This window comes from Carassius gibelio, chromosome A3 (genome assembly GCF_023724105.1).
Source record: "Carassius gibelio isolate Cgi1373 ecotype wild population from Czech Republic chromosome A3, carGib1.2-hapl.c, whole genome shotgun sequence".
NCBI lineage: Eukaryota > Metazoa > Chordata > Actinopteri > Cypriniformes > Cyprinidae > Carassius > Carassius gibelio.
In genome coordinates this window covers 30,322,192-30,466,370 of record NC_068373.1, presented here as the reverse complement: position 1 = coordinate 30,466,370, position 144,179 = coordinate 30,322,192, and the positions used below count along the sequence as shown (strand labels likewise).

Genomic DNA, 144,179 nt, shown 5'->3' with positions numbered 1-144,179 from the left:
TCCGGCCAGATCGTTCCCTAAGATGAAACTGACACCTTCAACTGGTAGTTTAACACATACTCCCATGTTTACTAAGCCAGTGACTAGCTCGGATTTCAGGAACACAGAATGAACAGGAAATTAAATGCACCCTAGCTCAATTCCACGGACCAATATATCAGTCCCTGTGTAAGTGTCTGCAGATTCTTTGGTCAACATACCCAGAGAAATCATCTCAGACAGGATTTCCTTTTTGACATCAGCTTTTTATGCCGAAGATGAAACGGATATTTTAAGACTCTCCGCAATTTGCAGTAACTCTTTTTTTTTGAAAACGATTTAACTGCTCTACAGATGGAGAGCTAATAAAGGCTTCAACCTCACTCTCCATATTTCCTCCCCCACCAAAATATTTTGATATGTAGTAAGATAAGAGAAATTAGATTTTTACTCACCGAATTTGAGGTTTCCCCTTTGTTTCCCCGATCGAAGAATTATGAATTTAAAGACGAGCCCCCATTATGCCCGGAGTTCAATCTCCTGCTTCCACAAACACACCGACACACAGCCCAGAAGTCAAGAAAAGTTGTATTTATTTGTTTACATTGGGGTGAGACTTGAGGAATAACTTAGGCTGAGAGGGTTTCAGATGACCAAAACAATAAACAAAAAGGAGTTTTCTAACTAAGTTTTAAATCCACTTCCCTGGAATTAAACAAATAAAATACAAATCCTTACCTCCCTTACTGACCATTAAACAGGAGAAAACTATAAAGGAGATAAAAAGGCCTATTTCGTTTTATTGTAAATATACAGAGGAAAATTGCAGTAGCCAAGACGAGCTGACTTAAGTTATGAAGTACGCTGCTGTTTGAAGAATTAACGGATTCGCGTCATCGTGGACATCACACTCCCGAGTCGAATAAGCAAAATCTGAACTACCGAGGATGCACGTCCAAAATCAGCGTACTTTGTATTGAGAAACGCGCGCAGACCTACGTCACCAGACTATTTGCCTAATCTTCCTGGTACTTTACACCGTGGTGGAAACAGTAATAGACAGTAAAAGAAATGGACACAGCGACCCCATTGGAACTCAACTGAGACAAGTGAAGCCCCTTTTTAGCGTTTTTTAGCACTTCCGTTTCTGACGCGCAGACTCAAACTAAGCTTGATGACGTCAGCAACCTGTCTGACAGATGTGAACCTTCTAGTAGCTGTGTGTGCAAACTGCCATCGTTAATCTTGCAGAGACGGCGAGCTTGAGCGGGGAGTTCTTTGGCGTGAGTGAGCAGGAGTAAGTATTCTGATTAATTATTTTGTATAGTATTTTAAAATGTAACGCCAGTACGCCATATTAAGTTAATTGCCTGCGAGCTTCTCCTCCTGTCTGTACGGTAATTTATCTACTGTGCGACAGAGAGTTGAGTGGTTATGACGCAATCATTAGCCTATTTTTACAAAAACTGTTTCTACGGGGGCATAATGTAACATAGAAGGTAATGGAGCCCTTTATACATTGTCGTGTGACTTTAGAAATAAATAATGGACAAATGGAGTCTTTAAACACCTCAGATATAAAGTTATTCGCTGTCAAAGTGACGCCAAAATGAATGGGAGTCAATGGGATGCTAACGCAAGTGAAGTTCTGCTACAAGATGGCGGCACGCGGCCGACTTCAACTTCCAGTCGACTTCCTTGCTGCCTGAGTGGGACCGGTGTTCTGAAATATTCGGTTTCTGAGATTTTCGGTGACGCCGGGCGGAGCATACATGAATATTCATGAGTTTACTGTTTTGCATTAGAGCAACTCTGAAAATATTAGTGCGTTGAAACTGAAACATAAATGATTTTCAAAAAGGTATGTTTTTTAGCGAAGAATGAGATTGTGCCATAATAACATGTATGATGATTATTCTGTGTCATTCCTAATCATTTCCTCAATCATTCAAATAATGTTTTTCATAACAAAGCAAAAGCTGAATGTTTTTTTTTTTTTTATGCACACATGAGCTGGAATATAAACATTCGATTCTTAATCTCTGTATTTATGTATTTGCCCCAAAAATTATACATTTAGTACATAAAATGCACAATATAGTTAAAAAATTTAAAAATGTCTTTATAAACTTTATTTTTGTATTTAATCATATACTGCATTGTGGTGCACTTGAAAATCATTTTGACTCAAATGTGTATTGGTTAAGTTTTGACAGTGCAAAACAGATGTCTTTTATGACCCTGATCAATCAAATTTTTGGAGACAAGCCACCCTTTACACTCTCTGTTCTACATAAATTTTTAGCATCTGTGTTGTACTTGTGTATGTAATATTTCTGTGATATTCCAGTTTCATATTTCTGCAGTAATACCTGGCTTTCCTGTAATAATCATGTGGTCCTCTATCTATCTATCTATCTATCTATCTATATATATATATATATATATATATATATATATATATATATATATATATATATATATATATATATATATATATAATATGATTTATTTTTTTTTTATTTTTTTTTTTTGTGGTACTCCTGCAATAATTTTGCAGGATTATAAACTTCATGGTAACACTTAATTTGCTATAATATTACTTCAAGAAAATCATGGTTTGTCATAAACCTCTGGCATTACTAGAATACATAGGCATAATTTGCAGGTGGGACGGGTGGAACATGACCCCACCACTTTTTGCCAGGATCGATATTGTCCTTAACACTTTTTGAAAGTAATTGAAACATATCTTTGTGAAGGTATGTATTAAAGGGGAAACGAGATCAACAAATCATTCTTCATTATCTAATTAGGGTGAAAAAAAAATTAAAAGATAAAAAAAATTGGACTCCTTATGCATAACGACGTGATTTGCATCTGTCGCACTTTTGTAGTGCTTCCTTGTGCTAAATTGGCTTGTCATCTACTAAAGATTTTTCTAGTCAACTAGTCGCACATTATATTAAATTGATTAGCTTAATATAATAATATATTAACCATACTTTAATATAGGAATTCCATGCTCAAGCTCGCGCATAAAGCAATTGTCTCAAAGCACTGGAAAAGTGGTTATGAATGTGTCGGAGGAAAAAAAATAATTGTATTTTTTTATTAATAAACTAGTGCTTTCTGAGTCAGTGTCAGGTACAAAGATGAAGTTGCCAAATGCCGACGCTGACTTGCCATCTCCACTGACGTGCCTTTAATAGAAATGCACCTTTTCATAACGAATACAGAATTAAAAAATAGCCTATTACAAAATCGATTGGCCGATTTTTTTCCTTATTTATTTTATTACTCATATAAAAAATAATAAAAACCTGTTTTGGTTACATTTACCATTAATTGCAGGTCTCCAGACAGCGACCGACTAAATGCGAGTGTTCACACTGGCGCGAACCAGTGGCGTAGAGGACGGGCCCGCAGGGCACGCACTGCGGGGGGGCCCCGCGTTGTGGGGGGCCCCCCAAAAATTGACTCTAATAAATAATTAAAGCGTTTTTATAACGTGAACGTATAGGACTTTTATTTTGGTAGTAATTGCAGCCTACCGTGTTTGGCGATTATGACCATATATGTTGTCCTTTGTTATCCAATCACGATTAAGAATTTCCGCAACTGTTTAGAGAGTGAAGCTTATGAGTGCAAAATGAGTAAAAGAAAATATGTCAGCGGAGCTCAAAAATGGACTAACCAACACCGAAAAGAGCAATTCAATGCAAAACTACCGAAAATTTCATCCATATTTCTTCCAAATCAGCGGGAAGGAGCTGCGAGAGCGAGCACGGGTAATGTTACTCAGGAGTTTGCTAGCAGTGTCATCACCATAGACAGTAAAAGAAATGGACACAGCGATCCCATTGGAATTCAATTGAGACAAATGAAGCCCAGTTTTAGCGTTTTTTAGCACTTCAGTTTCTGACGCGCAGACTCAAACGAAGCTTGACGACGTCAGCAACCTGTCTGACAGATGTAAATCTTCTAGTGGCTGTGCGTGCAAACTGCCATCGTTAATCTTGCAGAGACGGCGAGCTTGAGCGGGGAGTTCTTTGGCGTGAGTGAGCAGGAGTAAGTATTCTGATTAATTATTTTGTATAGTATTTTAAAATGTAACGCCAGTACGCCATATTAAGTTAATTGCCTGCGAGCTTCTCCTCCTGTCTGTACGTTAATGCAACAGAGAGTCGAGTGGTTATGACGCAATCGTTAGCCTATTTTTACAAAAAATGTTTCTACGGGGCCATAATGTAACATAGAAGGTAATGGAGCCCTTTATACATTGTTGTGTATCTTTAGAAATAAATAATGGACAAATGGAGTCTTTAAACGCCTCAGATGTAAAGTTATTCGCTGTCAAAGTGACGCCAAAATGAATGGGAGGTCAATGGGATGCTAACGCAAGTGAAGTTCTGCTACAAGATGGCGGCACCCGGCCGACTTCAACTTCCAGTTGGCTTCCTTGCCGCCTGGTCATCACGGACATTACTGCATCTAACCTGGGCGCGGCTGTGGTGAATGATACGCCAGACATGGACTCAGATGCTAAAAGCGGATCTCACGGTCCAACTTTGCTGATATCCTGAGTAGTGTCCATTATGATCGAATAGAATTCTGCGTCTTTTATTTCAGATTATTACTAATTCACGATTTTGAATGAAAAGGTGAATCCCCCATCTAATTATGCGGTGAGGGGCCCCGCCTCCACTCTTGCGGGTGGGCCAACGCAGTTTGCGCTAGCAGAACCTGATTTTACCAAGTGAGACATGTTCCTGGGACAACATCGTTGTTGACCCTGGAACAACATTGTGATTAACCAATCAGATTTGAAGAACCAGTTTATAGATTTTGTGAAGTTTACGCTTAAAATCAGTGTTTGGTGCTTGTACATCAGTGTCATTCATCTATCATTTCCTCTGATTTTAGGGATTACTCATGGTTAAGGTTAGGTTTAGGTGTAGGGATATGGTTAATAATATATTTTTGGAGTAAAATGTTGTTCCAGGGTCAACAAAATATGTTGACCTAGGAACACATCGAACTTGGCAAAATCAGGACGTGCGTTTACGCTACGCCACTGGCGCGAACACCACGTGATTCAATGCAAAGAAGCTGCTATTTCTGTTGCATACGAGAAACATCTATCAACAACTCGTTTGAACCGGCAGAGCTTCGAATGTAGAGAGTGTTCATGCTAAAGTAAAACAAAACACTTAAGACTTAAAAGACTTCTTAAACCAGAGAAGGTGGACATGTTGGTATTCTTGAAAGCAATGTCACCAACAGAAAGTTTTACTTTTCTTTTTGTTTTGTTTTCATTTTGAAAAGCTTATCTTGCTCACCTCATGTTAGTACCTCACGTTAGCTATGGAGGCTTTCTTTTATTAGATTTTTTTCATTAGATTTTCTAATTTTATTCCTCAGTGTTTGTTAAATGTTCTGTAATTTATTAGTCATTAAGCTATATAGCCTAATACAGCATGTAGTGTAGGGTATGACTCATCTTATTCGTTTTTGTTAATACAAGTTTAGTAAGCTGTAGTTTGCCAATAAAGCATTTTAATTAAAAATAACAATGAATCCTTTTTTTTTTTTTTTTGGTCTTAAAAGGTGAAGGTGTATAGATGAAAGCAAAACTGACAATTATCTTTTATTGTAAAACCTGACAAGATCGAGAAATCGAAAGTGAAAGCATCAGAAACTGGGCTTATAACACAGAGAAATAGGAACTCCGTTCACAAAATTCAAATCACAAATAATCCTACTGATGAAAAAGAACTTGTTGAATGTTAACCACTTAGGTATAAACTATGATTTAAAGTTTGTCAGCATGCATTGATTAATAGAGCGGCATTTGCTCTGCACATTTTGTTTCTATTGCTTCAGACATTTGTTCTATTCGAACATAAGTGCCCTGCGAAGTGGACATCACAGGATATTTCGCCATGATTCCAGTTCGAAGCAAACATATATTCCATTCAAAGTGCACTGAAGTGTGCGAGACGTGGATTTAAACTTTATTTATATAAAGAGGTATATGATGTCACACTTGTCCATGTGTGAAGACGTTGTGAGGCTCAAATCCGTGTATGAATGTTCCGAAGTGAAGTTAACTACAACAGATTGCTCTGCTCAGGGAGTAGGGAGCAATGAACACTGTATAGGGACCATGTCAATGTGAGAAATTGACGCATGGAGCTCACTTCTAACGAGCTGGTTATACGAATCAGGTGTGTTCAAGAGAGACATGCAAAATATGTAGAGCAGCGGGGCACGAGGACTGGGATTGAGAACCGCTGTATTAATAGCACGTTTTAGCAAGCAAAAAAAAATAAAATAATAAATAACCTGACTGAAAAAGTTAGTTACAAAAGAGGGACTAGTGGGAATAATGAGCCCTGAATTACCCAGCTCCCCCTGTCAATGCTCTAACAGCCCCTCAGCACCTGTTATTTTTAAACCAGAGATTTAAATAAATAATAAATAGTTATATTATTACATTTAAATGTATTATTCCAAGAGTATGACATTTTATTTACAGCAGACAACTATGCAACTGGCCATGTCAGCAGTGCGTTCCTAGTTTCATAATGATCACACATCTTTCTTCTCTACTGTGAATAAATAATCAAATCCATTAGTTATCAATGAGGTGCCATGTAAATAAATATTTACATATGTTCATATGAGTAACAATTACCATCTGAATAGGACTTTTCTCACATAGTTGACTTGGTGATACATTAATGTGATTTCAAAAGTTCCTGGTGTCAATCTATGTGCAGCCACTTAATGTTCTCATAGGAAGATAAATTAAGCCTTGTAATTCAAAAATGAACCTTTTTTATTGTGCTGTAAATGTTGTGTCAGTGTCTGCTGTACAGATTGTTTGTGTAAGAACAAAATTAAATGTTGATTGAAAAAAGAATCAGTTTACAGGTCCAACATTACACTGTAAAAAATGTACTGTAGAATTTACAGGATTTTACTGGCAAAAAAGTTGCCAATAAAATCCTGTAAAAATGATGTTAATTGCTGTAAAATGGATTACAGGACATTACTGCAAAGCAAATAACAGTTAATAGCTGTATGTGAAATACAGTAGTTTTTAGTATTTTTTACAGTAACATTGAATTTTACAAGTAGTTTATTTTACAGCAATATTTTGTAAATTCACTAAAGTACAGTATTTACCTGGCAAAAAAGTTGCCAATAAAGACCTGTAAATATATTTTACAGCATTTTTTTTGTAATTTCATTAAATTACAGTATTTAACTGGCAACAAAAGTTGCCAATAAAATCATGTAAATACCCCTAAATACAATATGATGTTGTAATAATTTTACAATGAAACTGCTTTAAAGAATAATTTTAACAGTAAACTATAAAATACTGATATAAATGCATTATCATGAGCTCTATCTTAATACATGTACAAATTAATGAAAACCAAGTCAATGATGATGCAAATAAGTATTTATTAAAACTGGCAGAAAGACATTGCAAGGCTTTTACTGAAAAATAACATTTTCAGTCTTTCAACAGTTAAATCGTATCATAAAAATAGCATAGCATCACAAATAACTGTTTAAAAAAAAGCCATATTCAGAGTAGAACATTAACTTTCTATAAAAATGAAGGTCAATCAACAGAATTTGTATAATTTTTTTAAACATTTAAAAATTAAAAAAATATATGTTTTAAAGAAAAGGATTCAAATAAAATTCTGCAAAATCAACATTAAATCACAAATTCTGTTGTTTGAGCTTATGTTCTATTAAATTAAGAATATTCCTGCAAAAGACAATTTAATAAATACATACTGAAAGTCCATCAACTTTCTGAGATGAGCACACACATGAGGGTTTGTCCCTCTTCTGAGAGTTTTCCACTTGTTTTGCCTCTATGTGTCCGTCTTGTATCCAGGGAGGGTTGTGATTCCAAGAAAACTTCTGCACATAAAAACAAGCAAAAGCATCAGGATAAAGTTAAGTATCGAATGAAACTAGCTCAATAAAATAAATGTAAAAATGCCACTTATACAATACAATCAGCATTTACCAGTACTTAAAAGGTTACTCCATCCCAAACTGAAAATCTTGCCATTAATCACTTACGTCCATGTCGATCCAAACCCGTAAAAGCTTCGTTCGTCTTCGGAAAACAATTTAAGATATTCTGATTGCAACTGGGAAGATTGTGAGTGTCCCATAGACTCTCCAGTAAATACCACTGTCAAGGCCCAGAAAAGAATGAAAGACATCATCAGAATAGTCCATCAGTGGTTCAACAGTATAACGTTATGAAGCGACAACAATAGTTTTTGTATGCAAAGGAAACAAAAATAACGATTTATTCAACAATTCGCCTGTCAGTGTAGTGCCATTTTTGGATAGTATCTGTTGGACACACATTACATAGCCTGTTCAGTGTCAGCTGGGTCACATGGACATGCTTTCTATGTTTATTTACACTTTGATTTGAACGAAAACAGTGAATTTCGCGAAAGAAATTACTTAAGTAAAACTTGTTACCTTTGAAAAAATTAATGTGTGCAAAAGAAGCCTGCTCCCGGGACGCACAATGTTGAGGTATGAATTCACAACCATCTGACCCTCAAATAGTCAAAAGCCACTGGGTGGACCTGAAATGAATAAATATAAGCAATAATGTAACCTACAATACAGTATTTCAATGTAAAATGTAATCTAAATTACAAGTTTATCAAATTATTTAAATAATTAATATATTACCCTATAAAATCAGCTTCAGAGTCTTGAAGCATTGAACATTTCTCCACATCAGCTGCTATTCTTTGCCCCTACAAGACATAAAGAAAATAATCTTGTGATTTCTTTAAAGCATTATGTACTGTAAATGAGACCAAAATTAACACATAAGGGCATATATATATTAGAATAAACAAACTATTATAAATTATATAATTTATAATTATAAATTGTAATATTACATTGTAGAACTGTACCACCAATCAAATTAAATAATTAACAGTGCAAAATTATATGAAATTTGAAAATACAATTAATAAATGTTGGAAAAATGCAATGCTACTTATTAAACCTGAAACTAATCTGCCATTAGGTGGCAGTAAATAACTTAATGAGGGAATCAACTGAGTCATTCATTGAACCCATCCTTTCAACAAAGATGAATCATTTAGCTCAAGTTTGGAGAGTTTTGATTTGAGAAATGAGCAAAATCAAAAAAAAAAGTTTTGCTTTGGTCTTTGTTTGGAACTATAGTCGTCGGTGAAATACAACAACAGTTAATATTGTGTTGTATTTCACCGTTAATAAAAGTGAGTAACTTGTTAATTAATTGTTTATTGAACTATGTATTTGCAATCGTGATACTCAGCAAAACAGCTCACTTGTGATGCTTCTTATATCATATGTTATAAATAAACTCAACAGTTGAACATTTAACTTACCTCATGTATTTTCTGTGAGTTTATCGGTGCTGTTAAGCTTGTTTTGATGTTGAATGAAACGTTAATATAAACAGAATCATTCTCGCGTTTCGATGCTTTCGATGTCTTTTTTTTCTTTTCTTTTTTCTTTTTTTTTTTTTTTTAATCAGGCTAACTTGTCCAGTCGGGCATATAAAGATGTCTTTCACTTATTATAGTAAGGCCTCGAGTCAATATGGGAAAGTTGAACACATATAAACGAATGAAATTTTAAATTTTGTCAGTTATTTAGATAGATACTAACGTTAGTTTCTATGACAATCGTTCGCATTAGGTAAACACTACTTTTAAATGCTCTCAATAAGAACATTTTACTTCCAAAAATCGAACATTTGGCGTAACTATGCTATGATAGCAATACCCAGTTTACTGCACAGAAGTTACCAAGGCCACTAATGTTAAATGTCAGGATAGGAGGCTATTGTGACATGAAATCGCTTATAGATTAACTTAAATATAAAAGGTTATATTTCTTAAGTATAATTAAGTGAACTTACCAGGAATTATGAATAAAGCCTCTTATCTTCAATCATTCTCGAGCTGCTCCAGTCTGCTGGGTTTCTGAATTTGAATGATGCGCGCGCAATCCCATAATGCCACACTACAGTAAGTTAGTGTAGGAAACACCTGCTTCTTGTAAATGAATTACAGTTGACGTGGAAATATACTGTTAACAACTGTAAAACCTTATTTGACCCATAATGCATTGCGAATTACAGCTGCATCTTGTAAAATGTTTATACAGTAAAATTCTCTAAAATTTTGCTGTAGAAACTACAGCAATTTTTTACAGTGTACAATAAAATAATCAAGTATAATTATGACTTCTATCCTTTTTTAAACAATTATAATTACAAACAAATCCAGTAAATTAAAAACGTGTGCAACACACAGGAAGTTTTCACAGCAAAAGATAGACACATCACTAAACTGCTGTAGTTCGAACGTGCTCCCTTTAAAGCAAGCCTTAGGTCCCCTTGCAAGATATCTTCTCAAAGTTTCCAGAAGTGTTTGCAATGTCTTCCTGCATTTAAAAATGCATAAAGAGTCTGGTTTCAGTTTACATTGATAGTTATGACAAAATTAAGTAAAAAAAAAAAAAAAGGAATATAAATAAATATATATTTTACCTGAAGTCTTTAGTTTTGGACACTGAATCATAAACATCCTCATTTTCATATATTTCCTGGACCACATTCTTTTGTGGAGCAAACTTGCACACCAGTAACATTACATCACTGACCAGCTTACTGCACTGCATCTGAAATTTAGCAATGTAAACAAACATATTTACTAGTAAAATCCTAAAAATCTCATTTCAACTCCCTCAAAATTGTCGATTTCTTAATGACACATGATACATCCTTACATTTCTGTAGCCTACTGTACTCTGTTTGGCTTCAGCTATAACTACAATGATTGAGGGCAGATTAGATTAAACATTTGAGGGACAGCCGATGACGTCCGTAGGCTGGCATTATGCATTATAAGATGAAGTGAAATTGGAATTTCTGACTACTATTTCTCAGACTACTGTATTTTCAGCTGCATAGTTTAAACCAGAAGTGCCTAATCAACAGTAAAATAAATATCAAGTACTCCTGCCCTGAGAGCAGCAAATAGTTTAGTAAAATAACAGTGATATGAATATTGAGTAATCCTGCCCTGAGGGAAGCACATAGTACACAAAAAATAACAGTGATATGAATATTGAGTACTCCTGCCCTGAGGGAAGCATATAGTATACAAAAAGCAGCGCACAGTTCATTAAAAATAATAGTAATATATGAATATTGAGCACTCTTGCTCTGAGGGCAGTGCTAATGCTAATGTTAATGCTAGCTGACTGATAAAAAGTCAAGGAGATATAAACAAGTTCTGTTGTCTCTCATATCAGTTTCACAGAGAGTGAATAAGCATTGGAAAAGCATGTTTTACTCCCGTTACCTCATAAACAGCATTATTGTAATCAACTGATGAAACAGTCAATTAAAAATGCATGCTATGCTATAAATTAACTTATTAAACATTTGAGATGTACATTTTTTGTATGCAAATATATGGCAAATTTACTTACCTGGAAAAAAAATGTCTCCAATGAAGCATCAGTAATTTATCTGTCTGAAGTATTCCATCCACACATTCACATTTCCTGACTCCGCCTCTGCTTCAGTTTCACTGGTTGAATCTGTAAACCAATCATTTTCCTTTCTGCCCTCAGAACATGAGTAAGTAAAACTCCCATTTGCATCTTTTGCATGACTATGACAACAGTATACTTTGCCTAAACTGGCTCTCTTTATCACACTTTAAACAAAGCAAGCACATTTACATCTTATGCTAGATAATTCAAAGTGTTCTATATAAAAACTACAACAGAGTCAGGAAAAAATGTAATGATAAAAGTAGGGATTTTTATAATGTCCTGCTGCTGAGTGGTTTCCCTTACAAGAATGACCTGTGCTATTACAAGTAAAACATTAAACGTACAACACACCTGGTAATTATTCAACATTTATTCACCATGTGTAAAAACATTTTATTATTCTGTGTAATTAAGGTTCACAAAACCAAATTCTGCACAATTCAAAAAGCACCAAAAGTAATTTAACATAATCCATATGAATTGAGCAGTTTCATCCAAGTCCTCTGAAAAGATGTGTATATACATATATATTTTTTTTAAATTAACTTTGTAGCACAGCCACATTATAGGGATATATTTATAAAGCTGTTGATTAAATGTTAATGTGATTGTTGATGTGGCACAGCTGTAACTGATGTCCCTTTGTTTGTATTGTAGTGTTGTGGAGCCTGTTTCTTCTCGCGAGAGTTTACTCACAACACGCAAGGGAATCCCCTTGACGCAAGGGCGGACTGGCTATCTGGTCATTCTGGAGAAGTCCAGAAAGACCATCCATCCAACGGCTGTTGGCCTGCTGATTTCATCAAATAAAAAGTGTCAGATAAAGTGATGATGACAGCCGACAATTATTTGCCCATTAGCAAATAATAAATGAAAAACTGACCATAAAAACATAATTTTCCAGTCAAGGAGGTAAACATTATCTTTTTCTATAAGTTCAAGGTAGGGTTACCACCTGCTAATAAGCCCAAGGAGGGACAATGTGGGACACTGCCTTGTGTGGCGGTGCCCCTACCCCATGGGCAGACTCATTTCTAGCACATACCACCTTACATGGTATATTAATAATGCCCTATTCCCCTAAACGTGTAACTGCTAATGTTTGCTCATGACAGAATTAACAGATGCACTTCCACTTATGATTTAATTTAGCTATTTATTTTTATTTATTTTTCATTACAATTTATTCACTTTAAATAAATTATAATATAAAATTATAGGATTAAAATGAATTGGAGTTGCTCAACACCACAGGAACAGTTAAAAAAAAAGTCTAAACTCACAACTCCAGAGGTTGCATCTAAAAGTTCCTTCCCAGTGTGTCTGGTATGCACGTGCGTGTGCTGCCATGAAAACAACGAAAAAGTTGACAACAACCTAGTCAGCAGTTCAACTGAGGGGTCGGTGTGGCAAAAGTAGCGTGCTGAACTGTCAAGTAATGTTCGTTTGGCTGCCTGGGGCTCGAGGATATAGAGTGACCAACTTTTTTTGAGCAAGCATTGATTATGCGTGACACAGTCTCAATTTGCGGGATGCATAAATTGGGCTTAAAACGCTGTGCGCGCACGCACTACGAGGGACAGGTGGTCACCCAAGTTCAAGGGGATACTTATATGTTTGAAAATCTGTTATTTGAATCGTCATCACATCACTACACACAAACTCTGGACACCAGAGTTGCTATTGCCTCTAATTTCAAAGGTAAAATGCATTGCAAACAAAAGATTTGTGCCAAATGCATGACAGAAATGTTTTCACTGAGCTATGTTCTTAGGGTATCCGTGGGTCCTTAAAAACACTTAAGTTAAATCATTTCAATTTAAGGCCATGTAAACTCTTAAATGATACGGAAAGTCTTAAATATAAGAGGTCATAAATAAGGGGACAGAAAGACAAGAATTGCAATACAAATTAGTATGTTGATTAAACTTCAAAAGGCTATGATTTCACTGAATAAACTTGAGCACTGCACATTTCAGAGTCACGCGCCACGGTTAACGGAGAAACTGTTATATTACTGCTAGTTCTGAAAGTGACAACTGTTCACAAAGTGAACAGAAAAACCTAATGCTTTATAACAGTCTAAACAATTAAGAAACTAAGATATATTCAAGCTATTTAATATAATAATTGTTTACATTAGTATAATAATTTATACTTTTGTCCCTTTTCTAAAAAATTTTTTAAAGGCTATAATGTGAAGTGCAGGTCTTAAAAGAGTCTTTTCTGTTTTTATTTTAAAAATCTTGCAGTTGCCTATAAGTTGTTAAGTCTAATTAACATGACACACACTAGCACACACAGAGAGAGAGATGTGAATACTCAAATTGAGGAATTCTTATGTTAGAGGTTTCTAGATTGTAGGTTAATGCTTATTATTGTCATATCACATTAATCCAAGTGATCTCACTGCAAAAAAACAGATTATTGCCCTTACCTACCTGTTTGAAGGAGTACATGCATCAGAATTGGCGAGCCTCGCTGGTGATCTCATTGTCGCTGAAGATGATGCATGATATGTGTACGCATCTAATTTCCACCAAAGTTAATGGGAAGGATTGGTGTGTCATATGCAAGCAAAATTGGCATTTGGAATATGCATTAAACACAACTGGAAAGTGTTATTTATATGCAGATTGTTGAGAAAGGGTTGCAACACCACAACGCTCTGACTTTCTGACCATCAAAAATCTCAATGTGCCACTCCAGCTCCGCTCACATTCTCTGGTGCAGAACATTCCACTGTTGATTGATTGTTTCACTCATTCCGGAGTAGGTGAAACTTCCTCATAACAGTGAAAAGTAAAAATGTCAACTATGTTGTACTCACTGTCACATTTATGTTCAGGTTTGACATTTAGTTCATACATGCACTCACTATCATATTAGAAGAGGAATAAACCACCCCCTTCAATCGGATCGATTAAGGTGTCTACATGAAGGCTTTTCATGTAAATCTGATTGAGCCATCAATCCAATTACAATTACATTATTCGGTTGCATGTAAGTTCAACGTAGCCAGTGAATGAGAATCTTCTTCGTCATGCATGCCATTGTAACAAAATTGTGACACCCACCTATACACACAGAGAGAATCTTCTTCCTCGTTCACAAGGAGTTTAGACACTTCAGCACACAGGTACACCTTTCTTTATTACATTTTTATTGATTGTTTTATGAAAATATATATGATATTATATATATATTATAATATATATATATATATAGTTTGAAAAACTGGTTCTGGCTTATCTGAAGGACATCACTCGACCCTTACTGGACCCCCTGCAGTTTGCTTACCGAGCAAGTCCGTGGATGATGCAATCAACATGGGATTGCACTTCATCCTGCAACATCTGGACAAAACAGGGACTTATGTGAGGATCCTATTTGTGGACTTTAGTTTGGCTTTCAACACCATCATCCCAACAACCCTCCAGACCAAACTGGCCCAGCTCTCTGTTCCTAGCTCTATCTGTCGGTGGATCACCAGCTTTCTGACAGATAGGCAACAGCTAGTGAGACTGGGGAAATTCACATCAAACAGCTGCTCCACCAACACTGGTGTCCCTCAGGGATGTGTTCTCTCCCCTCTGCTCTTCTCCCTGTACACCAATGACTGCACCTCTAAAGACCCCTCTGTCAAGCTCCTAAAGTTTGCAGACGACACTACAGTCATCGGCCTCATCCAGGACGGTGAGGAGTCTGCTTACAGACAAGAGGTTGAGCAGCTGGCTGTCTGGTGCAGTCTTAACAACCTGGAGCTGAACACGCTCAAAACAGTGGAGATGATCGTGGACTTTAGGAGAAACCCACCTGCTCTCCCCCCACTCACCATCATGAACAGCACTGTGACTGCAGTGAAGTCATTCAGATTCCTGGGAACCACCATCTCTCAGGACCTGAAGTGGGACAATCACATTGACTCCATTGTTAAAAAGGCCCAACAAAGGTTGTATTTCCTGAGGAAGTTTAACCTCCCACAGGAGCTGCTGAAACAGTTCTACTCAGCCGTCATTGAGTCTTTACTGTGTACTTCTATAACTGTCTGGTTTGGCTCAGCAACAAAATCAGACATCAGAAGACTACAGAGAACTGTTCGGACTGCCGAAAGGATTATTGGTGCTCCTCTACCCACCCTTCAAGAACTGTATACATCCAGAGTGAGGAAAAGGGCTCAGAAAATCACTCTGGATCCCTCACATCCAAGTCACCCCATTTTTGAACTTTTGCCATCTGGCCTGCGCCTCAGAGCCGCAAATACAAGAACAGCAAGGCACAAGAACAGTTTCTTCCCCCAGGCAATCTACCTCATGAACAGTTAAATGTTCCCTACTTATGCCTATTAACATGCAATATCCTTATATTTATTTGTTAACCCTCCATCCTAGAACATCCCTGCATCTCACTCAATCTTATTCCATTTTCATTTATAGCACAATTGTTTATACACTTATTTATTTGCCAATTTGTAAATCTCTTTTTTTTTTCTTTTTTTTTTTTTGTCTGTGTGTTGTTGTCTCTGTGTACTGGAAGCTTATGTCACTAAAACAAATTCCTTGTATGCGTAAGCATATTTGGCAATAAAGCTCTTTCTGATTCTGATTCTGATATTAAATATCTGTAATGCTAGTTTTCACCTAGTTTTTACTTAAAAAAAAGTGTGTTTTCAGTTGGTTAGTGTTGTGAACCAGAAACATTTGGTAAAAAGCATCCTCAGTATAAAAAATGTAAGGGGTATTAAAATGTGTTGCAATTGTCACATTGAACACTGAAAATGACTTTGTGTGTAGCCAACTTATGAAAATGTTAACATTGTAACAATGTGCAGATTGCCTCGAGAGCAAACTATATTCAGCACAATTTAGTATCTTGATTTTTGTATCTTTCACAGAAAATAAAAAAGTGTTTCATAATTACTAATGTTGGACAGAACTAAAACACCCAGGGGCATGAAAACCAGTTCTGTTAGTCAGTGTAGAACAGGATGGTTATCACGTATATGTTGAAATATACGTATAAAAGGTATAGGTTGAAATGACTATGAAGTTTTATAAACTTGTTATAAACTTGAAGTTTACTTGTGTAGTGCTTCATATAATGTAGATTTCTTCACAGCAGCTTTACAGTAAAAGCTAGGTGTAAGTAATTAGTCATTACAATTACGGTTTAATCAACAAAGCAGCTCAACAGATGATGATAAATTATCACTGAATTAATTTTTTCAGCGTTCTCAGTCAGGAGTTTCAGTTCATATACTCAGTGTGAACTCTTGTTTATACACTGGATATGCCAAATCAGATGGCAACTAGTAGATTGTGACAGAAACAATAGGTAAAATCATAAAGTGAGAGTGTATAGTCTGACCAGCTCTAGAAATAACACTGATCGCTGGACTTGGTGCTACAGTCTTATCTGGCCACAGAGGTCTACGCTGAAGTCTTGGTATTTCATATGTGTGGTCTTAACTGGTCATCCATCACACATCTAGCCTGGATACAGACTGGATTAGAATAACTGGTCACACTTTAGAATAATGGTCAATTAGTTAATGTTAGTTAATGTATTAATTAACATGAACAAACAATGATCAATACATGTATTACTGTATTTATTCTTCTTTGTTAACTTTAGTAACAGTTTTTCATTGTTAGTTCATGCTAATTCAGAGTGCATTAACTAATGTTAACAAGCTCAACCTTTGATTTGAATAATGCATTAGTAAATGTTGAAATGAACATCTGCTAAGATTAATAAATGCTGTAGCAGGATTGTTCTTGCTTAGATCATGTTAACTAAAGTAGTTAACTAACATTAAATAATGGACCATTATACTAAAGTGTTACCGAATAACTCGGGGAAGCTCAGGATAATATAAATGTAGATGCTGTGTAGATGAGTAGATAACACCATATACAAGCATATGTAAGAACAAATGTCTGAAATATCTACATTTCTTAGCAAATCATACACCCTTCTCTAAACCAGTTTTGTCAGCTGTCACTTTTACTATGTTGTTTTTCTAGCCAACAGCCTAAGATTCACCTTAGGGCAGAAGCTGCTTGTCATAAATTTGAGAAAACAAACATTACTACAACATTACACTATTGGACACTGATACAGTGTATTACATTTTAAAAAATAAAAAATATATAATTCCAACCAGTAATGAATGAATTTGCCCACTGGATATCGAGCAGTATAATGTGTTCATTTTAACTCGTGACATCAAGTTCCAAATCTGTGTTCCAAAATTTGGTCCGATACTGCACTCATACTCATGAGAATGTGTTAATACTTCTGTCAGACGCAGTTTAGGAGTGCCAGAGAAAACTGAAAGTGTCTCTCTCACCTCTAAAAATCAAACTTTGCTGTCTTTTCAGCTGTTATTCTGTGTTTGTTCCTCACACTCTTCAATTGCATGTGCTTATCAAAGTCCCTTTCTAGTATAATGCAGCGACAGTGTGTGCTGTATATCACTACATTATAAATATAGCTCATACGAAAGTACAAGCAAGCATTGTCGTAGTTATGTTGGTAAATTATAAAATGACCAATAAATTACGTAACTGGAAAATCTTTGACATTTTCTAGGACTTAAATCAAGACAGGACAAGATTCAGTCTTCAAAAAGACTTTTTTCAAAAGGTAGGCTACATCTTAAAGAAATGGCCTTGTCTTATAATCATACAGTCCATTAATAGTACTTGTAATTGAGATATTCATATTAAACACATTCATGAAATTTGGTTTACTTGAATTGTTTTATATACCTACACAATGCACTTAGCATTACTAATTAATTCTGTACTTTTGAATACAGCCCGGTATATTACCGTTTCCGTCTATTCAAACTTAGTTGTAATGCTTCTTGCTCTTCAGCGGCAGTTGTGCAGACTTCTCCCAGAAGAAGCAAAGCAAGGAGAGACCTCTCATAAGTAAGTATCTAAATTAAATTTTAGAATTTGTTGTTTGCACACACTTTGTAAGTATAGTTAATTATGATTCTGAAACTTTGAACATTTTATACATTTAATTTTCTTATAATCCTTTTTCATAACAGTGTTGTGCTTCAGTGGGTGATCTGCGGATTGTTCTGCTGGGCAACAGCTTGTCAGAAAACTGCAGAGTAGGTAACTTAATAATAGGTAGAAAAATGTTTGACAGTGAGGCTCCAGATCAAGTGCAGAAACAAAGGGGAGTGTTCAAGTCAGTCGTAAACTTTCCTCACCTGCTTCAGCCACATCTCTCAGATCATCAGATCACAGAGGCAGTGAAAGAGTGTATGCATCTGTCTGATCCAGGACCACACGTGATCATTCTGGTCCTCAAAAATGATCAGTGTTCAAGAGAAGATCAAGAGCATGTGGAGAAGGTGCTGCACTCTTTCTCCGACAAGGTTTATGAACATACCATGGTACTCAGCATACAAGAATCAGACAGTGAGCCGACTGAAGTCAATGATGTTATAAAGGAAATTATAAAAAAATGTTCTAGCAGACATTACCAACTCAAGAAAGGCAGCCCTCCTCCTAATCTTAGAGAGAAAATAGAGAATTTTGCACAAACTAACAGTAGACGCTATCTGGTCTGTGATGAATTTGCAAATTCAGAAGGTTCAGAGAATTCCGTGGAGCAACAGGTTACAGAAGGAGGTGAGTATTAAAATATTTGATATAGTTTCTAAGAAATATAGGTAAAATACAAAAAAATATATATTGAAATAACAACCACACATGTCATAGTTTCACTGTGGAGTTTAAAATCATGTATTTACTTTAGGTCATACAGAGTCACCCCTGACTGTTGCACTGTTTGGGAATTCTGAATCTGTCCAGTTTAAACCTGAAAACATTCTACTTGGAGAAGAAAAACCCTTTAAAACTGTAGAAACATCCAGGATAGTTCCTGTACAGAGGGAGGTAGCAGGACGTCATGTGTCAGTAATAAACATGATTAGTTTACATGAAAGTCTGTGCATCATCTCATCTATCAACTTTTGAATGAAAATAAAATCCATGCATTCATCTTTGTTGTGCGACTGGGTCAGTTAACAGATGCTGATAAAATGGGATTTGAATGGCTTCAGAGAGTGTTTGGTGACAAAGTTCTTGAATTTGTGATGACTCTCTTAACCTATGAGACAGAAGAAGAGTGTGACACTATAATTGATGATGTGAAGAACAAAATTGTTCTGGAGCAGCTCCTGGAGAAATGTGGAGGAAGACATCAGACCTGTAACAAGAGATTGAACAAACAATCAGAGATGAGTGAATTGATAAACAACATTGAGCATCTGTTTAATGAAAATCAACGGCAGTGCTACACTGCAGACATTTACAACACAGTGTTAGCAAGGCAAAACATCTTCCAAAAGAATAAAGATGAGACCGGTAAGAAATCAGTTTGTTTCCTGATATTTCACCTGTTATATATATTTCTTTGTTTATATATTTTTACTCTAAATGTTATCACTTCAATAAAACCTAACTGGTGTGTTATGTCATTACAAACAAAAACAGCACCAATGATGAATAATTTACTTAATAAAAAATAATAAAACTTGCCTTGAAATGCCTGCATGGAAGTGTAAGTATACCTAGAAATACCTTGATTAGCTGCTTCAGGTGTTTGATTTTAGTTGGAGCTAAACTGAGCTTGGAGACCCCTAACATACATGGATCTGGATATTTGAGTATAATTGCATAGATGAGCTGAGTTATGAACCCAAGTGAAAACCTCAGAAGCAGCCTTTTTTTAACTGCATAACATTTGGATTTAAACCACAACCCCAAAGTCATGTGGTCAATTTGCAGGTGTAACAAGGAGTCAGAGGGGTTCAGATCCATGTGCAGAAACTTTAAGAGAATGGTCATGCAGGCAGAAATCAGGAACGGCATCAGGTATGTAAGGGATATCCAGAATCATAAATGGTAACGAGCAGAGATCGGGGCAGGCAGCAGAGAATCAGAGTCAGTTTAAACAATCCAAGATCATACACAGGAAGAACAAACACTAGGAAAAACACCCGGAAATGTCAGACAGGCTAAACAAGACTTTGCCGTGAGTAAGAGTGATTGTGCTGCTTTTATGTGTGTGTAAATGAGGTGCAGGTGTGGCAAGGAAATTGGCTGATGATTGAGGTGCAGGTGTGGCAAGGTGATTGTGATGCAGTGACTCATGGGGAATGTAGTTCGGGTGTGGTGCAACAGTATGACAGGTGCTAGTGTCCAAGTGACATCTGGTGGTTGATGGGTGGAATGGTCCTGAGTGGAGTGCCCTCTACTGAAGTTCATGTTCACTCCATCTAATGATCCTGACATAGCCAGCCCCCAAGCCCTGGCTTGACTTGGTTCCTGAAGATGGACTGTGACTTGACTTGGTTCCTGAAGATGGACTGTGACTTGACTTGGTTCCTGAAGATGGACTGTGACTTGACTTGGTTCCTGAAGATGGACTGTTACTTGACTTGGTTCCTGAAGATGGACTGTGACTTGACTTGGTTCCTGAAGATGGACTGTGACTTGACTTGGTTCCTGAAGATCGACTGTTACTTGACTTGGTTCCTGAAGATGGACTGTGACTTGACTTGGTTCCTGAAGATGGACTGTGACTTGACTTGGTTCCTGAAGATGGACTGTGACTTGACTTGGTTCCTGAAGATGGACTGTGACTTGACTTTGTTCGTGAAGATCGACTGTGACTGTGACTTGGTTCCTGAAGATCGACTGTGACTTGATTTGGTTCCTGAAGATCGACTGTGACTTGATTTGGTTCCTGAAGATCAACTGTGACTTGTAAAGCCCTGCATTTCAGCCCGAGCCCGACGGGCCCCAACTTATTTATGCCCCTAGGGCCGGGCTTCGGGCCAATTTTCACATTATAGCTCACATGCGGGCCGGGCCTCGGGCCTTTTTTGGGTTATCCTTCTATTTATATTTTTAGACATTAAATAAAAAAAGAAAAAGTTGACGTTGATGATAGAAAAACAAAAATAGAGAGACATTTCATAACCTCATAACTTTCATAATCTGATAATTCAACCCGTTATAATTAAACTGACATACTGACATGACAGTCTCATGCACGCGCGCACGCGTAATAGCGCGACCCACGATTATACTTCACTTATATCCACTTATTGTAGTAGTAGCTGTTATAGGCCTCTAAAATAATGTAAATTAATGTAAACAGCACGAAACCCTGCTACCGCAACTGTCAAGACTGGCTCACTCTGTGTTAAGTGTGCCGTCAGCAGCAGCAGCGAACGTGTCTTCAGCGCAGTGGGAAGAGTGATAGAAGAGAGAAGGACTGGGTTAAAACCTTCCACTCTGGATGCTATTCTTTTTTATCCATAATGATCTGTAAGAGACTGTTCTAACTTTTCATTTGACTGGACTTTATTTTCGTTTAACTGTTGGAAACTAATGGAAAAAAGAATGGACATGTTCTGTGGTGCATTTTTGAGGTAAGATAACCTGCAAGTTTGTTTTTAATTAATTTAATTTGTTTAGAATGTAGGCTATTTCTCATTTCGTTTGCGAGCGCTGTTGCGAGCCTGCCTCAGTATTTCAATTTTTTATTTTATTTTACTCACTGTGGTTTAATAAATAAACATTTATTAAACTAACTGTCTGTGTGATATGCTTGAAGTGTTTCATAAATGGATTTTATTGTAGCCAAGTAAAGTATTAGCATTAATTTGAGAGGCTTAATTGATTAAATATGTTTTAGGCTACTCGCTGTTGGCTCGACTGTTTAACGTTAATCGTCATTTTAAAAAAAATGCTCCAAACATTTTTCTAAATTAACTTGAAAAAGAAATGAAAAGAAACATAACACAAAACTGACCCCTTTTTAAGTGTTGCAAATAGGGCAGGCTTCCGCTGTGTAATAAAATAAATAAATAAATAAATAAAAACACGGGCTCGTGTCGGACTCGGGCTGATTATTCTGATGAGCTGTCAGACACGGGTCGGGCTAGGGCCTGAGCATCTCGGGCCAGGGCCGGGCTCGGGCCTAGATTTGAGGCCCGTGCAGGGCTCTAGTGACTTGACTTGGTTCCTGAATATCAACTGTGACTTGACTTTGCTCATGAAGTTTAACTGTGGTTTTTACTTGACTCATGGGTGTTAATGGTGACTTGACCTGACTCTGGACGGTCAGCGGAGACCTGACTAGACTCCGGGATATCAACAGGGACCTGATCAACGGTGACCTGACTAGACTCCGGGATATCAGCAGGGACCTGATCAATGGTGACCTGACTAGACTCATGAAGTTGAACTGTTGTTTCACTTGACTCTGGAAAGTCAACAGGGACCTGACTTGACTCTGGAAATTCAACTGAGGCTGCAATCTTGTTCAGCGGCGCTGGACTGGCGGCCATCTTGTGCAGCGGTGCTGGGCTGGCGGCCATCTTGTGCAGCGATTTTGGGGGTTTAACCTCTTAGCCTCTACCCCGACGCCCTCGTCCTGAAAGCCTTTCAACTCGCACGTGTCAGTGTTTATGAATAGATTGAAATGAAACGGGACAAATGTAATCTTGACAAACTATGTATCATTATAAAGATCTAAGCCTCAAGCATCGACGACAGATCGCTGTTTTTCAATGGAAAGCTTATAAAGACTTCTTATAAAGAATTGTTTTACTAGTGCTTATGTTTATTTAAAGGTCCCATGACAAGGATTATTTACTTTTCTTTATATTCTTTTTAATGTTTCCTTAGGTGTACTTATATTGTTAGTATGATTTTTACATTTAAAATTTAGAAATAAAAAGCATTTTTATATCCTGATATTAGCCCTCTGGCTTGAATGCTCTGTTTGAAGGGGCGTGTCTGCTGTGAGACTCTGAGTAAACGACAACTGTTTGTTCTGATTGGATGACATCTTTGCATTCGAAATGCGTAATCTGGAACCCCTCTCAAATATATATATATATTTTTTTTTTTACTATTACAGCTGTCAAGATTAACGAATCGTGGAAGTGTTGATTATATAATTATTTTTTCGATCTTTTCCCATCACATGAAAGGCTGCAGTGATGAGCATTGAGTAGACAGAGTCTGTTTATCGTGTGAATGCAGCGATCTCTTCATTATTGCAACACGTTTTCTCTCACAAAATGCTTTCACCACAACTAACAGCATACACACGAATACTCCACATTAATACAGTAAGCATTAGGCATTAATGAACACTGTAAGTCACTGTTTGTGCCAGTGCTGTCGAATCCATATCATAAAAGTCTGTTTGTAACGCCTGTGCTGACATTGCGACTGAATTAAAATTTAAATATTTGTTTAAATTTTTTGGGCGGACAAAGCAGAGAAAGGGGAGGTAACATTCCTCCTTATAACATCACAACGAGGAGATTCAAGATCAGCCCGTTTGAGCTTCTATTTTCTCAAAGGCAGAGAAAGATAGCAAAATCTCGATTTACACCGATTCAAATTTCTAGAAACTTGGGGACCATATACAGGCTAGGGGAACTCATATTAATGTTAAAAAACCTGAGAAAGTGAAATTTTCATATCATAGGAACTTTAAATGTCTGAAACCTAAACTAAACATTATGTTGATAAAAACACTGCATCGTTGTGATTACTGTATATGACAAATACTGATCATGTCCATCTTTGGCTCAGCCAAATGCAAATGCACAGTTTGAATTCGGGAATTATGACTTCATTGAATATTCAAGATCCCATATGTGGGACCATACGCCTAGTGGCACAGAAACAACAATACCACATGTGGTTCTGTACGCTTAAAAGGTTAAGTGGACGGTCCCCTTTTTTGGTTCTTAGGTTAAGCTCCAAAGAGTCTCCCTCTGAAGGCGGAAGCTTATCAAAGATGTACCTGTTTAGAATGGTTTCCTCTGATGGACTTCCCTTTGTCTATCCAATGGCTTTGGGTATCTAAGTCCTTGCTTCCTTCTCATGATATGATCTAGTTCAGGTTATCTCATCTGTATTGGAGGTAAGTTAGGTGGTTCATAGATGGTAGCTGTCTGAGGAAAGTTCCCTTTTGAAAAGCTGCTCTTTGACTTAGTCTCCCCAAACTTTAAGGTTCCTCTTTGGTCTCTCAGTTTCTCAAGGAAACTAGGTTTGGGCTGCCTCCAGGGATGTAGTGGAGGCTAAATGCACGTAAACGCCGTTTACGCACCTCCCAAAATTCGGAAATAGCGTTTACCCACCTTCAAAGTACGTTTATCCACCTCTAAATAGCCTACAGTTCCAATGACATTTTAAATTAAGCTTATGTCGTTTTAGTTTCATATTGTTCATTATAAGTTTCATAGGTTGTTTGTTGTTAAAGATTAAGTATTTCATATTGCGCTGCAACTTGTCAGTGTTGACCAATTGCTTGCGGTGTTGCCAGTAGCAGTGGGAAGTTCGGATCATTTTACTAACTCAGATCTTTGAGTCTCGTTCAAGCAAAATGAACTAATCGTTTCTCTTCCCATCTCTATGGTACTGACAGGAAGAATACACTACACTGTGGAACACACTACACTTTATATTTATATACACATACACTTATTTATCTAACACACATACTTAGTATACACTAAAATTTTGCACATAATATACATGTACAAACATAACTGCATTTTGTAATATACCTGCCTACAATTGTCAATTTGTATATTGTCATTCACTATCTACTTATTTGTATTTTTTATTCTTTTATTATGTGTTTTATGTTCTGTCGCTGTCATTCTGTTGTACTGCGGAGCTTCTGTCACGAAAACAAATTCCTCGTATGTGTAAACATACCTGGCAATAAAGCTCATTCTGATTCTGATTCTGATAAAAGACTCAGACCTCACCTGTCGATTCAGAACCCATATGTTGTGTAATGCGCATGTGCGGTCAACACAAAATGAACAAATTACTCTCTGAGACAACTCGATAGTCCTGAGTCATATTAAAGATTCGTTCAAAATGAACGACACGCAACAGACTGCATCAAGATTAAAAAATGGATATCCGGCAATTAATAATAGGCTTATAATAGTAAGAATAATAACGTTCGTTATTTTGAATAGAAATCATTACTCATACAGCAGCCATTCATCTCATCTCCGGTGTATTTGCGATCCGCCAGGGCTATAGACCAATGGTGCGCACGTTTGAAGAGATAATAATTTTATGACATGTTTGTAAATATTTCGTCATACAGAATAACATTTCTGTTTATTTTACACTGATTTATGCAATCTGAAGAGCTAAAACAGCTAACAGAGCTAACGATTACTCTCCTCTTATTGATTCGCGTCAGCTATGACATCAGTGCAATATCATTAGTTTGTAAGGCTGTCAATCATCTCACGTGAACCACGTGACCAAAAGGATGTCCTTCTGCAATGAAGCTGTCTGTGTCATTGCAGTCTGTGTCATTGATAAAATATATGAAAGACAAAAGTAAAAAAAAAATTTGATTTCAGCTTGTTAAATGTGAATATGTTCTAGTGTCTTCTCTCCTCTGTGAGAGTCAACAGAATATCTTTGAGTTGTGGACAAAACGAGACATTTGAGGACCATTCCTGGGTTTTTGGGGAAACACTGATCCACATAGACCAAACAACTAACCTATTAATTGACAAAATATTCAACAGATTAATTGACTATTAAAATAATCCCACATCCCTAATCATTACGAACAAGTGCATTGCATTGGAACCCCTGGATATAAGCTTCCCTCTCTATTCCCCTTTAAAGAAAATTGTTCTCTCTGTTTTGTCATTTAGTAAACTTTATATCATCAGGGTACACGCACACCGGTAGGTAGTGGCCCACCTTACAGTGACCATTATGTGGTCACCAAGAATTTATAGTTTACCCACCTCTTTTTTTACCACTACACCTCTGGCTGCCTCCATTGGATCAGTAGCATTTGGCAGCCCACCTAAGCTTTCTTGAAAACGAGGGTTAGTCTGTTTGAATCACTTTATAGGCTGCTTATTCTGGAAGTTTTTTGTCAAAGATTTAATGGTTGAGACATGTTTCCTTTGTTAGGATCAAGCAAGAAATCAAATATCACCAATATCATAAGTGTGTCTTGGCAGATCTGTTGAAGTCAATGTATGCCGGTCTATTGTTGTTGGTGTTCTTTGCCGCAGTTAGGCAGGCATCCTCCTCAGCATGGCAGAGTGGGAATTTCATTCCCCTTAGTGTCCACCAGGGAATGCAGTGCAAGTTCCCATTGAAAGGGAACATCTCAAGTTACGCATATAACAATGGTTACCTGGGATAGGGAACAAGGCACTTTGTCTCTGCCATGCCTAGGGTCTGCCTGGTTACATCCCTTTCAGACAACAAATTGATGTTTTTATTGTAAGGACCTTCTTATACTTCCAGGTGCTCTATTAATGACATCATGGAGTTTTCTCATGTGCTTCAGACATAGGTCATTTTGATGGCATTCCCCATAGTGACCCAGTAGAGGTGCAGCGTCTCATTCCTTACCTAAGGGAACTATGGTTTCATGCATAAAACAGGAAAAGTTTTACTCCCCAAAAGTTATTTTAAATAGTATAAATGTTTTACCCCAAAAATAACTATACTACATTAATTCCAGCACAGTAATTACCACTTCCAATAATTTGATACTATTTGTTTTCCACTGTTTCTGTTGTTTCAAAAGATAAAACCACAGTCAAGAATGAGAGCCCTGAGCGCACCACTACAAGAGCAACCAGGGCAACACAAAAGGTATGTGCTGGCTGAAGTGTAACTGTATAATACAGAAGATGTACAATGTCAAAATTTGACTTTTTAAACTTTTAATTAACATCGGATGCAAAAGTTTGATTACAGTATATAGTGTTTTGTAATCTAATTGTATCTGTTTTTTGACATTTTGGATCCAAAACTGTAGAGATGTCCAATCCTGCTCTTGTAGAGCAATTTTACAGAGTTGTACTTTTGAGTGTGTGCTCATCATACAGGGTTATTGATGTCTCAGGGCAGTTCATAATGTAGTATGGTTTGGCAATATGCTTTACATCTCTTACATCCAGAGGTCCTTGTGCTGTCACCTGAGATTATTTTCTGTTTTGCACATTTTCATTAACATTTGTTGTTAATTTCTGACATTAGAAAGTACATGGATTTTACCTTTTAGCTCATATCATCCTGTTCTACATTACAAACAAAGAAGGTCAAGTGCATTTGTTTATACTCTGCATCTATATCATTTGATGTATTTCATGTACCAAACACATAGGGCCCTATCAAACTCCAGGCACAATGCGACGCAAAGCGCATCGCAAGTGTGTTTGCTAGTTTCAGTCCGGCGTCACATTGTTTAATTAGCAAATGCATTTGAGCCAATTTGTGCACCCATGGGTGTGCTGGTCTAAAAAAGATGTGTGTTCAGGCACATTGTTGGCGCATTGCTATTTTAAGGAGCTGAAAAAGATCAACTCAAACCTGGTCTAAAGTCTTAAGTCAATGGCGCAATATTTTTTTGTTATTTAAAGAGCCCGTTGGTAGAAAATGCGCCTCTGTGCATGTGTAGGCTACATAAATATAAAAATGTAATGATGGAGAGTCATTGCATGTATTAGTATTAGGCTACCTATTTGCAATTCAGCCTATTACTGCTTATAATCAGGGTCGTAGCTGGGGTCAGTGGGGCCCCGGTGAAGGTTTAGATCGTTAAAATAGGGCCCATAGAATTCAAATAACTGTATATTCAAGCATATATGGCATTAGCCTAAAATCCAGCAAAATAACATCAAAATCACCAGTTGCATTCCTACACTAGTGTTCCTGTAGCTCAATTGGTAGAGCATTGCCTTATCAAACGCAAGGTTGGGGGTTTGATTCCCTGGGAACACATGATAGGTAAAAATTTATAGCTTGAATGCACTGTAAGTCACTCTGGATAAAAGCGTCTGCTAAATGCATACATTTTAATTTACATTTAAATTTACACTAGGTAATAATGTGCTTTACTGCAAATAAACCTCTCTTTGATTAATCTCTCACCTTTAAGAATCATAAGAAGAGATTTGTACCAAAACTCTGTACGCATGTGATCTTCAGGCCCTTAGACGGTACTGCATCATCACATACAGAAATGCTAATAAATAAAACTATATAGCCACCAGGGCGGCGCAGAAAACCACCACATCCATGCAATCGAGACAGAAGCCCACCTGGGTGGCGTAGAATACCACCACAGTGGGATCGATGACACAGGAGAGCAAGTCTGGTTAGGCAAGTCTGAAACAGAGAACATGTACAAGTTAAGGGTGGCCTTCGTGACCACGACAAGATCAGTCGAGCGCTCAGAGAGTTCGGCTGAGACGTGATGAGGCTCTTGAAGTTCCGCAGAAAAGAGAGGCTCTTGAAGTTCCGCAGAGACATGGAGAGACTCTGGTAGTTCAGCAGAGACGCGGAGAGGCTCTGGTAGTTCGGCAGAGACGCGGGGAGGCTCTGGTAGTTCGGCAGAGACGCGGAGAGGCTCTGGTAGTTCGACGGAGACGCGGGGAGGCTCTGGTAGTTCGGCAGTGACGCAGAGAGGCTCTGGTAGTTCGGCAGAGACGCAGAGAGGCTCTGGTAGTTCGGCAGTGACGCGGAGAGGCTCTGGTAGTTCGGCAGTGACGCAGAGAGGCTCTGGTAGTTCGGCAGAGACGCGGGGAGGCTCTGGTAGTTCGGCAGTGACGCAGAGAGGCTCTGGTAGTTCGGCAGTGACGCGGAGAGGCTCTGGTAGTTCGGCAGTGACGCGGAGAGGCTCTGGTAGTTCGGCAGAGACGCGGAGAGGCTCTGGTAGTTCGGCAGAGACGCGGAGAGGCTCTGGTAGTTCGGCAGAGACGCGGAGAGGCTCTGGTAGTTCAGCAGAGACGCGGAGAGGCTCTGGTAGTTCGGCAGAGACGTGGAGAGCCTCTGGTAGTTCGGCAGAGACGCGGAGAGACCAGGGCTTGAAAACGGTAAGAAAATTTAATCGGTCCGAACAGAATCAATATTTTAACGTTTGTGTTCCTGCGTTCCTCTGAATTATTACCGTTCCGAAACCGGTTTGGGTGGAAAAAATACCGGTTAATAACATAATTTTTTAAAAACAATATTATGTGTCTATATCCCCCTTCCTCAAATCTTGCCCTGGAGGTCCAATGCACTGCAGTGTTTAGCTCCAACCCTGATCAACCTCACCTGTCTGGGATTCTCTAATGATCCCAAAGACATTAATTGGCATTGATTAGCATGCTCAGGTGTGTTTGATTAGGGTTAGAGCTAAACTCTGCCGGAAAGTGGATCTCGAGGTCCAGATTTGAGGATCCCTGGTCTATATTTTGCCAAATAATAATGTAACGTGCGTCGTTTCTATATATGCAGGCTTTACAGTTCTTACCGTGCTATAGCTCGTTGGCTTTGTTGGAAGGAGGACACCGACAGGGAGCTCGGCAGATCATAACTCTTGATTTATTAAACATGAAGGGGTGAACATTAGGAATTAGCCACATCTGATTACACAGTGTGCGTCATCTCTCTCTCTCTCTCTCTCTCTCTCTCTCTACCTCTCATAACTGCGCAGACTATTCTCTCCCGCGCTTCTAATCGCGGGTCTCTGTTCTCTTTTTTTTCTTATTGTAAAAAAAATAAAAAAAAATAATGATGGCTAAAATGCCTGTAGTCTAAAGCAAAATGTTTACAAACATTATAAAAACAGCTATTAGTTTCTCTCTAAAACAAAATAAGTTTAGGCTATAAACGTCAATCCAAAAAATAAAAACAAAAAATTTAAGCTGAAGCTGATGCCTGCATCTCTCATCCGGCATGAATCCAAATGTTTCCATGTTCCTGCATATCTAGATGCTAAAATATTATTTATTATATAGTGTTTGTACTTTTATCTACTTAAAACATCATCCTTAAAATTGGCTTTATCAGCACAGTGAGGTGTGGTCACTCTGAACGCAACATGTTGTACAATGGAGCAGTCTAACTTTTTATATGTTTCTTTAACTCTTTTTTTATTTTGTTAATGTACAGGCTTTAATAAAGCAAAATGATGTTGTATCAGCACGATGATCATACCAAAGCTGGTTGATTATATAGAAGCAAGACATTATTCAAAGTTGTCAGCTTTTGCTAAATAATTAAAACTGTAAAGCTTTTGCAAAATAAAGAAAACTTCTCTCTGCAGTTTCATTTCCCTTTCCGAAAACTTTGGAACGTGTCACAGTGAACGTAATTTAGCACACTTTTTCTTTCGATTCATTAATCTGTCCAATATGATTTAAGTGAAATATATTTAGTGTATATGCCTATATTCCTTTTTCGTTTTTCAGTTTTCTCCATTCACAGAAGTGCTGCAGGTGTGTGATCTGCTGAATTCATCTCACATATCTTCAGATAAACTCTAAGGGCGGTGCATTGCCATTGTGACATGAGTTCACAGCTGAGCCGATATTTCACTCGCTGGCTTCAGCATCACATTTGCATAGGACGTACTTCTGGAATTCATGATTCATTGACAGCAAATTTCAAATATTAAATGGAATGATAAAATAACGTTAAATTAACCGGTTAATGACCATTTCAAATTTTCGATTCTGTTCGGAACTATAACATTTTATTTAAATGAATAAATGTAAATTTAGTTTCTGTTTCTGGTTCTGTTTCTGTCAAAATTTCGTTCGTTTCCAGTTTTCGTTTCTGTTCCTTGAACCGGTTCAGAGCCCTGGGAGAGACTCTGTTAGTTCCGAAGAGACGTGGAGAGACTCTGGTAGTGTCATGGTGTTTAGACTGGATTCAGGAAGATCAATGGTGACTTGACTCTGCTCATGAAGATCATTGGTGACTTAACTCTGCTCATGAAGATCATTGGTGACTTGACTCTGCCCATGAAGATCATTGGTGACTTGGCTCTGCTCATGAAGTTCAATCATGAATTGCATTTGCTCATGAAGATCAATGGTGACTTGACTTGCCTTTGCCCATGAAGATAGTCAGTGACTTGACTTTGCCCATGAAGAACACTGGTGACTTGACTTTGCCCATGAAGATCATTGGTGACTTGCCCTTGCCCATGAAGATCAATGGTGAGTTGCCTTTGGCCATGAAGATAGTCAGTGACTTGACTTTGCCCATGAAGAACACTGGTGACTTGACTTTGCCCATGAAGAACAATGGTGACTTGACTTTGTCAATGAAGAACACTGGTGACTTGCCTTTGCACATGAAGATCAGTGGTGACTTGACCTTGCCCATGAAGAACACTGGTTACTTGACTTTGCGCATGAAGAACACGGGTGACTTGACTTTGTCCTTGAAGATCACCGGTGACTTGACTTGACTCCTGAGGTCTAACTGTGGTAGTGCTTAACTCATGAGTGTCAACGGTGACATGACCTGACTCTGGAGTGTCAACGGTGACTTGACCTGACTCTGGAGTGTCAATGGTGACTTGATCTGATTCTGGAATGTGTCAACGGTGACCTGACCTGACTCTAGAGTGTCAACGGTGACCTGACCTGACTCTGGAGGGTCAACGGTGACCTGACCTGACTCTGGAGGGTCAACCGTGACCTGACCTGACTCTGGAAGGTCAGCGGGAACCTGACTCGACTCTGGAATATCAACGGGAATCTGACTCGACTCTGGAGGGTGAACGGGAACCTGACTCGACTTTAGAGGGTCAACGGGAACCTGACTCGACTCTGGAGGGTCAATGGGAACCTGACTCGACTCTGGAGGGTCAACGGGAACCTGACTTGACTCTGAAGGGTCAACAGGAACCTGACTCGACTCTGGAAGGTCAACGGGAACCTGACTCGACTCTGGAGGGTCAACTGTGGCTGTCATCTTGTGCAGAAGCACTGGACAGGCGGCCAACTTGTGCTGTGGCGCTGGGCTGGCAGCCATCTTGCACCGTGACGCTGGGCTGGCGACCACCTTGTGCTGTGGCGCTGGGCTGGCGGCCATCTTGCACCATGGTGCTGGGCTTGCGATCACCTTGTGCAGAAGCACTGGACAGGCAGCCAACTTGTGCTGTGACGCTGGGCTGGCGACCACCTTGTGCTGTGGCGCTGGGCTGGCAGCCATCTTGCACCGTGACGCTGGGCTGGCGACCACCTTGTGCTGTGGCGCTGGGCTGGCGGCCATCTTGCACCATGGTGCTGGGCTGCCGATCACCTTGTGCTGTGGCGCTGGGCCGGTGGCCAACTTGTGCTGTGATGCTGGGCTGGCGACCACCTTGTGCTGTGGCGCTGTGCTGGTGGCCATACTGTGCAGTGGTGCTGGGCTGGTGGTCCTCCTGTCTGTAGACCCCGGTCTAGAGTCAGCCAACCCACCAGGAGAGACAGGTGTGGCTGGGGTATCCCACAGAGGCCGATGTTTTAAGTAGAAAATGAATTCCCAGAAATCAAAAGCATCCAAATGATCCATTTATTTTCTTTGCACCGGGTCATCCAGACCAGTGTTGAAAATGTCTTTCAGGGCCACATCATTATATCCCATTCCACCCGCCAGGGTCCAAAACACTTTTGCCATACCACCCACCTCAATTCCCCTCTTGGTGGAGGGTGGTTAATTTGATGAATTTTGCCTTCCGCTCCACCATACTGGCTGGGGAATGGGTATGAAGTCCCACACCGCTGTATCTCGACATGATGGAGTCCTTCTGTAACGTTCGGGAACACAGGAACACAGGAGACGAGAGATCCAAAAGCAGTGTGAGTTTTAATAAACCAAAATCAGAATCCAACAAGCAGGGGGTCAAAACCAAAAATCAAACCAAAACAAAGAGAAAAAGACCGGTTAATATAGGCAGGGTGATGACTATCAAGTGAAGACACCTGAGTGCAGTTAACAGGAGTGCAATTACTATGATGAAGGGACAAGGCTTTGTGGAAATTGTAGTGCCTGCAGTGAGACACAGGGAAACACAGAACAGACACCGTGACATTGTCATCTTTAGAGGTCATGAAAAGGAGAATGCTTTCTCCACACAAACGATTCCCCACTGGATTGTGGATGGTTTCCTTAAAGGGGGGGGGGGGATGAAATGCTCATTTTCACTCAATCTCCTGTTAATCTTAAGTACCTATAGAGTACTACTGCATCCTTCATATCTCCAAAAAGTCTTTAGTTTTATTATATTTATAAGAGAAAAATAGTCTGTGCCGATTTTTTTCTGAAAAACACGAGCCGCTGGAGGCGTGACGTGTGGGCGGAGCTAAAGAATCACGAGTGCGAGTAGGCTTTTGCGTTGAGAGCATTTGGAAGTTGTGACATTACCATGAGGAACAAAAAAAACATCATCCAAAACAAACCATGGCTAACAGTCAGATTCAGCCGTTTATTTATGATACAGAATCAGATCCCGAGGCTGAAACTGAACGAGAGCAGCAGCAGCAACGACTACAACAGCGTCTCTATGTGGTATGTATTGAAACTGTATATATTTGCTTATGTAACCCCTCTCTCCCGGGTCCTTTCTGACGCTCCTCGCACTCGCTCCGAGCAGGGCTCAAACCCGGGTCTCCTCTAACAAGGAGGCTAAATGGCTACAGCCACTAGTGTCTGTTGCTAGTGCGTCTCTTGAGATCGGGGAGGTTTACCTGCACAGCACTACTCGCTGGCCTCCGTTACACTTAGCGGTTTTGGAAAATGAATAAGTTCCACTTTATGTCGTCTTTTTTTTTTCTTTAAAGGTGTACAAGGTTTACTTGATGTGCTTACGCGCCGATAGCTAAGTTAACAACACAGAGATATTTGAAGCAGTTTTACTCACCGCCTGTGGTTCCAACACACGATCGTGACCCTTTTTTGTTGGGACTGCATTATCCTTAAGAAATAAACGATATGCAAATCCTGCGTCAAACTGGGCCTTGTTTGTAAAACAAGCATCTTTGAAATGCAGGGAACAAACAAAAACACTTGCACAACTCCGTCGATGCTCTTTAAAAATAAACTCCGTCCACTGGTCCCTTGATGTTTTTGTTTTTTTTGGTAATCTGTGCAGGGTTGTCTTGCCCTCGCAACCAAAAACACACTTCTTTTGTGACATTTCGCTCTCGCTCTGGTCAGTGAATGTCTCGTCTCTGCTCTGCTATACGGGAGCGTGCGCTCTTCCGGCAGAAGTGCCCTTAGGACCCATATAAGGAAATTCTGCTCCATCTAACGTCTTGTGACAAACCGGAAGGAGTATTTTTGTTCCTTCAAACGTACAACTTAATTTTTGAAACTTTGTCCATGTTTAGCATGGGAATCCAACTCTTTAACAGTGTAAAAAACTCAGTATGCATGAAATAGCATTTGACCCCCCCTTTAAGGCCTATGAGGCCAGAGTTTTACTATGCCCATTGGGAGTGAGGGCTCATTTAACCAGAGGCATCACTGCTTCATTAGCTTTAGCGAATGGTGCCTCATTAGCAGAGATTTGTAAAGCTGCTTGTTGAGATACACCGAACACATTTGCCAGATTTTATAATCTGAGAATGGAACCAGTTTCACCTAGGGTGCTGAGTACTATTTTTTTATTTATTTATTTATTTATTTTTACTTAGAGCTTTTTTTGCACTTCCACTTTTTTGAGAGTCAAATTTGAACGTATTGAGTCCAGAAATTCACTACATGAGTCTATTACATGTAAGTATCTCTCAAGTGATCTCTCATAATGGATTAGTGCTCCAAAGGTAGTGCCTACTCTTGAGGCCCTATGTGTATTTATTCACCATCCTGTCCATAACCAGGATTGTGTTTCCCTTAGATGGACATCTGATCTGTCTTGTTTCTGTGCTTGGTAGTTCTACCCTCATGGGGAGCACACCACAGAAACCTTGCCTATGTAGTACTTAATTCAGTGAGTCCATAGGATGTATACCTTCATGTTACCTCCCCATTGGGAAGGATATGGTCTCCATATGGTATCTTTTGATATGATTTTTTCTCCACTGTAATAGTAATAGTATAAATATTGGCTAATGGAGATGCCGTTTTTTTTTTTTTTTTTGACATTTATTAAATTTAATATTTTTGTGCAAATCTGTAAAGGGAAACACAATTAAAATTATGTTGTAGCAGGATGTGTTTAGTATTTGTCACAGTGTCTGGGTTTTGTTCCCTGGGTGTCCACTAGGTGTCTTCCGTTCCCATGGTGTCTGTCATCTTATCACTTCCTGTTCCCTTATTTGGTCACCTTCCTCCTTGTTTTAGTTAACTGATTGTTCCCCTACCTGTCTCCTGTTTCCCCATTATCCTTCTGTGTATAAATACCCGGTCTGTCTGAGTCTTTGTCACGGAGTCCTTGTCGTATGAATGATACTTTCCAGAGTCTGCTCTTCCCGTTTGTTTTTGTTTGTTCTTCCCGTGTGTTTTTGTTTGTTTTTATGTTTTTGGAATTTCTGGTTTTTGACCCTGCATGGACTGTTTACTCTTTTGGATTGCTCCTCAAATAAACCTCGCACCTGCATTTGGATCTCTCCTGTGTTTCTTGTATCACCGTACGTGACAGAAGGACTCCGTCATGCTTAGATCCAGCGGTGTGGGATTTCGCATCTGTTCCCCAGCTACCATGGAGGAACGGAGGTGGAGACTCTCAAATTTGACCACCCTTCTTCAAAGGCGGTGTGAGGTGGGTGGCCTGGCGCAATTGTTCTGGACCATGGCAGTCGGGTTGGACTATAATGATGCAGCACTGAAAGAATTATTTAATAATTGCCTGGATGACCCTTTTCCTCAATCCAGGCAATTGAAGGGGTTGGACTTCCTGGACTTTTGAGGGTTTACCCATTACCATCATGCTCAGTGGGATGCAGCACAGGATGGCCGAATCTACACCCGTGTTGCCTGACAAGATGGCTGACTCAACGCCTGATTCTTCCGTCAAGGTGCCACTGACTCACCATCATAGAGGGCGAAGGAGGAGGAGACAGGCGTCTACCATTCCTCAAAGCCCGGAGGACGTTCCCGAGCAGCCCACTGCCGTCCAGGAGGACGTTCCCGAGCAGGCCGCCGCCGTCCCCGAGGCGATGCCCAATGCTGTTCCGGAGGTCGAGGCGGTGCCCGATGCTGTTCCGGAGGTTGGGGCGGTGCCCGATGCTGTTCCAGAGGTCGAGGCCGTTCCCGATGCCATTCCGGAGGCTGAGTTCTGGAGGCCGAGGTGGTGCCCGATGCCGAGGCCGTTCCCGATGCTGTTCCGGAGGCTGAGGCGGTGCCCGAGGCCGTTCCCGATGCCGTTCCGGAAACGGAGGCGGTGCCCGATGCCGTTCCGGAGGCCGAGGCGGTGCCCGAAGCCGAGGCGTCTCATGTCTCTACAAGCAGTCCAAAGTCAAGTCAGGTGCCCATTGACTTTCCAGAGTTGAGTCAGTTCCCGGTTGACCCTCTTGAGTCGAGTCAGGTGTTCATGGACCCTCCTGAGTCAGGGTTAGTTACCCTCGACCTTCCAGAGTCAGGGTTAGTTACCATTGACCATCCAGAGTCAGAGCTAGTTCCTGTTGACCTTCCAGAGTCGAGTCAGGTGCCAGTGGACCCTCCAGAGTCGAGTCAGGTGCCAGTGGACCCTCTAGAGTCAAGTCAGGTGCCAGTGGACCCTCCAGAGTCGAGTCAGGTGCCAGTGGACCCTCCAGAGCCAGGGCCGGTCACACCGGGGACCTTCCAGAGACAAGGCAGGTCACCGTTGAACTTCCAGAGTCAAGTCAAGTCACTGGGTGGTCTGCTGCTCCGCCCTGGGGGACTCCGGCATCGACCAAAGGGGTGTGGTGGTCATCCGCTCCACCCTGGGGGACTCTGGCAGCGACCACGAGGACGTGGTGGTCTTCTGCTCCGCCCTGGGGGGGCTTCATGTTACTGTTTGTTTTCTTGTTTTGTGTCTTCACTCCTGTCCCTGTTCCCCTCTGTTAGTCTGGCCCTTCGTCCCTCCCCCTGAGCCTCCACCTGTCCGCCTCCCTCCTGGTCTATGTGTTGTCTATTGTAGAGCGTCTGGAAGCCGCTACGTAGAGGGCACAGTGTCTAAGTTGTGTTCCCTGGGTGTCCACTAGGTGTCCTCCGTTCCCACGGTGTCTGTCATCTTATCACTTCATGTTCCCTTATTTGGTCACCTTCCTCCTTGTTTTAGTTAATTGATTGTTCCCCCACCTGTCTCCTGTTTCCCCATTATCCTTCTGTGTATAAATACCCAGTCTTTGTCACGGAGTCCTTGTCGGAGTCGAGTCCCCGTGTGTTTTTGTTTGTTCTTCCCGTGTGTTTTTGTTTGTTTTTATGTTTTTGGAATTTCTGGTTTTTGACCCTGCCTGGACTGTTTACTCTTTTGGATTGCCCCTCAAATATTGCCCCTCGCACCTGCATTTGGATCTCTCCTGTGTTTCTTGTATCACCGTACATGACAGTATTTCTTTGTGCATTATTCTTTGCTGCTGTGTGCAACCCTGTCTAATAATCCACTTTTCTTTGTTTGAATTATCCTTGCTCTAAACTACTATTTTGTCATTTTGGGATACTCCGCTTGTTCCTTTGTTTGTCATTATTTTCTACTCTGTTGGTGTTGTCTTTTCTTATTGTAATGTACATCAAGCATCCTTGAGCAATGGTAAAGTGCTATATAGAATAACTCTATTTTTTAATTATGCTTTTTCTTTTACAGATAATGGTTTCAACAGAAGAAACAAGATCTGAACTAGATGAAGGAAAATATTTTTTTAAAACAACAAAGGATCTCTTTGATAGACTTCATCTTAAAGCCAGGCAGTGTAACCTTAGAGCTGCTGATGTCCTTCAGTTAACTGAACATTCATTACTGGCCCGTGAATCTTGTGCTGAAGAAGAGCTGATTCAGACTTTAGTACAAAAACTACTGATGATGAACTACAGAGCAAGACACATTCATGTCAAGGCTAGTGAACAGGATCAAACACAACAAAGAGATACTGACTTATCTGAAGACAGTGGTGATATATTCAAAGCGGTGTCTTTGTCAAACAAAGGAACAAACCAATCTGACCCTGTTCATCCGATGGATGTTCAGATGGCAGTGTTTCATTGTGCTGATGGTTTTCTGAAGCAGCTGATGGTCACTAAACTGTCCCAGTGTCAGTACGCTCTGCCTCTGCTTGTTCCTGATCCATTCACTCAACAGATTGAGTTTCCTCTCTGGACGTTCAGACAAATCAACAAGAGCTGGAAGATGAAAAACATCAATAATGAAATCGTCAGTCAAACCCAGCCCATCTACAAGGCCGAAACTCCAATGGTGTTTTTATTTAGGTTTGGCTCTGTGTCTTCATCCAAGTCTCAGCTGATGAACAGTCTGATCAATGAGAAACACAACACATTCTTCCACAGGAATTGTCCAGGCAGCAGCAAAAACAGAGTCATGATGGATGGAGTGGTGGAGATCGCCTGGTTCTGCCCTTCTGGAAGAGACACAGATAAATTCAATGAGTGTGTAGCATTCTGTAATCTACACGGTGACGCAGGAGACCATGAGAAACAGCTCCAGATCCTCACTAAAATGAGCTCAGTCAATGTTGTTCTTCTACCACAACTGGACAGGAATGACAAACATGCAGAAAAGATACAAAACCTGTATGGGAACACAAAGCCACTCTTTTGTCTTTTTACTGAGGATGATTCAAATCTCACGTTGATGCATAAAGGAAAATATAAAATTGGTCTGAAAGACAGATGTCAGCCAGCTGTTTCTGATGAACTCAGAAGAGCCATAAACTATTGTCTCTCAGAATCATCTTCCACTTTCAGACTTGAAGATGTGTCCAAACACTCAGACATCAGAGTAGATGAGAAAGATGATGATGACTGCAGGAGAGGAAGAGAAGTAGCACAGCAGATGATGAGTTTACTGGAGAAGAAAGATCTGAGAGAAATCAAAGAATCATTTCTGCCTCATCAGGGGAAACTGTGGCATCAGTGGAGTCAGAAGAACAAAGAACTACATCGGCCTCGAGCAGATGAGACAGAAATTGAAATAAGTAAGAAACACTCAGAAATTATGAAAATCAGAGAACAACAGCATGAATCTGACATCAGTGAGTTTATGAAGCTATTCATTAAAGAAATTAGTTCTCATGATGAGCATAAAATGTTTTTCCTTAAATGGCTCAGAATCCTCCTGGATGAATATACATCTGCTGATCTTTCTGCTCTACATCACAAATATTATGAAAAGTTGTCAGCGGTTTTAAAACTGAAAGATAAACATGTACCAGAAAAACTGACCGTTGAACATGCAGAACTTCAATGGTTATCTGAGGATCTTCAGGCTGCAGCTTTTGGTTTGGAGCACATCATTAGGGAGATCGGTCAGATCTATGAATCATGTTCATCTGTGAAGAAGAACAAGAAAGACCCGCAGGTTCACTTCTCTTCTCTCCCGAGTCTTGCAGCTGAGATGATGATCTCTGGATTTCCACTGGAGCTGATGGATGGAGATGCTGCTCATGTTCCTGTGATCTGGATCTCTGCTGTTCTAGATCAACTCGTCCAGAAACTGGGAGACCAGAGAGTCTTTGTGCTGTCAGTTTTAGGGCTTCAGAGCTCTGGGAAATCCACCATGCTGAACGCCATGTTTGGACTTGAGTTTGCCGTCAGTGCTGGCAGGTGCACCAGAGGAGCTTTCATGCAGCTGGTCAAAGTGTCAGACAAGAAGAAAACACAGATGAACTTTGACTATATTCTGGTTGTGAATTCTGAGGGTATTGGGGCTCTAGAACAGTCTGGAAGGTCAACAAGAGATCATGACAATGAACTTGCCACATTTGTCGTTGGTATTGGAAATCTGACCTTGATCAACATTTTTGGAGAAAATCCTGCTGAGATACAGGAGATTCTTCAGATTGTTGTTCAGGCTTTCATGAGGATGAAGAAGGTAAATCTGTCTCCAAGCTGTGTGTTTGTGCATCAGAATGTTACTGACATCACAGCTGTAGAGAAAAACATGGAGGGAAGGAATCGACTGCAGGAGAAACTGGATGAGATGACTAAACTCGCTGCTAAAGAGGAAGTCTGTGATGCAGAATGTTTTAGTGATATCATTACATTTGATGTACAGAACGATGTAAAGTATTTTGCTCATCTCTGGGAGGGCAGCCCACCAATGGCACCACCAAACCCAAACTACTGTGAGAACATTCAAGAACTAAAGGAATCTATTATGTCTCATGCCTCAAAATCAGATGAAATGGTCCTGTTAGATTTAAAAGGCCGTATTAAAGATCTTTGGGATGCTTTACTGAATGAACGATTCGTCTTCAGCTTCAGAAATTCTCTGGAGATTTCAGCTTACAGGAAACTGGAAACTGAATACAGCAAGTGGTCCTGGAGTCTTCGCAGTGCTATGCTGGAAACTGAGAACAAACTACACAACAAAATTGAAAATGAAACAATTGATGAAGTTGAAGAAATTGATCTTCAAAGAGAACTGAAGAAGACAAGTGAAGAAGTGAAGAAATCAATGTCAGAGTTCTTTGAGAAAGACACAGATGCAAATATACTGATTCAGTGGAAAACATCATTTGAAAATAAAATTAAAGATGTTGAAGAAGATATTGTAAAAGGAACAAAGAGGAAATTAAATGAGATTGTTCAGCAGCGAGACCTGAGGAAAGAAATTGATACTCAGAGTATACATAACGAAAACACTCTCTATGAAAAGAGCAAAGAACTTGCGTTAAAACTGAAATACAAAGCTAAAGATGAAGAAACACTGAAGAAAGAGTTTGATTTTTTTTGGGAGCAGAGCGTGAAGAAGATCATCAGAGACACTCATTCAGTCAAACACATTGATGCATTGAAGGATGTGAAACTTCTCCTCAGTGAAATGGATGAAGGATGTCTCCCAGGAGACTACTGGAAAGAGAGCAGTGAGCACAGCCATATTTTCACAACGTCAAGTTATTCTGAATATGTTGTTTTCAAAACATCCACAAAAAAAAGAATGACAGAGGGTGTAAAGGATGGTTACAGAACAGTTAGAGGAACATTTCGATATACTCTGATTCTGTCTCCAGTAGAAGAAGGCGAAATAAGAATATTGGTCCAAAATGTTGTTCAGCAGACAGACAACATGATTCAGTCATTCAATATTTCAAAGATGGGATACAACATTAGCTGCATTCAACAACTTACAGATCACATCATTAAGAAAGTAAAACAACATCAGGAAGGACCAGTGAAATATGTGTTCAAGAAACAATTCTTTGTGGATTTGGTTCTTTCCATTTGTAAGAGAGCAAACAAGATGATAACCGACCAACATAAACTATTCAGGGAAACCAATGATCCTCTGATATATGTCGAGAAGAAGAGAGAAGAGTGCTATAATATTTTCCAGACATACTGTCATGGAGCAACATCAACTGCAATTTTTGGCAAGATCATCTGTCAGAAACTGAAAGAGCCCATTGAGCAGAGCGTCTACAAGAAAACAGCCAGAGATCTGACAGATGAAATGAGATCAAACTGTGAATCACTGAATGGAAACAGATCAAACCTGGAGAAACACATTCTGAAGACACTGGCAGAAGACGAGGATTTTGACAAATACATTAACTACATTGATAATCCCAAAGATCACTTCAAGAGTTTCATCAGAGATGAAGTCAATCGGTACATCACTGGTAAGTTCAGTCTCTGTGTTTTACCCAAGATGAAGGAGAACATTAAACTCCTGCAGCAGAAGATCATGAAAGCAGCTCATCAATCCACTGAACAAGTTCAAGTCAACAGTGGAGATGCTGGTTTGTGGTTGAAGAGTTTCACACAGCAGCTCTCAGACGTCCTGATCTTCTCTGAGAAAGACCTCAGTGGAGTCAAACATGATGATGTTGATGATTTCAACCTCCTAGAAGATGTCATTAGCGAAGAAAATGCAACTATCTTGTTTGACATCAGCAATGCTTTTAACACAGATACATTACTTGTAAATCTTGACTATAAGTTCAGGCCAGATGAGATTCTGATTGATCACTTCTGTCAGTGCTGTTGGGTTCAGTGTCCATTCTGTACAGCCATCTGCACCAACACTATAGAAAACCATGATGAGGACCACAGTGTTCAATTTCATCGTAGTATTGGTCTGAATGGGATACATTACAGAAATACATCTAACTTGTCTACCCATATCTGCACATCAGCAGTAGCAAACAGCAATCTATATTTTTATCCCAATGACTCAGATGATAAAGTCCCATGGAGAGATTACAGAAGAGCAGGGGGAGTTTTTGCAGACTGGAGCATCACCCCTGATCTCTCTGAACTGCCCTACTGGAAGTGGTTTGTGTGCAGATTCCAGAAAGATCTGGAAAAATACTACAATAATAGATTTGAGGGGAGTGGTTAGATTCCTTGTGAATGGAGAACATACTCAAAACAGGATGCTACCGAGAGCTTAGATAAATACAATTAACTATTACAATTTTACTTTGAAGTCGAAATTTGAGTTGAAACTTTGAAACTGACGTCTTTTAGGTCTTTGGCAGCTTGTGACAGAACAATAATAGAAGACTTAAATTTAGTTTAGTTTTCAGTGTTCAGTGATTTAGTGTCCACTAGTTTTAGTTGATTTTAGGGTATATTTTTCATTTAGGATTTAGTATTTTAGGGCTGCCAATCAACAGTTTAATTAAGATAGTTCACTCTGTATGTATGAAATGTATTCATGAAAATGTATTTTCATTCAACGCTCGATTCGGACTGTAATTGTTTCTTATAGGGCATAAGTCATTTTTTGTATCTACAGGGGTTAATCAATGATTTTATTTCTGTTCAAAACAGAATGGTGGCGTTTTTCTCCCACCACCCGCAAAAAAAAAATGTAATTATTTAAATCTGTATTATATACAATTATATTCATAAAAAATAATCAAGCAGTTTTATTGTGCATTCCCGGGTTTGTAGAGAAACAATCACCATCTGAAAAGGGATCATTTTACATTGACGCCAGTCTTATTCCTTTATATTTGTTTGAGGTATGTGGAATTTCTATTTTTGGGATGGTTTATTTGTATGTGATGGTATAATTTGAGGTTGAATATAATTTAGTGTGACTTTAATAGCCAAAATAAAAGTAAGATGGATCAGATTTTAGTTTTGTTTGTTTTTTTTTCAGAAAAAAGGGGGAACAAGAACAATCATTAAAGGGCCCTCGAACCAAGAGCCACCTCCACCCTGTGGCCTAAGGAAAACATTAAATAGTTGGCAATATGCAATTAAAGTGGTAAATCTAGGAGGACTATATGTGTCAGGTTCCCAGTCTATGCTCCCCTTTGTGGACTCTTATTTTGAAATGTTCTTGTTCCCCATTTTTTCTGTGTGTCACAGTGTCTGGTCTGTGTTTTCCTGGGTGTCCACTAGTGGTCAAGTCAAGTCAAGTCACCTTTATTTATATAGCGCTTTTAACAAAATACATTCCGTCAAAGCAACTGAACAACATTCATTAGGAAAACAAAGTCAAGTGTGTCAAAATGTTAGTTAAAGGCAGTTCATCATTGAATTCAGTGGTGTCATCTCTGTTCGGTTAAATACTGTCTGTGCATTTATTTGCAATCAAGTCAACGATATCGCTGTAGATGAAGTGACCCCAACTAAGCAAGCCAGAGGCGACAGCGGCAAGGAACCGAAACTCCATCGGTGACAGAATGGAGAAAAGAAACCTTGGGAGAAACCAGGCTCAGTTGGGGGGCCAGTTCTCCTCTGACCAGACGAAACCAGTAGTTCAATTCCAGACTGCAGCAAAGTCAGATTGTGCAGAAGAATCATCTGTTTCCTGTGGTCTTGTCCTGGTGCTCCTCTGAGACAAGGTCTTTACAGGGGATCTGTATCTGGGGCTCTAGTTGTCCTGGTCTCTGCTGTCTTTCAGGGCTGTAGAGGTCCTTTCTAGGTGCTGATCCACCATCTGGTCTGGATACGTACTGGATCCGGGTGACTGCAGTGACCCTCTGATCTGGATACAGACTGGATCTGGTGGCTACGGTGACCTCAGAATAAGAGAGAAACAGACAAATATTAGCGTAGATGCCATTCTTCTAATGATGTAGCAAGTACATAGGGTGTTATGGGAAGTGTTTCCGGTTCTGGTTTACCTAATTAATGCAGCCTAAAAATCCTTTAACGGATTTGGATTTTAAAAGCATATTATTATGTTATGTGTATGCCAGGTTAAAGAGATGGGTCTTTAATCTAGATTTAAACTGCAAGAGTGTGTCTGCCTCCCGAACAATGTTAGGTAGGTTATTCCAGAGTTTAGGCGCCAAATAGGAAAAGGATCTGCCGCCCACAGCTGATTTTGATATTCTAGGTATTATCAAATTGCCTGAGTTTGGAGAACGTAGCAGACGTAGAGGATTATAATGTAAAAGGAGCTCATTCAAATACTGAGGTGCTAAACCATTCAGGGCTTTATAAGTAATAAGCAATATTTTAAAATCTATACAATGTTTGATAGGGAGCCAGTGCAGTGTTGACAGGACCGGGCTAATATGGTCATACTTCCTGGTTCTAGTAAGAACTCTTGCTGCTGCATTTTGGACTAGCTGTAGTTTGTTTTCTAAGCGTGGAGAACAACCACCCAATAAAGCATTGCAATAATCTAATCTTGAGGTCATAAATGCATGGATTAGCATTTCTGCTTTTGACATTGAGAGCATAGGCCGTAATTTAGATATATTTTTGAGATGGAAAAATGCAGTTTTACAAATGCTAGAAACGTGGCTTTCTAAGGAAATATTGCGATCAAATAGCACATCAAATGTTCCTAACTGATGACAAAGAAATGACAGAGCAGCCATCAAGTCTTAGACAGTGTTCTAGGTTATTACAAACAGAGTTTTTAGGTCCTACAATTAACACCTCTGTTTTTTCAGAATTTAGCAGTAAGAAATTACTCGTCATCCAGTTTCTTATATTGACTATGCATTACATTAGTTTTTCAAATTGGTGTGTTTCACCAGGACGCGAAGAAATATAGAGCTGAGTATCATTAGCATAACAGTGAAAGCTAACACCATGTTTCCTGATGATATCTCCCAAGGGTAACATATAAAGCATGAAGAGTAGCGGCCCATATACTGAGCCTTGAGGTACTCCATCCTGCACTTGTGATCGATATGATACTTCTTCATTCACTGCTACAAACTGATGGCGGTCATATAAGTACGATTTAAACCATGCTAATGCACTTCCATTAATGCCAACAAAGTGTTCAAGTCTATGCAAAAGAATGTTGTGGTCAATTGTGTCAAACGCAGCACTAAGATCCAATAAAACTAATAGAGAGATACACCCACGATCAGATGACAAAAGCAGATCATTTGTAACTCTAAGGAGAGCAGTCTCAGTACTATGATACGGTCTAAATCCTGACTGGAAATCGTGACATATACCATTTTTCTCTAAGAAGGAATATAATTGTGAGGATAACACCTTTTCTAGTATCTTGGACAGAAAAGGGAGATTCGAGATTGGTCTGTAATTAACTAGTTCTTTGGGGTCAAGTTGTGGTTTTTTGATGAGAGGCTTAATAACAGCCAGTTTGAAGGTTTTGGGTACATATCCTAATGACAATGAGGAATTAATGATAGTCAGAAGAGGATCTATGACTTCTGGAAGCACCTCTTTTAGGAGCTTAGATGGTGTAGGGTCTAACATAAATGTTGTTGGTTTAGATGGTTTAACAAGTTTATACAATTCTTCCTCTCCTATAGTAGAGAATGAGTGGAACTGTTCCTCAGAGGGTCTATAGTGCACTGTCTGATGCAATACTGTAGCTGACGGCTGAATGGTTGCAATTTTATCTTTAATAGTATCGATTTTAGAAGTAAAGTAGTTCATAAAGTCATAACTGCTGTGGTGTTGGGAAATGTCAACACTTGTTGAGGCTTTATTTTTCGTTAATTTAGCCACTGTATTAAATAAATATCTGGGTTTATTTTTGTTTTCTTCTAAAAGAGAAGAAAAGTAATAGGATCTAGCAGTTTTTAATGGTTTTCTGTAGGATAGGTTACTTTCCTGCCAAGCAATACAAAATACCTCTAGTTTTGTTTTCCTCCAGCTGCGCTCCATTTTTCGGGTGCGAGTATGCTCATTATACCATGGTGTCAAACTGTTTTCCTTAACCTTCCTTAAGCGTAAGGGAGCAACTGTATTTAAAGTGCTAGAAAAGAGAGAGTCCATAGTTTCTGCTACATCATCAAGTTGTTCTGAGGTTTTGGATATGCTAAGGAATTTGGATAAATCAGGAAGATAACTTAAAAAGCAATCTTTTGTGGTAGAAGTGATGGTTCTACCATACTTGTAACAAGAAGTATTTATCATTAACATTTGTTTCTCTGTATAATGTTATATGAAGCACCATTACTTCAAACGAGTTATACTTGAAGCCTGCCCTCTGAGAAATCCTGAAAACGTTGTTATAAATTGAAGAAACGCCTCCTCCTTTGCCTTTTAGATGCGGCTCATGTTTATAACATTAATCTTGGGGGGTGGACTCATTTAAAATAATGTAATCATCAGGTTTTAGCCAGGTTCCTGTCAAACAGGGCACATCTATATTATGATCAGTGATCATATTATTTACAAAAAGTGTTTTCGTAGAAAGGGATCTGATATTCAATAAGCCAAGCTTTATCATTTGTTTATCCATATTGCATCTGTTTTTTATTTGTTGAACCAATTAAATTGTTCATCTTAACTTGGTTTGGACGTTTTTTGTATTTTCTAGTTCGGGGAACAGACACAGTCTCTTTAGTGTGATATCTAGGTGAAAGAGTCTCTATGTGCTGAGAATTAACTGACCTCTGTGATGGGAGGCAGCTAGCAGACGGTCGGTTTGGCCAGTCTGTCTGCTTCCTGACCTGGGCCCCAGTTAGTCAAGTATAAACACTAAGACTATTTTCCATTTTTCTAGAGAGAAGAGTGGCGCCACCCCAGAAGGGAAGAAGACCATCTTTTTTCAACAGGTCAGGTCTGCCCCAAAAGCTCGTCTAATTGTCTATGAAACCTATATTATTCTGTGGGCACCACTTAGACATCCAGCCATTGAGTGATGACAATCTGCTATGCATCTCGTCACCACGGTAAGCAGGGTGGGGACCAGAGCATATTACAGTGTCTGACATCGTGCTTGCAAGTTCATACTTATTGTTATTTTTAGTGATCTCCGACTGGCGAAGTCGAACATCATTAGCGCCAGCATGAATAACAATCTTACTGTATTTACGTTTAGCATTAGCCAGCACTTTTAAATTTGCCAAGATGTCAGGCGCTCTGGCTCCCGGTAAACATTTGACTATGGTGGATGGTGTCTCTATATTCACGTTCTGTACAATAGAATCACCAATAACTAGAGCACTTTCATAAGGTTTCTCAGTGGGTGCATCACTGAGTGGGGAAAACCTGTTTAATGTTTTGATCGGAACAGAAGAGCGGTGTTTTGACCCACGACTATGCTGCCTCACTGACACCCACTTGCCCTGCTGCAGGGGCAACCGGACAATGTACTGGAATCCCTGAGCTAGATGCATCCAAAGCTGTATCTAGAGGCCTAACATTGTTCCTGTCCTCAATTAAAGTTTGGATGCGTATCTCTAAATCTGAAATCTTCTCTGTCAGCCTAACTATTTCCCTGCATTTATCACATGTGAATCCCTCATCTGCGACAGAGATAGATCAACTGTACATGTGGCAAGAGGTGCAAATAACAATAGCAGGAGAAGCCATTACTCACCATGCTTGATTAAATATTCTTACTGCGGTTGTTTGATGAACTTGTGAAAAACTGGAGCGAGAGAGGAGAGAAGAAAAGAAAACAGCGGTAGGTTAGAATGAAAACGCTAATAACAAGCTAACGAGTGCTAACACTTTACACGTGAGTGGTTTCACTTCCCCATAGGCACCCCACTGCAGGCACTACTTTTCCCACAAAGCCTTGTCCCTTCATCACGGTTAATTGCACACCTGTTAATTGCACTCAGCTGTTTCCACTTTCATCGTCTTCACCTATCTATATAAACTGGTCTGTTTTCTGTCTGTGTCATGGAGTCCTTGTTTTCCGTCAACCGGTTTTCTAGCATTCCCTTGTGTTTTCTTGTTTCTTGTTTCTTATTTCTGGACTGCTTTCCCCGTTATTGACCTCTAGCCTGTTTTGGATTTTGATTTTGGATTACCCCATTAAACACACTGCATTTAGATCTCTCGTTTCCTGTGATCGATCGTTACAGAAGGACTCCATCATGCCCAGATCCAGCGGTGTGGGATTTCGTGTACGTTCCCCAGCCAGCGTGGAGGAGTGGAGGGGGAGATTCCTAAAATTAACCACCCTCCATCAAAAGTGGAGTGAGGTGGGTGGTTTAGCACAATTATTCTGGACCATGACGGTAGGCATGGGGATACAATGATGAGGCACTTTAAGACCTTTTTAATGCCTGCCTGGACAACTCTGTTCCTGAGTGGGAAATGAATGAGCTGGAGATCTTGGATTTTTGGGGGTTCATAATGTACCTGCAACATCTGTCTCAGTGGGATACCCCAGCCACACCTGTCTCTCCAGGTGTGATGGCGACTCTAGACCGGTGCCTCCAGACAGGAGGACCGCCAGCCCAGCGTCACAGCACAAGGTGGCCGCCAGCCCAGTGCCACAGCACAAGATGTCCACCAGCTCAGCGCCACTGCGCAAGATGGCCGCCAGCCCAGCACCACTGCAGAGGATGGCCGCCAGCCCAGAGCCATTGCACAAGATGGCCACCGGCCCAGCGCCTCTGCACAAGATGACAGCCACAGGTGACCCTCCAGAGTCGAGTCAGGTCCCTGTGGTCCCTCCAGAGTCGAGTCAGTTTCCTGTGGTCCCTCCAGAGTCAAGTCAGGTCCCCGTTGACCCTCCAGAGTCGAGTCAGGTCCCCGTTGACCCTCCAGAGCCTAGTCAGGTTCCCGTTTACCCTCCAGAGCCTAGTCAGGTTCCCGTTTACCCTCCAGAGACGAGTAAGGTTCCCGTTTACCCTCCAGAGCCGAGTCAGGTACCCATTAACACTCCAGAGTCAGGTCAAGTCACCTTTGACACTCATGAGTTAAGCACTACCACAGTTAGACCTCAGGAGTCAAGTCAAGTCACTGTTGATCTTCATGGGCAAAGACAAGTCACCAGTGTTCTTCATGTGCAAAGTCAAGTCACAGATGATCTTCATGAGCAAAGGCAAGTCACAGATGATCTTCCTGAGTCAAGTCAAGTCACCGTTGATCTTCCTGAAAGAATTCAAACCACAGTTGATCTTCCTGAACCCAGTCAAATCACCACGGATCTACCAGAGCCTCTTCATGTCTCTGCGGAACTACCAGAGCCTCTTCACGCCTCTGTTGAACTACCAGAGCCTCTTAACGTCTCTGCTGAACTACCAGCGCCTCTTCACATCTCTGCGGAACTTCCAGAGCCTCATCACGTCTCTGCGGAACTTCCAGAGCCTCATCACGTCTCAGCCTAACTTCCTGAGCGCTCGTCCTATCCTGTCATGGCCATGGAGGCCATCTAGGAACTCACCGCCTGCCCTGTCATGGCCATGGAGACCATCTACCATCTCCTCAGGGCCACGGAGGCCACCCTTAACCTGTTCATGTTCTCTATTTCAAGCTTACCTAACCAGACTTGCTCTCTTGTGCCATCGATCCCACTGTGGTGGTCTTCTGCACCGCCCTAGTGGGCTGCTGTCTCACCCGCACGGCTGTGGTGGTCTTCTGCGCCGCCCTGGTGGGCTTCTGTCTCGACCGCACGGTTGTGGTGGTCTTCAGCGCCGCCCTGGTGGGCTTCTGTCTCGACCGCACGGTTGTGGTGGTCTTCAGCGCCGCCCTGGTGGGCTTCTGTCTCGACCGCACGGTTGTGGTGGTCTTCAGCGCCGCCCTGGTGGGCTTCTGTCTCGACCGCATGGTTGTGGTGGTCTTCGGCGCCGCCCTGGTGGGCTTCTGTCTCGTCTGCTCGGCTGTGGTGGTACTCTGCACTGCTCTGGTGGGCTCCAGTTCCACCTGCTCCACCGTGGATTCCTGTCCTGTTGGCTCTGCCCTGTGACCCTGAACTTTCCGTTCCCTCCTGGCTTCTTTATTTTGTTGTTGTTTTATTTTTGTTTGTTTTTTCACTTCCTCTCTCTGTTTCCCTCTATGGACTTGGCCCTCCATCCCTCCCCCTGGTCCTCCGCTGGTCCACCTCCCTCCTGGTCTCCTTGTGGTTGTTGTTTTGTTTTTTTCACTTCCTGTCTCTGTTTCCCACTATCGACCTGGCCCTCCGTCCCTCCCCCTTATCCTCTACCAGTTTTTCTGGATTAGGAACCAACTAGGTTTTCACTGAGAAATATATACTGTGTTCTTATGAGGTCAACATTTGACTATGGGTGAATAGCTTATATGTCAGTATCTGTGAGGTAGATTATTGTGGGTGCTGGTGGAAATTGAGAAGACATAAGTCGTCCGGGTCAGGGACGATGTACACTTTAATGATTTCAGACTTGTAGAGCATTTACAGTTCTTGAATTTAGTTGAGTGGATTGTAGTACAGGCAGCAGAGAGTATGGCAGAGTAGTACAGAGTAGTTTGGAGTGTAACTTAATATGAGTGAGTGGTTTTGTATATGAACGCACTCAGTAGAAAACAACAACAGCTTGAACAACAGCGAGGAATGTCCGTGCTTTGAACTGCGTCCTGTCAATACTGTTAACACTGTTAAAGGGATCGTTAAAGGGGAATACTGATAAATCAGTGTAATACCTCTTAAATTCACAAGGGGGCACTAATGGCACTTTACTTAGCTGGCCTTTTCTACAGTATCAGAAACAGTCTTAAATAAATTAGACATAGAGCAAGCTCAAGCTCTAAATATATGTAGTGGAGCATGTTGTAAATCATCTCCAGTAGTAGCTTTACAAGGAAGAAATTGGGGAGATGCCTCTATGCATTAGAAGACTTGTGCTTGCATATTGGGTTAACATACAAGGGCTCAGTGAGTTACACCGTACAAAGGCAAGAATACAAGAGTGTTGGGAACATAATCAAACTTGAGAAGTTTTGGATGGATAGGAAGTGCAATAGCAAGGAAGGCATGTTTACATGCTATACAATACTGTCCTACAGTTCCATACTTAGAAGTTTGTAATGAAACTTCACTTGCAATTACAGGAAGAAACAAAAAGAAAATAGTAGCTTATGCCTGTCTGGTGTATTGTCAAAAACTATATGAAGTTGCATTTCACCAATAAAATAATATTATTTTTTTCAAAGAACCCTGAAAATGGTTGCACAGTTGCTGCAGTATACATCCCACAATGCAATGAAAATATTAAAAAAGAACAACGGATTACTCATTGGTGTATACAGTAGAATTGGTAGCAATAATATTAAGTTTACAGTGGATAGACTGAAGGAATAGAAATAATGTAGTAGTAGCATCTGATAGTTTATCTGCTCTCATAAGAATTGGATCTGAGAAATCTTGTAGAATTGACATTTTAGATGAAATATATCACATAATCCTTAGATTAAATATGGTACAAATGCATCATTCATCTGGGTTCCTGCGCATGTAGATGTAAAAGGAAACGAAGAGGTAGATCTTTTAGCAAAACAATCTCTCAAATCCCAATGATCTACAGGTTAAATTAAGTAAAGCTGAAGCCAAGACTATAATAAAGATACATATACAACATCTATAGCAGGAATACTGGGATATTAATTGTACAGGAAGATATTTTTATAATATTCAAAGAAAAGTTGGTGTAGGAAGAGAGTTGGGTAAAAACAGTCATTACTCGTCTCAGAATAGGACATAAAGGGCTCAGTAAGACTCTGCATTTAATAGATAAACACACAAATGGTTTATGTACACATTGTAACCAACCTGAATCAGTAAAATCTGTAATAATACAATCTCATGCATATGAAATGAAGAGAACAATATTAAAAAAAGTATTTGAAAAATGTAAACTTAAATTTACTTTGTAAAATATACTTGGAACAGCACTAAGGAAAAATATCTGAAAGAGACAAGTCTCCAAGAAACGAATATGAATATCAAAGAATAGTGGATGTTTTTGTCCTTCTTTTGCTTTATCCTGGTTTTACTCCCAGCCAGATTTTTGTTCCACACTCCAGTCCAGATGGTGGCGGTAATGCACCAGGAACCGCCAATAAATCTTAATAGAAGAAGAAGAAGAAGACATCCTACAGTCTGGTGTTCAGATGAAAGCTTATCCAAATATCTACGAAAAACAAGACTAAAACATTGTTTTAATATGTTCGCATGTTAAGAGCATCTTTATACCGCAGCTCTTCATCGACGGAACGGTAAGAGACACACCTGTGTTATTCATCTCCTTAAATACCTGTCGCCAGTCATAAAGATGACAGGGATAACAACGAGCGACTTTAAACGCTAGTAAGTCTCGGGGTGTGATGTGAGTGCAGATGATTTAAAGTGAGTTTGATGAATGCTGCTGTATTTCAGAGCACATGAATGAATGAAGAGGTTTGATCGTCAGCTCCGTGATGTTCACAGACATGGACTACGAGCTCGAGGAGGACAAACTGTGAGTGTCAGGACAACATACTTCAATTACAAGCGGTTTACATGACGTCACTTCCGGTGGGGAGAACACAGACGTGTGTCTGTGCTAATCACACTTAGAAATGTCTGAATGCTAACAAACACTAATACACTTTACTATAGGAAGAATCTGCATCGAGCAAGTGTTGTTTCAATCAGAGAGAAATAAAAACTGATGTGAGAGAGTATTGTGTGTGTGTGTGTGTGTGTGTGTGTGTGTCCAGTGGGATTCCCACAGTTCCTGGGACAGTGACTCTGAAGAAAGACTCCCAGAAGCTGATTGGGATCAGTATTGGGGGCGGAGCTCAGTTCTGCCCGTGTCTCTACATCGTACAGGTACATGTGTGGATTTCTTACAAACTATAAAAATGAGTTTGTGCAGTTCCCATTGTTTCCACACACTTCTCAATTGATTCTACAGTTTTTAAATATGAATGTTACTGAAGATTTGTGACCTTTGAAATATGTAAATGAGACCCGGTGTCTTTATCTGCTCAGTTTTACCCAGATAAAATAGTCTGTGTGCGTATGACTTCTATAGGTATTTGTACTGTATGTTTGTGAAAGGATGCAAGTATTTTGATTATTTAATGAAATGCACAAGAAAGCTCAAATGTTGTTGTTGTCTTATTGAAGGGCATCAGAAGGCTTCACTCTGTTATACATTATGCTTTCCAGGCTCTGAATTTGTTCTTTGGTCAGTTAAATTGGAATAGCATGTCTTAAATTCATAATTTTATTGTATTAAATGTTGAATGAGATAATTTAGTGTGCTGTATTCGGGACGTTTTTGTTTTGGTTGGTTTCAATCTTAAACTCTTCAGTGGATGTGCATGGATCCTGCCGGCGGTGTAGTGTTTGACCTGTGGTGGTTTCTGTGTGCTCAGGTGTTTGATAACACCGCGGCCGCTCTGGACGGGACTCTGGCCGCCGGGGACGAGATCACAGGGGTGAACGGCCGACCGGTGAAGGGAAAGACTAAAGTCGAGGTGGCCAAGATGATCCAGGCCGTGCAGGTACAGCACTTGAAACACAACTCAGGTCATCACGGTTTACTAATCTCATTGTTTCTGACATCTTAGTCACACTGAGCTGTATGATTGGGGTGTTTTCATGTGGAGCTGATATATTACTGACATGTAACAGTGTTATATTGTGAAGTAATCCGTCCGTATCAGTTCAGTCACTCTGTTTTTGAAAATATGTTCAAATGTCATATCCAGTAAAACTACTATAATGTATAATTCGGTTCACTTAAAGCTTGCAACACTGTCAGACAGATTGAATTTGGAATTTTCGAAGGTTGAGGTCATAACGGTGTTGTTAAATATTAAAATTGCACATCATTTGTATAGTTCATAATATATACTGTAGCGTGTTAATTTAGTGAACTTTGAGAACATCAGTCAAGTCACCTTCATTTATATAGCGCTTTAAACAAAATACATTGCAACAAAGCAACTGAACAACATTTATTAGGAAAACAGTGTGTCAATAATGCAAACATCAGTGGGAAAGCCTTTCGGATGAGACTTGTTTTACATTGTTAAATACAGGACATGTGAATCATGTTTATAGTTTTTAATGGTTACGTGACGTCTGAAGTTACACGTTACAGTACTGAACGCTACAGGGATCTCAAGAGCACTTCATCATTGTCTTGTTCTGTCACAGAGCTGTTTTCTTCTGTTCTCACACAGCATCACATGATCTCTCGCAGTAGGAAGGTTAGTTGTTGTTGATGTGTGTGTGTGTGTGATCTGCAGGATGATCCGGTCGTGATCCAGTATAATAAACTACAGGCCGACCCCAAGCAGGGCAAATCTCTGGACATCGGTAAAAACTGTCAGACTATAGCAGCTTGATGTGTTTGAGTGGATGCAGAAGTGATCACTCGTGTGTGTGTGTGTGTGTGTGTCAGTGCTGAAGAAGGTGAAGCATCGTCTGGTGGAGAACATGAGTTCAGGAACCGCGGACGCTCTTGGACTCAGCCGAGCCATTCTGTGCAACGGTCAGATCTTTACCACTGTTTCATCTCTAATGCATTACAACACAGGTTTCTACACTAATTAAAGACGCTACAACAAGTGACTACAGCAGCAGACTCATGAATACAGCACCGTGATAATTCAGAGTCATCTAGTAATGAGGAAGAGATGTGTAGCATCATATAACCTCGGTTTGGGAACAGCATCATTATTGAGAATATTGACAGGTTCATGTGAGGATATAATGTGTGACATGAGAAGTCACGTGTGTGTGTGTGTGTGTGTTGCAGATGGTCTGGTGAAGAGGCTGGAGGAGCTGGAGAAAACGGCTGAGCTTTATAAAGGTGATTCTTTCATACTGTCATTGCAATAAACCAGTGACTGAGTTTAACCTGGAAATATTCTGTGTGTATGTGTGTTTAGGGCTGATGGAGCACACAAAGAGACTGTTAAGAGCTTTCTATGAGCTCTCGCAGACTCACAGAGGTACAGTAGATCATTCCTCGATCCATGATCATAATACACTTCAGTATGAGCTGCTTCTTGCAGTGTGTTTTCAGATCACTCCATGATGTGGTGTATGATATGTTTGTTTTTCTCTCTCAGCGTTTGGCGACGTGTTTTCCGTCATCGGTGTCCGTGAGCCGCAGGCCGCCGCCAGCGAAGCCTTCGTGAAGTTCGCTGAAGCTCATCGAAACATGGAGAAGTTCGGCATCCGGCTGCTGAAGACCATCAAACCCGTAAGAGAGCAGATCTGAACCAGTTTGTGCTCTAACCGTCATAGAGATGAATGCAGAGCAGCTGAGACATCATTAATGGTGTAGGACAGCTGAAAACACAGTGAATCCTGATTTAATGAGATTCTGTTTGTTCGTCTGGCAGATGCTGCATGATCTGAACACGTATCTTAACAAAGCCATTCCAGACACCAAACTCACCATCCGCAAATACCTGGACGTCAAGTTTGAGTACCTGGTACGAGCCAGTCTGCTGAAATGAGCTGTTACTTTAATAAGAGTGTTTCTGTTGAAGATGATCGATGTGTGTGTCTGTGTTCATTCAGTCGTACTGTCTGAAGGTGAAGGAGATGGATGATGAAGAGTACAGCTGTATCGTAAGTTCCTCATTAACTGACCAACAGTCCACGAGCAGATCAGCTCCAGATCATGTGACTCTTCTTGTGTTGTTACTGTTTAAACCTCCTGAGCCTCCTCCTCCTGAGTGTTTGGGAGGAGAAGTGTTGAACTTTGACCCTGATACAGTCACAGTTCACACTGATCAGGAATATATATATTTTCAAAAATCACAAAAATGCTGCAATAGAGACATTAAAACGCATCCTAGATTTAGATTTCAAGTTTTAGATTTACAATTTAATATGCATTGAAAAACTGATGCCAAAGTGTAAAAGATACACACATTTGATTATATTACTGATAAATATGTTTAAGAATTAAAAGAAATTAGTCTATTATGGCCAGATACAGAAAAGTAAGAAATAAAATTAAGATAATTTTACAGTTGTGGCAGATTATTTGACATAATTATGATTCTACACAAGTGCATTACTGCTAATCATGATAAAGACCCAAATTGTATAAATATGTTGCATGCACAAATAATAACTGTTTAATACTGTAAATCATGTGTGAATGATCATGCAGAAAGCATGTATAAAAGTTCAAATGCATTCACCCTGTTATACATGAATGCATATGACATGTTTAATATGTGTTATTGTATACTAACTAAAGCCAGGTTTTGCTAAATATGTATCTCTGTTAATAATGTGAAAATGAGCAAAAACTGTTTAATGGAAATGAATAATGTTTGCTTATGTAACCCTCTGTTTGTCTGTGTGTTGCAGGCGTTAGGCGACCCGCTGTACCGCGTCAGCACCGGTAACTACGAGTACCGCTTGATCCTGCGCTGTCGACAGGACGCTCGCAAACGCTTCGCCAAGATGCGCAAAGATGTTCTGGAGAAAATCGAGCTCTTGGACCAGAAGCACGGTTTGTTTAGCTGAGAAACATCACGTATGTTTGTTTTACAGCCGGTTAACCCTTCACGTTCTCCTCTCAGTCCAGGACATCGTGTTCCAGCTGCAGCGCTTCGTCTCGGGGATGTCACACTACTACAATGACTGCTACGGCGTGCTGAAGGAGGCCGACGTGTTCCCCATCGAGGTGGATCTGTCCCGCTCCATGATCAACTACAGCGGACAGAGCATCTCCTACGAGGACGAGGACGAGACGGGAGGACGAGAGGAAGACGCTCCGCAGGCTGAGAACGGAGACAAGAAACTCATCGACGACGCGTGAGCGAACGAGCCAGTGAATTATCAGCTGAGAAGGACAGAGGAGAGTGTGTGTTCAATGAAAGATGATTAATGATATGAATAAATACATTATATATGAGATATTTAATAGTTCTATATTGATAAACTACACTTTAATTCAAATCACTGATCAAAGGGAAACGGAATCACTGGTTGCCAGGTTACGCTCTTTAGAATAGAATGTTGACAGAATTCAAACTTGTAAACAAACACGTTTTGCTTTAAAACTTTTCAAATGAACAGGACCTGAAGTTATTTGCACAACTACTTTGTGTTTTTCTTTCTTTTTTTATGCCTTTGAAACACTGGATGAATATTTTTACTCAAATGAACGTGACTGTTTTTGTTGTTATTTTTTGTGTGTTGCTGGTTTTGGGTTATATGATTTAATTTCAGCTGTGTAACTGTAGTTTATTTACATCCTAATAAGATTCTGATGTCTTGAAAGCTATAAAACAAAAGGTTTGATGAAGAAAAACCTGCCTTGTGAGTAAAAATGTGATGGACTTTCTCATTAAACGTCTGAGCTTCAGGAATATTTGTAGTGTTAACCTCTTTTGTAGTGGATTAACCCCTTTAAATGTCTGAATCAGAGGTTTAATGATTAAATTGCACAACTTAAGGTTTGAAAATGTACTCATAAGCACTTTTTTTAATCTCTGCTTTTAAACATGTTTTGACTCCCAAAGTTACTGTTTAATGACTTTTAAAAAAAAACTCATTAACATTATTGGTTATATTATTAATGGGTTAAAATGTGTGTAACACCCTTCATGAGCCAAATGAGCTGCACGTTTTTATTTATCAGGCGTTTGAGTTTTAAATTTGTATTACTGTGGTGTACCTATTTAAGTATTCAACAAAAGAAAACTAAAACTAATTTAGTCTTTCTTAAAAAAAAAATATATATATATATATATATATATAAATAAATAAAACATGTTTTAAGGGTTCAGTTAGTTTACTTTTAATTGAAATAATTTAAATCGGTCACCAGTTCAGATTTGGACTTCAGCATTTTACAGTGCTATGAGAATGTAAAGTATAATCATAAAAACAGCGTCTGAACAGAGTTGCTGGAGTGAGATTCCTGTGACTGAATCAAACAGAAAAAAAGGAGACAAAACCATGGTTCAGGGGCAGGCATACCTAGAAGAAAGCCTTGCCACCCCAGTTGGAAGCAACGAATTAGGTTATGGCCAATTTGAAAATTTACAAGCGCGAATCTTTCGTGATTCGTGATCCCGCTCCGAATTCCCGAACTGATTCAAATGATTTGCGATCCCCAAACTGACTCAAATGATTCGCGAAGCCGCTTTGAACTCCCGAACTGATTCAAATGATTCGCGATCCCAATAACTGACTCAAATGATTCGCGATCCCGCTACGAACTCCCGAAATGATTCAAATGATTTGCGATCCCCAAACTGACTCAAATGATTCGCGAACCCGCTTCGAGCTCCCGAAATGACTCAAATGATTCGCGATCCCGCTCCGAACTCCCGAACTGACTCAAATGATTTGCGATCCCCACTGACTCAAATGATTCGCGTAAACCCGATTTGAACTCCCGAACTGACTCAAATGATTCGCGATCCCGCTCCGAACTCCCGAACTGACTCCTTCGCGATCCCGCTCCGAACTCCCGAACTGACTCCTTCGCGATCCTGCTCCGAACTCCGAACTCCCGAACTGACTCAAATGATTTGCGATCCCCACTGACTCAAATGATTCGCGTAAACCCGATTTGAACTCCCGAACTGACTCAAATGATTCGCGATCCCGCTCCGAACTCCCGAACTGACTCCTTCGCGATCCCGCTCCGAACTACCGAACTGACTCCTTCGCGATCCTGCTCCGAACTCCGAACTCCCGAACTGGCTCAAATGATTCGCGATCCCGCTCCGAACTCGAACTGACTCAAATGATTCGCGAACCCACTCCGAACTCTGACATATATTCAGATATAAATGTAGGGGAGAGCAGGGGCGAAAGTACCATTTTTCAAAAAAACATTTAAAAAGATAATGTTGTATAAAGAGATATATTTCTGCTGTGGCCAGTAACTCAGAAGTGTGGTCTAACAATACCAGGTGGTATTTTGTAGAAATTTAGAAAGATTTCAGTATAATTTCACTTTGAACATAAGTTGGACATTGTTACTTTTGACCCCATCGGTTGGCTGTTATTTAAACTCGATTTAATGTTATATTTTAAAAAAATTGAAAATGCAAACTTTAGGATGTGTTAAAGCACTAAATAACCTGTAGATTGATCATTACTGTGACACATGAAACAAGAAAAACAACATGACTAATAAAAATTACCGCTTCAATAATTTACTTTTTGTACTCGAAAACAGTTCTACAGACCTAACTTCGGGAAACGATGAGGAAATCACGTGATATTTCTCAGGATTGCATGCTGAATATGCTGTCATAGCTGGGAATGCAAATGCAGAAAGAGGCTCAGAGAAAATCGCTTTGTTACTTTCGTCCCACGTTTCTTTCGACCCCACTCTCCCCTAATTTATAAAATAAATTAATAATTTTCGATTTTCAAATATTGCACCTGTCAAACATAGTCTATTTTGCCGTCAATACTGTTGACGGTGTCCTTTATCAGTAAGCTTTATATTTATGCTCAACATGAAGTATAGATATTGTTGAGATCCTGGTCTGTCGGCGACCTCCCTCTATGTCACCTACAGCAGCAGCAGCGCGCCAGCGCCGCGTCAGGCACGATTCTGGTGAAAACGCAAGCAGCCGCCACGCAGCAGAACCGCCACGCTCACGACACGCAGCCAGTGTGTCACCGGCCTTAGACTCAGGAGGAAAATTCTGATAAAAATTGAATATCTAACTATCAATAAATGAAGCTTTAATGAAAGCACAGACTTTGAGATGATAAATAACTAAAGTTACAGTGGTGTAGTCTACTGCGTGATACGTTACCCACTTTTAAAAAGCGTGAGGATATGTAACAACTTCGGTTTGTGTCAGAACTTTCACACTTTCATTCATAAATTCTCCCCGTTTGTGTTTGAAAAGCGACAGGGATTGAATCGCGGAAATGGAACTTGCTGAATAAAGCAGAACGTCACGGAATTCGGACATTTTTTAATGAATAAATCAAAAGTAGAGCATTTAATCAAATCTCGATATGGACTAGTGTCTGCAATATAAAAGTCTACAATATTTTTTTGTCGCTATAAAAACAGACCTAAGCCACCAATAGCCTTTAAAATGACTTAAAATGCATTATATAAAAAAATGAGGCAATAATGATTGGTTAATAATAACACTGTTAAAATACATAATGTAGGCAAATACAAAATAAACAATTTATGTACATGTTATTACAAATGCCTGCAAAGGGAGCCAAATGCCATGTAATTTCTGCTGTTACTCTTACAGGACAATCAAATCCTTGTTTAGGCTACTGACCAAACATTTAATTCACATTTAATTCATATTCACTTAATCTTTCATTTTTGGCCACCTTTTTGCTATAGATGACACAGACTTTATTATTTCTTCAACAAAAAACGTGCATATCACAACCCTTACAAAAATAAACCATGGTTTTATCATAGTAAAACTGCTTAGTTTCCTTTTGCATGATTTCTAGCCATAGGTAAATGTCAAGAGCTACAATTGTGATTTGTAAATAATTAATAATTTATTAATTTAATTTTTTATTTGATTAAAGTGCTATTTTCACCCTTCCATCATCATATTTGAGGAAGGGGGGCACAACATTATAATCCTGCTCAGGACACCCATTCGGCCAGCAGTGGCCCTGAAGGTGTTGTTATACACGTCTCTGGGAATGTGTGCTCTACCACACACAAACACACACACACACACACACACACACACACACACTGAAACACGCGTGGTGTTTTCAGCTCTTCACTATATTGACACATGATGTAGGCTACACATGTTCACGTCAGCACGCTATGAGAGGATTTCACCATTTCATTTGATAAAACTATCGTCATTCATTCGTATCGTATACACAGACTGACAGAAACAGCAATGTCTTTATGACAACCTGTCAGAATAAAATCTTGGTATAACTTGAAGAAATTCAAAAAGAAATAGAGTACTATTGCACAGTAGAGTATGATATACTTCAAGTATTAGCATATTTGATATGCTATACTTCCTATTAGCTAATAATATTAGTTAATTAAAAAACACAGAAACTCTGTCTACAACCCACCAAAATAAAAATTTGGTCTAACTCAAAGAAGTTATGTAAGAAATTGCACAGTAAAATATATATATTTTTTAAAAAGATATACTAAAACATTATTTTAAAGGAATATGACACAAGTTTTCCTTGAAGTTTTAATTTAAGCTTGCCAAAATGATAACACCATATTTTTAAAAAACAATTTCTAAAAGTACATTTGTATTTGTGCCTATAATGTTTATTTATTTATTATTATTGTCAGCTAATAAAACCTATGCTTCAGTGATCATATTCATATAACATCTAAGGCTAAATGTAGCTCTTGACTGGTTGAGTTAGATGATGATTAACACTAAACTGTAGAAAATCAGTCGAGTCTCCCCAGCTGGAAATTTAATTGGCTGTTAAAGTCTTGTGTTTCTTATAATAAATTGACATATTGATAACACTGAACCTTTTATAATGCTCTTAATTACATATCGATGCATACTGTATGCATTAGTGAGTGTGTGGGGCTTATGGGGTATCGTCACTTATTCCTTATATGAACTGTTTCAAATGCAAGACATTGATTGCATGAGATTAAGTTTGTAAATGGCAGCCTGTGTCCTTTTGTAGTGTGCACATATATTTATCATCAAACTGTGATAACTGTGACTAAATTTAGTATATATATACGTCTGCCATATGTTGCCACCCCTCAAAAATTCCTGCCCCCTTCTCGCCACCCCATCAATATTTTTCTAGATCCGCCCCTGCCTTGGTTGTATGATATTCTTTAAAATTACTATTATTAATATTCCCTGAGAATAAAATTTTAGTATACAACAGTAATATATGTGTAATAATTTTAAAAATAAAGTCGGACTTTTATTTTGACGGTTGTCGTGAAGGACTTTTAGTTTTGCTTTCAGTTTCAGTAAACGGTGTAGAGCGGTGAAGTGACTCTGGAGATGAATTTGATGTGACGTCACTCATCTACTGAGACGCAGACGCTGAAATCAATCACCGCCAGCTTGAGTTTAACCCCGCCATTCATTTTTATACTGAGACAAGCAGCGTTTCATTTCAGGAACAAGCTCGATTCATACGTTTCACAATGCCGCCTAAACATCGGTGATCGCCACGCAGGTTGGGGGTTAGCAGCAGTGGCCTAGCGAAATTAGTTGGTCGTTGACATTTCAGTTAAACCTGAGTAACGTAATTTTTAATCATTTGACTTCGCTTCCACGTCGAACATCAGCGTTGATCATGTGATATCTCTCTGGAATCTGATTGGACGCCTTTATAACCGTTTTCGCCCTTCCTTGGCGTAGGCTGCCCCAGTGGCCTAATGGATAAGGCACTGGCCTCCTAAGCCAGGGATTGTGGGTTCGAGTCCCATCTGGGGTGGAGGTATTTGTTTTACTTCGGCTTCTGTCGGTGTCCAGTGGGTGTGAGTCGCGTCGTATAAACGTAGTTTTACGTTATCTCGTCTTTATTCGTTAGGATCGCGTTGGCAGTGAGTCTTGTTGTTTTGTCAAAAGGAAGCTCTTTGCTGACTGGTTTCCCAGTTCGTTTTCAGTTTCTGTGCTGCATGTGACTGGACATCGAAACTTACACGATGAACAACAGCATTTGTGTTTTAATTATCGCTTGTTTTGCTGCAACAGCGAGAAGCGGCAGTAAGTAGCCCACTTTTTTAACCTTGACTTTAATAAAGCTCGTGTTTATAAACCTTGAAGTGAATGTTGTTCTTTTTTTATACTTGTCTGGGTCAGGTTGGTGTCTTACACCAGGGAATGTCAATCCTGACAATAAAGTTAATGATTTCGACTTTGACTATGTGTTCAGGGCAAATCTGAGTCTGATCTCTATAAAACACTTCCCTCTCTTTTTTTCTTCTCATAAGTGTACAAGTGAAGTAATGGACTTGTCTCTGCAGGTCTGTTTGAGCAGACTGGTGAATCACATGATCCTATGAAACACAATCTGAAACTGATATGAGACTCCAGTTACTTTATGGTTACTTAAAGAGATCGAGTTATAAGGTAGTATACTAATATTATAAAAGGAATTGTAAAAAAAAAAACATATTGCTTTAAGATTTATATTTACATAAATGTAAGCATTTAGCAGCAGAAGGTTTTATCCAAAGCAACTTACATTACATTTATTTTTAAAGTGTTTATTTAAAGTAATATTTTTACATTTCATGTTACATATTACTTTTAAATGTGGAAAATTTCAGAAAAACTTTAGTGTGCAAATGTTGGCACCTTAACAGTAAAGTTTATTTGTTAACATTAAGTACTGTAGCTACATTAGTTAACATTATCTAACAATGAAAAATACTTCTAAAGCATTTAGTAATCATAGTTAATTTCTGCATTCACTAATACATTATGAAAATATTTTTTTTTTTTTAGTTTCTGTTAATATGTAATGCATCTCAGCTGACACTTGTACTTTCATTAACTAAATACTAACAAAGATACTGTAACAAATATATTGCTCATTGTTAGTTAGTTAATGTACCTTATTTAAAATTTTACTATTTTATCTAAAAAATTAAATATATTTTGTATAAACTAAATTGACAACATAAAAATTTATTTAATTTGAAAACAAACTTAGTGCGTTTTATTGTTTTATAGCTTTTATTTAAAATTCACTGATTGAATTGAATGTAGATTCATTTTAATATCTTACAGAGTGTCTGCAAATAAAATAATAAATGTTGAGTATTAATTTCTCTTCTCACATCCTCAAAAGTTCCTCTTGTGTTTAAAAATGGCATAAAGTATTTTTAAAGAAGTAACAGGCACCCAAATGAGTCATAAGAATCACAACCTTATTCTGTTTAATGTCATGTGTTTTGATGTGTTTTTAATCCAGAGCTGCTGAAGGCCACGGTGTACTGGGATTCGACCCAAAAGACCGTTCTGCTGAAGGAAGGTGTCCTGGACCCGCAGGGCGACGCGTACGGTTATTATAATGACACGCTGTCTTCGACGGGATGGGGCGTGCTGGAGATCCGCGCCGGATACGGACACACGGCGGAGCCGGACACCATCACCATGTTCACGGCGGGATATCTGGAGGGTTTCCTCACTGCGCCGTGAGTGTCTGTAACACCAGACCATCTTCATCTTCTCAGACCTTCATGCCTTGAACAACCTGTTTCATTCAGAATTGGCAACTTAACTCCCTCTGCTGCCCACCTCGAATCTGGTGTACCCCAGGGATCTATCCTAGCACCTCTGCCCTTCTCTCTCTACATGCTTCTCCTAGGTTCAAATCTGAGAAGGCAGTGTGTTTCTTTCCCCTTTTATGCTGTGGATATACAAGTTCTATCAGCCTATTAAAATAAACAACCCCTCAGCCATTCAAGCCTTATTTGCATGTCTTGATGGGGTAAAACATTAGTTGGCTAGTCAAGACTGAGGTTATTGTCTTTGGCCCATCTCACAATTTCAAATTTAACTACAGTCTTTGTATCAAAGTGTGTCAGGAACCTTGGTGTTCTTTTGGATAACTGGCTCACTCTTGATAAACATGTTTCAGGGCTCCAGACTGCCATCAAATAGTTGCATTTTGCGACCCTTTTTTCGGCCGGTGCAAGTAACTTTTGTGCGAGGTTGCACTGGCGTGACTGCTGCATTGTTCAATTCACCATCTTTGTCAAAATGAAAATCATTAAATGGCAAACGAAACGAAAGCTAAAAAATCCCGCTCCTCGTTTGAGCTGTGTACTATTCTGTTATTGTTGAGCCCCACGCACAGATATAACTATGTATCAGTATCTTTTCCTTTGTACTAGTGATGTACGCTTGCTGAACGAATTGTTCAATTTAACCGTTTCTTCTTAGGGAACATATACATATACTACAATACAAAGAGTAATGTGTAACATTTTACCAGATTTTAGACTTGTCCAATTTTATTTGTAAATAAAATATTTCACTAGATTTTATTAAAGCCCGGGGAGCAGTTGGGAGCTTATTGACATTCATTTATAGCTACTTTTCCTTTTTGTTTTGCAAGTATAAAATAACAGTTATAAAATCACTAGGCTAAAAATGGGGCAGCTGTGGCCTAATGGTTAGAGAAAAAGTGCTTCTTTGGGATGAACAATCAAGTGACGTTCACTTGCAGAACGCAAGCTTCTAGAGGCTTCTAGAGGCAAGCTTCTTCAACGCCTTGAATTTTATGCGAGCAGCTATTGTATCTAGTGCAAATTGATAAACAGAGGTGTGATATGTATTCTTTTCAGCTCATTCAATGATGAACTGCCTTTAACTGCCGTTTTGCACTATTTTCCTAATTAATGTTGTTCAGTTGCTTTGACGCATTGTTTTTTGTTTAAAGTGCTACATAAATTAAGGTGTCTTGACTTGACCTGACTTTGAAAATGAATCTTGCTGCCGCATTAATCTTCAAAGTAAAATAACTGACTGTAGCATTTTTCTGAAATATCTGCAAACATATTATGGTAATTTATGCTTTAGTTGAGTCAAAAACATACATAGAGCACATACAAGTATATTTATTATCAAAGCATTTGTCAGTAATACAGATAAAATGGGGAAGTATATGAACGATTGCATTGCGAGCTGGTTAAGGTGTGACCTTACATTGTTTTTTACAACAACAGTTTAAAAAGGTCTTGTGTTTTTTTTTGAACTAGAACTAGATGTTGTGAAAGCCAGTCGCTTCCTAATTTTATCCAGAAGTAATTTTCTGCTAAACCACTGTTTCCTGCTTCTATGAAGTGCACTTTATAATTTTTGTTACTTGTAGGAAAAAAAAACATCATTTCAGTTTTTCTAGAACATTTAATACCACCTTTCTGACCTTTACTGTTTAAACTGACTGTTTCTGCTAAGTATATGTAAAAGAGCTATATAATATTATATAAATGATATTAAAATGACACCCTTCTCAACAAGTTATATTTGCATTAAATTTGCATCAACACTTCATCAAATGCGTGTTTTTAAGTGAGAAATTCTGACAATATATCTGTGAAATTCTCATATTATATCAATATATTATTTAATGACATTTAGTTTGAAGTACTAAAATGACTGAAAAAAAAACCTAAAACAGTTTTTTTTATGATTTTTAACTATAAAACTATTTTTCGATGTTTAAGTCATTAGGAATTTGTTTTATTTATACAATATTTCATACTTTTAATGAAAAATTATTTAATGAATGATTTTTATTTGTGTTTTATTCAAAACTTATTTTTCCCATTCCTGAACTAAACGGCTACCTGTAATAAAAAGTGCATTAATCTCAAATTGTAATATTTATAAGAAAAATACTAAGTGACAAAAACACAAAACTAAAATAATATTTTGTTTTAAATAACATCACAGCAAAATTACAACAAACTAATGTTTATATATACTATATAAAATAATATAGTATGTAAGTGATACTAATACAAAACTGTTCTCATCAAAATATTTTTTTTAATATGAAAATTGATTAACATTTATCAACGCTTTTATCCAAAGAAACTTTCAGTGCTTTAAGGCTAACAATTATTACCTAACATGTGGGAATCAAACCCACAACCTTTTGCGTTGCAAACACAATGCTCTACCACTGAGCCACAGGAACAGTATGTTGAACATGTGTTCACTATATCTATTATTAATGACAATGATTTTGTGTTGTGTGTTTCAGGCAGATTTTCGATCATTACGCCAACATGTACCCGCAGGTGATCCAGAATCCCAAAGTGCTGGCGCCCGTGAAGCGCTTCATGGGGTGAGTGAGGCTCGTGTGTGTGTGTGTTCATCTCCTCTGTACAGGATGTGTTTCTGATAGTGTGTGTGTTTTGTAGTAAGCAGGACGACTGGACTCGGGATCAAGTGAAGCGTAACACCAGCGATCCTCTGTGGATCCACACGGGTCTGATTCTGGCACAGCTGGACGGACTGCAGGCCGGAGTGACCTACTGGGCCAAACAACACGGGAGGACGGTGAGACGAGGGAGAGCAGATACTTAACTGGGAAGACTGGTTAAAGAAAAAAATTAAGTTTGTTTGTTTTATTAAAGATCTATTTCTTGTATATTTCATATTTCTTATTTTAAAAACTACTTAAATATGTTAAGGCTCTATTTCTTTTTTATTTATTTTTTTTTACTTTAAACATCCACTGTAAACATCTTAAAAAGAGTTTTTGTTTTTTTAAACCTCTGTTTCCTTTATTCTACCTAATTCTTACTATAAAAAGGAGTTAAACATTTAAAAAGTGTTTTTATTTGGGGTTTTTTAAAGGCTCTATTTCCTTTATTTTACCTGTTTCTTACTTTTCTTATTTATTTATCAAAATGACTTAAACATCTAGAAAGAGTTTTTATTTGTTTGGTTAAGGCTCTATTTGTTTTATTTTTCTTATTTATTACTTTAAAAAATTATTCAAACACACAAAACCTTTAAGGTTAAATTTTTCCTTTTATTTTCCCTGTTACTTATTTGAAAAATGACTTGATATATCAAGCGGCCTGGAACAGACAATGCAATACTGGTAAAAGCATGTTTCCTCACACTTCTGTGTTGCCAGTTGTTGGGACAGACTCGGCGTTGCATCATCGTTTAATTTCAGTCTCTCGGAAAAGCTGGATCATATTGTCTTGTTTAAAAATTAGATTTGATTTCTCAAATCATGACCCCTTTAAGAATCTGTATCATGTATCTGTCCTATGACTTACTTTAAAAATGACTTGAACTTCCAAAAATACTATTTAAGGTTTTATTTCCTTCATCTTATTTCTTTCTTTATGATTTGTTATTTGTTTATTCAGGCTCTATTGCCTTTTGTGTCTGTTACTATAAAAAAAAAAAAACATTTTATCAAGGATCTTTTTTGGTTTCATTTGTCCTATTTCTTACTTTAAAAATAATGCAAACATTTAAAAAGTGTTTTCATTTGTTTTATTAAGGTTTTGTTTTCTTTACTTTCCCTATTTCTTACTTTAAGAATGGACTTAGTCTTACAAAATGTTTTTAGATTTTATATTCTTAATTTGAGTTATTTCTTACTTTTTAAATGACGTAAACGTCTACGAAGAGTTTTATTTGTGTTTTAGTATGGCTCTATTTCCTGTATTTTCATGTGTTACAGATAAATCTTAGGTTTATTTAACTTAAGTTTTATTGGTACTGGTGTACACCGATTGTATCTCATCTGTTAATCACATGCTTGTATCTGTTGAAGCTGAAGCTGGTTTTGATCAGATATTAACTTGTGTCTCTCTCCATAGCCTCTGTCCCAGTTTGCCATTCAGTTCCTGAATGTCCTTGGTGATCTTCTGGATCTGATCCCGGCACTGTTTCCCAGCGGGACGCCCGGCTTTAACCGGTATAAAGCTCCTCCAATGGGACACTGCTCTGCGCTTATAAAGGTACCAAACAACATCATGATAAATGATGTCAGGAGACAGCGAATGTGCTGGTTTCTCACATCTGCCATGTGTTTCAGATGTTGCCCGGTTATGAGAACTTGTTGTTGGCTCACTCCACCTGGTACACGTACGCCGCCACCATGCGCATCTACAAACACTGGGACTTCAGACTGAGAGAGCCACATACAGCCACCGGAAGACTCTCCTTCAGCAGCTACCCTGGTACACACTCACTCACTCACTCACTCACTCACTCACTCACTCACTGACTCACACACACTCACTCACACACACACACACACACACACTCACTCACTCACTCACTGACTCACACACACACACACTCACTCTCACACACACACATACTCACTCACTCAACTCACACTCACTCACTCACACACATTCACTCACTCACTCACTGACTCACATACACTCACTCAAACACACACTCACTCACTCACTCACTGACTCACTCACTCACTGACTCACACACACTCACTCACACACACACACACACACTCACTCACTCACTCACTCACTCAACTCACACTCACTCACTCACACACATTCACTCACTCACTCACTGACTCACATACACTCACTCACTCAAACACACACTCACTCACTCACTCACTGACTCACTCACTCACTGACTCACACACACTCACTCAACTCACACTCGCTCGGTTACACACACACACACACACACTCTCACTCACTCACTCACTGACTCACTCACTCACTCACTGACTCACTCACACTCACTCACTCACTCACACACACACTCACTCACTCATACACTCACTCGCTCGATCACTCTCTCTCTCACTCACTCACTCACACACACACTCACTCACTCACTCACTCACACACTCTCTCACTCTCTCATACACTCACTCGCTCGATCACTCACTCACTCACTCACTCACTCACTCACTCGCTCACTCTCATACACTCACTCACTGACTTACTTTCTCAATCACTCACTCACACACACACTCTCTCACTGGCTCACTCACTGACTTGCTCGCTCACTCTCATACACTCACTCACTCGCTTGCTCACTCAATGACTTACTTGCTCTCTCAGTCACACACTCTCTCACTCACTCACTCCCTCATTCACTGACTCACTCATTTGCTCACTCACAATCTGATAATTGTCTCTCTGTTTAATTTTATATTCTTAAAACAGGCTTTTGCGTCCGAATAAGATTTTTGAACAAAAATAAGACTTATTCTGATCACCGCAAAATGCATGCTGGGAAATGTGTCCGAGGGCGATCCGTCATGCTATGATGTCATGCTGATGTGTGCAAAAAATCTCTTGCAAAAGCGAATCTTTATTTTACATAACTTATTTCCACATAATAACTGATATTTTAGGGTTAGTTCACCCAGGCCATAAATAACTCGCCCTCAAGGAATCCTAGGTGTATATGACTTCCTTCTTTCAGACGAATCCAGTCGGAGTTATATAAAGAATTGTCTTTGAACTTTCAAGCTGTTTCATGGCACTCAGCGGGTGTTGCAGTGCATCAGTCCAAAAGAAGTTAAATAACAAGTGCCCATCCTTTATAAAAAGTGTCTCACACGGCTCCTGGTGTTGGACAAAGTCCTCCTGTAGCGAATCTGTGCATTTTTGAAAGAAAAATAACCACATTCAAAATGTAATAATCACTTGAATGTAGCCTGCGTGCACTGTTGTAAACGGATGCAGTTCTGGGAGAATGATGTATGAGGTCAGCTTTGCTCATGCGCCGCTCAGACGTGACACACGCAGAAACGCAGCAGAGATAAAAACAAAACACCGGTCACTATTTAGAAGTACAAAACTTACAAGATTTGTAAAGAAGAATGTCAGAGGATTTTGATGGTTTTCCTTTGCTAAAGTAAGGAAACTTTGCTTCCTATGATCATGTTAACAAAGTGTGGTTTTCACGAGACTCACCGGCGCATGATTCAAGTGATTTATTATGGTTTGAATATGAATATTTCTCTTACAAAACCGCATCGATACTCTACAGGAGTCTTTTGTTCACCCCCCGGAGCCATGTGAGACACTTTTTTTTTTTTATGGATGGGCAAATTTTATTTAACTTCTTTTGGACTGAAGCAATGCAACATCCAAAGACCATTTTTAATAAAACTCTGATGTAACTTACACTCTCTTTTGAAACAGAAAAGTCATATACACCTACATTTTTGGGTGAACTAACCCTTTAAGTTATTATACTGACATTTCGTTATTTAAAGCAAAGCTAGCTGCATCTCAGATGAGCCTATTAGCTGTTGAAGCTTGAGGCAGTGCTGCACTGACAAATCTTTGTATGACATCAAAAAAATTGTATAATCATAATTTGTGATGGTGCAAATTGAACAACCTCAACATGGACCATTCACTTTTTTGCTCACTCATTCAGTCACTAACTCATCTATTCATACGTTCACTCATTCTTTCATGTATTCAGTCACCCACTTGTTCATTCATAATTTGCTCACATACTCATTTACTCTCATTCGTTCTAACTCACTCATTCACTCACTCACTCATTCATTCACTTATTCATTAATTAGTTCATTCATTCTATATCTCTTCTTCACTCACACATTCATTTCACTCTTTAATTAATTATTACTTATAATGTACTGTTTTTAAAGTAGTGGACAGTAGGGTTGTCACAATGTATATTATTTTGATACACAATTATCATGGCCACAAAAATTCCTGTAGTTTCTTCAGTATGACTGTGATTGTGTGTCCAGGGTGTCTGGAGTCTCTGGATGATTTCTATCTGCTGGGCAGCGGTTTAATGATGACCCAGACCACTAACAATGTCTTCAACACCTCGCTGTACTCCTACGTCACTCCTGCCAGCCTGTTCTCCTGGCAGAGGGTTCGACTGGCACACGCGCTGGCAAAGACTGGAGAGCAGTGGGGCAAAACCTTCTCCAGATACAACTCTGGTCAGAAACACATTGACTCGTTTGACGTCTGTAATGAAGCTGCTGATCTGCTGATGTTTAGATGTCTGTGGTGAGGGTGTCTCTGATCCTGTGCTGAATCTGTCCGTCAGGGACCTATAATAACCAGTACATGGTTGTGGACATGAGTAAAGTGAATCTGGGCAGCAGTCTGGAGGACGGAGCGCTGACTGTGGTGGAGCAGATCCCAGGACTGGTGGAGTATTCAGACCAGACGCAGACGCTGCGCAGAGGTCCGACTGCAGCACTCTTCACTCTCAGCTCTTTCTGACTCCTGTGTGAACCTGGATGTGTCGTGCATCTGCTGCTGTAGTGAATGTGTTCATTCTGCAGGTTACTGGCCGTCGTACAACGTGCCGTTCCACCGTAAGGTCTACGATCTGAGCGGATACCAGCAGATGTGGAAGGAGCACGGCGAGGATTTCTCCTACGACCTTTGCCCTCGAGCCAAGATCTTCCGTCGTGACCAGTCGTCCGTCATCGACCTGAGCTCCCTCAAACACATGCTGAGATACAACGGTGAATAACACGCACTTATTAACTCCTGCCGCTGTCACTGATGATGGAGGATCTCACTTTCAATCGTTTTTATACATTATTTATGTATTATTATTATTTTTATATATTATTTTATACATTATAAATTCGTTTTTATGTTTGTATTTTCATTTTTCCAATCTTTATTCATCTTTTTTTCATATTTTTATTTCAGTTTCAGTTAGTTTAACTTGAAGTACTAAAATAAATGAAAATGATGCAGGCTTAAGGTCAAGTTTTTGGGATATCTTTTTTTTTATGTCTTTACAGTTTTTGTTAATTTTTGCTTATACAGATTAATTTAAGTTTTTGTTACTTTAAGAAACGAGATAATTTGCTGAAATAAAAATAAATTATTTTAATATTTTTATTTCAGTTAACGTTTATTTTATTTCAAGTAACTAGAACCATTTCTCGTGGTTTTAGGTTTGATAAATGATAATAAACCTGGTCGTATATACAAATATAAAAGTAATGAGATTACAATTAACCTGATTAGTTTTATTTCCAGTACTTTATTGTTCATTTATGACAGTCACAGTGAAATACTAAAATAAAAACATAATAACTTTTTTCAGTTTGACTGAAGATTCCATAGAAATAAATAAAAACAATTAAACATAAAAAACAAATTAGCTTATATACTTTATTTCTAGTATTTTATTGTTTACTTATGATTGTTAAAATATATATATTTTAATCCAGTTAAAATTTATATATATATATATATATATATATATATATATATATATATATATAATTTATATATATATAGTATTGTTTAAATTTTAGTTAATTACATCTCTGTCTGTCCTCAGGTTATAAGAGCGACCCGTACTCGAAGGGCGACCCGTGTAACTCCATCTGCTGTCGAAACGACCTGCAGGGGCATGGAGCCAGTCCTGACGGATGTTACGACACTAAGGTCAGCTGACCGCCGCTCATTAACCAATCAGAGTGCGTCTCGTGCCCTGCTGACGCTGTGCTGTCCTCGCTCAGGTCACAGATCTGCTCATGGCTCAGAAGTTAGTGGCAGAAGCGCTGAGCGGCCCGACCACAGACGGAGGGCTTCCTCTCTTCTCCTGGGAGTCGTTCAACAGCACGTCCCATCAGGGCCTTCCTCCCAAATACAACTTCAGCTTCATCCTGATGCAGCCGCAGCTCTGAGGACCACAACATTTCACTTCTGGCCTGCTTCTGACCTCTATAGGTCCAGCACTTATAATCACTCTGAAGCCTTCAGTCTGTCCATGTAGCTTTTACTTTGAGCCGTAATATCCAAATCAATCTTTTCAGTGATAGATTGAGTAAATCGTAATGCTTTAGTGCTCGTTTCCACCATACAAGAAAAACCAACCACCATGCCTTGGTAAATCATGAATAAATGACATAAAAACTTGAAATTATGATATATGCAAGTCAAAATTATAAGGTCAAATGTCAAAATCATGACGTACTAGGTCAAAATTAACATACAAAGATATGTTAACGATATATGTATGAGGTAAAAGTTGAATTTATAACACATGAATTTGAAATTGACACATAATTACTTGGTTAAAATGTGAAATTACGGGACACTTAGTTGAAATTGACAATCTAAGTCATAACAACGAGGTAAAATGTCAAAATAATGAATAAAAATTAACATAAGTCATTATTTTAAAGTAAAATGTTGAGATTATGATGTACAAAGTTGAAAAGTTGACATACAAGGTTGAAATTGACATACTAAGTTACAATTATGATGTAAAATGTTACAATTATGAAACACTAAGTTGAAATTGAGATCAGAATGTAGATACTAAAACATCACGATTACTGCAGACTCAGTCAAATATGAGGTAAAAAGTCTACATTATGATATACTAGGTCAAAATTGACATACTGAGTCAAACTGAGGCCAAATGATGAGGTAAAAAGTTGAAATTATGAAATATGTAGAAATTTACATAAATACGTACGACTCAAATCTCAAATATGACTTTGATTTTTAACTTAACTTAATAAATATGACTTGCGTCATTTTCTTTTCTCATCATTTCATCTCATAAATATGACTTGGAATGTCACAATTTTGAATTGTCATAATTAAGATTTACTGAAGCATGACTTTTATTTTTGTCTGAAATAACCACAACACAGATGAACATCTCAAAAGTGAGGAGGTCAGTATCATTGTCAGTTTTAGATGCAGTCCAAGATCCTAATGAACAACACACAGGTGAGGTTTTTAATGTGAGTGTAAACTGGAGTGTCTCGTTGAATCTCTTGAATGTTTCAGATCTCTTCTCTCAGGGAAGCTGACTCCGTCTCTTTTATCTTTTATCTTCGGCTCTGATTTCTGTGAGCATCTCTGTCACAATCAGTGTGTTTGTAATCAATGCCGCGTGTGATTTTATCTTTGATTTGACCAATGAATGAATAAACATAAGGTAAGCCTCATTTCTCAGTCTGTGTCAGAGTGTTTTTGTTGGATACATATTCATTAATTCAGTCAGTTATTCTGCACTTGTGCAATAATTAATTATTATCATTACAGTCATTATTGACCAAAGGAAGATATTCTAGGTACTTGGTTTTTCAGTCATTCATAAATAGCAATTTCTACCTGATGAAATATTTTAAAACTCAACATAAATTGAAAAATGTATGTTCATCTGAGATTTTACTGTCCCACTTTATATTAAGTGGCCTTTAGTACTATGTACTGGAGTAAAAAATGTTCAGTGTACTGATTGTGTTTATATTGTATTGCAAAGCACTTCTGCTGCTATTGAGATGGCAAACAGGTAAAGTTAGGGACAGGTTTGGTGGTATAGGTTTAAGTTATTGATTTAATTACAGAAATGAATTACAGATGTCATTACATTTTATGCATTTATCAGACGCTTTTTTATCCAAAGCATTACATGCAGGTATTTTTTTTAAATAAAAGTACAATGTATAAACATGAATGCACACAATAAGTGCACTGTAACAAATGATTAATTTAAATGCAAGTACATAGTAGTTAAGCACACTTAAAATAAAGTGGGACTGACTTGGTTTTCCGGACTTCCATGAGTTTTTAAAGAGGATATTTATATTTTTTTTACGATTGTATTTTTTTTTTCCAGGTCTTAAAATCACACTTCTAAAATCCCCTCAGAGTCGTCTTAATTTTCAGCAGGTTTAGTTTAATTAAAAACCCTGTCTTATCAGCAGCTATGCTAATGATGTCTCTATTTGTTTCTCTGTTTTGCCACAGGATTTACAGAACTACCAAATTTAGCTACAAGTGTAATTGCATCATATAATTGCTGTTCATAGTGTTCATCGTCTGTTTGATTTAAGTCTTTAATTGATTTTTCCTTACATTTCTGTCATATGCACATAAACTGACAGTCACCACTGATAAGCAACTACTAAATATTGTAGAAACTTAATTTTCTGTAAAGCTGCTTTGCAATGATTTGTATCTTAAAGAGCAATATTGAATTGAATTAAATCATCTGCTCCTGGTCTCCTATGAAGGACTGAAACCATCAGCAAGTAAAATGTATTTTGTCTTATATGCAAGTTCACAGCAGTTACATTTTTGCAGTTAAACTTACTCTACATTAAATCATACACTCTCAGTTTTGGTTTTTAAACATTGAGAGGAAAAGGAAAGAATGTGCATTTTTGTGGTGAGTAAACTGAAAAAGTCTGATTATGGCATTAGTTTGTGGCTTATTTAAAGACAGTTTTATACACTGACTGAAGGATGCTAGATTATAATCATATATAATATAATCATCTTCATGTTGTTCCAAATGCATAGAACACAGAAATTTAAACCCTAGCATATTTTGTTATGAATATAAAATATATGATGACACAACTTACATTTTTGAGTGAACTATCCCTTTACAAACTACAGCACACAACATATGAAACATATCAGGATTTGCATACTTAAGTCATGCAATTATATGAGATATGAAATATTACATCAAGTGTTATTTATAGCCAAGAAACATGCACAAACACAATCTACCATCAATGCATCAGACAGACAGAAGCGTGTTGGGTTTGAAACACAAATGTAGTGTTGAAGATAAAACAAGTATGAACTTTTTTTCACAACTGGCCCTTTTTTAGATTTATTTTTTCTTTTTGCATGTAATTTTGACTTTATGTCTCACAATCATGATATTTCATGTCTATTTTTTTCATCATAATTACAACTAATGTCATACAATAATTATGATTTCCCATTGCAGGATGGGAATGATGCATGACACACACACACACACAGGCTGAAATGTTTTGGCTTTAAAATCAATAGATGCAGTGTTTTAGATTAAGACAGCCAATATTGTGTCTGTTTGTTGGTGGACGATATTTAATGTGATTCTCTTGTACCATGGTTTCGGGAAATAGTCGTGTCTAGGTCGTTCGTTTTCATAAAGATGCATTGTATTATTGTGGTTAATCTGCGAGCTACGTCGTTGTACGGGAAACGCACCCCAGATCTGGACTCCGAATCGCGAATCGTTTGATTGGGGCTTCGGAGCGAGTCCGCAAAACATTTGATTCAGATCGAGACTCCGAAGCGCTTTTCGCGAATCGTTTGATCGGGGCTTCGGAGCGAGTCCGCAAAACATTTGATTCAGATCGGGACTCCGAAACGCGTTTCCTGAATCATCTGATCGGGGCTTCGGAGCGAGTCCGCAAAACATTTGATTCAGATCGGGACTCCGAAACGCGTTTCCTGAATCATTTGATCGGGGCTTCGGAGCGAGTCCGCAAAACATTTGATTCAGATCGGGACTCCGAAACGCGTTTCCTGAATCATCTGATCGGGGCTTCGGAGCGAGTCCGCAAAACATTTGATTCAGATCGGGACTCCGAAACGCGTTTCCTGAATCATTTGATCGGGGCTTCGGAGCGAGTCCGCAAAACATTTGATTCAGATCGGGACTCCGAAGCGCGTTTCCTGAATCATTTGATCGGGGCTTCGGAGCGAGTCCGCAAAACATTTGATTCAGATCGAGACTCCGAAGCGCGTTTCGTGAATCATTTGATCGGGGCTTCGGAGCGAGTCCGCAAAACATTTGATTCAGATCGGGACTCCGAAGCGCGTTTCCTGAATCATTTGATCGGGGCTTCGGAGCGAGTCCGCAAAACATTTGATTCAGATCGGGACTCCGAAGCGCGTTTCACGAATCATTTGAGATCAGGGGTGCATTTCCCAAAAGCATCGCTAGCCAACTATGATCGCGTCGTTACCAACGTAGTTCAACGATTCAGTGTTTCCCGAAACCATAGTTCAAACGAATATTCGCAAACTGCATCGCAAACTTGTGTCGTTGGAACGACAGCTCTCCACCTGTGGTTAGAGGATAGTTCGTCATTAGTTTGCTGTGTCGACGTCATTGATTGCGCCCCACATGGACTGTGTTCTATTCAGAGTTATCGACCCTGTGCCCTATTCCTTTAGAAGATTTCACCATCCACTTTGAGTGATTTAAAAGACTTAAAGTTATGCTTTAAGTTTATTAAATAATTCGCCTTTTTTATTATTATTACAAATTCAGTTTGAAACCAAATAGCAGTGTGGCCCTCGCGATTATTCTCCCTTCGAAGTGCCCCCTTAAGCATTAATCTTGCCGATTAGAACACAGCCATTGTTTCGTTTGTGCGAAGAAACGGTGAGTTTGTCAAGAGATTTATCTTTGTTTAATTTTAATTTAAAAACATTCCAAAATACATATGTCTCATATAACAATATTGGTAAAAAAAAGTGTTAGAGGTTTTCACTTATATAAAATGTTAACACTCAAATTACTGTTTTTTTATAGTAAATTAATTTTAAATTTTAAATGAATGTACCTAAATAAAGTAACAAAATATGTATAAATAAGTGAGTGATTTTGTTGTTTTTACAGAATTAGAATATAGAATACTCTCTACAAATGTGTTTGTGTGTGAATAGAGAGAGTATACACTGTTTGCAAAAGTTTTTTTAATGTTTTTAAGTGTTCATTTAATGCATATCGGCAAAGAAACCAAATATTTAACAGAAATTATGTCAGATTAAAGAAATGGTTTAAACTCCTGCACAGGTGAAAGGACGTATGGGTGAAGAGGACATGTCTCCAGCAGCCAGATATCACCAAAGCCGTGCACCCTCTTCAGCCACCTGCAAACTGCAGAAGTGGCCCACACAAAAGTGTTATGTGTGCTTCCATCACCCACCCATCAGGCCATCACCCACCATCTCCATAAATTTCCAACAGCATAATAATGCAGTGTAGCTAACAACTGAAGTTTAAGCGTTGTTTCTTCTTATTGCCCTCTGAAGATGTGAAGCCTGATGTTGAAGGGCCAGACTGGAGAGGACCTGATGTTGGGGGCCTGGACTTTGAAGGCAAAAGCCTGGTTGATGCACATGTATCCATATCTCCAAGGATCCTTCCATTGCAACAGGCCCCAGGATGGCCAAAACTGTCTCTTCCTCTGTAGGGACAGGAGGAACTGAAGTGATACCCCATCAGTCTTGTTTGCTTCCCTCTTACGTGCCACAGCCCTCTGTTTTGTCACACTTGCGAAGTCCCTCCACTTATTCCTGACTTTGTCTGGGCTTTGTCCATATCCATAGCTTGAAAATAGCTGGAATTTACTATTTTCCACCACCTTCTCAAAAATAACTGCAATTCTAAGCATTGAAAATTGGGGTTTTTGTGTCATTTTCATTAACACGTCAAAATGGCAAGACATAAATAGGAAAGATTGAGCAAAATAAGCAATCCACAACAGTACATCACAGTTTTTCTAAACCCATTTTTACAATTGTGGTTATCAATATTACATAAGAAATAGTATTTATCTGAAATTGTGAAATTATTGACATTGGGATCAGAAAAGAGCACATTTTTAACTCCGTGTGTGTATAATGTATTGCAGAACAAACGAATGATTCGTTATTACTCGACTCCTACGTAACGTCATTTCAAAAGCGTAATTTGAGTCGAAGAAAAGAGAAAATAAAACCAAATTACTGTAGGTGGCAGTATGTGCTCATGTCTCCAATCAGCCATTAGATCGAAGAAGAAGAAGAACGACAGCTCAAACCAACGTAGTTTGAACTATGGATCTGCCACACAGGTACCATGGTTTCGGGAAACAGTCGTGACTAGGTTGTTCGTTTTCATAAAGATGCATTGTACTATGGTGGTTAATCTGCGAGCTACGTCGTTGTACGGGAAACGCACCCCAGATCTGGACTCCGAATCGCGTTTCGCGAATCATTTGATCGGGGCTTCGGAGTTTGCAAAACATTTGATTCAGATCGGGACTCCGAAGCGCGTTTCGTGAATCATTTGATCGGGGCTTCGGAGCGAGTCCGCAAAACATTTGATTCAGATCTGGACTCCGAATCGCGTTTCGCGAATCATTTGATCGGGGCTTCGGAGCGAGTCCGCAAAACATTTGATTCAGATCGAGACTCCGAAGCGCGTTTCGCGAATCATTTGATCGGGGCTTCGGAGCGAGTCCGCAAAACATTTGATTCAGATCGGGACTCCGAAGCGCGTTTCATGAATCATTTGATCGGGGCTTCGGAGCGAGTCCGCAAAACATTTGATTCAGATCTGGACTCCGAATCGCGTTTCGTGAATCATTTGATCGGGGCTTCGGAGCGAGTCCGCAAAACATTTGATTCAGATCGAGACTCCGAAGCGCGTTTCGTGAATCATTTGATCGGGGCTTCGGAGCGAGTCCGCAAAACATTTGATTCAGATCGAGACTCGAAGCGCGTTTCGCGAATCGTTTGATCGGGGCTTCGGAGCGAGTCCGCAAAACATTTGATTCAGATCGAGACTCGAAGCGCGTTTCGCGAATCATTTGAGATCAGGTCTTTCGAGCGGATTTGCAAAACATTTGATTCTATCATGTAGCTACTTGTCTAGATCAACTTTTAATAAAGAGAAAAGCGGTTTAGAGACAGATTTTTGTTAATAGCCTGTTAGTAATCCCACAGTCCATAGCATCAGTAACTGTATAATTTAGTAAGGGAAAATTAAAACAAAATAGGATTAGTTTCATTTTTTTTTTTTTTTTTGTAGCAATGGTAATCTTAACCGCTGTGCAGTGTTCAGGGTATTTCAGGACCCCAAATTAAATTCTAATTCTAATACTGCATCATGCAAGTGTTTATTCTAGTTGAATATTTCGATATTCATGTAAGGAAAGGAAGCCATAATTTGATAAGTTTACATTTATTCATTTAGCAGACGCTTTTATCCAAAGCGACTTGGTACAAATGAGGATTAAAAAACAACACAACAAAAAGTTTATAAACGAAAATAAACAAGATGCATGCAAAATGAAGGCAGATATTGTCTGATATGTTAAGAAATAATATAAAATAAAAATGCTAAATAATTTTGCCAAAATATTTGACTCAGAAAGTCCAGATGATTCAAGCTGTTCGTGACTGTGAGTGTAACAGCAGCAGCAGAGATTATTAACCATAAATGAAAACATTTAAAACTCTGATTCCTCGATTTAAAAAAATAAATTAAAATGTAGCAAAACATTAGATTCAGATGATATGTAGAACTCTCTGTGATTATCAGTGTCAGACTGTGTGTGTTGTTTTGTCCGGGGCTCGTGGGACAGGCGTACTACTCTGGCTGTGACATCATCATCCTGGGGAGGGACTTTGAGAGCATTCAGATCATCCCAGGAGCCAAACACGGGAACATCCAGGTGGACACACACACACACACACACACACACACACACACACAGCGCGTGCTTCTGGCGTCCAAACAACATCAAGGTCTTTATAAACTGTTACAGCACTTACTCAGAGTGACACGTAGCATAGCTTTTAGCCTCATGGTTGCAGTTTGAGGTTTAGGAATTTATTTCTTTTTTTAAGCCTTTGTTTATGTCAGTTTTAATAATTTTAGCATTTCAACTTGTTTGTAAAAAGTTACTACTTTAATTTTAGTACCGTTTTCATTTAATTTATAGTGCTTTTTACTTTACAAATCATTGCAAAACAACTTTACGGAAAATTAAGTTTCTACAATATTTAGTAGTAGCTTACATGATTTATCTATATCATTTTAATTTGATGAAGGTCATGGTGTTCTTTTTCACCGCAGAGAATGATGCTCTTCCTCTTGTTTTCCAGCTCAAATATCTGAACATCCTTAAATCGAGAAGCATTAACTGAAATATAAATGAGTTCATGTTTAAAACAAGAACAAATATCTGTCAGCGGCTTAGAAAAACAATAGTTTTCACCTTTGGCAGAATTTTTTTTTCCCCGTTTTAATAATTAAACAATAAAAATCTAAAAATAAATATATTGAGTAGATAATAAAAATTTATATCTGAGGTCATTATGCATCTCCTGCAAATGTCTTGGTTTCATGATGTTCATATATTAGCACTGGAATACAGAGTGTAATAATTTTTTCTTCCCCAGATTATTGCTGATGTGAGGAAGCAGTGAGGAATCCGCTGTATAGTGATCATGCTCTCTGCCCTTTAACCTCTCAAATCTGAATATATATACGCCAATGAATCTAATTTTATATCGAGTATGAAGAGATCTGTAATATACTTGACTGTATGAATGATTATGTCATCTTTTATTATAAACATGAGTGCAGTATTAGCATCTGTATCAACATTATTAGAAATGTCTGAATGAATCAGAATCAAACGATTAAGTGATTAATGCAGAGATTTTCTTCCTTTATCTCTGTCTTGTTTTCTGGTATAAAATAATGCTTTCAGACGATTAATGGCTTTAGAATATGAGCTGGTCATTCTGTCGATTCATTCAGGGCTGCTCTGGGTTTAGTACAAACACAACACTAGTCTAGGGAGGTATAGTCTTGTCTCTGAGAACAGCTTTCCTCGGCTTTCCTTAAGGCTGTCCTTGTCCTGTTTGCAAATGGCTAAAAGGGAAGAAAAAAAAAATACATAGAATAAGTTCACAGTTTTATGAAAAGCAATGAAATCCTTATAATCAAGTGATGATGAACTTAATCGGTAACACTTTTGAATAACGGCCCATTAGTTAATATTAGTTAACTACTTTAGTTAAAATGATCTTAGAATGAACAATCCTTCTACAGCATTTATTAATATTAGTTGATGTTCAATTCAACATTTACTAATGCATTATTTAAATCAAAAGTTGTGCCAACAATGAAAACTGTATTTTCATGAACTAACATGAACAAAGATGAATAAATACAGTAATAAATGTATTGTTCATTGTTTGTTCATGTTCGTTAATGAATTAACTAACATTAACTAAAGGACTAGGACTCACCACTTCATCTTTGTAAATAAGTAACGGTAGTGAAATTAAAGAGAGAAGCTTTATCTCCATCATTCATCTAGACTGGGGCTCACTCTGTATATTGTGCTCATACACCATTTAGTTTATTATATAAACGGCAATATAAGTTAAAACGTAATAAGAATTCATTTAAACTTTGAATTCTTATGAAGTCAGCTTTCACTGCTAACTACGTTAGCGATATCGCTAGCTATTTATTAATAGTCTTACGCTGGCTGTCAACATAATGTTAAAAATGACCAAAAAACATCGAGAAAGAGCAGCTGAGTCTTACCTGTGAAAGATAACACCCCGAGATCTGTTTTTATTATCGTGTGACGGTTTGTAGGCGTCCAATCTGTCGGTGAGTCAGGTATGTTTTCTTCTTCTTCTTCTTTATTGTTTATTGGCGGTTGGCAAACCAGCTTTTGGTGCATTTCCGCCACCTACTGGGATGGAGTGTGAATACCTATGTGATGGAATGGAAAACTACTATCTAGTAATACACACACACAAAAAGTTATTTGTGTAACCTTATATTCTGTTTATCAACCGTGTATCTCTCAAATATTTAAATAAAATAGTGTACACTTTCGGTTGTATCTGTGCACTCTGAAATAAATCTTTTATTGCTAGCTGAACTTTCAGTTCCTTTAGATCTTCCACAAGTTGAGCTCGTTCCTCATTATATGCTTGACATTGAACAAGCACATGCTCCACTGTTTCTGCCACCCCACAATGGATGCATTCTGTCTCACTTTTACCTAACATGTGTAAATAATAATTTAATCTGGTGTGCCCAATGCGTATCCTCGAGATAATTGTATCATCTCTTCTAGATCCATATTTTCTCCTTTCACTCCCCACTGTATCCTGAATATTGTACAGATGTCTTCCTTTTAACTCCTTATTCCAGTTGTCTTGCCAGATATTTACAACAGCTTTTCTTACAATGCACTTAGCTTCAGCTTTGCTTAATGGAATCTCTATGTCGACTTCATCCTTTTTTAATCCCGTCTTTGCCAGTTTGTCCACTATCTCATTTCCCTCAACTCCAACATGAGCTGGTACCCATTAAAATGATATATTCCCTTTTCATTCTTTATGATGTTTAATTGTAGATCCACTAAAGGCATTTTGTACATCCAAGGGGGTACACTTGGTGTAATTACCGTATGATTCATGACTATACCATCTATTCCAATGTCTTTGGCTACTTTATCCGCATTCCATCCAAAACTATTAAAACTTGCATATTCATGCTCCCAACTTTCTTTTACCACATCTTTTACTGGATGAGCATCTGCATGTCCCTTTACGGAGCACCAATACGCCATTTTCAGCTTAATTCTTCTAATTTCTAAAGGCATTTCTGCCATTTCAACCTGCAAAGCAGAGATTGGAGATGTTTTAAATGCCCCACATGCTATTCTCAGTGCATGGGTTTGTACTCCATTTACTTTTAGTATGGAAGGTGCTGCTGAACTGTATACTATGCCACTATAATCAATAATTGGCTTTATCATTGCACAGTAAATTCTCTTTAAGGAATACCGAGTTGCCCCCCAATCTACTCCTGCAAGACACCTGAGAACATTAACTCACTTTTTACATTTTCAACCACTTTCTTGATGTGTGACGCAAAAGTAAGTCTAGAATCCATCCAGAACCCAAGGAACCTAACTTCTGAGACCTGTTCTAATACCTTATCTTACAACTTAAGTTTAGTACTTGGTAATTACTTTTTCTTAGAAAAACATATTGCTTTTGTTTTTTTCAACAGACATTCTAAAGCTCCAGTTATTAGCCCATTTTTCCACTTCTATGATGGCTTTCTGCATACAGCTTTCCACATATGTCACATTTCTACCCCGTTTCCACAGTGCACTGTCATCTGCATACAGGGATTTTCCAATACCTTGTTCAACTTTGGAAAATATGGTATGTTTTCTTCTTTCCTGATGTGTGATTTATGAGAGTTGCCCGCTCCAATATGGCGGCGACGTTGACGTGCGGTCGAGCGGACAATGAGGCATCTAGGTATTTATATGTCTATGCCAACAGCCATAGAACAGGAAGAGGAAGCCCTGTCACCTTGGCCACACGTCAACGGACAGGCACAGGAAGTGCCAATCAGTGAGAGACCCTGTGGGCGGAGTCTGTGTAATGGATGGGCACTGCACGGCCTGCCACTTCCTGCCACCGAATCGGGAGACTCCGCCCTCGTCACTGCCAAAACCGGACAACCTGTTTAACTCTGACGAGTAACACAAACTAATACAGAGGGTAGATAATCCAACAATCCTTTAAACTACAGACCTCAACCAATCAAACTATCAGTTCATGATGGCTTCAGAGAACCTCACAGTGAAGAAACCTATCCATCACCTCACTGAATCCCTCAGCTGTCTCTTTTTTCAAAGATATTTTCCAGTGTGTATTTTGGGAGACGTTCAGCACACCGATGACTGTCATATTTGTTGACTGTCATAGTGGCTTTATGATTTGCTGCTTATGTTCTTGCTTTACATACACGTACATCTGTTAATTACATAAAAATTGATGTATGATTTTTCCTCTGTTTGTTTATTCTTAAGTAAATAAGTTTTGTTAATAAACCACCCAAATAAAATCCAGTTTGGATTTCATCCAAAATATCTTATATTGTTTTCCAAAAACAAACAAAGCTTTTACGGGTTTTTAACGACATGGGGAAAAGTGATCAATGAAAAAATTAATTTCGGTGGAGTATCCCTTTATGTTCATATCCCATAAAGGTGATGCCTGTTTGAAGAATGCCATTTGGTGGCATAGAAACCATTTTACATAAATTGTTTAATATTTTTCATGGTTTTCTTCAATGTTTGAGGCCTATTGAAACAGCTCTACCTAAATACTTTTCATGCTTTTATTTTGGACTAATTTCAGTTCCATTTACATTTAGGTTATGTAGTTTTCATTTTTATTTATTTATTTTAGTTTTTTTTATTGTTTTATTGTTCAAATTTAAACAGGTTATAATAGTATTGGAGTAGGTTGGACACTAGGTGGTGCTTTGGGGTAATTTTCACCATGCATTTGTCTACAAGGCAAAAGCTGTCTCTAAACTTTAAAATTTACATTTGTTTTTTATTTATTTTAGATACACATTTAAAGGAAATTATACATTTACATGCTTAAGGATTATTTCAACCGAACTGAAGTGTGCCTGTGTGAAAACAAGTCAGCACCATAAAAAAATAATATGTAATATGTACTTAGTATTAAATTAAAGGGCCCTGTGAAATCCGTTTTAAGTTTTATTTGCTCCTATTTGTCTGGATTCAGGTTTTTTTTTTTCTGGATGATTATAAAAATAAAAAATATATAAATAAGGCCTAATTAAAATCATGAAAATTTTAACTTAAGCATATTTAATGTTTAACAAAAACCATTCAACGCGAATGCACAGACGTTTGTTGTGGTAATTAATACCTCACCCAGCACTTGTTCGTCCATTTAAAAGCATTTTAGGGGGCTCTTGGCTTTTTGGGGCCCAAGGCGGGCACCTACCTTTGCCTAATGGTCCACCATTTTTTTTTTATTTAGCTAGAGGCTGGGAGAAACGGTTTTGACTAGCCTAATCTACAACATTTAAATGCCTGCATTATTAGCCTGCATGTCATTGCTCTGTTGTTGATTTTGATTGCTTCCCTTGTCCTCATTTTAAGTCGCTTTGGATAAAAGCGTCTGCTAAATGTAACGTAAATCACAGTCACTTGAAAACACGTATTTCTTTGGCCTGCGTTCTTGTTTATTTTCTTGATTCTCTGTAATGATTTCTCTGTTGTTGTTATTGTTATGATGAGATGTAATGAAGTAGGTGAGAGGTCGAACTGTCTCCTCGACGCGTTTGACTGACGGAGCTTGTGACGCTTCTGAGCTCCTCATCACACAGCGAGGTGACGCCCCCTTAGCGCACGTGACCAGACTTCGCGCTTGTGATTGGCTGGGGCGGACCCTGCCCAGGACAGAGAGTGCTGCAGAAAGAACCACATGTGCAGATTCATCCACCCTCAGCAGTGATGTAGCCTGCCGTATACACTGTAACCTTGGGAAGTAAGACTCATCAGTATACACTTTTTATCTTTCGGTTTCATGAAAGACGAGAGACCGTGTCTCGTTATATTCTTATGCATTGACTCATCTTGAGTCATTTCTGATTTATATATATTTATTGTCCTTTTTGGTTTTATTATAAAATTTTAAATGTCTACTGGATTAGAAGAAATGGATATGAAGTCTATTTTAGCCGGAGGTCGAAATGTTTTGTGCTTGTTTGACGTGGACGGAACGCTGACAAACCCGAGAGAGGTAAGATGCGAGACTGTTCATTTATATAAAATCTTTTTTTTTAAATCAACACAATATTTATTAGATAATATTAAGTGTAACAGATGATGCATAACATTTAAAGGGCTATAAATCTGCTATAAATCCTCTCTGCTATTAAGAGAACATTATGTTTCTATATACTGCGCTGATCTGTTTAGGTGAAGCATGTCTCGTGAGTGTGTTTGTGTGTTTGTACAGTACTCGTTCTGCACGTAGCTGTACTGTAGACAATGTTTCCCACGCGACGCTCTTGGAATGTTCGTTCATGGTTCGTTCTAAACACAACATGCGACATTCTGTGTTCCTTTGGTTCGCTCTGTTACATGAGCAGTTACCGAAATCTGCTGCGTGACGTGACATGCCGTTCTGCTCAAGAACTGTTTATTTACGTCAGATGAGCTGTATCAGTGTGCTCAGATGTTGCATCATCAGTCTTTCCTCCGCTGTAGAAGCAGTGACTCGTGGGAATGTTATAGTACTAAAAGTGGAAAGTAAAAATAACCTTTACAGCTTATACAGAACGTTGTTAACACACACACACACAAATACTGTTTTACAACGTTAATAGCCCGTTCACACCAAGACGAGATAAGACAGTGTTGTTTAAATCACTTCAACCTCTTAGATGATAACACTAGCCGATCAGAAAATCTCCTTGCTTTAAAGAGCGAGCTGAGATTATTTCCACAAGTGTGCGCTAAAAAAAGGAGCATATGTGTGGATGCTAATATTCATTTATCATGATCCTTCTTGTGAAAGATCTTTCTACTGTCAGGGTAGCCTTAATTGTGTTTTGACAGTTTCACCGATTAAAATGGTCATGAACTGAGAAATCGAATTCCCCTGGATCTTTTGACTTACAGGTCAATGTATAAAAACATCATGTAAGTTTCAAAACTCAAAACGTTCTTGTTAGTCCATAAACAGCTTTTATTGAAACCAAACTCAGAAAACGACTTGTTTTGGAATGCGCCACATTATGAGGTAATAGTGTGGCTAAGCCCCGCCTCCACAGGAGTAGATCAAGTCAGCTTCTACATCACTGCCTCTTTAGCTCCGCCCACTGATACACGCTTGTAGTGGGAGGAAATGAAATACACAGGACTACTCCATCAACAGAATAATACAGATGATATTACAAGATTATAAGACACTGTAGTGTAAATTATGAAAATTGTCTTTAAATTGCCTTCATAACATATATCTAGATCTAAACATCATGTTTCATCATGTCGCAAATTTAAGTTTAAAACCACACTAACACAAGTGAATTTCAGAGAACATTATAACATAATAATAATAATAATAATAATAAAAATGCAGCTCATGACCCTTTAATTGTTCATCCGCCACACCTTCATGATGCTGTTAAACTCCCTCATTAAACATTTGGGAGTTTTCTTACCCTCCTAGCACACTGTTATGACTCACAGAGGATATGACTTCATGTACAGTGATAGCGTGAGTCTATGACAGTCTGCAGCTCTGACACACAGTGTGTTTGTTTAACCAACCAGTCAGTAAACAACACCGCCATTAATTTGACTAACATGCACTTAAACGTCTGCCGAAAACATAAAGGTGAAGTATAACATACAGGGCTGCAGACATGGTGACTAGTAAATTTAGACTATTTAGTCTGCCCAAAGTGTGTTCCCCAATCAGAAATACTCTGAAACCTCAGCTGCATCCACTGTTTAATGGAAACGTAAATCAGTTTTCAGGGGCACTGAGGTGATGTAGCTCTGTGTGTGTGTGTGTGTGTGTGTGTGTGTGTGTGTGTGTGTGTCTGCAGAAGATCGACCCTGAGCTGGACCAGTTCTTCCAGACCTTGAGAAAGAAGGTGAAGATCGGCGTGGTGGGTGGATCAGATTATTCCAAAATCGCAGAACAGCTCGGAGAAGGAGATGAAGGTTAGAGAATCACATATTTCTTCAACATCTGCCCTAAAGACGGTCATCAGTCTTTGGGATCATTATCCAAACTCATGTTTTAATGGGTTTTGGATATTGCATCAGATGTAGAATGTGGAGGAACTGGTTCGACTGCATCACCGAGTCAACTCGGACATCAACACAACAGCTGATATCCCATAATTACGAAGTCTGAGCACTGAAACATACGCAATTAAAATAACTCAATGAACTCTTTCTCCCGCTTCTGCTCTTCTCTGGCTAATATAATTCTGACTGCCAGGATATTAGATTATTCTGTTACCAGACAAACAGATATTTTCTGCCAGGATCTGGCATCTGGGGCTGGATCTGATATTTCTGGCATGGAGGCATGATCTAACAGTATGGAGATGGAAACACAGAGGTCATTGGGTTTGATTCCCAGTGAATGCACGATAAAATCTATTCCTTAAATACAACGTAAGTCGCTTTGGATAAAAGCATCTGCCAAATGCATAAATGCAAAATGTCAATGTAATTTCATTCCTGTCAAGAAGAAAAGTCATCTTTCAGATGTGTGGTTTAATCTCACCTGCAGGTGTTATTTTAGTCTTGACTTTCTGTTTGACTTCTCTGGATCTTATCAGTTATCTAGATCAGTTCGTTGTGTCATCAGTGATCGATGATTGTCGTTGTCATTATGATTGTGCAGCTCTGATTAGATTAACCAAGATATCAGGATTTAATCTGAAACGGTTCACTCCAGAATCAGATCCAATCACATTCACACTCAGATTAGAGCAGAACCTGATCAGATGTGTCTTTGACCTCATCAAGTCATCCGGTCGGCTCAAACAGGACTCCTGTGGACCTCACATTAAAGCTCTCTGAGTGTAAATGAGCTTGTTTGTGTGTGTTGTGTAACAAGGTAAAGGTCATCAGGATGAGGATAAGATATGCTGAACAGAGTGCTTTGATTGCGTCTCATTCTGTTGTTGTGTTATGCTCTCTCTCGCTGCAGTCATACACAAGTTTGACTACATCTTCGCAGAAAATGGAACCGTGCAATACAAAGAGGGCAAACTCATCTCCAAACAGGTGATTGATAATGGGGAAATATTCAAATGTCTTCAATATTTCAAATGTCTTAGAAGTCCAAATTGGAATTCTTTGTAGAACTTTAAGAGACACTCTTCAGAATTCTCTGTGTTGATTCCAAATTGGTGTGTTATTGAATCTTCTCAATCTGTTTTCTCAGGCCATTCAGAATCATCTGGGCGAGGAGTTACTGCAGGACCTCATCAACTTCTGTCTCAGCTACATGGGGCTCATCAAGCTGCCCAAGAAACGGTAACAGAGATGTGTGATCACCTGTGATGTCATGTCAGTACGGCAAACCAAATGTCATCATTTCAACCAAATCTCTTTCTCTCAGAGGGACGTTCATTGAGTTTCGTAATGGCATGATCAACATCTCGCCCATCGGACGCAGCTGCACGCTAGAAGAGCGACTCGAGTTCTCTGAGATCGACAAGGTATTCTCAGTTCACAAGAACCAAGTTATTTTTACAGAATTGGCCAAACGTTGTGTGAACCAGTCTATACAAAATGAATGTTTTGATTTAAAACCCTAATAAACCTTAATGCACATTTAAAATAATCCAAACTGTGCCGTCCTGCAGAGAGAGAAGATACGAGAGAAGTTTGTGGCGGCTCTGCAAGAAGAGTTTGCAGGAAAAGGTCTGCGGTTCACCAGAGGTGAGCAGGAAATGACATCACCAGCTCTCTGGTGATGGGAAGCAAATGAACCGCGCTGAAACAGAGCTGTTTGTATCTGCACGGCACATTACACACACACACACACACACGTTATCTGTGTTCAGTGTGATAAACGAATGCTATCAGATGCGCTCGTGTGTGTGTGTGAGTGTTTACAGACCAATGACCCGTGAGAGAAAATGAGTGTTTACTTTGCCACATATGGACACACACACACACACACATGGATGGGCATCGGCTTTGAAGTCTGGAGGCAGTTTCCAGTAGTTTTGCCTCTAAAGTCCAACTCAGTTTCACACACACTGGCTTTGTCTCTTTCATTTTTCGGGGGGGTGTGAGATGATCGAGCTGTCTGATTGGCTGTTCCTTTAGCTACCATTGAGGCAGTGCTAGAATGCTTGTGGAGGGACACTAATGAACTCTGTGTGAGTTGGGTTTGTGTGTGAAGATCATTCAGTTTTAACGTCTGTTTTCAATCACTCTGAGGACAAACAGTCCAACAGTTCAATTCTCTGAAGACAGACCGTCTCAAAGACTAAAAGGGTCATTACTGTGAGAATCGGGGATCGTAAACATGTTAAACTCTCTGTAATAGGTTGCAGATTCACTGCTTTAATGCCACTGGGAGGGTTTATTTTGGAGGAACACACATTAAGTGACAGATTGACCCTATGAAACCTACTGTATCATATGTGATATTACGCTGAACTGTAAGATCATAAACATCGCTGAAAATCCTGTTGCACTCAATCTCCTGCATGCCTTCTGTCGTCTGATTGATAGGTCCAACCCCCAGCAAGTTAAAACTCTTTTAGTATAACTGCACAAACATGCACCTTTACTTTATAACCCAGTTATCATTATTTAGAGAAAGTTAGTGAGTCTCAAATATAATCTCGGGAAGGGTTCGGTATGAGGGCATCTGATTTAGTGGATAAACCTGGTAGAAGTTTGCAAACAGCTAAAAACTTTACTGAACATTATCTGGAAGAACGCTTCAGGGTTTGTAGTTAAACTGATGCTTAATGTTGATATTAAATGAATCTTTTCCTATTGTGTGTTTTGTGATTGTCTTCAGGGGGTTTGATAAGTTTCGACATCTTCCCGGAGGGCTGGGACAAACGCCTCTGTCTGGACGTCCTGGAGCAGGAAGGATGGGACACCATCTTCTTTTTCGGCAATGAAACTTCATTGGTGCGTAATTGAATGGCTGTGTATCTGTATTAATGTGTGTTTATGTGTATTTATTTGTTATATTTGTTCTCGGATCAGGGTGGAAATGACTACGAGATCTTCGAGGACCCTCGTACCATCGGTTTCACCGTCCGCTCCCCTGAAGACACAGCGAGGCTCTGCAGGGAGATGTTCTTCAGCGCTCCGCCCAATGAGTCGTGACACTGGACAACTGACTCCTGCGCCCACTGCTGGTCACGGTGGGCAAACACATGCAGATCCACCCAAACCACACCTCTGCTGATCTGCAGACCGAAGGGACTGCACCGAAACAGCTCTGACAGGGCCCCATCGGATTTAATGTTCAAATATTACTTGTACATAGAAAGATTTCCTCTCGTTTCATAGTAAAAAAAAGTGTTTTACTGTGGCCACGTTCACACTGCAACATTTCCGGAGTGACAGCTGTGTTTAAAGTACAGCGAATCCTCTGAATGATGAAAGAATACAGGACTGCTTGACATCTCAAAGCTTTTAACCAGGTGCTTTAATGGTGCTTTACATATTTAAAGGAATTAAGCGATTTAAAGGCATATAAGAGATTAATGAAAATTTAGATTTACAATATATTGTAAAATAATGCATTTAAAATGCATTTTAATTTAAAATGTTCTGACATCCTCTCAACAGAACTGCTTGTTTAGTCATATGGGCTATTACAAAACACATTATGATTTCTTCAAAACGGTGAAATCTGACAAAACGTTGAGTAGTTTGAATACGTGCTTATTACTGTCGGTCATTTAGCATTTCTGTCCAACAGTTGACTGATATTAATGTTTAGCCATAGCCTACATCTTAAGCCATTTTCAGCCGTTAAAACGATAAAGTCCGCCTCCTTTGATTTGATTGGCCATCTCAATCATTTGAGTGTTAATAAGCAGATCAACACAAAAACACTTGTCATCCTAATAATAAACATAGCAATAGAGAGCAGCTGAGCAGCAGAATATCGGAGATAAATTTGTCATTATCTGATCATGATGAATCAGATGTGTCTGGTTAATTGCAGTCCTGTTGTGTGAGATACTGAAGACATGCACCAGTTTCTGTGGTTTTCTAGCACCTCAGATAATCCAGCGTTGTCCGAAACAGTAATGCGTTTAGATTTTATATAAATGCTGCTGTCTGAGTGAATTATTCAGGGGTCACTCAGGACGTCGAGTTGTCTCCAGATATTTATCATGCTAGACATTGATTCATCGGTGAGCCTCTTTGATGCAGTAGTTCACACATGAAGACTGATGAACACTGATCACCCGCTAGTTTTCTGTGAGTGACCTAATAACTGGCTGTAATCCTGTAGTGTGAACGTGGCTTTAATCAACCCCATCAGACATCAGGAGTGACATCAGGAGTGACATCAGGAGTGACTTCAGAAGTGACTTCAGGAGTGACTTCAGAAGTGACTTCAGAAGTGACATCAGGAGTGACATCAGGAGTGACTTCAGAAGTGACATCAGAAGTGACATCAGGAGTGACATCAGGAGTGACTTCAGGAGTGACATCAGGAGTGACTTCAGGAGTGACATCAGGAGTGACATCAGGAGTGACTTCAGAAGTGACTTCAGGAGTGACTTCAGGAGTGACATCAGGAGTGACTTCAGAAGTGACTTCAGGAGTGACATCAGGAGTGACTTCAGAAGTGACATCAGAAGTGACATCAGGAGTGACATCAGGAGTGACATCAGGAGTGACTTCAGGAGTGACATCAGAAGTGACATCAGAAGTGACATCAGGAGTGACTTCAGAAGTGACATCAGGAGTGACTTCAGAAGTGACATCAGGAGTGACATCAGGAGTGACTTCAGAAGTGCAGTGTGAACATAACCTCCTTCACTGATCAATCACAGCGTGTTGAAACGAGTGATCGGTTCTCTCTGTTCCACGCTAAGCTTCAGTTTTGTTATGGTCTCGTGATCTTATTTGAAATGTTTGTGAGTAGGTGAATGTGCTTCTGATCTCGGATTGACTCTGAGATATTTACAAGATGATGAAAATGAATCTGCATATTTATGAATGAATGACCGCCCGAATTGATCAAATCTGATCTAACGCCAACTAATAGCTGATCTCTGTTTGTGGAATCGCTCTTTTAATGTGGTTAAGATTACGAATCAGTTTAGATGTGATATTATCATTCCTGAGAGAATCCAGCATTGCTGAAACACCAGGTTGATTTCCAGGGCATTTATTATGACCTTCCTTGCGTTGAGCATTTGTTAATCGGACATCAGTGTTTCTAATTCAGGATCCGTCGTGTGTTTGAGCGTGTGCTGTGAATGTAAATATATCGTTGCTTCATTTCTGATTGCATAAATGCACTTTAACTTGAATTGATTCATATCATAAAATTACACTAATGATGTAAACGGTGCTGGATTTAAGAAATGAGGTGACCTTAATTCTTTTAAACAAAATCATTTAGTGAGGATCTTTATGTTTTAATTTGTTACATTTTAAAGTTTTAACACTCCTGAAGAAAGGAAAAACTGAAACTGTAATAGGATTTTCGTGGTTCAAAAATATAGCCTTTACATGTGAAATGCAAATGCAAATATGCCTGGTGATTAATTATGAACGAGTCTGTTTGTTTAAAATAAAACTTTTTCATATTGCACTGTTTATCGATGTTTAACTCAACTGTTTAAAATGAGCCTATTTTTTTTTTAAAGTGGAGTGTTTCTTTAATGGACAAAACCCTGATCATGTTTACGTCTGATTAATATTACACCCTGAAATAAAATAAAAAATATTTGGCACAATGAAAATACAATTTTTAGGATCATTCAATCAAAAATCTGTAAAATGCATGAATAAAACGCATCTAAATGCTAAAAGTCAGTACAAAAATAACAATTTATGATGCTTTTACATGCAAAATGTAAAAAGTATTATTATTATTATTTTCAGTATTATGAATTTGGGGGTAAATGTGTTAAATTGTTCTGAAAATAGTCTTTTTGCAGGACATAATTGTTTTTTTCCTCTTGATTTTGGGGTGAATATGACTCTGAATGTGAATATGATACGTTCCGGACAGTTATTTATTTATTTATTTTGTGAGATTCACCCCATTACCATCTATTTAACATCATGTGCCACTGGATGGAGGAGTCTGATTCTTTCTCAGTCCAGTTTGAGGATGTTCAACCGTCTCTCACACCTATGACTTATTTACCCAGAAACGAACGCTACGTAAACTTCTGCGAATGCGAAGTTTGTTCTGAGACTCTTCGGGCCACAGGGTCGTGTGGAATAGTTAGAAATATTTGCATGTGTGCACTTGAGTAGAGTCTGTTTCAGATAAACGTTCCTGCAATGCAGCAGCCTCTGCACCCTTCATCTTTCAAAAGCCTTCCCATGGTGCATTGCTTCCTAGGAGCTGATGGTTGGATGGTCTGTGAACTCTGTTGAACCCAAGGTAGGCCTATCACATGCACTTATCACTGCTATGCTGCTATAATCATCTTCATCTTTCTCACAGTGTGTGTGAGAGAGAGAGAGAAAGTTTATATTCAAGACGGCACGAAAGCATGCTTTGTCTTCCACGAGAGCTTAAAGAGATCAGACTGGTTCTGTCTCTGCAGGGTTCGCGGAACTTCGCGCGCAAGTGAACGTGAAATCTGGCCTCGTGACGTCAGAGCCGCCGGACGGAGGGCAGTCAAGAGACAGTTTATAGTGCCCCATAGTCTCGTCATATGACTACACAGCGTCTGTGGAGGCGTTATCACGATTATTTTGAGAACCAGCACAATAATGCGCTTGAAATAACTGTTGTTTAGGACGCGCTAAAGTTTGAAACACGGCCGGACATAAACTAAAGGTGGGCGACAGGGTGGGATCATGTCTAAAATAAACAAGCACTCACTTTAATCATTCTGTGTCTGTTATTAGATTATATGCACGGTTATCTATAGTACACACATCACGGGAGTATTAAATACAGCAAAATAAATAAAGACTAACGCCCAAATAAATGGACCAATAGCAGAAATGTACTGTCTAGAGCTGGCAGACGCTTCCGTCCCGTGGATCACCGTTATATTAGATGAGGAGCTCGTGTGTGGGAGGAGATCCCCGTTCACACGCTCTTACCGGGAGAACCGACGCGTCTTTGCGCGCATCTTCACGACGATGACGCACTAAAGTCGTTCCGTCTCGTGCCATATGAGATTCTGTAAAAAGCTGTCAGCTGACAACACATGCAGGTAGTGTCTAGCACTTTACAGGAAATATAATAAACATGCTGACATTGGCACAATGGCTATTACAACAATGTGGAAACGGCTGAGATAAAAAGACATAAAAAATTAATACAAATGTTTCTGAAATGATGCATGCATTATGTCAATGTAAACCTCTATATCCCCAGAACACTACAGCAAAATATTTAAATTGACCATTGGTATTGAATTTACCATTGGTGAAAATACTAATGGTCTGCTAATGCACAGCATATGTCATTGTAAATATATATGAATTATTATTATATTACTGCAAAATACAGTAACTGGAGAAAATAAAAAGAAAACAAATTTAGCAGTCTTAAAATTAGAAGACTCCATCAATATGAAATTTAAATACAACATGCATTTAACAAAATGTATATAAATAAGACTTTAGTCAGTACAATTTAAACATTTTTATTTTATTTTATTTATTCCATTATTGTGCCTTAACAGGCAGCCCGAAGGAAAGAAAAAAATATCCAAAAACCATATATAAATGATCACACAAAAATATTTCATTCAGAGTGAGAAAAAAATATCATTTGCTAAACACATTTTTTTTCTATAAAATAAATTCTGTAGGACACTGCAAGTCTTTAATTATACCCAAAATATCACAATCCTCCAAAAAAATGCGTCCTCCATCGGTCGACATCAGCTGCTCACAGAACTTAAGTTCACGCAGTCTTATGAGAAGTTTCAGCTGGTGTTTATAACACAAAGATATTGTTAACCGTTCCACCATGACAGAAGACCCAGCCCTGGTTCACTTACAGATCCCTGCAGGAGAAAACAAGAGATGTTTGTGGATGGAACAGGTTCTACACTCATAACAGCGATCGTATTAAAGGTCTAATATCCTCACGATGAGTGTGTAGGGAGCCTCTTTCTGCTGCGCGCTGTCCTCCGCTCCTGCAGGTGGCGCTGTGTCTGCGCTCGCAGCATCCTTCTCTGTGCTGGGACCGGTGGGTGAGGTGTCGATGAAGACCTCGTCCACCACCCGGAAGCGGATCTCCTCGCCCTGGTCCATGAAGAGGTCGTGAGCGCCCTCGTCCGTCTCGTACTCCCACACCCACACCTGCTCCGCCTCGTCGCTAGCACAGCCGTCAAGGAACAGAGCATGCTGGGAGATGATGCTACACATACACTAATAAGAGTTTAATGTGAATGTGTTTCCAGACGTGATCGTTTAGGATACAATTTAGCCGGCTGCTGTAGTGACTCCGGTGGGATGATGATGTCATCGAACAATCCGAGGCTCACTGTGGAGGCGACACACACACACACACACACACACACACACAAACTCATTATTCACCAATTCAATCGTTTTCTAATGATCTTTTCATTTTTGATTTCCAAACGGCTTTCATATTCTGAATCTGACATTATTCTGATGTTTTCGATCTACTGGAGTATAAAGACAGGACTGGGAATATACTAGGATTAAACGTTTATTTTGGTGTCACTGAGATACTATTATAGTTTTTATGAATATTTTGAATTATTTTTGTTATTTTATTTTTAAGTTATGTTTTCAGTAATTCTGTTGTGGTTTTGTCAATTGTTATATGAAAACAAAAATATACAACTTTTTCCTCCATTTTAGAACATCAAGTTAAACATGAAAACAAATTTGAAACAAATGAAAATAAAAAATATATTTTTTACTTTGTGCTCGGAACATTGCGACTTTAATATTGTCTTTTGACTTTATAAAATGTTTTCTTCTCAACTAGCTGAAATAAAATGTTTAAGTTTATAATTAAGATTTATTTTTGGTAACATCTAATATGTTGCTTTTTTTCCGTTTTTTACTACTTGAAATGAAAATGACAATGTTGGCAACTAGCTGAATTTTTAAATACATTTTACTTTTGTTAAAATTTATTTTATTTCAATTTATGACAATTTTTTTCATGGTTATGGGTTTAGTTAACAATAAAAGCCCCCCCACTGAAGAACACATGAAGATAACTTAAGTTTTTTGTTTGTTGGTGTCCTCTCTCACCATGAACACCTTCAGCACTGCAGCCCTTAATCTTCCCAACCAGGATCTCATCCAGGAACGGGTGGAAGACCACGTATCGAAAGTGAACTGCAGGAGAGAGAGAGAGAGAGAGAGAATGAGGATGTGCTGGAGTGAATGCAGCGAGTCACAGAGAGACGTTAGAGCTCAGCACCTTTAGTATGAGACGCTCCATCTCCAGGAAAGATGAAGGAGTCCTCCAGTTTAGTGATGTCATACAGACAGACACACAACCCCACCTTATACACCACCTGCAGACAGAGAGATGGAGGGATGGAGGGGTTAGACGGGCTCGATGGGTTATCAGACCTGAATGTCTTTGAGAACGACTCTAAGCATCTTCTGCTCATCAAGGCTGCATTTATTTGATTTGTTATTAGAGTTATAAATGTGGGCAACAGTCGTGCTGCCATTTATTTATTTATTTTGGAAAATGTGAATACTTTTTCAGGATTCTTTGATGAATAAACAGTTTAAAATACAGCTTTTATTTAAAACAGAAATCTTTTCTAACAAAATAAATTTTTTGCTATCACTTCTTATCAATTTAACACATCCTTACTGAATAAAAGTTTTAATTTCTTTAAAAAAAAAAGGAAAAATAAAAATGTATTGACCCCAAACTTTTGAACAGTAGCGTATATTGTTAAAAAATATTTATATTTTATACACATTCTCTTTTTAACCTTTTACTCATCAAAGAATCTTGAAAAACAGTATCACAGTTTCCAGCAAAAAAAAAAAAAAAAAATCACTGAGCAGCACAACAGTTTCAACACTGATAGTATATCGGCACATTAGAATGATTTCTGAAGATCACGTGACACTGAAGACTGGAGGAATGATGCTGAAAAATCACAGAAATTAATTAGATTTTAATGTATGTTAAAATAACATTAAAAAAGGGTTATTTTACATCGTAATAATATTTCACACAATATTTTTTTGATCAGATAAATCCAGCCCTTTATATATATATATATAATTAAATGTGTTGATGTCTGGCAGTATGGGTCTCTGCTCACCTTGTTGGCGAGTTTCTTGTTGAGTTCTTCGGCGATCGCTTCGTTCAGCTGCCGATGAAAGCTCCAGGGCGGGATCCGGACCGTGTCCACCATCTCCACCAGCACAAACATCCTGAACCAGAACCAGACCCGAGCCGAGCCGAGCCGATCTCTCAACACGCGGAACCCGGACTAAAGGACGCGCTGCGAGCTGCTGCACAACCGAGATCTTATAAAGACCGCGCGCATCACATCTATCAGCTTCTGATCTATGAATCTGTCACTCTTTCAGGCTTTGGGATGAGATGTTGCTGCGGGTTTTCTGTCATATTACCCTTCCTTACACCTGAAGCCTCAGCAGCCCGTTTGTGTGCAGACAAATGTTATCCAGCTGCTCCGGTTCATACATTTACATTATTAATAACCCATAATCTCTCATGATTCGAGCTCACCGACTGACAACAGCTACACACATGGGCCGAATCACGACAGCCGCTGGCGCTTTACGGCACTGACATCACGTGATGTGGACACGTTTAAATTATGTTTTAAGAATTAAAAGCCAAATAGCTTGCAGGACTATTTGTGGTGTAATACTTACATAAAAATACATAATACGCTTCATTTCGTAAAATAATTTCTACTTTTTTTATAATTTTTTTATTGTCTTTTATGTTTGTAAATGTTGCCGTTCATTGCAAAAATAAAATGAAATACATAAAATAAACACTTGCAAAATAAATCATATAAAGTAATATTAATGAACTAATATTAATTAATCTTACATTAAAATATAAAATATATATTTTCCTTTTATGTGTGTGTTTGTGTATGTATATATATACATATATATATATATATATTTTATAATATAAAATTAAATCAAATATGTTATACTAATGTCAGATTGATAATTCATCATTCATGCATAATTGTTTTGTGTCCATCAAGTTCCAAATAATGTCAGAACCTAATAAGGATTGTGACACTTGCAAAAAAGTTTTATTAATATTTACTTGATATTAATGTATTACATAATTTATATGTTCAAATTCAGTGTTTAGTGCTCAGTTCAAAGAATAATGACTCAAATATAATGTGTGTTTCTACATTTAAATTTAAAACTGTTTCTGAAAAACATTTTTATGACACCTGAGACACACTTCAAACAAAAAATATATGAATCCTCTCCTATGCCCTTAATTCTTGTTTCTTATGTTTTATTGAGGTGGTTTTACTTCTAAGACTGATATTAAATATCAAAAATATAAATGAAAAATTGTTCATAAAATTTAGGCTGATAAAGAGATTTCATCATAATATTTAGGATTTTTAAGATATTGTGACCTATATTTTATAAGTGTCATAGCTTAATGCCTGGCCTCACCTCATCTATGCTTGTTTACATTCCTGCTGTCCACTGACGTTCCTCAAACCAAACCTAAGAGAGATTCAATGTTCAGGAACAGGTTGGTCTGTCAGAAATAAATCAGAGACTGTGTAAATGTTGAGACACTTAGTTGAGTGCAGCTCCTGCATATAAAAGCCATTAAAATGTCAATTGTACAACAGTTTTAGCAAGCATGTGAAAATTTGGACTAAAATAAGATGTTTAGATGGGACACACTGTCTTATAGCCCAGTAAAAATGCAGAGACGTAATATCAGATGTGTCATGCTGATGGTAAACCACATGTCTGACATTTAAACAAATAATAAATTCCTAAAACATAATCCTAAATTATATACATATTTACACACACACACACACACACACACACATTACTAATTTTCTTTGGATCTATAATTATTATTGTTTGGGTTGTCTTTAGGTTGACGTCAAGTTACATTTAATTTGTTTTTAATTTCATATAACTTTAATAAGAATTAAAAAAAAAAAAAATGAATGAATGAAAAAATATATACCATAAGCTCTCATTGCTTCGATATGTTGTCTGGAAACTCCAATTCCCATCATGCCCGTTGTCACGCGCTGAATCTACGCCACCACGCCCCCAGCTCGCGCCAGCCAATGGCTGCACTGTTGCTATGACATCTTTTATTTTTAGCCTTCTGCAGCACAGCCTCGCCTGATTAATTAGAGGAAAGAGAAATAAACGTGTCTTATAAATATCAAATAAAATGTCAAATTAGCATGATTTTAACATTATGGATAATAAAACAGCTAAACAACTAAAATATTTAAAGTAAACACTGATTTATTCGCCTGCAAAATCAAGTATGTATATATATATATATATATATATATATATATATATATATATATATATATATATATATATATATATATATATAATACTCAATAAATATAAATGAGCTTAGAGCGTCTTAACACACTAGTGACCGCTCACTCATCTGGGTGGGTTGAATTATTGCGCAAGATCTAATCAGTAAGTAGTTCCAGCTGAAAACACGTCATAGCGCAGGGCGGAGCGATATAAAAGCGCGAGGCTGTCAAACCGAAGTTTCCACGGACGCGCACGCGAGCAGGGGAGCGTCACGCCGTGACATGAGATAAATTAAACCTAAAATTAAGCAAAACACAAGTGCGTTTCAATCAAAACGCGACACAAGGCAGCGATTCTTTGTGAAGGATTTCTTCAAAGCCTCAAGCACGAATAATTTCTGATATCTGTGTAATTAATGGAGAAAATATGCGCAGGATATAAACAAGAGCTTTTTATCAGTAAGTACTTGATTCATTTCTATTTAAATTACCGACTGTTTTCATCAGTGACAGTAGAATTGATTGGTGCTGGACTTGATGTTGAACGTAGCTACATATTCAGTCTTTGTTTTTATTAATATTATTTATTAATTTTTGGAATGATTTGTTAATTTTAGATTGTCAAGAAGTAACCCATCTAAAGACACTGTAATTGATGATATGTGCGGTATTCGCGTGTAACCCTGTGTGAGATCTTGCTGAATGTGTGTTTGCACAGATGTCCTTGTCTTTAATGGTGTGCTGAGGAGACTATAACAGGCCAAAGGTTTGCTAAAGCTGATTATTCCTCTGCTGTCAGCGGCCAACAGCTGCTGGATCTTTATAAGCTCATTTCATATCAGTCATGTCAGACATCACTTCAGGGAACACGCTGTTCTAAATACAGTTTTGTGTGTTAACTGGAAAACCGTAAGTTAAGTTATATTAAAATAAAAGTAAGTTTCTTTGAGGGAACCCCCATCATCTGCTTCAGTTGTTTGTGTTGTCATCAGCACTATTATAATCATGTTTGAGTGTGTTGTGTTAGATAACAGTGTTTGGTTCAATGGTGTAGTCTAGGTTGAACATTATAAAGTCGAGAGGGAACTATTTGTTTGGTGTTTTGATGAAGCTGGTGTCATTTTTGGAGGTGATGTGAACCCCATGGGTGTGTTATCTGATGGGGGTGTAAACAAACATCTAGGCTTGTGGATAATGGTTTAGGAATAATATTCTGTCAGTCGCTGTTTATGTTCTGGCATTCGGTCAAACTCTGACATTGAGTGACATTGAAAACACAACACGATTTTATTATTATTATTATTATTATTATTATTAGGTGGATACACTTCTCGTTTAGTTTATCAATTAATAATTTCATCGCGTATTAAATGACAGCATGAAACCTCGTACTGAGATTATATTTATTTCTAAAAATGTCATGCATTTTAAATAAGATAACCGCACAAGGAAAACGTAGAATCACTTAACATATACCCATATATCTAAACCGCGTTTTTATTTTAATAGTTTTTTATTATTATTATGAAATAACAGTGCTGGTATTTAAGTGCACTACTTAACGCGTCTCTTTTCTGAAGAATGATCCGTTTCATGACATTTACCAGCGGTTACTGTCCTCAAATGTGCTACAGCTCATCGTGGATCCGCCTCTGTTAGAAATCCAACAAGGGCGGTGCATTTATAAAACGGGCTTTAACGGAGCTTATCTGTGTTTTGAAGATGCGGAGGCGTCACATCAACATTTACACGCGTGGTGATGACGTCAAAGGCGGCGGCGTGGTGCATGCCGGGAGTTGTAGTTTTTAACTCATGCCTTCAACAGCACCATTTTATCAGCAGTTTACAGGGTTTCCCCTCAGATGGTTTAATTTTTAGCTAATTTAGGTAGAATGTATTACAGTAAGTGTATGTCAGTGTAGGTGCAGGTAAATTATAAACCACAAACCAGTGGTTTGTTTGTAAAGTGTATACTCTGGCACAGTCAAAAGTGATGAGATTCCACTATTGGGACAAAAATGATATTCGCTGAGCTTGAAGTAATATCTCTTTGTAGAACATTCCCTCTTAGTGTTTCTTTGAGCTAATGTGAGTGGATGGGTGCATTTGGTGGCAAATTTTCCTCTCTTTGCACATGTTATCCTAAGTGCTTTAGCCAGAGGGACAACTGAGGGATTTCATTAAGATAATCACTGATTGGTACCTTGGCCTCAGCATCTACAGTCAAACTTTGTATTAATATCATGTTTAACTGGTGTGTCTTTGTCTTTCTAGAGGCTTTGACGAAACCGGATCTTAGAAAGCTGCTGTCCAGTCTTCATACATCAGTGCTTCAGGGTGAAGATTTTTAAAGATCAACTGATCTCTGACAATCACTTTTAAGCGAATTCTGAACAACAATCCAAAATAAGAGGCCCTTGCTTTTAAATTGACGTTTAAGGCCAAGACTAAAGGCTTTCACCTGGATATATGCAAGAGATGATAGGACAGCCATAAATTTCTATAACTGAAGGAACTTTCAAGACATAATCAAATTCATCATGCATCTGGAGGTTAAAGTTGCGTTGAACTTCATCGTGTCCTACTTGTACAACAAGCTCCCGCGCCGTAGGGCGGATCTGTTTGGTGAGGAGTTGGAGCGTATCCTGGTGTCCCGCTTTGAAGGGCATTGGTACCCTGAAGCTCCTTTACGTGGTTCTGCCTTCCGCTGCCTGCATCTGGGAGCTCCCAGGGACCCTGTGGTGGAGCTGGCAGCCAGGAGGAGCGGTCTGGACACAGAGGAGGTCCATGCCAATGTTCCCCCCGAGCTCAGTATTTGGATCGATCCTTACGAAGTGTCCTACCAGATTGGGGAGAAAGGTGCTGTGAAAGTCCTCTATACGGAGGATCTCCCGGGTTTAGGGGGTGATGCCGAAAGGTCCGACGTTGCTCTCAAAGGAGATGTGGAGTTCGAGGATGTCCGGAGTCTGGGTTTTAACCCAGAGGCTCAGGTGTTTGTTCCCATCGGTGGCCAGGTGTCGCCAGTTATGCTACAGTCACACTCCAGTTCGCCAGCTCCACTTTCTACCTCATCTTGCCCGGGACTGTTCGGTTACGCCGCTCCCAGCACTCCCACCAATCCCAGCACTCATTCCTCCAACACATCTACCCCCTCACCACCAGGCAGCAGCCTTTTGTACTCTACACCCAACTCGCGGCCCATACCTCAGCCGATCACCTTCACCACAGCCAGCTTCGCCGCTACCAAATTTGGCTCCACTAAGATGAAGTGCGGGAACCCTGGAGTTGCCTCCGGTTCTGGTGTCGTCACAGCTCCGCAACAGAGGATGATCACGTGCTCCCCAAGCACCATCTCCCCACCAGGGCTGGTCAAGCACAAACCCCTTTCCCTCTCCATGCACTCTCTAGCTGGACCCATCCCAAGCCAATTGTCTCCTAATGCCAAAGAGTTTGTGTTTCCCGCTTCCCAGAGGCCCCTCTACTTTGATGTTGAAGGTCCATCAATGGCGCCATTCCAGGCTCCACACCCACAAGCCTCCTTCGATCCATTCTCCAGTCCACAACCAGGACAGGCTGTGGGAATCATTGGAGGCAACAGTGGGATTTCCTTCATAGATAAACCTCCATTTGTGGAAGGACTCGGATACAACCTGCAGTACTCCGGCCAGGCCTTCCAACCTGTGGTACTGGCCAATTAAAGTCTCAAAGCTGAAGAGATCCCAGTGCTGAAACGCTTTCCTTGAGGACATTTTTTTTTTCTTCCCTCCATATATCATTAACTACCACCATGATAATTCAAGAGTATTATGACTACTAATTGAGTGTTACTTGTGATTATTTTCCCTTCATTTGTTTCTGGTTTCATGATGTTGTTTATTTATGAATATCTCTTGGAGTAACCAACCTCCTGTTGCACAGGTGTTTTTGCGTTTGTTGTTTTCACTAATGAGTCACTTTATTTCCCTAATATTTGTCTCTCTAATCTGCTTTGATTAATGCTACTTTTTAAAATCGACTCTGGGGTAAAAAGCTAATATTCTTACAGAAGATTCTAGATGTCTAAAAGGGATTTTTGGATGGTGTTTATGTTCCGAAATACGACACTCTGGAGATTACAGCCACGTTAACAGTTCGGTCACACCTCAGTGGTCATAATTGATTATTTATGGTAATTTTATGTTCTCTGAACCGACATGGGTCTTGTGCTCTTGAGCTGATGATTAAGAGGCAGCTCACGTCTACTACATTGCTTTAGCTTTAGGATTCTCCTTTTCAGTTTGAACACATTAAGTCATATCCTGATGAAACCAGCAAGTGTTTAAACCCATTCCTAGTGAGTCATATTGAGAATTGATGCATATTTTCATACTCTCAGATCTCGTTAGTTCAGACACCTAAGACAAACAGGCCGAATGATTGATTGCAGGATTGTTGAAGTCTGATTGGTTTCACACTTGGGTTCCCAGTAGGAAGTGCGTGAAGGCAACCATTGGAGGTTTTGATTAACCACTGATTGTCTTTGAATGGGACAGGACACGAGATTAAAGGTCATTGGTGTGGATACACTCCGAATAGCTTGCCAGCACAGAGATGGATGTTGAATTTAACGCTATTTTTATGTTCCTAAGGTCGTAAATGGTGGTGATGCTACAGTGAAAATTGCACTTTGTATTCTCCACTCTAGGACTATGAATGTTACCTCATATATTCTGACTGCAGTGGCTGTGTTTTGTGAAGCGTTTTATTGAGCTAGTATGGAGGCTGGCGTTCTAGAATCTTCCTGAAGGTAGAAGCCAATGCTGGCTTCCTTTATGACATCACTTCCCCCTCAGCGTTCCCTTCCGTCCACTCCAGCAGCATTGCACTTTACGCACCGGATCTTTGGAAACTCCTGTAATGCCTCACAGTAAACGCTATATGCTAGATGCTAAAGGTCCTTTACTCGCCCTTTAATGGCCAATTATGTTTGAACTATAGCTTGGAAATGTAGTTTAAAGATTGTATTAAAAAATTGGTGAGATGTTTGGGTGAGACTGTTGTTGTGATGTCCCTCCTTGATATTTGAAATGTGAACATCAGCTTCATGATTATTCTCTCATTTCCATTGGTTTCATTTGGGGGGTGGGCGGGGTTTAGATTTCTGTCTAAATGCTATGACTGGGTGTATTTTTACATTTGTTTGTAATTTATTTACAATTTTTCTATTTTGTTTTGTGAGTTTTTTTCAAAAGAGTTATCTACGGCATTTATAAAGCAAATTAAGAGATATATACGACTATGACGTGAATATGTATATATTTCTTATGTTCAAAATCTTTTGTTTAGTTTCTTACGTGCTGAAGTTATTTTTTCAGAAATAACTATATGAATATAAATGCAATATATGCAAGATGAAATGACTAATAAAATGTTTAACAAAGTGCTGAATGTACAGAAGTCATTCATTTGAAGACAAGTTGGTTTTGGTTTGATGTTTCTGCGGTTTATTGGACCATTTTGACGTACTTTTGGTTTCTTTATACAATTTATCAAATGAAAACATTAAGTGTTGCAAAGAAGGATTTTATATAAACCTAGCATCCTTAATGTTTAAAATCGAAATGTTTAGCTCCTTAGTCGGTTTCTCTTACATTAACAATATCATTGAACCTTAAATGCAGAAAAATGCAGCAATCCTTTAATCATTTTGTTATTGCCCATCCTGTCTATTGGGAAACATGGATGGAAGTTATCCGTAATTTAAGACATTCCTGATAGTATTGCAATGTAATACAAAAGGACACCGTTCCCAATTAAATAAATCCAAGTCTTCCAGGTTTGTAAAGCAACTCAAACTCTTTGTTTGTGACTGTAAACTCTCTGAATTTTCAGCAGAACCGTTTTTTTTGTTTCTGAAAAATAAACTAAAATAAACGATCTTCCGCTGAATCTCTCTTTATCTCTAAAATATTTAGAAAATGAATGACATTATAAACTGAATGATTTCATAGCCAACAATATATTAATAAAATCACTATATATTCAAAAACTTTGGAAAAACTTATTAAAGTCTTATTTTCATGTTTAAAAGAGAAAAAACAAGGTTTTTATTTTGTCTCAAGCATATAAAGGTGATTTCGTTCTCCTTCATATTCAGATCAGTGTGTGTCTGAAGCAGATGTTATGTAATAACACTGAGTGTAAGGATGATTGTTACGTAACATCGTACTGAGAATAATAACAATGAACCCACACAATGGAGCACACACACAGACACACACCCTGCGGTCTTTGTACAGACAGAACTGCACTAAAAGCATTAGCAGGATGTATTTGTACAGTATTATTTATGCTCACAGATGCTCATAAGGTCACTGATCATCTCTGCAGTGACAGCCGTAGTACCACACACGCGTGATGTCATCAGCAGCAGCCAATCACAGCACAGATCCATCACGACCTCAGCAAGGTCAAATATCTGAGATCTGGCTTTATTAACATGCATGATATGGGATACAGTCTTAACACACTGTTTAAACCAGAGGAAAGTGACTTTATAAAAACAACAGCTCTTTTTTTTTTTCAAAATGTCTTTATATTGAAAGTTACATGTTTTATTAAAGACAAAACCAAGTCAGAATGCTACATTTGAGTTTCATAGAGAACATGAACGGATAGAGCGTTTTTATCTCCATATATGGAAGAGAAGGACACGCCCACTGCACAGCATCACCATGACAACAGCATGCACAAACAACTGTTCAATATACAATTGATTTGCTTCAAACCCGTTGTAAAAAAAAAACACATCTTGATGACTTACGACATTAGTTTATATAATGCAATGTGTATGTGCAACTATTATATATTACAACGGTAAAATGTTTAGATATTAGATGGTTATTTAGTTGTCATATATAGTGATTGTAAAAAAGAAAAAGATCTGTTAAAAATACAAATATAAACTAAAATTGTGGTGAATTTGTTTGAGCATTGAAAACAAACCATGATATGTGTAATCTTAATCTATCAAAATCCATAAACACTGGAAGCACATTATTTCGTCTTTGTTTTTAAATACACTAAAACCGGCGATAAACGTTGAGAGATGCTAGTACTGCTAACGCTAATGTCATCGACTGGAATAAATCACACTCACGCCACAATGGTTTTACCAATGCAACAATTGATCTAAAAATGCATTATTATTATTATTCTAATAATTCATTGCAGTATGCAATAATGAATCTGTCATTGATAAGAATGTAAAAAACTAAAGTTACATTTGCATTTCAACTGATGGTGAGCTGCCCGACTAAAATGGTATTTTAAAAATAAATAAATAAATAAAAGACACTCGTCAGAAACATCTGATCTGAGGTAAAGATGAGTTGCACATTATTGCCGTGGATCAAACCAGATCCAGTGGATCAGTCACTCGTAGTTAAACCCAAGCGCAGACGCTCACGTTACAATAATCGCCCGCTTAACTCTGGTGAAGAAGTGTTTGAATCGCTCTAGAGTTAATCTGCATGACAGAAGTGTCGACTCTACACGATCAGGTCATTCCCGACGAACGACAACACTAGCAGACGAAATACAAGCGTATATATATTTACAGACTTCACCTTCGCAGATCGTGACCATCCGTCGCACGCTCGTTTACGAGGAATAAAGAAAAGAATTGCTTCATATCGAGGGTCATGCGCTTGTTTTCTGCGAAAAACCTCTTGTACACAAACATAGACACATTATCTCGTCTTCATACCGAATGAGAGGGCAGAATGAGGAGGTCAAAGGTTATGTTGTGTTATCATTTGACGACTTCTTCTTCTTCAAACGTTCTTTACAAACACACGCTCGTGTCGTTCTCGTCCGCTTCCCGCGCGGCGCCGTATTACCCACAATCCCCGGCTGTGTGACTGCGGTGTGAATTATAAGGGAGACTGATGTGTGTCGGGGTGAAGCGTGTCCCTCACAGCGAGCCGTACTTGGCCTCGTACAGCAGCATGATCTTCTTGCAGCGGCCGCAGTCTTTGCGCAGTTCAGCCACTTCCTGTCGGAGCGCCGCGTTCTCCCGCTCCAGGAAGGAGGCGCGGACGGCGATCTGGTTCTCCTTCAGACGCCGGGCGTCACGCGAGCGCTTCGCCGCCATGTTGTTCTTCTTCCTCCGCGACCAGTACTTTTCATCCTGCAGAGAAACGCAAACATCTAATTAACGAAGCGGCTAAAACAAGCTTTAGCTTTACATGTCGTAGCATTAACAGAACATCACAGTAAATGTATTACGAGAAAGCATAAGCCCTTTTATTCTAAGTTTAAATTCAGGTGCAATACAGTGTGTCCATCCACATTTTCAGCAGCCTTGGTTCCCCAAGAATATTCTTTTTTCTTATAATGATTTTAAGAAGTCTTTGTTAAAGGATTATAAACTATAATCCAAACCAACAGGCTACAAGGAGCAATCACAACATTAGAAATTATATGCTTCAAATCATTGATAAAAGGAATTATTTAAAGTGCTATAAAGTATTTCAAGCAATGTCATAAAATATTATATATATATATATATATATATATATATAATAAAAATAGCTTATTGCTGAAGTTGTTTGTTTTGAGTATAGAATCAATGTAGTTGATGTTTATTGCAGAACAAGATATATATATATAAATATTTGTGTTATTATAGCATCATTGATATAATTTGCATAAATATTTAAAACTTTTTTTATTTATTTATTTTTGACTTTTTTAGAAATTGTGTTGTGTTTTTGTAATTATTATTAAAATAAAATCTATTTTTATTTTTAGTACTTCAGGAAAATTGGAAATGTTTTCTTGACAACAAGCTGAAATAAAATATGTTTTTAAAATATTATAATTTAATTTAACCTTTATTCTACTTTTAGTAACAAAAATTTGTTTTTGTTTTCAATTATTGATAATCATTACCCTAATTTTCCCAATTCATGTTCCAAGTCTTATTGTGATTGATTCATTGGTGACCATAAATAAAATAAAAACAATAACGATATGATCCGTATTGGTACCCAATAGCAGCTTTAGATTATCCAGTCGTTTGTGATGGAGAAGCAGCTCATTCTGAATGACTGGATGTTTTCGGTTAGTTCTCCGAGGGTTCGGTCTCACCTTGGCCTCTGCAGGAACCAACACTTTCTTGGCTTTCTTGATCATGGGCTGTGGCTTGAGCTCGTCCACAGAGAAGCGATGTTTGCGTGGATTGAAGAGCTCTCCTCCGGGAACGCTGGACAGCACCAGGTCCGTGGGGTCCGGCTGGAAGGCCACGCTCACCTCAATCTCCTCTGGGTCGATCGGAGGGGGCGTCACACGGTCCGGGGCCGCTTGGACTTCTGGGAAGGTGAAAACAATGTATGGCTGCTCTAATATAATCATCAGATTAAAATATTTTTTCCTCTCGCAATTATTTTTCTGAGACTTTTTTTCTCTCAGAACTGCCAGTTTATATATTGGAATTCTGAGTTTATATCTCACAATTCTGGCTTTTTTTTTCTCGGAATCCTCAATAAAAATGGAATTCAGATTTTTTTTTTCCCTCAGAATTCCAAGTTTGATTATTAAAATTATCTTTTTTATTCCACGGAATAAACACAAATAAGGTAATTGCAAATGTTTATCTCAATTCTGACCGAATTTGAGCTATAAAACTCATATTTGCTAGCAAACAAGTCTGAATCATGAGATCACAAATGCCTTTTTATTCCGTGGTAGATATAACCTTTCTTAGAAATGTGTTTTGAAACTAGTCATTCAAGCTACAGTCTCTAGTTGCTCAAAAACAATGCTTGTATGTCTCACCTGCGTTCGTCTCGATGTTCACAGTGAGCGAGTGGTCCTCAGACTCTTCATCGTCCTTGTGTTCCTCCTCAGGCATCTGCGGGACGGTCGCCGGCTCCTCGGAGGGTGTGTCTCGGGCTGATGGACCCCTGCTCAGCTCCTCCTCCAGTGTGACGGGGATCTCGTTCTCCAGCAGGAACTCGTCCAGGTCCATGTACTCCAGGTGGAAGGTCTCGCCATCATACGGGATGGTTTTGTCCCAGATGGTGGGTGTGAGAGAAGCCGAGACACCCCCCGAACCACCGCCGCCACCGGACGTCCCACCACAGGTCGAGCCCTGTTTCTCCTTCTCAATATCTGTCAAATATCACACAAGTTGTAGGTAGTAGAAATGTCAATGCCAGCTACAGTAAGCTTTACACATTTTCTGCCAGTTAGATGTAAGTTTGTGAGTCTAGCGGTGTTAGTTATTGGTTTAAAAGTCAGAAAGGATGAGAAAAGAGTTTCACAGATTGGCAAACCAAGAGATGCCCTACTGTGGGTATAAAACATTAAACTCCTGAATGAGCTTAACTAAACAGAAGAGGAGAAAACACTATATTAGTGTACCATAGTATAACCACTGTTCTTCTGCATTATAAATTATGATCATGATTTAGCAGACACTTTAGAAATCCAAATGGTCCATATGTAATGAGTCAGGTAAATTGTTCCCAAATATTTTGACCAATACATTTCCAGGAACTCCACATGATGGTGTTTATACATAATACTTGTACCGTGGTATTTTTATGGTACACAAAGGCTTTTCAAAGAATAACATGATACTTCCACACGGTACATGCCAAAGTAACCACATTATTAACATGGTACATAATTTCACTATTGTTTTTTTTTTTTTTTTTAGGATTTTAGCCATTCTACATGTGTTAACACTGAACACAACTTATTCAATTCGATGGTTTGTTTTTGTTTTAAGCAATGCACAGATAAAGGTAGACACGTGTATCGTGGTATTTTTTAAGTAACCACCATGCAAAACCGTGAATGTCTCAAAATGCATGCATCTTCGATTTGTTTTGTCTGCGGGAACTTTCTGTTCTTTGAGCGCTCGGTGAACGCGCAGCTGGAGGAGAAGCGAGCGCGCGACCGAACGCTTTGAACGTGTCGAGTTGTGTTCTGGCAGGTTCATGGTTCTTACCGTCGTCTTGATCCTCCAGTATGTTTGGAGGAGGAATATTCATGATCTTCTTCAAAACAAAACCGTTCGACTTCTGCGGGCCGCTGGCCACCGTCACCGACGCCTGTCCGGGCATGATTAGTGCGATATTATGCGGGATGATACACAAACGTCGCTTATATCCGTCAATCCTTCTGTTTCTGTTTGAGAAAACACAAAGCGCTGTAGACTGTACAGTACCCACTCCAGCGTACTGCGATAGGCGCTCGCATATTCATGAGGAACGCGCTGATTGGTGATCTCGCCAACGGCTCATGAATGTTTAAACAGACCAGGGCGGATTCTCGCTCTCTGATTGGTCAACCGTTAATTCAGCGATTCAACAATGAGCGGGACGAAGCGGACGAGCCTCTTTGTTCAGAAAACATCAAAACAACCGAGGAATGTCATTAATGACCCTGAACACTGAAAACAGACGAAATCGACGAAACATTTGGATTTATTACCCTTACATGCATTGTAAAGGGCAAATTAATTACTTTATTATATCTTCACAAGTTAAGGCTAAGATGCGCGATTGTTAAGTTAACTTCTCAGTACATTAAATCATAACTGCTAAAAGCAATAATAGTGTTAGTGCACTACTACGGTTGTATTTTTCCACCCTAGCGGCGAGCTCGTGCTTTCACACGTGCCGCCGTGCGCGTACGCTGGGTGGGCGGGGCTCTGGCACGTGCGGAGTACAGCTGCTTGAGCGCGTGCGCGGGAGCGCGCAATCTCTGTGCAAGAATTGCTTGTTTTTGTCATCAGTACTGTGTGGACTGTCGCATTAAGTGTCAGGGATGATCCCTTATGAACCAATTGCCTTAAATAACGAAGACTGATGGAGAAAAAACGGCAATTATCCACACATCAACTTTACACAGACTAGCAGTTCTCCCAAAAATGACATTGAGGTATTTTATTCCTCATGTCATTCCATGGCTTTTTATTTTGTGGGTCACAAAAAGTGGATTTGTGAAGAACAGAATACCTTTGACATATTCACATATTTTTGTATTGTTATATATTCCAAGTCATCTGAATCTTTTTATGATTACCATTTTGTAATTTTGTAGCTTGACAGATTCCCCGTCCTATATCTAAGACAGATCCAGATGACAGATGAGAAGGAAAATGACACAGGTTTGGAAAGACATGAATAAATGAATGAGAAGAACACACCGTTTAGAGTCGTCACCCTTTCTTATTGTACATGGTTTCAGTGGATCAGGAGGAAGATGTGACTTTATATTACCGTTGTCTTTACTGTGTAACCTGAAAACCTGTTGGATGTCATTCAGCATGAAGCCCAATTGCCGGTCCAGTTTTTGTTAGTTTTTGGCAATAAAAACCCATTAATAATCTGCATTTAATTCCTAGCTCACCTCATCCTCTCTCAAAACCCTGAAAATATCAGTTATAAATTAACTGTTGTTTAATAATTGACATTAGCACATGAAATTATGTCATACATCAACACAGACAATCAGGTTTGTGGTAATTCATCATACAACATTTTTTAAAGGGTAATTCTTGTTTTAAATAAAACAAGAATAAACAATTAATAAGATTGCGTAGCAGTTAAAGGAAGTATTTCTGTAAAAGGCTGTACAACAGTGTGAATCACAACTTTACAATAACATTGCAATTAATTTCTTATAACTAATTAACCAAAGTTACTGTTAATTAAAAAAAGACTATTGCTAATTGTTTGTTCATAATACATTCATGATAATTTAATTCATTTTGAATGCTAAAAATATGTTAGATGTGTAGAGATTAAGAGTAACCGAGAATAACAAATGCTATAAAAGTATTATTGTTTGTTCAAGAGATCTAATGTTAACCCAATGAAACCCATTCTAAACTCAAATGTATTCTGCATTTAGAGTAATTTTAACAGAGACACATCTAGATCAGACATGAAGGAACATGCAAATTTTCTTTTTACCTGTTTACATTTTAGACTTCATGCAGATGATTTTATTCACAGCTGCTTTAGTATGAGAATAAACAAATCAACAAAATACTGTCTGATAAATACACTCCATGTCAAAAAAAAAACAAAAAACACACACACACACACACACTAAAGATCCCCCCATTGACATCAATAATGAAGAAAAATATTTATTATAAACCACCCCATTCATAGTTAATTTAAGTTGAGTTATTAATTATTAAACAATGCAGATCTGAAATAGTATTCTGACGATGTCCTGCTTTGAAAGCTGATTGAGCAGATTAAAAACTTCAACATTTAGATTTTAGTGCTAGTGCTAAAATAAACCCGTGATTATGACTCCACTTTGTACGTGTCTAAAGGTTAATAATATAAGATCCTCGGAGTGGACCTGCAGTCTGAGGTTTCTTCTTCTGTAGTATCTGGAGCTGCAGTTCTACAGTCTCACCGCCAGAGGACAGTGTGCAGATTTACACACAAGAGACTAGTACTTTAATGTTAATGATGGAGCCAAATCTACTCACTTTTATTTACTCTACCGTTACTTATTTACAAAGATGAAGTGGTAACACTTTAGAATACTAGTCCTTTAGTTAATGTTAGTTAATTCATTAATTAACATGAACAAACAATGAACAATACATTTATTAGCCTACTGTATTTATTCATCTTTGTTCATGTTAGTTAATTAAAACACAGTGTTTCATCATTAGTTCATGCTAATTCAGAGTGCATTAACTAATGTTAACAAGCACAACTTTTGATTTAAATAATGCATTAGTAAATGTTGAATTGAACATCAACTAAGATTAATAAATGTTGTAGAAGAATTGTTTTTGCTTAGATCATTTTAACTAAAGTAGTTAACTAATATTAACTAATGGGCCGTTATTCAAAAGTTTTACCGATTAAGTTCATCATCATTTGATTATAAGGATTTCATTGCTTTTCATAAAACTGTGAACTGATTCTATGTATTTTTTTTCTTCCCTTTTAGTCATTTGCAAACAGGACAAGGACAGCCTTAAGGAAAGCTGAGGAAAGCTGTTCTCAGAGACAAGACTATACCTCCCTAAACTAGTGTTGTGTTTGTACTAAACCCAGAGCAGCCCTGAATGAATCGACAGAATGACCAGCTCATATTCTAATACAGACTGCATTTAAAAAGCTTTGCACAGGCTGTTTAATGCTGATAATGTACTGTGTGTGTCTTTACACAAAAACTACATGATGAAAATATAGAAATGAAAAACACAGGAACTCATAGTGAGTCCAGCTGCAATAGCATGATAAACTCATTGTGATGTTTTTATAATGATTATTAATTTTGATTAATATAAAGTTTTTTGAGGGGAGCATCTCATTTTCTGGTCTGTGATAAACAAAACTATACTTTGAGATTTTGTTGTGCAAGGTAAACCTCACATACTCACACTCAAACATTCATATGTGTTAACACCAGTGTTGTGCTAGTTACTAAGAAATAGTAACTAGTTACAGTTATCAGTTACTTAATTCAAAAAGTAACTCAATTACTTTGTTGATCTTTTACACCAAAAAGTAATGCATTACTGTTAAAAGTAACTTTTTAGTTACATTTTTAAAGAACTTTCTTTAATGTTCCCATTAATGCGATATGGTCTATACGAACACAAAGTAAAACAGAAAGTAATTTTTAAACACTACTTTGATTAAGTCAGACCAGCATAAACTGAATATTGTATATCACAAGGATTTCTGAAATAAATAACAAAACACCTGAATAATATATTCAGAAAATTATGATGCAAGCTTCTGCATCATAAAAGCTGTTAAAAATGTTCCTTTCACAGTTTAAGTATGAAAACTATCAACAACGGACAACATCACACAAAACATTTTGAAATAAATAAATGAAAGCAATCTGAATTATTCAGAATTTTGAATCATTGTTTCAAAATGTGTGTGTTTTCTGCATGAGTGTGTAATGTGCATTATGGAACAAAATTAGATTGATTCAATATGTTTGATGTATATTACAATTTATTACTATTTGACCACTTAATCCTTATGATCAACCAGCTAAGCCTTAATTAACCAGGATCTGCAATTGAAGCAGTGCAACCCATGTTGATGGAAGGCTGCAGACATTGTTCTCACTTTCCTGAAAGTCTTCAGTACTTTTAGTGTTTAATAACTTTTCTGGCTTTATGACTGCACAAAAAAGTCAATAAATTTAATGAACAAAGACAATAAAACACTGAAGACACTAAAATGGAGTTATTAGTTATTTGCCACAGTCATCTCTGGCTGCTCACTGTGACCCAAATCTTACACAATACGAGTAATTTTCAGTCTCAGTAACAATGTTACTATGAGTTAATCAGATTACTTTTTCAAATAATAAAAATAATACTGACATCAAAACTCGATTAGAAAAAAACTTACTAATATATAAGCTTCTCATACTTTCTATATACTTTTCTTAAAAAAAAAAAAAAAAAAAACATTAAGAAAAGTTTGAGTATACAGATATAGACGGTTTCAACGGCATCAACATAAACAAACGTTAATGCGCGTGAGCGCTTTTGTGGACCTAACTTAACTTCCGGTAGACTCCAAATAGAATCAATAACAACAGCCAAGTCCCTCTAGAGTAGATCTTTTTTGATAACAAACAAAATTTGTTTTCTGTGTGGATCAGGCGGACTTAATGAAAATACTAATTCATTATTTGCCAGCAGGAGATGTTTTAAAGCATAGACATAAAGCGCGAGAAATAGAGGTTTCCCCAGTAACAGCTGTAAACAAAGCAGAGCTGGTACGCTCACACGCTGCTTTATCACGCATATAACATGCAAGTCTTCCTTCAGAAATGCAGCGATATAAAAACACCCGTGCCTCGTTTTGATATTTAAACATAAATGTAAGGAATTATTATTATTAAACGTGCAATACGTTACGTAACGTTACGTTACTCATGTTTATTTAACGAAACCTTTTTGAAACTCGATCAGTTTTAAAATTGTGGCTCCAAAAATAAATAAATGAATGGGAAACACATCCCGCAGCACAACCACCTGAGTCAAACTTCAGTCTAATCATCACCTTGGCTTTAACTACGTTTGTAGATGGCACCGCAGCCAGACGGATATACACAACACAGACCGGAAGTTAACTTAGGTCCAGGCGCGTGGGCCCGATGAAACCGTCTATATTATCTCTGGGGTTCAGGTCTGGTGAGTTTGCTGGCTAGTCAAGGACACCAACACCATGGTCATTTAACCAACTTTTGGCAGCGTGGGCAGGTGTTAAATCCTGCTGGAAAAGAAGCATGAAGTGCTCCAAAATTTCTTGGTAAAAGGGTTCAGTGAATTTGGTTTTCTAATATCCCAATGGACCAACACCAGCAGATGACATTGCACCCCAAATCATCAGAGACTGTGGAAACTTAACAAAAGACTTGGGCTATGAGCTTCTCCATCTTTCCTCCAGACTCTAGGACCTTGGTTTCCAAAGAAATACAAAACTCGCTCTCATCTGAAAAGAGGACTTTGGACCACTGGAAAACAGTCCAGTTCTTCTTCTCCTTAGCCCAGGTATGCCATTTTGTGCCATTTTTGTTTTTATATCTCCAGAAACAAAAGCATCCAAGACAACTTTATTATTAACAAACAATTATCTCTCAACTGTTGTCTTCAGCTCCAGTGATAAATTAGTTAAAAGTAGAAATAATGGTTGTGTAAATTTGGAGAAGTGAGAGTGTTAGTGCAAATCAACATTAGATGACTTACCATTGAAGTTCTTCTTCTCATTTACTTTCCATTGTACAATAAGGTTTTTGGGGTAGAAATTCTCAATAACACACGTCAAATTTACTTTTTTAAAGTCATTACAGGAAGCAAACTCAGGGCTGATGTTTGTGGATCCTCTGAATTAAAATGATTTGGGTTTATATACAATGATGCTCTGCTGCACAGTTTATATTGCATGATTTAATTTATCTTAAACATCCCTAAGACTGACTCAGAATGACTTGTCTCCAGCTCCAAAGAAAGCATAACATTATCGTGTAATGCAAGATGTAAACGACAGTAGGTCCCAGTGTTACAAAAAGTACAGAAGGGTCAATGACGTGATTAATCCTGATTTCTTAAACTTCTTTACTTTTTCTGGGTGAATCGAAGTAAACTGATCTGAAAGATCTCTCATGAATGTGTGACTTCACACAGAGACCAGGTCTGTAATAAAAATAAAAATAAAAAAATAAATAGAAGAAATAAAATGGGAAAAGGAGTTTCAGTTTTTCAGCTTTGCCCCTGAAACTCCTTTTCCCATTTGGGGACCAATAAGTAAATATTTTTACCAAAGTCAAAAATACATCTTTCTTACACCAGACCTGACTTTTCACAGACAATATTTCTTGTAGATTAAAATAATCTTATCTGATTCAGCAAACTTGTCATTTGTAGACAGCAAAAGGCAAGTTCCCTTAGAGAAGTGAAACTTCTTGAGTTGCATTTACGCAAAATGAACAGTACTTTAAGTTCTGTAATTTAGGCCAAGTTCACTTCTGAAGCCTAAATCTGTAAGCTGTTTTCACTGTTAATTTATTTTATTGATATTAGAAGAATGGTATGTGATTGATTAATCTGACCCAAAGAGCCTATATGTGAAGTTTTATAACATCTTACGGCTTTCAAACATTGTAATGGTATAGTCATGACTAAATATGTTTTTAATTGGCATTGTAAAATGTTTCCTTCAGAATTCAGAACAATCTAATGTGAACACTGAAATTTTAAACTCAAACATCTTGCACTTTATTTGCAAATGGATGACAAATACTGAGTTTTGCAAGCTTTGAAACAAATGTAAGTTTAAAATAACTTATTTTCTTAAATTTGTAGGAAATATTTTTAATACTGTAATTTATTTCTTACAATACAGTACAATGTAGCAGAGTTAAACATTGAGCTTCATGAATTGAGTCAACATTTTATTGTAAAAAAAAAATGAAATGAAGATGTGATTATTTACTTTGTCTTCCTGTCAAGCTGCAGAAAATGATTAAATCTCTAAATCTGAATATGTAAAAAAAAAAAAATGCAGCTTTTATGGTAAATTGTAAATGGTCTTTGATTATCACTGATTATCTTATAGGCTATATCTTCAAATAACTTTTTAAATACAGTTTTTGATTGAATTCTTTCACTATTTTAATTCACTCTTTTCCTTCCCTAGTTCATTTTAAATGTTACTGCAATGTAACAAATGAGCTCTTGACAATTCAGATGTGTTGTGTTATAAAAAAAAAAGTAACGTCATGGTTGCTTGCAAAACTTCAACAATATACTCAATTCTGAAACAAAAAAACCACTGTAATTAAAAAGACCGTTGATGTGACAGTGTTCAACATGCCTCTGTCTCAACGTTTTTGGAGTGTGTTGCAGCCATCAAAATCAAAGTGAGTTTTTATTTAATGTATTTAGTTAGTGAAAACATTGGAAAACTTTTGCCAGTTAAAATAAATCTTAAACAGAATTAACAAAACAGATTCTTGATTTATTGCATTTTACAAAACGTCCCAACTTTTTTTTATTTGGGGTTGTGTGTACTATATGTAGAGATAGATAGATAGATCTTGGTTACGTACGTAACCCTCATTCCCTGATGGAGGGAATGGAGACATTATGTCGAACGTGTCCCGGCAACAACGACTGGTTCAAGATTATGGCATGGTGACATAATGTCTCCTTTCCCTCCATCAGGGAACAAGGGTTACGTATGTAAACGAGACGTTTCTATGGGTCCTATGGAAAACGCCACAACCTGAACACCGTCACAACCCTGTGGCGCTGCAATTGTCGACAAGCTGTGGTGTGCCACAAAAGCTACGCTTAAGGTCGAACCTTCCCAAAGCCCCAGTGCAAATATACTGACCTTGGTACCGAAGGGGCCAAAGGGTGAGTACATCGCTGCTGGAGAAGGCCACGCTGCTGTTCCGCCCACACAAAGTTAGTGGAAGGGGTTTCAACCTTCGGAGAAAGATTGCTTCAAATTTTCCCTATTTGTTCTTACAGCTTGGCAATATGATGGGAAAGTGAGCCTTAGGAAAAAGTCGCTACGGAGACCACATCCTACCCGTAGGGAGGTGACGTGGAGATACTGATATGGACTGACCTAGGGGGCAGTACTACATATGGAATGGGTCTCTGAGGCAGGTCCTACCTTGGAGTAGGGATGGAACAGCTGCCAGAAGAGACTGACAGAACTGGTCTGTCAAGGGAAGACACGGGTTTGCCAAGAGGGAATCCTTACCATGGAAAAATACAAATATGGGATTACCCATAGGGAATCAAGCCATATGGACACCTAGCCCAGTAAAGGGGCAGTACCCAGAGCTCCGGGCATGCTAACGCCAGTACTGGGCCTGGCGACAGACTGCTCCGCCAAGTCTGACCGCCGAGGGTGCTGGAGGATGCTCAATCAGGGTACGCCAACTGGGGAACTCTACTGGGAGAAGAAAGGCGCTCGCATCCCCGTGTTGGGGGGAATGGCGCAGCAAGCGTGACGCCCAGCCAGCCCTTCCTGCCAATTGCCTGTTACCCAACACGCGGGAAGAAACTGGCTCTACACAAAGGTTGTAAAACCCCACAAAGGTGTTAGGTGTCACCCAGCCCGCAGCTCGACAGATATCTGCAAGAGACATCTTGTCTCTTGCAGAGACATCATCATGTCCAGTGCATTGGAGGAGGCCACACTCCGTGTGGAGTGGGCCCTCACCCCCAGGGGGCACGGCTCGCCTTGGGAATGGTACACCAAGGCGATGGCATCCACTATCCAGGGGGCAAACTCTGCTTGGAGACAGCCTTCCCCTTCTGCTGACCACCAAAGCAGACCAGGAGCTGCTCAGAGCTTCTGAAGCTTTGGGTGTGGTTCACATATATGCAAAGCGCTCTTACGGGACACAGCAACGCCAAGGCTGGATCTGCCTCCTCCAGGGGCAGCGCTTGCAGGTTCACCACTTGGTCTCGGAAGGGAGTGGTGGGAACCTTGGGCACGTATCCCGGGCGGGGTCTCAGGGCAACATGAGAGTAGGCTGACGTGAACACAAGGCACTCTTCACCTAACAAAAATGCTTGGAGGTCCCCGACCCTCTTGATGGAAGTGAGCGTGACCAGAAGCTCTGTCTTGAGAGACAGGAACTTAAGCTCGATTGAATCCAGCGGCTCAAAGGGACTCCTCTGAAGTCCTGTCAGGACAATAGAGAGGTCCCAGGAGGGAATCAGGGGTGTCCTAGTAGGATGTAACCTTCTGGCACCCCTCAGGAAACTAACGATCAGGTCATGCCTCCCCAGGGACCGACAGTCCACTGCAATGGCAGCCACATTCACTTTCAGGGTGGAGGGTGACAGCCCACGCTCCAACCTTTCTTGCAGGAAAGAAACCCCAATTTGTGAACAGACTCCACTTCAGAGCATAGGTCTGACTCATAGAGGGGGCTCTAGCCTGAGTGATAGTGTCTACCACCGCTGGTGGGAAATCACTTAGATCTGCCGCAAATGCCAAATGGTGCAAAGCCCCTGAGAGAGGAGGTAGGGCTGTCATGAGGAGCATGAGTTCCGAAAACCAGGTCCGGGTAGGCCAGTATGGTGCAATCAACAGGACCTGTTCCTCGTCCTCCCTGACCTTGCACAGCATTTGTGCAAGCAGACTCACTAGGGGAAATGCATACTTCCGTAGAGCCTGAAGCCAGCTATGTGCCAGTGCATCCGTGCCCAGGGGGGCCTTGGACAGGGAATAGTACTGCATTCCTGATTATTTTTGCCAGTCCTTTAACATTTCTATGGTAAAACAGCTGTCCAATGAGGTGTTTGGCTACTTGCACTTAATTGCCGCTAACTGAAGTATTGCTGTGCAATATCTGTGAAGCACAAAGTAAGGCTAATACTATATTAGGCAATTATTTCACAATGTAACTCATAAAATTTCAGAGGTCTGTACCTTGGTGACCTCGGAGCTGTCTATGGGCATGCTCCTCAATACAAAAGGATTGGACTAACACACACACACACACACAAATTCATTGAAACTCTTTTGCTAAGGGTGCACAAATAAAATCCTTGCAATACTTATATAATAAAATACTTAAATAATACAAATAGTATTTGAGTTATATTTCAATTTAAAAATCATCATTTGAGTTAGGGGGAGCAAAGCCGTCATCTCCTGTGGCTACAAGACAAGTAACCAGATGTGCTCGTTTTTTCAGACAATTGCAGAAAAAGCTTACCAAAACAAAGTTACTGGGTTCATCTTCTTCACATTTCCTTGGTTGATAGATGCACCGGGGACCTGATTATAGCACTTAAAACCTGGAACAGTCAGATTTTCATGATATGTCACCTTCAAGAGAATATGCTAATTCGGATGCAGCAACACTGCAGTGTTCTTTTCTCTTCTTCTGTTATTTAAAGGAGTTGCATGTAAGATTTTGACTGTACTAAATCCTAAACATAACATAATATGTTTGCAGATATTTAAGAAAAATGCTAATATGTGTTTATCAGAAAAACAATGCCACAGTCAGTTATTTTACTTTGAAAATGTGTGTTCCGGCCCGGAATGTCAGTGTTTGTTTTGGTTTGTGAAATCTGCTCACTGCCAGTTTACCCAATTGTATTTCGGTCTCCCGGGTTGCCAGTTGGAGGAAAACGCAGCATATTTAATTTCATTCATCATCAATTGCACTCATCCCTGTTGTGTTGTCAATCTGGTAACCTGTGTGTGCAGCAAGTCTGAGGAGGAGGGCCTGGGTGAAAAGACCCTCTCCAATATTTTGAAATTTGGACTACAATACCTTGTTCAACCACTCTGTGTCAATTCCTCAACTAGAAAGGGCATTTCCACTGCCTAGTAGACTGGAGCATTGAGCGCAACTTAGTTGGCAATATAAAAGGAAAACTAACTACGTTAAAGTACTATTGACCAGTCTTGCAGCATTCAAATATCTAAATAATTTTTTCTCCAGAACGCGCATACGACAGTTAGCGGAAGCTAGAGATTAAGGACTATAATGTTTCTAACTTGTTCTTTCTCTTGGAGTGCTTGAAATAATTTCAGTTTCCTTCAGTATTTCTTGCCTTTCTGAGGATACTCCACTCGCTAAATGTTCTAGCCCTGAGCACACTATTCTCGGCCAGTCCTACACTGTTTATGGTGGATTTACCTCTTTCGTCTTTACTTTCAGAAAATATCATAGAATAAATAGTTTTGAAAATATCCAATATGAATTGATTAAGGATCATTTTTATTTATTTATTTTTTATTTTTATTTTTTTATCATAATGGCTTTTGTATTTTTTATATTTATTTCTACCTTTGTAATGTATTGTATAAATAAATAAAGTTAATTACTTTCTTATGTGACTGTAGGGAATTTGACAATTAACAAATCATTCACTGAGTCATTCAAAAGATTAATTCAAAATAAATAACTTGTCACTACAATTAGTTTGTCATTAATTCCACTGCATTATTAACTGGTAACTATAATAGTCACTATTGGAAACAATAATTGGCTTTACTATATGCAGAATCACATTAATATTATTGTTTCGCTAAATACTGATGGAAATGGACCAGAAAACGAACCACACAAAATTATCTAATGTCAAGAATCACATAAGAGCAGAACTGAATCATGCAAAGACAAATATTTATTGCTTAATATTGTAAAACAACAAAATCAACTGTATTGGATTTGAAATCATATTTTTTAGTAAACAAAAATTTTAAATGTTAGAATATATTACATTGCATGACTGGGTAAACAGCAGAACAGAAAGCACAGGGCATGCTCTTGAAAACATTTGAATTTTCACATTATGATATTTATGCTGATTATATGTTTTGTGTGGACATATTTATTTGCATGTAATAAAATATTGCGACTTTAATTTGGTACTGATGTCTGAACGATGCAGTCCAGTGAAACAGATACAGACAGAAAAGTGCACAAACACCGAATATATATGAACTGACGAGAACATAGAAGTCAACAACACAAACACAGTGATCGTTTGGGTCAGTTCTTTAATCACAGGAAACCTCTGGCTCTTTACTTTTGGATGTTGAAACTTGTAATAGAGCACTTCTATTATGCATGTTGGCATGTATGACTGAACAGGTGATGGTGGTTTTGTGATCTTCATACTCTTGTTTTGACAATGTTAGTATGCTGAGCAAAGATGTGGAGTCCTGTTGATGGATGGGAGCGCTGGTTGAGCCCTTTCTATAAGGCCCATTGCCCACTTTCCACATGATATAGACATTGCCAAGTTTACGGCTGGTGACCTCACACACCAGAGAGAATCTGTCTGTGCCAGGAGAATTAGGTTTGTAAATGAAAACCCTGGGTGTCAGTCCATCTGAATTAAAAAGAGTGATAAAAATGTATTAAACAATCAAACAGAAGAATCAAATAACAGTGGATATCAGTGGTTTAATTTCAGTGTATAACAGGGCAAATATGCTTGCATTTTCTGTCAGACAATACAATTATACTCAAACTTTCATCATCTATGAATGCACACAGAGTTGATTATTTACCTCCTTTATCGAAACTGATCTCCTGCATCATCTCTCTGTTGTTATTTGGGTCATGAACGGTGCAGGTGACCGGTTCACCATCAAACCATTTATTTGCATCAACAGTGACTTTTTGGACTGCTATAAACTGTGAAGTGTCCTGAGAAAAGTGTATATTTCCTGAGACAGATTCATTCTTTACTTTGCATGCCACTGAAGCTTTTTCCGCTGACTGCCATTTATCTCCAGTAACAACAGCTTCCAAGACAACTTTATCATTGACAAATAATTCTCTCTCATTTGGTGGCTTCAGCTCCAGTGAGAACTTTTCTACAAGGAGTAAGAAAAAAACAAGAACCAAGCTCAGGGTTGGCCTTAGACGATTTACTGAAATTAAAACAGTTTTATAGACAGTTATAGATAGTGTGGCATTATCATATAATATTTTAAAGATGTAAATGACAGTAGGAGCCAGTGATATAAAAGTTACATTTATCCTGTTTTCTTAAACCTCTGTGCTGCGCTGGAAAAGAACTGTTCAGAAAATGTTTAAAGCAGTCAATAAAATGTTTAACTCAACCTCAGCGAACTGTAATTGTTGCTGCAACAGACATGTTTTATTGTCAAATTCTGAGACATTGCATATCTGAAATCATGAAAATCCTTCAAATATAAAATACTGCAAACAATGTGTTTTAAATTTTAAAAAAGCAAAGGTTTACTAACCAAACCGGGTTTGACACTGTGCAGAAACCAGAAGAAACAGCAGAGCCCACAGAAGACACATGATTCTCTTCTTGCTGGAAATACTGGAACTCAGAATTCATTGGGTAAGCAATGAACAGATTACCATAATTCCTCCTACTTCAGTTTAACAGTGATGTAGATGGGTGTACTTCTTTTCAAGACCAAATGTCAACAGTAAGATGAAAATCATAGGGGAGTAGGAACACAGCAAACTCTGTGTACAGTTGTGCACATACACTAGAAAAACTGATTTATAATAGAACATTACGTTATGACAAGCCCAACAATAATATGAGTGGAAGAAGACTTTTGTATTAAGTTATCTGAGGCTCTTATTATTAACAACATAATACGTTTTTTATTTTTTTTTCAAAGGTTGTGGTAAATTTCTAGTTTCTGTAATGTTTTCATCAGGTACAGCGTGTGTTTGCTGATTTAAACTCTTAGAACAGCAGGCAACAGGCACCTGAAACATTAAACAAAAATAAAGAAATCTAACTTTTAGAGAATATTGTATCACTGTAAGTTTCTGCACATATAAATATACACCATGTAAATCATTGCTTGTTATTATTAGAAAACTATATTTAGATATTATTATGCTTGAGTGTAGTTACTTACCTGTAATTGTTGCCATCAGATTTATCTGTATAAGCTTAAATTCTTTCATTTACTGTTTTTTTTTTATATATATATATTTGGAAGTATTTACAATATACAGTATTTAAGGGCCTGAGAACTAATGGTGCAAGGAACCTTTTGGAATTGTGATGCCCCTCCTGCTACATTTCATGTTAATATACAAAATTTGGCACACACATGTATGTAATGTCCTAATTCCTACAAAAAAAGTGTCTCTGAATGAAACCTACAATAAGGCTTCGCTTGACAGTAAGTCAATTTCCTCTGCTATTTTTGTGCAGTTTTTGTTATTTTCAGGCATCATACTTTTAACGAACTCCAACAGTTTTAATCTGATCATTTTCACATTTGCTAAGTATACTAAGGCCTTGGCAATGCACAAATTTTGTTTTGCCGTGAAAGAGGAAATTTGTGTAACTCAGGCAGACAATGTCTGATCTGCCACAGACTTCACAGATGATAAGAGTAAGGTCCTGAAGACAGCTACATGCAAATATTCAGTTATAGTCACTTATCACCATCTGCTGGTAAAAGGAAGTGACACGTACAACACTGTAATGACACCAAGCCACATTGAAAGTGTCTTGCAGGTGTTAGCATAGGATAGCAACATGCTATAAGCATGCCAAAACATGTTGAGAACACTTAGCTAAATGCATGCTTTTAATACAATGAAACAGGAAGTTGTAACTCAGGCATGAAATATCTAATCTGCCCCCAAACTTGTTTGATAAGAGACCTGTCCTGAACACATCTATATGGCAATATTCAGTTATAGTGCCACCTGCTGGAAACAGGAAGTGACATGTTTAACACTGTGATGCACACCTAGCAACAAATTCAATTGTGTTATGCGCTAAACATGCTAAAATATGCTAACGACACTTAGCTAGGTATTAATGCATGAAAGAGTAAGCTGTGGCACAAGCATACAAAGTCTAATCTACCTAAAACCCCACTTTTGATATTAGTCCTGGTCTGAAGACATCTACATGCAAAAATTTAGATATAGTCATAGCGCCACCACCTGACAACAGGAAGTGTGGCATAAATAGAAGTGTTCGTTTTGTCAATGTCGTTAGCTTTAATATAGTATATATAATTTCAAAAAAGACAACACTTATATAATCTGAAACTTATAGAAAACAAGAATGAAGAAATTATTAATGATTAAATGAAATTTTTTATGATTGGTCAACTGAACAAGCCTGTTGTGATTGGCACAGAGAGGAGTCCTTGAGCCAGTTAGCCAGCGCTACTATTGACAAAGCACCTTTACATAAAACAATATTATAGTGCTCCAATCCATTCTTATAATAATGACATAAAATACAAAAACACTTTTGCAAGCGAATCATCCTCACAGCTAAAGTGTATCTGCTAAACTGTGAACACTTAAAACAATAATGGTGGGTACATTAGCCAAATGCTAATGTAAATATCTGATGAAACAATACAGTTGGTAAACCAAAATATGTCTACTGTAATGTTTGAAGAACGACAGACAAAAGATGCTCTTTCTTCTTTCGCTTGTCTCTCCCACTTGAACTCTTTTAACTGTCGGTGAAGCAAAACAAACAGCAGCTTCACAATGATTATAAAGTCTGTGTGCTACACTACATTCTTTATGTTAAACGAAGTAATTAGAACAACTTCAGTCTACATTAATCAACACATTCGTAGGAAACAGTGGGTTCACAGCCAATTATCAGAACTACTTCAGGATGACAGTAATATTGTGCATTACCTGGAAAACTAACACAAAAACTTCATATTTTGAGCACTCAAGTGAAAATATACACATAACGTATCAATCGTACTTACAGGTTGTGTTTCGGAGAGCTTGTTAGTCCGAATTAAGAAGATTAGAAGCCAATGAAGATAAAAGCCAAGATCTGAAAAGCAGTCCTTGATAAAATGACATGCACAAAACAAAAGGTTTGAACTGTATTTCTGTTGCATGCTCTTAAAAAAACATAACCCATTCAGGACATTTGCGATGTAAGAATGTACAGGAATAATTCAGATATCAATCAAGTCCCGAAGACATCAGATTTTATCTAATAGCCTATATCACTTTACCTCAAACATTGTTTTCCTGCTCTTTTTATTCAAACAAAGTCAAAAAATAAAATCAGATGAATCAGACCTAGAGCCGTGCATTTCAGCCCGGGACCGACGAGCCCCTTCTTTTTTTAGGCCGGGCTTTGGGACATTTTTCACAACATAGATGAGACGCAGACTGGGCTCGGGCCTGTTTTAGGCTCTCCTTGTTTTTATATTTTAGACATCCATCAATTAGTGATGAGAGAAATGGCTGCACTGGTGGAAACAAGGCGAGACCGTGCTAATGCGACTGTCACGAGCGGCCCGCAGCAGCAGCGCAGGTGAAGAGGATCTCCTGTTGAATCTGCTGCATCAGACCTGAAGGTTTGCTGATCTGAAGATCATCCACTGACTGTGATGGTTTTTGTATGTGTGTGTAGAGAACATGAAGGAATGAAATGCTTCCCACATGCAGTGATAAGGGTTTTCTCCAGTGTGGATCCTCTCATGTGTTTTCAGGTGAAAGATTCTCTGCTCTTCTTTTCTTTAAATCTTTCGGTTTGCTTTGCGAGCAACTCAAAAGTTTTTCTCCAGTTTTGAGATGAATGTTTTCCTCAACTTCACTAAATTCTTCATTTCATTCATCCTATAGTTTAAAAAAAAAGTATGATTTGAAGAGCAATGTGTGGAAAGTTTCAGGGATGCATAATTTATAAAAATGCATCTAAATGATCCCAATTTTGTATTGCAATTGACTACTTTGCACTGTTGTTACATCAGGGTTCATTTTTATGTCCACATTTCACTGCTTTTACTTTTATTTAGAGTTGATCGAAGAAAGCAAGGAGAATTAAGAATTGTGTGAATTAATAATAATCTACAATTGAAGTGTTTAATGCATGCTTTTGTTGTTTTTGAGTGGTTACACAAGCCTGTGTGAAGAGATGTGCTGGTGAAATGTGTGAGTAATTTCCTGGAGAAGGTGTAAAGGACTGGGTCTAGAGAGCAGGTTGTAGGTTGGCTGGAGAGGAGATGTGTCTCTTCTTCTTCATCAGTGAGAGGACAGAAGGACGAGAGGAGTTTAATCAGAGGATGTGGTTGGGTTGAGTTCCTGTGTGAGAACTGACTGCTGATGGGTTTAGATGGGTTTTTTTAATCAATCCAAACACTTCGAATAAAGAAATATAATTACTACTGAAAAACTAATATGCTACTTATAAGTTGTAGTAACATCACACAAAATACACAGAAACAAATATCTGTGGCTTTAAAAATATTTTATTCATTAACAGAATTTGAGTAATCGGCTTTAACACCAACATTTCAAGGTTTTTACAACCATTTTTGGTATCACAGCAAAAACAAAGGAGTAGAGCAGGGATTATGACTAATTCACCACGGGTTCCCTCAAGATCTTCCTGTGAGGTTTTCAGTTTATAAGCATTGTATTTATTGTTATAAATGACTACATGAGAACATTTGGGGTGTGTGCCATTTGCGTTAGAGAACAAAACATCAAAGTATTGTCAAATTAGGATTACCACAGACCTTATTTTACTCATAAACTGAAAAACCCCATAGGAAAACCTTGAGCGGAGCCAGAGAAAATTCATCTCCCAGGTTTGGACATAATCCCTGCATCACTTCAAGGGAACTATAGTTAAATTTTAAGGAAAAAATTATATATATATATATATATATATATATATATATATATATATATATATATATATATATATATATATATATATATTCAATGATATACTTATGATAATAATAATAATAAAAAGAAGTAAATAATATATTAAAACAGCCTTCAAATAAATATCTGCAAAATCCTTTAAACAATTCCAGTGAAATGCTAGTAAATAATAAAGAAAAAAGAAACACATTACATAAAAGGAGCGGCAGGTCTAGAGTGCTTTGGTTCGAATTCTTGGTCCAAATTTGATTGACGCGGAATTTTTGGTTCCCAACCATGGAATGTTTGCATGGAAAGAGTCACAGCTGTTGCTAGGTAACAACTACGCAGAAGATGGCAACATTAATGGACGCTTTGATTTGGTAATACAGATTGAGAAAATTTAGATTTAGTCTCAAAAGCAGAAAGACTGAACAGCACATGCCTCCATTTGACATGAATGATAATTCTATTTATTTCTATTCTAATTCTATTCCTAAAAAAATGTAAATACCTTTCTCATCTTTTTGTGTTCTATTTTAATTTATTATGCAATTATACACATATATATATATATATATATATATAAGACCTCTAACACTAGCTTGCTCTGTTCTTTTTCTATTCTATCTGTTTTCTTTTTTATGTATTACATTATTTAGAAGCCCTTGCTATGTGTACTTCTTTTAGCTAACTGAGACTTGTTAAAGCACTTGTATATCATCGCTCTTTTGTAAGTCGCTTTGGATAAGAGCGTCTGCTAAATGAACAAATGTAAATGTATGTAAAGCAAAGGGTTCAAAAGAACATGGCAATCAATTACTTCAACCAAAAATTAAATATCAATTCTCTCTGCTCACAGTAAGTCAGTCAGGCATATCAGGAAAGCACGTCAGTAAAAACACAAATACACAGTTTGACAATTTCATACAGCAGTGAGTGACCTTGTAGAACAGCATTCACATCAGATGCGAACCGTACCAGAGTTCGCTTGACCATGCCCTAGAAGACCATCCTTTTAAGATGGACTGGTTACAGTTTGCGAGTGCACACCTGAGTTCAGTAAACAGTGTTCATACTATACAAAACAAACCCAGGTGCACACTGGCACAAAAGTGCTAGTGTGAAAGATATGATGCTCTGATCTATTCTGACATACAGAATCAGATTCCTTTGTTTCCGTCTGGTGCTATTGTTACCACTATGACAGTCACTGCAGTTTCAGATTCAGTCTCAAAACAACTGTCGCTCCTGAAACTTTGCAGTGTGTACCTGGCAGCATGTTAAAATACATCTTTTATTCAAATTGTGAATAGGTTATAAAGAGCTCTCCCTTTATAACCACCGAAGCTGTACAGTTTTGAGCACATGTTCATGGAGTTCTGCACTTGAAAGAAAACTCCTGTTATAATGAGTGAAGCTACCTACACTGCACAATGAATCTCTTGTTTTCATTGTCTTTATACTTTATAATCAAAGGATGCACGGGTGTGTGGAACAAAAACTCTGGCATTTTGAGCAATGTTGAGCAGATTCAGACTTAACTTTGGCAAAAGTGGTAAAACGTTCCACAGAGATGTCCGTGATTGGCTCCAATGCTCAATGCTTCAAAAAACTAATAAAAAGGAACACAGGATTATTTTCACAGAGTGCTCACAGAGATACTGAACACACAGAAGCCTATCAGTGGGAACTGAACTAACCCAGTACATTTGTAAAATGCCAGTACTGACTTGGTACCAATACTTTTGATAATTCTAGTCAAAACTTTGAGAGTTACTTGAACCAGCTCTTTCAGGTCCTGAGTGGCGCTTTGGCCGTGCACCTTGCATCATCACCCAGGATCTAAGGTCAGAATTTGTAAACAAGCTTGACTAGTTCCTCACTGCAGATTGACTCAAATGAACAGTTTCTTTAAGAATAGGACATCACAAGTATCTGACGTCAGATCTCCCCCAATGGAGTCTCTTTGAGGAACATATCGCCAAACAGCTCTTTGATCAGACTGTTCAATTCAATTAACTGGTACAATTTTCAAATCATTACACCAGAAGAATGGGAAGACGGTGTCAGTGAAGATGGTCGTGAATGTGTGTAGATGTGTGTTAGTTACAGGATCAGAGAATGACACTGTTCCTCTGTCATAGTCCAGATACACTCTCACACTGTCCAGCCTCTGTTTAACAGGAAAACCAAACCGCTCATCCAGTCCGTATTGCATCCACCAGACCTCAGTGTTAAAGAAAACAGGTCCCTTCCTCTGGTTTGATGCTGTAGTTACTCCAACACTCCAGTACAGACTCTCTTTAACCTCCACGTCCCAGCAGTGTGTTCCTGAGTTAAACCCCTCTGAACCCAGGACACAGGCATACTCGTCGAATCTCTCTGGGTTATCTGGAAATAGTTGACTGGTCAAGCTCCATCTCAGACTGGTCAGATCATCAGACAGGATGAGACATGGATGAGCCGTGTTTGGATCCAGGATCACAGGAGCTGATGGGACACAATCAACAGATGCTTTTATTCAGAGTGAACTGAACACAGATTATTATGAGTTATGACACTATTGATCAATCACATTAGACATTTTCTACTGATCACTCAGTGTTAGTAAATCCATTAACATTTTCAGATTTTCATCGCATGTAAACAAAAACTGATATTGACAAAAATCAATGTGCTGTATCACTGTAACTGTAAATATCATGTTCTTGTTTTCTGGCTCATTTTGGTGCAGTAGCTCAGCTGATACTTCACACATAATTCTAAAATCTGTAAAACTTTCATTCATCATTGTGTAATGGTGTGTTCACACCAAACCCAAATTGAATATGCGCACCGCGTCACTCGCTCTAGATTGCTCGCGGGATGTTTTTCACCTCACTTGCGCAAATAATCAACCATGGTGAGGATGGGTATGGTCGCTGCTTTTTATGCTTATATTCGCATCTTTGCATTGACTTTTTATGTAACCTACTTGCACAAATAATTACATTTGCATTTGCGCATCACATTACTCGCTGTAGATTACTTGCGGTATGTTTTATGCCAGTTTTTTGGATAGTCTGATAAAAGAGTTGTGACAACCCCCCATCTCCACCATCCACAATTTTGATTCTACTTTGATGTTTGCCAAAAGATTTGGCAACACATTCCCTCAAAAAGACTCCATTGGGGGAGATCTGACACCAGTTAAAGGTCCAATTCTTGAAGAAATTGTTATTTTGAGCCAATCTGCGGTGAGGAACTGTTCAAGCTTGCTTACAAATTCTAGTCTGAATTTCTGAGTAATCAACATGGTGTGGATGATTATGATTGTTGTTTGTACCTGTTGGGGAATTCCCAAAAACGCCGGAAAGCCAAACGCAGATGTGCCTGGGTTCGCAGCACCATTCAGAGGCACACACAACTCGATTTATTTCAATGTCTTCTCCAGACGGCTATTATAATTCGCTTCCCCATTTTCTGATACAGCCGGACATTTCAATAAGCTCTTCGCTAACTGGCTTGCGTGAGAATGCATCAGGCAAAATTTCAGGTCGCCTGGTGCAAATTGACCTCTGTTTGTGTCTTTGCATTGACTTCGTATATAATCTACTAATGCGAATAATTACATTTGTGTTCGGTGTAACCATAAGAGCACAGATCATCTGCAGACTCACTGTTCTGGACGATGTCCTGCATCTTCTTCCAGACTCTGAAGGGCAGGTTTCCCAAGTATCGTGGCACATGAATCAGAGCTCCAGAAGGAGTCTGTGGATCCGGCTGTGATGAGATCTGGACTCTGGAAGAACATTCAGGATCAGAACTGAAGTGACTTTGGATCAGAAGCAGAGAGAGAAGGAGATCACTCACCTTTCCATCGAGACTGGAAACTTCTGCAGAACAAACACACCATTGATCATCAACAACTCAATCAGTTAATCAATCAATCAATCAATGATCTGAAATCAGACCTTCAGAAAGCGGACATCACTGGCGTTCATCATCTCCTCCATGTCTCTGATTGACTGTGAAAGAGCTGAGATATGTCTGTTGATTTCATCCAGCTTCTCCTTCATCATCTGTTTCTTCTGCTCCTCTTCCTCTCTCAGTGCAGTGATTGTAGCAGCTTCTTCATCTCTGAGGAACTGATGAAGCGTCTCAAACTGCTGTTTAATCTGACGCTCCGTGTGATCAGCTTGAGACTGAAATCAAAGACATGACTGATTCTGAAGCAGCATGAAGAGGGAATGAGTAAATGTGGGTTAGCACAAAATTCTACTGTGTTAAATGGCTTAAATGCAGGAATATACTACACAACTTTTGCCTTGATTTCTCCCCAATATACAGTGCAAAATAGTCGACGCTAGTTACAAAAAGTCAAACTCAATCTGCAGATTAGAGTTGAAAGATTCCACAGAAAATAGCATAGTGTTTAATGGTTGCAGATGTAAGGTCCAGGCACTCGGCCCAAGGAAGGTATTCGGTGCTGGATGAAGGGCGTTTTCTGTCTTTCAGCGCGTAGAGTTATTCAATTTAGGTTAAACTCAAATCGGACTCCATTTTATTATTTAATCTGAATAAATTTTATTATGACCTCGAATTTAGGTTGAAAGGCAAATTGGTTGTTTGTCGGTCTCTAATTATTATTTTTATTCTTCCGACATTTGATTAATCTAATTTAACTCTTTACTTTATTTTATAGTTCATTAGGAATCTATGTCGCTCAGGGTGCCCCACGACGGCCGTACTTCTACGTGTGCCCCACGATCACAAACTCGCCAGTCTAAATAGTAGCCAGAGGTTATGACTAGTAGTCCCCCTCAGCTACCCATGTACAACTTAGTTAAAGCTCAAAACAATAATCAGCGGTTATGTTAGCACTACCTGCCTAGCACTCGTCGGAAATGTAACGCCCCTTTTTATAATCGTGAGCATCATCTTTCAAAATAAATGTAAAGAAAGTCTCGCTCTCTTTCTCGCTCTCGTACACATGCAAAACTCCAATTTTGAACATTCAATACCAAATACTTAAACTAATAACATACTTAGAGAGTAGCTGATTCAGAAGAGCCAGATAGTCACAGAAAAGTCAGAATGATCTCCTCTCCTAGGTTCACGAAACGGTCATCCATAAAATGCGTTGCTGTTCTGTTGTCTTAATCTTAAAGATTTCTACAAATGCATCTACTTTCGAAAAGGCCAAATAAAGTGCTTTTGCTTTCTCCTAGATACACACAGAATCTCCCTGACATGGCTGCTTCAACTCTAACTGCGGTTACTGAAACCATGCCTTCTTTCTTTGCATAAACATTTGGGCGACATTAAGCAAATATGTCCACGTAGTGACATAGACATGTGGAGGCCTGTACAATTGAGCCATTTTAGGAGGTCTGGCTTAATTTTTATAAAGAATTTCTCTTTGGATTTGAGCCTTTAGTCTTTGCAACTTTACATATCTTCTTTATGCACCAAGAGCTCCTAACACTCCAAAGAGAAAGAAAAATTTTAAATTGCATCATATGACCCATTTAAGATGGTTAAGATACTATCTGTCTGATCGCTAACACTTTATTTAAATGGGGAATCACATCAATTATCACTTGTGTGTCAGGGTGCCACCAAGATCTGTCCTAGGTACTCTGCTATTTTCAGTATACAGTACATGTTGCCTCTGGTAATATTATTAGAAAATATGGGATTAGTTACCACTGTTATGCTGATGACACTCAACTATATTTCTCAAGAGGAGATTAAACTTCAAAATTATCTAAATTACCAAAGAACAGTCCACAGAATCTCTTGGAATATAATCTGCAACTAGACGGATGTACTGTAACTTCCTCTACAGTCAAATCTGGATGTTATATTGGACAGCCACTTGTCTTTTGAAAATAATATTTCCCTTACAAAAACAGCATTCTTCCGTCTCAGTAAAATTGCCAAGCTATGAAACATTACCTGTTTGTGATGCAGAAAAGCTAGTTCATACATTCATGACCTCTATTATGACATATATTGTACAGCTGCTTTGCAACTATTTGTATTGTGAAAGCGCTATACAAATAAACTTGAATGTAAATGAATCAACTGCTTATGAATATTTATCACGTTGTCTGAGTTTGACTTAAATATGTTGCTGAAAGCAGAGTGTGAAAAGTGAGCACTAGGCAATGGGATTGCCGCTCGCATGTTAGTCCCACCAACTGCCGAAAAAACAATCAATCAGTAGTTACAGCTTATGTATTTTTGTCAGTTTCTTTACATAGTATGAACTTAATATGAATTATTTTTAAAAGTGACATGTCGTCCTAGTTATAATAGTGGCTGTGAGCCTAAGGAGGAGGAATATTGGATGGTTTTAAAGGGGTCATATAATGCGATTTCAAGTTTCCCTTTCTTTTTGAAGTGTTACGGGCTGTTCGTGAAAAGATAAGATCCTTAAAGTTGCAAAGACTAAAGTCTCAAACCCAAAGAGATATTCTATATAAAAGTTAATATTCGTGCACGCCCTCCTAAAATGACTTGTTTAAACACGCCCCCACATGTCTACATCACAATGTGGGAAGATTTGCATAACGCAGCCATGTTGTGGAGACTCTGTTTCGTAGCGAAAGTGAAAATACTTAGTTTGGCCTTCTAAAAGAAGACACAACTAGAAATCAGTGGTTATTTACAGCACTGTTCCAGAACAGTTCAACCCAAATATTCAGATGTGTGCAGCACATTTCATAGAGGACTGTTTCCTGATCCTGGGAGAGAAGACTACAAATGCTCTAATGAATGCTGAAGGCGAACAGAAATCAGATATACAACTCTTTGCTTGCAGCGCGCGTCAGTCACGCTTGTCAGGAAAGTGAGTGAAACACATACACAAACACACATTTTCATCAAATAATACGTCATTAATAGTGGTTCACTTCTACGATTTGGTACGATTGTGTTCACATCAGCAGCGAACCGTACCAGGGTTCAAATGAACCACCCCAGACCACCAATTTTAAGGGACTCGGGTATGGTTCGCAGGTGTGCACCCGAGTTCGGAAGACAGCATTCACATCATCCAAACGAACTGAACTCTGACGTCAATCGAACCCGGGTCCGCACCAAAAGTGCTAGTGTGAAAGCACCCTGACTCAGTCTGTAAGTACGTTTACATCTGTAAAAGATTTGCCACTGATGTTTCAAACGTGAGTTTTGAGCAATGAAGAGTAGCGCTTGTTGGTCGTCGTTTCTCCTAACACAGATGTTTTGTTGTTGTTACTTAAATATTTTATAAACTACACTTTAAATGTCTGTATATAATTTACATCATTATATGCTATGAAATAAAAACATGCATTGAATATTTTTGTTTTCCAGTCAAAGCTAAATACAATTATGTGAGAAAACCAATTAAGTTTTTCTCATCAAATTCCATTTCAAAGTAATCATTTCTCACCTTGATGTGTTGAACCGTTCTCTCAAATTCCCCTTTAATGTTTTCTTTGTGTTTTAGTTTCTCTTGTAAGCAGTTCAATGCTGGATTGAGCTCCACCTGAAATTGAAAGTGAAAATCCACATGAGATATTCATGTAAATTGAATACATATGGTACAGAGACATGTATTGTTTATTATATATAACTTAAGTTTAAATCTCGTCTTTAATCTTAATAAATGTACATCTCCTACCTTATATGAAGAAGCCACTTCCCCGATGGGTCTGAATGTGTGATTGATGTGTTTCTCTGAATCTCTGCACACTAAACACACCGGCTGTTTGTCCTCCAGACAGAAGAGTTTGAGTTTCTCACTGTGTAAACTACAGAGCTCCTCAGACTCTGATGAAAGATTCTCGTTATTCTCCTTCAGGAACGACTCGCACAAGTTTTTTAACGCCAGATTAGACGTTGGTTCGTGTTTTGACAAGCTCCTACAAACCGGACACTCCCGAGACTTCTTGATTTTCCAGAACTTTTGCAGACACTCTTTACAGAAACTGTGACTACATGATAAAATAACAGGAACATTGAAAACCTCCCGACACACGGGACAATTATAATCATAATCAGCTGGCGGATCCATTTTCAGCGTCTGAGCTCCAGAAATCTAAACTTTACTTTCACTTTCTGAATGATGGCTTCAAGAATCACGAGAATGAGCTCAAGCAAACTAAACTTCACTTTCATTTTATGAACGAGAATCACAAAGATCTGCTGTCGGTTAAAAAAATAAATAAAAAATAAAAATAAAAAAAATCCTTCTTAAAAGCGTTTTTTGTCCAACATGAGTAAGGATGATAGGAAGAGAACTCATCATCCTCTTCCTGGTGTTGTGAGAGGGAGGAGTTTCTGATCATCATCGTACAGTAGGGAAATGTCAACAAAATGTGTACAAAAGTAACTTTAATGCTAGAAAACCTTGAATCAGCAACTTAAAAGAGCGATTCAACACACTTTATTTGCTCGAGAGTTCAATGCATTCTTTATTCGAACGTCACGAGTCAAAATGATTCCATCACATGAAGTCACTAAACACGTCATCTTATAAGGGCTGATTGTGTGTTCCATTGCTTCTGCATCATCCTCATTCCGTCACAAGGTTATGACGCTGAATGAGGCTGATGAAAATGTATTTACATTTTACACATACATTTCTTAATTTAGTAGACGCTTTAAACCAAAAAGAGTAATATAACAAAGTGGTGCATCTTTGTTTAAAACGCTATAAAATACAACACAACATAAAAAATTAGCAAAAAGCATCTACTTTCAGATTTTGTCATTTTAGAAATTCATACAATAAATACCGTTTTGTGGCTCTTAAAGGTGTCCACAGACAGATCACTGTAGCGCCTCAGTTTAGGCAAAACCTCTAAAAAAACACTGCAGGAAACCAGTTTGAATGGTTAATACTTGATGCTTTGTAATATGTAATGGAAACCAATAGAATCTCTGTGATGAGTTTCTATTGTTTATTTTTATTTAAATTTTTTTTCAGAAAGGCCATCATCTCTTCCTCATTCCTAGTTACAGCACGAAAAAACATCAAGGGCTGCACAATGTTGGAAAAAAACTCACAATGCCATATTTCGTTTTTCTGTGATATATACTGCAAATCACCAGATGACTTGAATAATAAAAAAAAAAAAAAAAAAGACTTTTGTAGGCGAGTATATCAACATAGAAAATAAACAATATACATGCATAGATAAATATAATAGAACAGAGATAAACAGCGCTTTATATTTTTCAGGCGAGTCTAACAGTTCTCAGGAACAGAAACTGAATAATCAACTGTAAAATAAAACTGTAACGGCTACACTGTATACATTTAAAGAGATTTTTCTCTTTGTTTTGTTGATTGATTAACATTCATGACACAGAAAGCATCTGGAACATTAAACTGCTGTTAATCAGTATACGGTTACACATACGTTTGTTTCTTTGTCAGTTGTTTACCTCCATCGAAGTCATAAACAACTGTGTTCATAAGGACACTTGCAGAGACATGCATTTTGCCCGTTAAGTGTCACTTCAGAACTGAATTCAGTGTTGAGCGGCATCTGCGTGGCTCTGTGTGTGAGCACAGAAAACAACACCTGTTCAGAATTGAGCTCTATTTTGTGCCTTCTTGCGCTTGATTGTTTAGACAGACAGGACCTGAAACACATGCAAATGATGAACCTTCATTGTATAATCTTTGTGAGAATCACCTGTGATTCGAACCCTGGTCCATACGGATTATCGCTCACGTTACTAAATATCACACATCCTGTGATGTGATTATGAAATATCTTGCTGCCCTAGAAGGTATGATGTTCAAAACATGGAAAAATGTCAATACACCATTATTTGTCAGACAACATTAAGATCGGTTCTTCACTTATCAAACACACTCCCAGTAAAGAGTGAATTACAAAATGAAGTTAGACAATTTGTTCCCCATGTCCATGTTCACGTCCATTGATCTGAGGACAGGATTGAGTTGTTGTGAGCTGGTGTAGTGTGTGACCCCCGTTGCAGATCATTATCATCGTGTGAACAGCACAATGAGCTCAAGACAGACAGCAGTCATGTAGTCTGAGCAGCAGAGCCATCTGCCGACGGTTGAAGACGTGTAGTCTGAGCGAGGCATGAGATCACATAACATTAAAACACTCTTCAGTCTCATTTACTTAACCGTTTAACTCACTTCCTCTTTAATTCTCAGATACTGACTCATTCACCAAAGCCTAGCTCAAAAGTTGTAATGACACGAGTAAATAAGACATGTAATGATTGGAAGACTTTAACACTGACTTTTTGTGCACAAGCAAAATAAACTTGAAAGGAGAAGCAGGTTTGAGGCGAGCATCAGTAAAGATCCATTTCCACTGATTCACATCAATTATAAAAGCATCAATAAATAAAAGTAGAATATACTCAACAACAAATAAAATACAAAAAAAGAGCTTCACAAAAATAATGTTTACTGCATTATACTGTGATTAAGGTGAATAATGCTGGTTTCTTTCATAAACGGAGTTAGAGTAAAGGTAAAACAAAGTTACTTTTATTCAGAGTATTAACAACATTTATTCTCTTTTTAAGGAACATGAAGTAACAGATCCTTCATCAAACATGAGATGTGTTCTGGAGGTGTGACATCTTTCCGCTTCATTAAAACACGTGAACACTCGTCAGGACCTGCGCTAACTCTCACCTGATCCAACTCTCACAGACACAGTACAAGTGTGAGCCTGTGTGTTCAGTCCTGAAGCAGGAAGTTGTAGATCCCGAAGTTGTTGTCGGTTGGAGAGATCAGCATGTCGGCTCTGGCCTTGTCCAACATCCTGCGCAGGAAGTCCCTCCGTCTGCACCACTCCTGAAGCTCCTCCTCACTGTGAGCGAAGTCACAGCTCGCTCCATCAGCACAGCCCTCATCCAACCTGTCTCAGCCAATGAGGACAAAGAGCACGGTTAACAACACCCCCTTCATCATGCGTGACTGACCGGCTGCAGCTGATGATGGAGCACCTGGGACAGATGGAGAAGCAGGGTCCAGGGAAGCGATGGGACCAGGCCAGGCTCTCGTCCTCTCCCTCTCCGCTGAACACTCGGTGCTTGTGTTTCTCTGAGGAGATGTGCTGCTGCCACTGCCGATCACTGTTACTGTGTTTCCCACACAGAGGACAGTAGAAGTAGTCCTGCGGCACCAACACACACCACACACACACACACCAGCGGCTCCGTCAGCACACGCAGGGACAGTCAACACGAGAACGCTGAGAACGAACGTACCATGGCTTCAGCGAAGTCTGTCGGCATGGTGATCTGCTTCTCTTCCATTGGCTGAGATGGTGAGGTGCAGTCAAATGCTCGGTTCTGATTGGAGGTGGAGAACCAGACGTCAAACACCTGCTGGATGTCTCTGACTGCAGCGGAGAACATGTGAGCTCAATTAAACCATTCATTCATTCAGACAGACCATCTCTAAGAGAATAACATACTGCGCTGGTGACAGTAAGATACATGCTGTTTTAAATTCAGGCTCTTATATCATTGGAATTATTCGCTCAAGATGAACAAAATGTATATCTCCTACTTCATTTTCATCATGAGGGTTTATCCCGATTAAGAAAAAACAGTGCGGAAAGATACTCTGGAGACAAATATCAAAGAAATATCAATATTTCAGGCACTTCACCATGAAGGCACATTTCTACTTAATGGCTATAATTCTTAAACTGAATGAGATATTTTGACCAAAATTGGTGCATTTATGCATTCGCTCAATCTGAGGACACACGTGAAAACTTGCAGAGCTTGGGGAATTTATGGCACTGAAACAGGAAAAAACTTGAATCCAAGTATAGCCCTACTAGTCCGATTGACTTAGGGTCAGGAAATGTTTTTGTCTAAGGTGCCATCATTGCCTATTGATGTCTTCAAAGACATGGAAATCATCAGCCAATTAAATTTCAGCAGCTATTGAACAAGGTTAACAGAGGCAGAATGGAAGGGAAATTGGTGGCCACCACCAGGTGGTGCTATATTCATATTTTAGTGAAAAATATTGTTTATAATGCAATGCTTCACACAATTATCAAACAATATGCATATCAAGCGTTAGATCTCCTCTTCCTAAAGAAATGCTGTCAGTCAATTTGTATGTTGAATGTTTGATGTTTAATAGTTTAAACCTACTTTATAAATAAATCCTACTTTTCTAGACTTGTGTGTAGTTAAAATCACTTGACTGCTTAGATCAATAATCGAAAAAAAAAACTTTGACGGCTATAACAGGGTCATTTACAAATGTTGCCATGAACCCTAAAAGCTTCACAAATGTATTAAGACCATGTTCATTCGACTGTAACTGAACACCAGTGTTGATTGTGTGTTTGGTTTGACGCTCACAGCCGTTGTTCTTCATGTACGTCCACAGATCCTTCTCCTCCTGACTGTGAGCGAAACTACAGTTCCCGATGTAGTGACATTTACGCTGCTTCAGCACGTGGACACAGATCTGTGAGGAAACGTTAAGCGTTAGACACCAAGAGCTCGGTTTTCACATCTGAATTGACTGATTTGGGTTTTTATTCACTCTTTTCCTTCATTTTATATGGCCCTGCAGTGTAACAAATGAGTTTTTAACAGTACAAGTTCAGTGTATTTCACATCCCTACTTCAAAAAGAGCTAACACACTGATTTCACATACATCGTATTGTTGAGGAAAGGTCTTGGCGAAAGGCAAAGGTCGCACTGCGACCCACTTCTTCCTCTCATGAGATTTGACCAGTAAAACCCTCCTTTCTTTGGTCCAGCTGAAGAGAGACAGACAGAGGAAGAGAGTGAGACAGCTGTGTGTGTGTGTGTGTGTGTGTGTGCATCTGTCCGTCCTCTGCACCTGTGTCTAGCTTTAGCAGTGCAATATTTCAGAGCTCGGTCCGGTTCACTGAGCAGCCCATCTTTCCAGCACTGACCGCACACAAACTTCATCATCAGCTCCAGCCCGTGACCTTTGACCTCAGCACTTCCTGTTCCCTGCACGGGACCCGTCTTCCCATTCGTCTCCTCGGCTCTGCTTGGACTCTTTGATTTAGCAGCAGTGATTTTGTTCGGTGAGTGTGAAGCCACGACCGCAGGCTGATGGAAACAGAAATGATCATCATATGCTTAGTGAAAGTCTATGTGATTATTAGTGCACCAGGGTAAATAATGAGTAAAAGTACTTCTATTTCTACTCAATAATACTGAGCTGAAACTCACACGCTGTTTGTTCCAGTGTTTTTTGGACTCCTGCACGATGTCTTCATGACTGATTCCTGAAAACACAGATGAGTTTAGTAGTTTTTCTGCAGGACCTCACACAGAAAACTATCTGTGCGCTGTGATGCTTTCACTGAAATGTCTTGAATAAATCCAGATCATGTTTATTTGAGTTTAGGTTTGTATATGTAACATTTTGCTGTATTTTAAAATGACATTTTGCTTTTCAGTTTAGTATTAATGTGTTAATTTAACGGCAGATTTGTTTTTAGACACATGATTCTTCTTGATTTCTTTGATTGACCTTTTTCTTATTTTGTTTAAATATGTATATATTTTTTTCATTAGCACTGCCCTCCAGAAAATACTTGCATGTTTCCCGGAAGACGAGATAAGCACAAATTCAAAAGGTCTTCTGTAAATGTGACGTTCAAACACAAACTAATGTTCTTTACACTCTTATACTTCCCTGTCTCTGTTGAGTGAGAGATGTATGTGATGCTGGTGTTGTCTGTGCACCTGTGTCTCTCTGCAGGATCCAGATC

At 38.7% G+C, this 144,179-nt stretch overlaps 9 protein-coding genes, 1 long non-coding RNA gene, 1 other non-coding gene and 1 gene segment (V, D, J or C); 6 read left to right on the top strand and 6 right to left on the bottom strand.

Annotated features, from left to right (window-relative positions):
* Window positions 1–18,772: 18,772 nt before the first annotated feature.
* LOC127943260 (interferon-induced very large GTPase 1-like) lies at window positions 18,773–43,211 on the top strand. Its single transcript, XM_052539588.1, has 4 exons — window positions 18,773–19,271; window positions 19,764–20,009; window positions 27,271–27,338; window positions 38,221–43,211. Exons 1-4 carry the CDS (start codon window positions 18,773–18,775, stop codon window positions 42,931–42,933), a joined length of 5,526 nt encoding a protein of 1,841 aa, XP_052395548.1. The 3' UTR covers window positions 42,934–43,211.
* Window positions 43,212–52,740: 9,529 nt separating this feature from the next.
* LOC127942216 (PRKCA-binding protein) lies at window positions 52,741–58,025 on the top strand. Its single transcript, XM_052537889.1, has 13 exons — window positions 52,741–52,904; window positions 53,065–53,146; window positions 53,388–53,499; window positions 54,051–54,179; window positions 54,930–54,999; window positions 55,085–55,174; window positions 55,442–55,495; window positions 55,575–55,637; window positions 55,758–55,891; window positions 56,034–56,126; window positions 56,215–56,265; window positions 57,019–57,163; window positions 57,234–58,025. Exons 2-13 carry the CDS (start codon window positions 53,106–53,108, stop codon window positions 57,470–57,472), a joined length of 1,221 nt encoding a protein of 406 aa, XP_052393849.1. The 5' UTR covers window positions 52,741–52,904; window positions 53,065–53,105; the 3' UTR covers window positions 57,473–58,025.
* Window positions 58,026–62,641: 4,616 nt separating this feature from the next.
* Window positions 62,642–75,063, top strand: LOC127942169 (phospholipase B-like 1). The gene is made up of 11 exons (XM_052537803.1): window positions 62,642–63,356; window positions 64,570–64,792; window positions 67,372–67,455; window positions 67,532–67,670; window positions 68,957–69,097; window positions 69,175–69,319; window positions 71,863–72,063; window positions 72,174–72,314; window positions 72,415–72,600; window positions 73,437–73,543; window positions 73,618–75,063. Exons 1-11 carry the CDS (start codon window positions 63,296–63,298, stop codon window positions 73,783–73,785), a joined length of 1,596 nt encoding a protein of 531 aa, XP_052393763.1. The 5' UTR covers window positions 62,642–63,295; the 3' UTR covers window positions 73,786–75,063.
* Window positions 63,012–63,084, top strand: trnar-ccu (transfer RNA arginine (anticodon CCU)). Its single transcript has one exon. It is a non-coding gene; the product is annotated as a tRNA-Arg (tRNA).
* A 7,167-nt stretch (window positions 75,064–82,230) lies between the features above and the next one.
* Window positions 82,231–83,354, bottom strand: LOC127942326 (uncharacterized). The gene is made up of 2 exons (XR_008149287.1): window positions 83,250–83,354; window positions 82,231–82,565 (listed from the first exon to the last, which is right to left on the bottom strand). It is a non-coding gene; the product is annotated as an uncharacterized LOC127942326 (long non-coding RNA).
* A 3,631-nt stretch (window positions 83,355–86,985) lies between these two features.
* On the top strand, window positions 86,986–93,675 carry LOC127942263 (phosphomannomutase 1). 2 transcript variants are annotated; one of them, XM_052537960.1, is made up of 9 exons: window positions 86,986–87,307; window positions 89,124–89,241; window positions 90,245–90,321; window positions 90,482–90,573; window positions 90,659–90,758; window positions 90,906–90,981; window positions 92,081–92,196; window positions 92,275–92,435; window positions 93,542–93,675. In XM_052537960.1, exons 1-8 carry the CDS (start codon window positions 87,203–87,205, stop codon window positions 92,395–92,397), a joined length of 807 nt encoding a protein of 268 aa, XP_052393920.1. In that variant the 5' UTR covers window positions 86,986–87,202; the 3' UTR covers window positions 92,398–92,435; window positions 93,542–93,675. The 2 variants fall into 2 exon arrangements, with proteins under 2 accessions (XP_052393920.1, XP_052393914.1); XM_052537954.1 differs by having other exon boundaries at window positions 86,987–87,307; window positions 92,275–93,549.
* Window positions 93,676–96,865: 3,190 nt separating this feature from the next.
* On the bottom strand, window positions 96,866–100,020 carry LOC127942292 (DNA-directed RNA polymerase III subunit RPC8-like). The gene is made up of 6 exons (XM_052537974.1): window positions 99,522–100,020; window positions 98,651–98,747; window positions 98,479–98,565; window positions 97,666–97,729; window positions 97,333–97,561; window positions 96,866–97,247 (listed from the first exon to the last, which is right to left on the bottom strand). The coding sequence occupies exons 1-6, from the start codon at window positions 99,630–99,632 to the stop codon at window positions 97,197–97,199; spliced, it is 639 nt and encodes a 212-aa protein (XP_052393934.1). The 5' UTR covers window positions 99,633–100,020; the 3' UTR covers window positions 96,866–97,196.
* A 1,948-nt stretch (window positions 100,021–101,968) lies between these two features.
* LOC127942229 (protein Tob2-like) lies at window positions 101,969–107,169 on the top strand. Of its 2 annotated transcripts, XM_052537924.1 has the most exons (3): window positions 101,969–102,206; window positions 102,466–102,513; window positions 104,022–107,169. In XM_052537924.1, exon 3 carries the CDS (start codon window positions 104,288–104,290, stop codon window positions 105,443–105,445), a length of 1,158 nt encoding a protein of 385 aa, XP_052393884.1. In that variant the 5' UTR covers window positions 101,969–102,206; window positions 102,466–102,513; window positions 104,022–104,287; the 3' UTR covers window positions 105,446–107,169. The 2 variants fall into 2 exon arrangements, with proteins under 2 accessions (XP_052393884.1, XP_052393877.1); XM_052537917.1 differs by lacking the exon at window positions 102,466–102,513.
* Window positions 106,835–113,005, bottom strand: LOC127942241 (thyrotroph embryonic factor-like). The gene is made up of 4 exons (XM_052537935.1): window positions 112,747–113,005; window positions 111,567–111,902; window positions 110,880–111,100; window positions 106,835–109,917 (listed from the first exon to the last, which is right to left on the bottom strand). Exons 1-4 carry the CDS (start codon window positions 112,859–112,861, stop codon window positions 109,702–109,704), a joined length of 888 nt encoding a protein of 295 aa, XP_052393895.1. The 5' UTR covers window positions 112,862–113,005; the 3' UTR covers window positions 106,835–109,701.
* Window positions 113,006–124,409: 11,404 nt separating this feature from the next.
* Window positions 124,410–126,163, bottom strand: LOC127942281 (Ig gamma-1 chain C region, membrane-bound form-like). The segment is given in 3 exon segments: window positions 124,410–125,142; window positions 125,324–125,632; window positions 126,029–126,163. Coding segments are annotated over 3 exon segments (705 nt in total).
* Window positions 126,164–130,003: 3,840 nt separating this feature from the next.
* On the bottom strand, window positions 130,004–138,722 carry trim35-3 (tripartite motif containing 35-3). The gene is made up of 6 exons (XM_052537866.1): window positions 138,073–138,722; window positions 137,842–137,937; window positions 134,375–134,605; window positions 134,274–134,296; window positions 134,081–134,202; window positions 130,004–132,911 (listed from the first exon to the last, which is right to left on the bottom strand). The coding sequence occupies exons 1-6, from the start codon at window positions 138,463–138,465 to the stop codon at window positions 132,433–132,435; spliced, it is 1,344 nt and encodes a 447-aa protein (XP_052393826.1). The 5' UTR covers window positions 138,466–138,722; the 3' UTR covers window positions 130,004–132,432.
* Window positions 138,723–140,912: 2,190 nt separating this feature from the next.
* The window catches only part of zc3h7ba (zinc finger CCCH-type containing 7Ba), an 11,068-nt gene continuing 7,801 nt past the window's right edge, over window positions 140,913–144,179 (bottom strand). The window contains exons 16-23 of the mRNA XM_052537736.1: window positions 144,154–144,179; window positions 143,635–143,690; window positions 143,273–143,511; window positions 143,084–143,189; window positions 142,782–142,890; window positions 141,663–141,796; window positions 141,399–141,568; window positions 140,913–141,310 (exon numbers count right to left, since the gene is read on the bottom strand). The exon at window positions 144,154–144,179 is cut by the window's right edge and continues 153 nt beyond it. Of these exons, the coding sequence (XP_052393696.1) occupies window positions 141,130–141,310; window positions 141,399–141,568; window positions 141,663–141,796; window positions 142,782–142,890; window positions 143,084–143,189; window positions 143,273–143,511; window positions 143,635–143,690; window positions 144,154–144,179 (1,021 nt within the window). The 3' untranslated portion in view covers window positions 140,913–141,129. The remainder of the gene's footprint in view (window positions 141,311–141,398; window positions 141,569–141,662; window positions 141,797–142,781; window positions 142,891–143,083; window positions 143,190–143,272; window positions 143,512–143,634; window positions 143,691–144,153) is intronic.

Excerpts from the sequence above, each read along its gene's own strand:
- LOC127942229 (XM_052537917.1), top strand. The coding sequence starts at position 104,288 with ATGCATCTGGAGGTTAAAGTTGCGTTGAACTTCATCGTGTCCTACTTG.
- trim35-3 (XM_052537866.1), bottom strand. The coding sequence starts at position 138,465 with ATGGATCCGCCAGCTGATTATGATTATAATTGTCCCGTGTGTCGGGAG. Across the intron at positions 137,938-138,072 it reads AAGTGGCTTCTTCATATAAG|GTGGAGCTCAATCCAGCATT; the intron begins GTAGGAGATGTA and ends TTTCAATTTCAG. Across the intron at positions 134,297-134,374 it reads GTGATGTCCGCTTTCTGAAG|AAGTTTCCAGTCTCGATGGA; the intron begins GTCTGATTTCAG and ends TTTGTTCTGCAG.
- LOC127942169 (XM_052537803.1), top strand. The coding sequence starts at position 63,296 with ATGAACAACAGCATTTGTGTTTTAATTATCGCTTGTTTTGCTGCAACA. Across the intron at positions 67,456-67,531 it reads CCCGTGAAGCGCTTCATGGG|TAAGCAGGACGACTGGACTC; the intron begins GTGAGTGAGGCT and ends TGTGTTTTGTAG. Across the intron at positions 73,544-73,617 it reads ACGGATGTTACGACACTAAG|GTCACAGATCTGCTCATGGC; the intron begins GTCAGCTGACCG and ends GTCCTCGCTCAG.
- LOC127942292 (XM_052537974.1), bottom strand. The coding sequence starts at position 99,632 with ATGTTTGTGCTGGTGGAGATGGTGGACACGGTCCGGATCCCGCCCTGG. Across the intron at positions 98,748-99,521 it reads ACAAGAAACTCGCCAACAAG|GTGGTGTATAAGGTGGGGTT; the intron begins GTGAGCAGAGAC and ends CTCTGTCTGCAG. Across the intron at positions 97,562-97,665 it reads CTACAGCAGCCGGCTAAATT|CGACGAGGCGGAGCAGGTGT; the intron begins GTATCCTAAACG and ends CGGCTGTGCTAG.
- LOC127942263 (XM_052537960.1), top strand. The coding sequence starts at position 87,203 with ATGTCTACTGGATTAGAAGAAATGGATATGAAGTCTATTTTAGCCGGA. Across the intron at positions 90,322-90,481 it reads GCAAACTCATCTCCAAACAG|GCCATTCAGAATCATCTGGG; the intron begins GTGATTGATAAT and ends CTGTTTTCTCAG. Across the intron at positions 90,574-90,658 it reads ATCAAGCTGCCCAAGAAACG|AGGGACGTTCATTGAGTTTC; the intron begins GTAACAGAGATG and ends TCTTTCTCTCAG.
- LOC127942216 (XM_052537889.1), top strand. The coding sequence starts at position 53,106 with ATGTTCACAGACATGGACTACGAGCTCGAGGAGGACAAACT. Across the intron at positions 54,180-54,929 it reads AGATGATCCAGGCCGTGCAG|GATGATCCGGTCGTGATCCA; the intron begins GTACAGCACTTG and ends TGTGATCTGCAG. Across the intron at positions 55,000-55,084 it reads GGGCAAATCTCTGGACATCG|TGCTGAAGAAGGTGAAGCAT; the intron begins GTAAAAACTGTC and ends TGTGTGTGTCAG.
- LOC127943260 (XM_052539588.1), top strand. The coding sequence starts at position 18,773 with ATGTTTGACAGTGAGGCTCCAGATCAAGTGCAGAAACAAAGGGGAGTG. Across the intron at positions 20,010-27,270 it reads AAAGAATAAAGATGAGACCG|ATAAAACCACAGTCAAGAAT; the intron begins GTAAGAAATCAG and ends TTGTTTCAAAAG. Across the intron at positions 27,339-38,220 it reads CAACCAGGGCAACACAAAAG|ATAATGGTTTCAACAGAAGA; the intron begins GTATGTGCTGGC and ends TTTCTTTTACAG.
- LOC127942241 (XM_052537935.1), bottom strand. The coding sequence starts at position 112,861 with ATGCCCGGACAGGCGTCGGTGACGGTGGCCAGCGGCCCGCAGAAGTCG. Across the intron at positions 111,903-112,746 it reads ACTGGAGGATCAAGACGACG|ATATTGAGAAGGAGAAACAG; the intron begins GTAAGAACCATG and ends GATATTTGACAG. Across the intron at positions 109,918-110,879 it reads TGGTTCCTGCAGAGGCCAAG|GATGAAAAGTACTGGTCGCG; the intron begins GTGAGACCGAAC and ends GTTTCTCTGCAG.